The sequence below is a fragment of the Embiotoca jacksoni genome, unplaced genomic scaffold (assembly GCF_022577435.1).
Source record: "Embiotoca jacksoni isolate LCO1_2020_lvr unplaced genomic scaffold, fEmbJac1.0.p SCAF_5, whole genome shotgun sequence".
Classification (NCBI taxonomy): domain Eukaryota; kingdom Metazoa; phylum Chordata; class Actinopteri; family Embiotocidae; genus Embiotoca; species Embiotoca jacksoni.
In genome coordinates this window covers 7,592,852-7,732,406 of record NW_027185403.1, presented here as the reverse complement: position 1 = coordinate 7,732,406, position 139,555 = coordinate 7,592,852, and the positions used below count along the sequence as shown (strand labels likewise).

The window sequence follows — 139,555 nt, the reverse complement described above, 5'->3', positions numbered from 1 at the left end:
TTCCCTGAACCACTCCTCCCACTCTCCCTGCAGCTGAGCTAAACCACACCGCGCCACCACATAGTCCAAACACATTTATCAATAAATTGACATGTCTTATAACTTTAGCCAACAGCATAATTCATATATGTATGCGTTCTGAGTGGACAGAGTGCTGTTTCTGGTATTAAAATACATAAATGAATGACTGAATGAAGAAATTAAAATTTTGAAAAATTTGATCTAGATTATTTTAAAATATGAGAAATGCACCCTCAAAATTATATTTCACATTTGTTTCTGTAAACACATTCTTGGGTTGATTATGCTAGGTCATAATTCTGGCTAATTATAACAATCATATAACGTTATCATTAATTGTTTAATTCTTTTAGGTCACACCATCAAAGCAGACTAATTGCTGGAGGCTGTAGACGTTTGTTTGAAGGCTCCCTTTGTATTTTACATTAATCACACACAGCAGTACCTTCCCACCTGGGAGTTTTTCCAGCATCTTATTAATTATTGATGTACAGGACATTATGTTAAGCTATAACATGTTATTATGTAATGCTTTATCTTAACATCGTTTTAAGGGAATCTCGTTCAATTTGCTGCATTCACTTGAAATCAAGGATGGACTGATAAAAGTCAAAGGTCATATTTATGTTGCTGCATACACCAAGAAACTTCGACCTTTGGCTACCAAAATCGTATCAGCTCATCTTTGAGTCCAGGTAAACATTTGTACCAAATTTGAAGAAATTTCCTCAACGCATTCTTAAGAAATTGAGTTCACAATAATAAATAAATAAATAATAATAAATCATTTAAATAAACCTGAGGTCACAGTAAACCAACAAAAACAGTTCATCCTTGAAGCCAAGTGAATTAGATGAACTTCTCTTGATGTGCTCTTGAGATATGGTGTGTGTACGGGTAATATTTAATAATGTTAATTTCACATGGTTGCGTCAAAGAACAGGGTAAAACCAAGCACTTGGGTCAAACCGATCCATCCCATATTCTGTCCCATCGTTAGCCAGCAGTTTTTTGAGTGTAGCCAACAAGAGCAGAATCCTTTTTCTTTTTTTTTTAGAACAATTACGTTTACTGGTTCTACAAGATCTGTTTGTTTTCACACACAGTCGTACAGAGTGAGGCAGCAGGATTCAGTCTGTCATTCAGTCAGAGCACGATGAGCCTGAACGTCCCAGGAGTGGTGGTAATGGCAGTCTTCTACCTGATGGTGCTGGGCACCGGCATGTGGGCCTCCATGAAGTCCAAACGGATGAAGAGCAGCAGCCAGGTAGACTGGACAGAGGTCACTCTGCTGGGCAACAGAGGCATCAATCTGGCGGTGGGAGTCTTCACTATGACAGGTGAGTGTACAGCCAGACAGACAGATGTGACTATAACTATTGGTGCTTAAGATTGTCAGTATTTTTTTTTTAAATTGTCATTTAAATAAAAGTAGTTTTTCTTCCTTTGAATTGTGAAAAATGTCCATGCCCCTGTATAACAGAATTTCACTAACTACAGCACACATGCAATGTTCAAGATATTAAAAACACTTTGTAACCGTCAGCCATTTTTCTAGTGAGCTATGTGACACAAACATTAGGTTGGAGGATCAATTTTAGGCTTAGAAATAAAATGTAAACACGATTTCCAAAAATATATTGTTGAGCGTAAATGTGCACTCAATCGTTCAATTCAGCTTCTTTTAATGTTTTTAGTTCGGCATCCACCCTTTGTCAACAATCTGTCTGTCTTGAACTGTGGACTTTTGAGAATTTCTCTCCCACACTAACTCCTGTTTTTCTTGTTTTGATGCATGCCTGTGCTGATTGTGAGATTTCGATTAACACAATATGCCCTTGTGTTCTATCGAGACACAAACAATAATCCCTATATAAAAAAAATTAAAAACTCATTTTCAAAAATATCCAGACCCTTTCTTTGTAGAAACCCTTTTCAACCAGACGTGTGATCAGTGGCCTAAATAATGTTGCAGATCTGTTTCACTCTGCTGTGCATGTGTCTGTTTGTGCTGTGCTTTCTGCAGCTACATTTGTTGGAGGGGGCTTCATCGTTGGTCTAACTGAGGCAGTGTACACTCCAACCATGGGACTGACTTGGGCGGTCATGCCGGTAACAGCAGCCCTGTCCTTCATTGTTGGTAAGATAGTTTTCCATAGTAAAAGCATCATATTTAAAGACTACAAGTTCAGAAAGAAAAGGTCTGCAGATATGGATTTAGAAGAGGTGAATGCCAACGTCTGGCAACAGACTGTGGCAGATAAGAAGAAAGTGTGTAAAAAAGAACAGACATTTCTGGTTCTGCTTTATTTTTTTGTTTACCCTGTTTTTAAATGGTCTATTCTGAGTCAGACAATATTCAGGCCTGCATATCATGGTGTTCCCATAAAGGGACTCAAATTTGTCTCCCTTTGTATGATTCAATTATTAAGGTGGACTGTTCTTCGCTAAGACAATGAGAGAAAAAAAATATGTCACAATGATGGACCCGTTCCAGATCAAGTATGGAAAGCTGATAAGTGGAATTCTGTCTGTGGCGCTGCTAATATCTGACATAATTTGGGTGACAGGAACTCTTATCGGTTTAGGTAAGTGACACTCACATGAGTTCAATTCGTCACAAGAGTTTTTTTACAATGACACCACTGTGCTTCCTATAATTATCCAACAAACTTAGCACATCTGTTTTTAATGTTCCAAAATAATTTCGTGTAATTGTTCTTGTGCCCGTATTATTACTGCAAAAATGTCACCTGAAACGCTGACACGTTTCAACACGTTCAACAATGACAGGACAAAAACCTGAACAAAAAGACCCTTCAACCTACAAGTAGTGGCGCCAGCAGCCGTCATCCTGTACTCACTGTGTATGCAACTTTTTTAAATTTAATTTAATTTATTTTTTTAACATCCATTCTTGAAACAAAAATTTTGACGACAGTAGCTCCTGTCTTATTTTTGGGATTCATACATTCACTAACATTATGATGCAGATAGGTTTATTTTAAGTTCATGAGTTTTATGGTGCTGATGTGTCTGTAACTTTTGTTCAAATGAACATGAATCAATCTCTATTTCGCTTAGTAGACATATGTACAGCAGAGTAAAATAATTGTGATTGGCCTTGGTGCATATATATTTCATTGGTTCTCACATTTCCCAGCATCCCTTCTTCCTTCATACCTTTTGACAATAAAACAACCAAATTAAATAGGTGTTTGTGATAGCTATGAATTGGATTTATTTTTAATAAAACATGCAGTTTTGGAACAGTTCAATGAAGACAAATAAAGAACTACATAAAATAGGCTGAGACCCAAAACCTGCTTCATATTATAAATAAGTGCTCTCTGATTTGTTGTGTTCAGCCATTTTACATGTCAGTTTTGCACATTGAAATTCAGTTGTTAATATTAGACAAAAGCAATCGAGTGGCCTTTTTATTTAATCAGACTGAAGTGTGTAGTTGGTAACATCCAACACTGACTGAGTAGATGTTCTCAAATTGAATGAATATGAATCCAGATGTATGTGATGGTGTTACTTTTGTAGGAGCAACAATGAGTGTGACGCTGGATTTGTCCTACACTCTTTGCATTTGGATCTCTGCTGCAGTGGCCATCATATACACACTAATGGGAGGCCTCTACTCTGTAGCCTACACAGACATCATACAGCTAACGCTCATATTCTTCAGTATGGTGAGTTCCTCACTTACACATTATTTTAACAGAACTATAATACTTTTTTTTTTCCTTTTTTTTTTTAAAGCAGTGTTCAAGAAAAAAAAATTCTCATATTATATCCCATGCTCATATATTTCATGAAAACCTCATTATGCCTGTTATCCTGCCAAGTTGTTCAAGTGGGATCAACTGTTCAACCACCTTACTTTATCAGATGAATCAATCTGAATGTTTTAAAGGTCCCATATTGTATAAATTCAGATTTCCATTTTTCTGTTAAAGCCAGTCTAAGTGCTATACAAAACCAGCCCCTTCCCTGCTGAACAATCTCCACAGTGTGGAAGCTTGCACATTATGCTAAATTCCCAGAATTTCTCTACAAAAAACCCACATACTCAAGAGAAGCTGTGCTGAAGGTATTATGGCACAAAGACTTAAACAAAAAATACTTGCTTTATCAACAAAAATAACTACTCATTTAAAAATCAGCAAGGCTCTTAAACCCCTTTTCCTATAATCAAAACAAACCACATGCTGTTTGAATGTAAACGGCATAAAAAATGTAAGTGATTGGTTTTAATGGTAAATATGTTCTTGTCATTAAAATTGGGTATGTTTTAGTTTTATACCAACTTATATGTCACTTCAGGATTGTTTCTTCATAAAGTAAGTGTTGAATTAATATTATTTAAAAAGAATTTAAAGCACTTATTTGAACCGAAAATGTAGCCTATGTATTTCATGCTACAGTCACAGACTGGTGGGTAAAGCTGCGCCACTTTTAAAAAAAGTTTTTGTAACTTTGAACCCATGGTTAAAAAAAAGGTTAGAACTAAAATACTTTTTGTGATGTACAGGATTCTTATCTCATAGGAGATAATTAAATGAGATTCTCTCTTAATAATTAAAACATTTTCCTGACTTGCAATAATTGCCATTTCATACAAACTGCATCGCTATTTTTGAAAAAAGCTGCCGCAAAATCAAGCATTCAAGCAAAAACTCAGCTAAATCCTGACACTCAGTCCACAGAGAATTGCACACATGTAGTCAGCAAACGCATCGTTTGGACTTCTGTAAGTTTTTGATGTCACAAACGCACACTGATGTCACATGCCCACTCTCAGTACAGCCCACTTTCCAAACTTTTATGTGTAAAAAAAAAACGTCAGCAGTCATTCCGTTGCGGAGTTGGCAAGCAACAAGACTGAAGAGAACCTGTGGTTGGCCTGGGCATGCGTCACAGAAAAGAGTCAGCAAATCAGAACAGAGGATCACTCATATCAATTCATAGTTTTCAATCACGACCCTCCAGGTACCCTGGAGGGCAAAACATCATTCTAACATAGCAACTAATACAGGACAATCTGTAGAACTGCAAAGCAGGTCCATACATTTTCCATCTGTTTTAAGCCACGGCTATTTGGACCACCTCTCAGCAGATGAAAAACAAAGATATAGTAACAAACTACAAGTTTTGGCCACCAAAGATCCATACACAGTTCCCGCTGCGGTTCAAGCGCTAAAAACAACAAGTCTCTGCCAGACCTCTACTTTGGCCGTGTTAACGTAAATCTTGTGGAGAATCCCTCTCCTCACACTGCCGCCAGGATGAAAAACTACAATGTAAAAAAAGTACAGTTATTTGTTATTTATTTCGCCTTTAAGACAGACACAAACAGCCTGTTCTTGGTAGAGCTCCAGAGAGAAGCTTAAGAGTGGAGATGAAAAACTGTTTCGGGATGGTCATAACCATAAATCTCCTTTTGCATATCAAAACTAAAACTAAAACATCAGAAAAGTGTAAAATACGGAATCTTTACAATCTTTATGTCAGTGGTTTCTTGTCTGTCCTGCAGTGGATCTGTGTCCCCTTCGTCCTGATGAGCCCCCACTCAGCTGTCATTACCGAGACTGCTTTCAACTTTACCTACCAGGCCCCTTGGATTGGTTCTGTGGATAAAGACAGGGTGTGGAGGTGGATTGATAACTTCTTAATATTGGTAAAGACACATTGCTATTTTCCTAACTAATGGTGGGATAGGCACAGATAGCACAGGTGTAAATATCAAAATTAATGATGCCTGAATTCCATTTAGCTGCTGTTGTACGTAGTGGCTCTCTGTCACACTGTCACAGCTAACTGAGACACTTAAATTAAATAAATTGTTTTGCTTTTAGTTTGGAAGGTGAATATATAGTAAAGGCCAGTAAAGGCAGATTTTGTTAGACGAACAAAGAAGTAGGACTTAAAATCACATTACAATAAACCTTATTTCTTTATTATTTATTGCATAATATTCTATATTGGTCAACAATACTGTGTTGTGTTTTTCTTTTTCAGCTTTATTTAAAATTCCATTGATTAAGTTCACGTAGCCATTAAAAGTGAAGTGAAACAACTGCAAATGGTCATGATGACTCCAATAAATCTAGAAAGCGTGGTTTCATTTTTTGTTTTGTTTAAGAGTCTTGGTAACCTGGGATACCAGGACTTTCACCAGAGGACCCTGTCAGCCTCGTCATCAACTACAGCCAGGATCACCTGCTTCATCGCAGCTCCCCTCATCATAATACTCGCAATCCCGTCTGTGTTGATCGGAGCAGTCGCAGCATCAACAGGTGCAGCAACAGAGGAGAACAGAAGTGTGAATATGTGCTAATTGAATTGAATTGAATTGAATTTTCTGTTTTGTTGTCAGACTGGAACATGACCTTATATGGATCTCCGTCCCCATTCGAGCGTGGAGAGGCCGGTCAGGTTCTGCCGATCGCTCTGCAACACCTCACACCAAGCTACATCTCCATCATTGGAATCGGAGCTGTAGCTGCCGCTGTGATGTCATCAACAGACTCGGCTCTTTTATCCGCATCCTCCATCTTCACAGCCAACATCTATAAGAACATCCTTAGGACTAACGTAAGAAGAGAGCTGATAGGAAGAATAAACTTGTGGTTATTTATTTTTTTCTGTTTCAGACTCCAGATGTTTTTCCTCTTGCAGGCATCAGATAGGGAGCTCCAGTGGGTGATCCGTGTCAGCGTGGTGTTGGTGGGCTTGGCTGGCACATCACTCACCTTCCTGCACAACAGCATCATGCTCTTCTGGATCCTGGGCTCAGACATAACCTACACCGTCATATTCCCTCAGCTTGTTTGCATCCTCTTTTTTAATGTCTCTAATGGCTACGGCTCCATGGTGGGCCTGCTGGTTGGGGTGTTGTTGAGACTGCTGAGCGGTGAGCCATCCATAGAGTTGCCTGTTGTCCTCCAATTCCCAGGTTGTACTCTTGAGGACGGCGTGTATGTCCAGCGCTCTCCAGTGAGGACGATCTGCATGTTATCTACCATCTTTGCCACTTTACTGTTCTCCTACCTAGCTTCACTGCTCTTCAACAAGGGACTGATTCCTGAGAGGTGGGACGTATTCAAAGTGAAAACCCACAAACCATCGCAGACACTAACATTAATGAGCAATGACAGCACCAAAACAGGTGATAAGGAGAAGCCTGAAGTTCATAATGAAACTGAATTAATGTTGACCGTTCCATCAGCTGAGCTGGAAGAGAACTGATTTAATGAGGGATCTATTATACTACGTCTTCATTTTTATAGCAAATACTTAATAAAATTATAATCTGCCAAAAAAAAAAAAAAAAAAAAAAAAAAAAAAAAAAAAAGCTTTAACGGGTTACATTAACAGGTTTAGGGTTTTTTTTTTTTATAAATATTTTTTTAAAGAAAACAAATTTTGTATTAAGAATTAGAATGTGTATAAGGAAAAAAAAAAAAAAAGAGCATTGTGACCTTTACCAATGTTGATAAATAAACATAAATAAAAAAATATTTTGTGTAATATGTACTTGTAATTCCTCAATCGGCCTGGTGGCGGCAGTAGCGCTGCATGCAGTGAAAGTTTTTACCCGTCAGAGGAAAACAAGAAAGCGCCCGCACGGAAGCAAGCAAACATGACTGACAACCGCAAGAAGTAAGCTATCCGTTGATGATCTCTTCACGGTAAGGTGGTGCATGACAAGCTTTCCTCACATTTTAAACACACCGACCTCTAGTACAGCGTGAAGGTTATGAAAGTATGACGGCGAAGTCAGCGTGCTTAACACCTGCTAGCTCGGTTAGCTGGAGCAACAACAAAAAAAACAAAAAAAAAACTTGAACGTTTCAGTAACAGAAGAACCGTTAAAGTCCGTTAACACGTTTGTAGTCGGGACGCTTCAGCTGAGCTTCAAACTCATAAAAAAAAAAAAATACAAAAAATACAATCACAACATCGGTATGTATGTTTTCTCCACGATGTTCTTCTTTTAGCTTTATGGCAGATGGTAACCAGCGTTTCGGTGCTACGCTGGAGTTGTGACCGGGAGTCATCTCTGGTCTTTAACCACGTCAATTAATCATTATTATTAATATTGATCAGCCCGGTTTCCTTCTTTCCTCATCGGTGCTCCTATTAGTAAGTTGCCCTCACTGCGCCCGCTTCTTTTTCCCCATTTAAATAGTGTATCTAAATAATACAATGTCTAGCTCCAAAGGCTGTGTTCTTTGATGATTTATCGTTCACAATAAAATGACATTCAATCCAGCCGTGGGCTCTCAATGCATTAACAATTTGCAGCTGATTCAAGTGCCACTTAAATAAAGGAGGAGAACTGTATTTGTCTGTCTTCGTCCATTCAGACTCTAATGTAGAAACAGTAGTGTCAAATTGTTCTTCTGTTTGCACGAGTAAAGACTTTGAATCAGTCAGTCCAGACATTTATTATTATTATTATTATTATATTCCATTTCTGCCAACAGAGGCCTCTAAATCCTAGACATTGGTCCTTTAGCACCCCAGTTTGTAACTGTTTGTGTTAAAAAAAAACAAAAACAAAAAAAACAATGACTGTAAGTCCACTGTGACAATAGACAAGTTCAGTAATTTACATCTTTTTTTTCTCTCTTAGCTAATTCATATCACTACAGAGATGGAGGCTGCAGGAGCAGACAATAGTCTGCATATACAAGGGGCAGCAGCAGCAGCAGAGCCGAGCCCTCCTCGACGCCAACAGACTCCTACAAAGCCGGTTTGGGCTTCGCTAGAAGAAGCAGCCCAAATGAAAACGGAAGGAAACGCTTTCTACCGGGAGAAGAACATTCGCTCAGCCATCGGACGCTATCACCGCGCTCTGCTGGTCCTCCGAGCCCTCGACTCGGATGTGATGACGTCGTTAAAAGGGTTTGGACCGGAGGCACCGAAGCTCACATCTGAACAGGAGGCTCTACTGAGAAGCACACAAGTGGACTGCTACAACAACCTAGCTGGTACATAATAATTGTCACCATGTAAAGCCAACAACAACAACAACAAATATATATCTATATATATATATATATATACATATATATATATATATGTGTGTGTGTGTGTGTGTGTGTGTGTATATATATATATATATATATATATATATATATATATCCTTTAGCATAATCCTCTAAATGTGAGCATGGCCAACTAATAAATTATGCACATTCAATTCAGTTCATTATGAGGTTTTTTTAGGGAAATAATCATGGGACAGTTGAATATGTATACTATGTATAACATATATATCTATATATGTATATATATATATATATATATATATGTATATATATATATATATATATATATATTCTATATCTCTTTCAGCCTGTTTACTGCAGAAACAGAGTGTTGATTACACTCGTGTGCTGGACTACAGTCTGCGGGTGCTGCAGTGGCGACCCGGCAATGTGAAAGCACTCTACAGGGCAGGAGTAGCCACACTGGAGATCGGAGATGCACAGAGAGCCAAACAGTACCTCACCCAGGCCTGCAGAGAGCAGCCGAATGGTAAGAACAGAGCCAGCACATTACCATCATTCACAGAAGGTTTAGGCGACTGTGGATATAAATACTCATTTATTTATACATTGTTGAGTTTCTCTGTGCAGTCTTACAACTCGTCTGCACCAGACACATCAGCAACTTCAGTTCTCTGTCAGTGTCTACATGGGATACATCTTGGCAGCACTCAAAGCCCAGTACCACTGCAGCGTAGTTGTATGCGTAAATGTGAGGAAAATAGACGTGGGGTGTGAGAATACACTTTGGGTCAGGGCGATGCAGGTTAGGTTATAAATATCTTTTCCAACAGACGTTCAGGAGACGGATTGACAAAAAAGTATATGAAAAGAAACGTCCGGTGTAGAGAGTCATTCATATATTGATAAATTGTTGTAGATGGATGTTTGTATCAAATGACTCCTTGGTCTCCAACAGCTGTTAAACTTATTACAATTCATGTATATCGTAATTATGGTGATTCAGTTTCATATTTGATAACCGCTTAATATAGTAAAGTATCTAAAGCGGACAAAAGAACATTTCCCACCAAGATACTTTTGTATTTGAAATGTAATCCACCGCCCAACAGAGCATGATGTATTCCTCACCTCAAAGCAATAGTTGGACACTTTTGGAAATATGCTTATTGACATTCTTGTCAATAGTGCCAGCTTAGCATAAAGACTAGAAAAGAAGAAACTGTGAGCCTGACTGTCCAAATGTAACCTCTAAAGCTCACTAATTAACATGTTTTATCTCATTACCAATTAAATAAACAACATACAACTTTGGAAATGTCAAAAGGTCTTTCAGATAAAGAATCTGACACTCTGCAGATTCAGAGCAGGCTGCTGATAATGGTAATATTCACCCAAAGACACTTGACTTTGTCACAGATTTACATTAAATTTTCACAGCATAATTTAGCAGATTGTCTTCTAGTCTACTCTACATGTTTGAGCACCTGTGGGTTATAGTACGCCCTCCCAAAAGAAAACCTCTTCGTTTGTCTGTCATAGATGCCAACGTGAAGAAGCACCTGCAGAGGGCTGAGGAGAAACTAAATCGGGAGTTACAAACAGAGAAAGCCATGTATCGAGGCATGTTTTCCTCTGGCCCGAAGGACTGCTCTGGGGGAGGGATTAACCAAACCAACGGAGCTGGTGAGGGAGTTTAGCCTGCCAGCTCAAGCTGCCAAATAAAGCCTCAACTTGAGAGAGACTGTCCAATCTCACGAATGTCCACTCATCTTGAATCGCTAATGGTACCGTCTTCTTTATGTTTTGGAGCACAGGAAAGTACGAGTTGTTCATTATACAGAATACAAGAATGCAATCAGTATGAAACTAAAAATGTCGCTGCTGAAAATAGAAAGACGAGGACAGAAAAGTTAGTTTCCTAGCAACACAGAAACGAGAGAAAGTCCAGTGTTCACAAAAATGCCTCTGAAAGCTAAAGAGACTGTTCATGCACTCCTTCATGATTGCAATTGTCTGGTCTGTGATGTGAATGTTGATTTTTGTGAGTTTTCAAATAAAGTATTTTTAAAATAATAATGCCAATCTCGTGGTCATTTGTTTGTAAAATAAAAAATAAATGTGGTTATTTCCAGCACAGTACAAGTTTAGTTGATAGTATATTTTATTAGTCATAAGCCATTAGAAGCCACAAATTTATCTCAAATAATTCATCAACATTTTAATCATTTCAATATTTATTTTAAAATCCTGAGCAAAATATCAAGTTAAAGAGTATTTGCTTGGTTTTGGTCATTGTCTGGCCAATGTGATTGTACTTCAGAGGCAGTATTGCCCATAATCAAAGAGGAATAGCACATTCTCACAATAGCTATTGATCACTGAACAAGTCACAGAGCAGCATGCAGAATGAGAGTATGCACATACACATTCATACTCATGGTTACAGGAGCATTCGACCATTATGCAATGACGCTACAGCCAACATCGTGGGTTATTATACAATATTATTTTTAAATTGCGCTATTTTCCAGCCATGAAAGGATCCCAGAATAGTGTTCCTGTCGAGGCATCATATCCTTTGAAACAGCATTCATACTATGAAAAACTCCACTCAAACCCATACTAAGGAAGATTTTAAAAGGCTGGTAGTTGTTTGCAGCTCCTAAAACAAACTATTCACCCTGAAATGAACCTTAGTTTCCTTCAATTACATTTCTCTGTGGGCCGTGCTGCATCCTTCAGCACTCCTCCTTGCTACTCTTGGGGTGATCCACAGGTTATAAGACATTGTTTTTTACGCTGCAGAATGTGTTTGTTTGAGAGCAATTTTGTAGTTTGTTGTGAGGTCATAAACATCTTTAAAAATGTACAAAAACATGACTAGAATGAATAAAGAAATTGAGAACAAAATAAAAGCAGGTTTTACAGACTTTATGTGCCTGAGAGGAACTTCCATCATGTTGGTGGTGACTGTGAGGACTGGCCGATATCTTATGGCCAGTACTGTAGAACCAGTGTATCTGTCTGATCAGTCATTAAACTTAGAAAGACTGAAAAAAAAAAAAAAAAATGATGGCACTTCGTTAACATCGGATATAATATTAAGCATCACTGGTGTTTTGACTGCAACACATGGAAAATGCATCTAGTGCGATGTTCATTTATTGTACAAGTGTCACTTCTTCGATGGCTTCCGTTTCAAACTCAGGGACCTCATGGAGCCAAACACTCTCCTCCCCAAATCCCTCAGTGATCTGGAGCGCTGGAGGGGCATCCGTGGAGGAGGGGAAGGAGAAAACGAGGGGGAGGAGAGAGGGGAGAGTGAGTGGCAGCTGCCGTCTAGGCTCTGAGAGCGAGATAGGTTGAAGAGGCTGGCAGTGGAAGACAGCCGTTTGTCCTCCTCCTTCGCTCTTAGCAGTCTTACTCCGTGATCTCTGCTGATCCCCATTCCACCATGCCCCACATCCAAGGATGACACCCAGTGTGCCCGCTTTGTGGGCTCCTCACTGTGGTTCCGAGGTACCAGCAAGCCCTGGGATTCACTCCTGAACAGAGCCCTCCTAGAAAGCCTGAGGCTGGAGCTGCGCCTCTCTCCATCTTCTTTCCCCCTCCTCTTTGAGAAGATGGGGGAGTTATCTACTTTTGGCCTCTTGTCGCCACTGCTGGATGAAGTCTTCACCCTTCGGTGCTCCCTCCTCCAGCTTCCGACACTGTTCCTCCTCCAGCTGTAGCCGTACTCGGCTCTGTCCATTTCTTCCCTTTCGCTTTCAGAGTCTTTGCCCCAGAGTCGTCCCTCAAAGCCCTTCCAGAGCTTGCTGGAGGACTTCCTGGGTGTCTGGGCTGCCGTTCGCATCTTCTCCTCTTCCTCAGCCCAAGCTGAGCTGTAGTCGTCTCTCCTGGCGTAGCTGCTAACGGTGGCTGCCCTGATCAGCTTATGGGAGGCATGCTTCCCTCTGTAGAGCCCATCCCCCTCCGCCCTCTTCATCCTGCTGCTGCCGCCACTTCCTCCCCCACTCTGCCGCAGCGATCCACCTCTATGTTTGATCCCGCCATGCTCCAAAGGAGAAGTCCTGGTACTGGTGCGGGGCAGGGAGCACTGGAAGGGTGCATCCCGTCGGAAAACTGAGAGGGGGGTAGCACCCAGGGGGGAGGGCTGCAGAGGGCGTGGAGGAGAGCGACCCCTAGGGGTAGAGCGGGAGGCAGGGGAGGAGGCGGTGGAGGAGGGAAGGTCAGATGGGGAAGGGATCTGCTGGTAGTGACAGTGTGAGGAGTAATGAGGAGAGGGGAGGTGAATGGACTGGTAAGGATGTATGGGGCTGTTGGAGTGTGAGAGAGGAGGGGTGAGGCTGGACTGAGACTGTGGAGAATGGGTGACACTGAGAGACAGCTGTATTGGTCTCTGTGGATTCAGATCCGTCAGCCTCGTGTAGTCATGTGATGGATCTGTCTGGGCTGTCAGGTAAGTTTTACTGTGACCCCTCACCTCACCTGTCTGGAAGCAGTCAATATCCAGCTCCACACCTTGTTCCATCAGTCCAACCACGACAGCCTTGGATAGGCCAGAGAGGCGGGAGATCTCTCCCACCATGGGGGAGTCTTCACTGAGCTTGGGACTGGAGCTGGACTCTTGGATGAAGCTGCTGCGCTGAGAACCAGGAGCTGATCCAGCATTTGTACCAAACGCTGACTGTCCAGTCTCAGGTGGAGCACCGCTGCTCCAGTCCAATGAGCGACAGAATGACGCCGACCCAAACCCAGAAGTGGTTCCAGACCCGGAAGGGACCTCCAGGGAACTGCGGTGGCTCAGACTGCTCGGGCAAGTTGAAATTCGAGGGCGAGCTCTCATGGCTGGGGTGGGTGTAGCAGAGGACACTGACGAGGCAGAGGCAGTGGACGTTGCAGAGAAGTCACCTCTCAAAGCTCCACAGCTGCCATTTTTAGGATTGTCCCCCAGGCCGCGGCTAGAATTTAAACCGGGAGTCAGGTTCAGGTTCAGGTTGAGATGCAGATTAATGTTCAAGTCCTCTCCTGTTGCTGACGGAAGGTTTCCCAGGTTGATTGAATTCCTGGTGCCTTTTTTGCCAGTGGTGCTGAGGCTGACTCTGGCTGAGTTCCCCAACAATGACTTACAGGGTGTGATGCTTCCACCTGGCAGGGTGGAGGGTGTACTGCGGCCCTCAAAGGCAGACAGGGACTGGGTGGAGCCGTGACTTTTCCCAGGGGTACAAAGGCCTCTATGTGTGACTGGTCCAAGGGTGGCAGCTGCAGGGAGATCAGAGGTTGAGGAGGTTACACGACCGTGGTACTGGCGAGCCAGCCGAGAGATGTACTGCTCCAACTGGGTGAAGGAGGCCTGCGTGGGGGGCTGCTGAGGCTGGAGAGGCAGATCTGCGTTGTTGTTTGACTCTCGTGGTTCATCATTCTGGGGTCCTTCAGGGCTCGCAGAGGCTGATTGCTCCTGATTCTGGGAGGTGAAGAGGGGGCTCTGGAGGGCAACGGCATGCAGTGGGCTTGGATAGGAGTACACCTCTTTGGTCCGACGGGACACCAGGTCCGTGCAGTAGCGGGGATCCAGCTGGGGTTTTGTATGGAGGGTGGAGGTGGAGCCAGAGGAGGAAGAGGAAGAGGAAGAGGAAGCAGGGTCGAGAAGCGGGAGGAGTGAGGAAATCAGGGAGTAACCGAACCCTGAGCAGAGGTCAGATAGAAAGCTCAGACCAGTTGGTTCAAGATTACTTGGCACTGTAAGATAGACAAGATAAGAAGAATTTCAGACAAAACATTTTTTTACTGGAGCCCGAGCAGCGATGGTGCGAAAGCCCTATTGTTATTCAAGCGATTATTATTAATCTCCGTAAACAACAGCATTTTTGGAGGCTTTATCATACTCAAAAACTCATGAAAGTTGGTACACGCTTGACTCCTGGCGAAAAATTTAGTATTTTAGTGGAGTCGCGAGTGGGCGTGGCCAAGTGGCTCGCTAGCGCCCCCTACACAGATGCCCCGGCGGCTACATTTATCGACATGCACGAAATTCGGTGGACATGTGTCACACTTAGATGAACAAAAAAGTTACATTGCACTATTACGTCAACTCAACAGGAACCATTTTGAATTTAGTTGCCATTTTTGCCGATTCACACGTGTTGTACTTTAACAAACTCCTCCTAGGGATTTTGTCGGATCGACTTGAAATTTTGTCAGTGCACTGTTAACATGTTTGGGATTAAAAGTTAGCAAAAGAATTTGTTTTCGTCGATGGGTGTGCCCATGGCGTGGCGGCCATTTTGAGCATCTCGCCATGAAACTACAAATTGCTGTAAATCTTATGTACATGTATGATAATAGTCTGGCCCTGAACACACCTGTATGGTAATATTTGCTTATAGTCATAGCGCCACCTGCTGGCAACAGGAAATGACACTTTTCATACTCTCACATGCTACGTCGAGCTGGTTGATCACATGAACCTAAAGTCGGGTCAGAATAGCCTTAACATGTGGTTGATGATATATTGAGAAGTTAGTTCGACTTCGTCAAAGGACGTCACCAATGGCGATGCGGCAATGTGACGCATACATCCGGGGTGGTGAGACGATACATCTGATATGTGTTTTGCGCGTGGGCGTGGCCAAATGGCTCGATAGGGCCCCCTAAACTGCAGCCCCGGCTCCTAGTTTAACCTACATGTACCAAATTTGTTGGATGTGTATAACACCGAGATGTACAAAAAAATGTCTCTTGGCATCATGACCTCAACTAAACAGGTCACCAGTTTTGGCTTTTCACACGTGGTGTATTTTAACGAACTCCTACAGATTTCATCGGACCAACTTGCAATTTTGTTTCTCTTATCTTAACACCTGAGATGAAAAGTTATCAAAAGATTTTGTTTTCGTCAATTGGTGTGCCCGTGGCGTGGCAGCCATTTTGAGCGTCTTGCCATGAAATTACAAGTGACTGCAACTTTTATGTACATATTCCAATCTTCCTCAAACATTACATCTCTGATAACAGTCCCACCCTGAAGACACCTGTATGGTAATATTCGCTAATAGTCATAGCGCCCCCTGCTGGCAACAAAGAAAAACTCATGAAAGTTGGTACACGCGTCTCTCCTGGCAAACAATTTTATATTTTAGTGGAGTTACAAGTGGGCGTGGCCTAAAGGCTCGCTAGTGCCTCCTAAACAGATGCTCCAGTGGCTACATTTACCTAAATGCACGAAAGTCGGTGGACGTGTATCACACCGAGACATACAAAAAAATTCCAATGCACCATTACGTCAACTCAATAGGAATTCCGCCATTTTGAATTTAGTCGCCATGACAAAGGGGGGAATTGAATCCCTAATCTTCTTGCTGAGAGGCAACAGTGCTAACCACTGCACCAACCACTGCACCACCAATCTTCCCAGGAGATACTATGCAATGTGACAAATTTTTGGCTTACTGCAACCTATAACTACCTTCCACAAATATTCATTCAAATGTGACCAAAATTGCCGCAGACATTCTTTGGATAGTAGATATACATGTTTTCAAAGGGGTCTGCAGTGATATTAAATATGTTCCTGTAATGTTTCAACTTCACTAAAAGTTGAATCATCATCAACAGGCCAAGGTGGAATTTGAACCAACCTTGGTTGAATCTAGAAGTAGAATCTTTTACCTGTTGAGTTAACCAGACTGTCGGTTGAGTCACTGGAAGCTCTGAGTGAACTCCGTGAAACACTTTCTCCGCCACGAGTAGTTCTGAAAATAGTCCAGCGGTCTACGACGCTGCTTCAGAGCTGCAAACGACCTCATGAGGACACTCAAGGTCATCCACACAGTTCACAGAGGGTGAGTCCCTCTAAAGGTAAGCCACACGTTTCATGGAGGGCGAGTCCCTCTAAGGGTAAGCCACATGGTTTCGGGTTTGCCGGTTTCGGGTTTGTGTTGTAAATGCAGTCATACTAATACCAAACCAAAGGTCAATAATACAAAACAAAATAACAACTCAAATACAAGTCAATAACAAAAAATAAAGGGTGTGTCTTCTTGGATTTCTGTCTGAACTACCACAAACTTTATCCCCCCAATCCCATTAATACATTTTAATGCTATGGTATGAATTTTTTTTCATAATTTGGACAACATGTTTTGGAAGTCATGCTATAGTATGACACAGTGGTGCAGTGGTTAGAACAGTTGCCTCACAGTGAGAAGTAACTGGGTTCGATCCCCACTTGAGGCATGCATGTCAGTCATACTCTAAAAAGTGATAAAAAAAAAAATAAAAAGACGTAGCATGTCGTCCAAAAAGTGACCCAAAATAAATTTTTGTATATAGTATAGCTAGGGCGATGCAGTTAAGTTTGATGTTTCTCCGTGACACAGGAAGTTGATGTTTTACGTCAAACGATGCTCCAAACCTTACGCAACTTGTGTCAGGCACCAACTTTCATGAGTTTTTGAAGATGTTAAAGCTGCCAAAAAAAGGCAACTTTTTTTAAAGAAGAATTAGGAACGAGATTGAGAAAATGTTTTAAACTGCAAGCGGTAATATGCGGACCCTCGCGTGGTGCACGTCGGGGAGCCGGCGGCCCTGACCCACTGGATCCCCGACGTGCAGCGTGCGAGGACCATTATATCACTGCTTGCAGTTTTAATTTTGGATTCTAATTCACTAGATATTTGTTTATTTATGTATCCAGACAGAAGACCTTTGCCAAAACAATGCTTTGACCCATCTTCAGTTGACCTTTCTGAACCAAGTGACTGCTGGACATGGATCTCTTGCCTACACCAGCTCACCTGACACTGGTGTCTCTTCTGTTGGTTCAGCATCTTCCTGGCTGCTTTGGAGCTCAGCCTGCTGCAGCTGCACCGCACCTTCTGACCACAGGATGTCAGTGTTGTCCGCAGACACAGGAACCTGCTCCCACGGCTTCAGGGGTCTGGCAGGTGGCACCGGTCCCCCGTGAGCTGCATCACTGGACACTGAGTAGCAAGAGTCTGAGAGAGAGCTCCCGCTCACTGAATAGAAACCTTGACAAAAGAAATTCAGGGCACACATGAGTCGTATAAGCGACAAGACACCAGCAGGTTCTGTCAAATGCTGGCCAGGACATATAGCTACCTTGAGTCCTGACTTCTCTGGTTGTCATGTAATATGCTGTCTGTTAGGTCATCTGTATTATTATTGACTCTGTATATCAGGAAGACACTCACTCCTGAGCATACTCGTATTTTTTGTTTTTACTGATTTCTCTTTTTCTTCTTTCGTGGACTGCTCACAATGGCCTCCGTATTTAAGGTATCTCCAATGTCACTAGTTAAGTTGAATTTAGTTTTAAAAATGATAAAATAGGAGAATACAAATGGATGTCATAAATGCTACTGTCTTGTTATCTGCTCCTGCACATTTCACCTTTAAGTTTTACGCTGCCTTTTCGAAACAGCTCTGTCCTGTTAGTTTAGACGTCTAAATGTGTAGTTTGTAAGGCCAGTAAAAACTAGCTAAACAAATACAAGACATCGCCTACAGAAACTCAAACTTCATTAAAATTCCAGGAGAAAGGCGTCACAGTGCTGTATCACTGCTACATTTTTACAGTTTTCAGAAAAGAAAGTAAATAATAGTTTTAAAAAGTGAGTACATGCCAGAGAAAGAAATGCTTCTCGAGGCACAGGGAGCAGAGGCTGGATAAGAGTTGTACAAGAAAGTCAGAAAAGTTGACAGATGGAGAAAGAATGAGTCAGTGCCAAGTCACATAGAGTGCAAGCAAACACCAGTAAAAAAAAGAGTGCGGTTAATGTTTAATGGGAAATCGCTCAAGGTGAGCTATAGTTGTATTAGAAGGTGACAAACTGTTGGCCATTGCATAGGTCAGTGCTGCTATCACACTAGTCTTTAGTTGTATTTACCTGAACTAGGTCTGGAGTCACTGTCCAGGTGGACCACACCACTGAGGTCCAGGGTTGGGGGAGAGAGAAGGTCAGAGGGGGCGTCCCAGGACAGCGTAGACCAGCGAGAGTTACTCCCCCTGCCAGATGAGAGGTGGGCTGTCCCATCCCCTGAATTACTGCTGCTGTCCTCTGGGCTGGTCTGACAGGGCAGTACCATTGTATCTGAGGGAGAGGGAGCCTGAAAAAAAAGTTATAATACAGAGCTGAGTAAAATTATGAATGCTACTTTAGGAGAGAAATCAAAAATAACACACAGGTTCTTTACATGAGGTTTAAAGTAGAGTGCAATAGAACCAAGACAACATGGAATATTATCAAGTGACTCTGCTGCTAGCAAGAGACTGAGCACCAAAATCTCAGTTTTATCTTCAGTTAGACTGAGACAATTTTGAGAAAGGCAAGTTTCAAAATTGGTCCAACAAGTCATTAAAGAATTACAGAGGAACCAGTCAGGTTTAGAGGTAGGCATAACTATCATCAGCATAGAGGTGATAGGCAATATTGTGAGTTTTAAAGGTAGACCGAAGAGGCAGCATATATAATGAAAACAGAAGTGGACCTAAAATGGACCCTTGAGGTACCCCACAGGTAAAAGGGGCAGACTGAGAGGAGTAGTCACCAATGCTAACTGCAAATGATGTGTCAGTCAGATAGGATTTAAATTAGTTTCAAGCAGTGCCGTAGATGCTGATGTACTGCTTAGAAATATACTTTATCAGGCCTCACACGATGAAAAGGCTTGGAACTACTGGGTCAGTCTTAACATGTTCTTTTTTATTTTATGTATAATTTTTTTAAATGTAAAATCTTAATCTGAAAACAAACAGTAACTACAGCTGTTGGATAACAGTAATGGAGTAAAAACTACAATGTGGAATCCTGTAAAATAGAAGTTAGTAGTATCAAGTGGAAATTTGTACATAAAAGTAGTTGAATAAATGTCCTTATACTTTCCATGAAACTGATGCTTAAAAAATCGCAACTCTTTGACCCTCTGCATGTCTTTGCCAGAGCAGACACAATTAGATCCATGTGAGGAGAAATGTAAAACTGCACATCCATGATATAATTTACCAGGCACACGCTCTGATGATGTCACACCACACTTCCCAGAACAGCCAGGAATGAGGCCCCACACACCCCCACACAACAACAAGAATAACAATCGCCCTGACAACTTAGCAAAGTGCCTCCATTTCCCAGATTAGTGAGTGCTCGGTAGAGTAAACCCCCTCCTCCAATTATCCTCCAAATCCCCAACCCATCCCTCCAGGACAGCAGCCAAGAGCCCCTGCATTAGTCCGATCGAGCCCAGACAACAGAAACACTGTGAGTGGCGCTGATCAATCCTCTTGTTACTGAGGAAACAATACAGGTAGTGACTCACTGCTGGGTGGCAGCAGAGGAGGGGGATTCAGAAGATAATAGGAGAAGACAGATGACGTAACAAAGAGGGCAGAAAGGAAAGGGGGGATGGACTGAGGAGGAAAGACGAAAGGAAGGAAAGAAAAAGTGGGTGAAAGAGTTTTAGACTTTGACCCGTCTTCGGCTTATCTCCTCTCTCTCCCCTCAGCTCTGTGAAATCCCGTCCCCTGCTTATTTTTTCCCCAGTGAGTCTACAGTGAGTCGTGGCTGAGTGGGTGACCAAAACCAGTGAGAGGGACAAAAAAAGAGACAGAAATGAGAGAGTGAGTCACGGAGTGAGTGAGGGCGGTGAGGAGGGGGTGAGCGGTTGCCGGGTGAGAGAGAAGGGCATCTTGAAGGACCCCCACCTCCCCCACACTCCCCTTGACAAATAATCCCCCCCTCCCGCTTCTATAATATCCTTCGAGCCAGCCGCCCCCTACTCACCATAGCTACAGCTGCTCGCTCTCTAACTCTCGCTCGCTTCTCCTCCCACACAAGACCCACAACAGCACAACAGGCGCGGCAAAATATTTAACTCATCCTCAGCCTGAACACACAGTCAAGGGCTTAACACGAGTTTCTAATTCCGTCTACTGAAAGAAGTGAAATAACCCTTTATGAAGTCCCTTGAATGTGTACATATCTGCAAGAATCCACCTCCATATTGTCCCTCAACAGCATAATGCACTGCACATTACAGGATATAATGTTACACAGTGACCAGTGCATGATCAAATCATAGGAGACCGACAGAGCAGGGTGGGGGTCTGTAATATGATAGCCCTTCCTGTGTGGGAGAAGAGCAGCCCCTCTGGAACAACATGAGGAAAATGTATGGGTCGATTGGATAATAATGCTACAGTGGCCGCAGCTGCACACGCAGGACACCTCTCTTGATAGGCACATTATGTCATTGCAGCGGTTGCCATGATGAGGCAGAGTAATTTGGTCAAACAGTGCAGGACAGAGCAAGTGTTTGATGAGAGGTACTTGTTCATTCAAACACGGCGCAGTATTTATCGTTTCATGCATTATTAATCTGCAATTGAAATTTAAAGACAGCCCACGCTGTGTTTCCTCTTCTCTGAGTTAGAGTGATGTGCTCCAGCTTTTCTGCAACATTCTTGTGGATGTTTCACAGCGCACAAAAGTATCAACATTACAGACTTTAGCTGTGAGCTCAGAAAGATCCCGAGGCAAACAGAGAGACAAAAGCTGTCTCACTCCACAAGTTGAGGTAATGGCTCTCCATGTAAGATGATGCTTTCCAGTGCTAAACCTAATTTGATGACAGACTGACTTCAGCATAGCACACACGGCAGTGCTTAGGGCTGCATCTGGCAATTATCTAACTCATTTTCTTAATTAATTGATTAGCTGTTTGGTCTATAAACATCCAAAATCAATGAAATTACATATTTCAGTTTCATGAAGACTAAAGTAATGTCCTCAGGTGCTGTTTTTTGTCCAAAGATATTCAGTTTACTACAGTCTGATATGGGGCTGCAGATAATAATTATTTTCATTAGTGAGTAATTGATCAGCTGCTTAGTCTTTAAAATGTCAGAAAATGATGGAAAATGTCAGTTTCCCAAAGCCCAAAGAGAAGTCTAAAATGTATTGTTTTGTCCCGACAAACAGTCCAGAACAAAAAGATATTCAGTTCATAATCATGGAGAACTAAAGGTACCAGAAAATATTCACATTAATGGAATCAGAGGATTTTATCATATTTTTAATTTAAGAAATTACTAAAAATTATTAATCTATTGCCAAAATAGTTGGAAATCTAGTTTTTGTCTTTTAGGTCATTGATCAATCAACTAATGTTGCAGCTCTAGAGTTAAGACAAGAAAAAGCAGCCGATTTTAACATCTGATAAGCTGAATGCTCGAAAATGTCAGAAAAGATGTTGATAATCAAAATAGCTGCTGGTTAAATTCATGTCAATCGATTAATTTTTGCAGGTCAGTGAATCGAGACAATCTCTGCAACATATTCCCTCCTTCTCCCACTCCTGTCCTGTCCTCTGTGTAGTATCTTCAGCGAAGACACACTGAATTGCAACAGTGAGGATTCCACCAACACCAACCGACATCCAGTTTCCTTCTCGTTTGTACAACATTATGCAGAATATTTAATTTTAAGAAGTTCAGTTAGGATGCAATAAATCAAAGCTCGTTCTATTTCTAAAAACATATTGCATAAAACTGAATTATTTACAATATAAATGCAAATTTAATGTCTTTTCAAGCCTTGCCGCCTTATTTTTGAACAGATGTAATTATTTTGTTCATAAACCTGCGTGCTTCACAGATGCTGAATCAAGTCACGTGATCATTTTAATCTGCATTTTTCCATCACAGATGACATCATACACTCATAATCCTGACCTGCCAGATATGGATTTGCTCAGTGATAACTTCTGTCCTCTCTCTCTGCTAGTAAAGAAAAGGTGAATCACATTTCAAGAGTTTAATTGCAAAATGAAAAAAAAAAAAGAAAAAAAATGTGTTGAAGCAGAGCGCATTGTTATGAGTCACCAAATCCTCAGTTTACAAGATAGTTATATTTATAAAAGCAGACAAATCTGTATTTTTCAAAGCAAATTAAATGAATAATAAATATAATGCTATTGTAAGTGAATCTTTACCTCGATTCTAGTAAATAAAACAGCAGGTTTCCACTTATTTCTCTTGTTCTCTCCACAGCTGCTGCACAGTTGAAACTAGATGAGGTCACTTTTGCAACAACAGGAACAGCAATTTGTTTGCATTGATTTGCAAATGTTGTGTGTTTGTCGGCGAAGGCTGGCAAAGGGCAGCGTGCCAGCGTGCTCTGCTACACCGGCAGCTCCCTTCAGAGGTGAGAATGAGCAATGCTGCTTGGCCTCTCCACAGGATCTCTCAGCACCACAGGGGGAACTACAGAGGAGATGTTGACAGGTGGGCGGTGAGGAAGGCGGCACATCCATGCAGTCTCAGACGGGACTGCAATTTTTGTCCCTGCACTGATAAAAAACGATTCACGACTTCAAGTGTCTCTGCTGCGGCCTATTCAGTGGTATGATTTCATATTATTTTGCCAAATAAACACACCATTCTGCAAAGATGACCTCAGCTGTAGCCTGGTTAAAACAGAACATGTATTAATATGCCGCAGGGTGCTGAGTAATACCACACACTGGTATCAAGAACAAAGTGTAATCACAGTTTGTGCAAAGCATTTTTTGCTTTCTCAGAATAACACTGAAATGTTATCAATGTAGCCAGTTTCATATCCAAAACCGAAAAAAAAAAAAAACAGCAGTGTCACTGTTTTATCAAATCTGGAAATGTTCCACAGATAATCCATGACAAATTGATCTGGAGTGAAACAACATGCAGCAGTGCACTTGAGATCTAAAAGAAAACAAGTCTGCACCACTGCACAGAATCTCTGACGATAGTTTGATCTTCTTGTACAAAATCGCTGCAGGACAGAAGGTCCTTTCATTAAACTAGGCCATCTATGCCATGGAAAGTTGCTGGTTTAAAATTAGTGTCGTATGACCACTGAAAAAGGGGCTGTAGCATTCCCTAGACCTGCAACTCATGATTAGTTTCATTATTGATTAATCTGTTTACCAGAACATGTTTGGCAATCCAGCCTTGAAAACATGACAGAATCCACTTATCAATTGACCCTTTCAGCTCAAAATCCAACCTGACCCCTTCATGTCACAGGTTTGTCAGGTCTGGAAATGATCCAATGACAATCTGCACAAGATTTATTTCATACAAAATTACACAGCACCACACTTGCAATGCAGTGAATCCAAACATAAAAAAAGTCCATTTCAGATTATTTCAGCTTCTTTTTGATGATGTTTTGGTATTTAAAATTCTATTTAACTGCTGAAAAGAGGATAATTAAATATTTCTAAAATTGAAATTAACCATTATTTTCATTATTCATCTATCCAATCTTCAGATTGCTTGTCTTGCCCAACCAACAACCCAAAATGAAATTATATTTAGTTTATTATCACAAAAGACAAACTAAATCAGCAAATCCCCATTAAGAACCTGCAGCTACAGGATATTATTAAAAATACTTGTGTTTCTGTTAATCCTCTAATTGATATTTTTTTTTTTTTAGTTTTCCCTGTTTCTGTTATATTTTGGTATTTTCATGTCAATTCCCATTTCAGATTCAGGCATTTCTAACCTGCTGGGTGCACCCAAATTCACCTTTATCCTCTCATTTTCAGCAGGTGTTTATAACTTCATGAGGTTCAAATTCGGCTCATGTTCTCAAATAATGGACCAGAGCAGCTACATTCTCAGTATTCAGGCCTCAGGATGGGACCAGTTCACACCCTGTCCTCCTTTATTACATGTCAACCCACATTCTCAACACAAAAAGACCTGCGTATCCATTTCTGGGAAACTTTGGGAAATGTGTTGCTTTCTGGATGTGTGTGTGTGTGTGTGTGTGTGTGTGTGTGTGTGTGTGTGTGTGTGTGTGTGTGTGTGTGTGTGTTTGAAGGCAGCCTCAGCTCAAACACCCTCACCCTCTTTGGGTTGGTCCCACAGGATCATTAAGGATTTTCGCAGTAAAAGACCAAAACTTAACTTTTTAGACAGAGTGATGGAGTAAACCTTCATATTGTGATCAGAATAATTTGAAGGCAAACTGTGAGCCACAGTGACCTTTAGAGCCGATGAGCTTACCGGCCGGAGCCAAAAAAAAAAAAAAGGCAGCAGTGCCTGGTTGTGTGTTAATGCCTACACCTGATTTTAGCACCTCTATCCCGACACATCTTCCTGTTTAACCTTGAGGCAGGGCACAGAGCCAGACAGTAGCTGGTCCTGGATCCCTGACCTCAATGACATTTGCTCCATATGACGGCCACACACTGCTGCTGCTGCTCAGACGGTCTCTGGCATCATCTCAATCAATTGGGAATTCAGCCCTCGGCACAGCCATGCGCCGCCAGGCAGCGATAAAATCTGTCTAGTGAGCCGTAGAGGGACGGCTTGTTGGCAGATCACCATCATCCCGCATCCATATTTAATAATCTTGTCATGTAGAGATCCGGGCAACGAGCTGACAGACGCACTAACTGACCTGTTGCCTGCGGGATGTCGCAGAGCCATGCTCGGCATCCGAGGCGGCGCTCTCCGGGGTTCCGCTCCCCTCCTCCGTGGCTTGTGGCTCCACGGCGTTGTCGGCGGCAGACGCTCGGTCCTCCAGAGCGGCGTCCACCATCTCCAAGTGTTTGCACCTGAGCACCTCCAGCTCCAGCACACCGGCCAGCGTCGCTTTGAGGCGCTCTCCGATGCGAACGCGCTCGGTGCCCGACCAAAGCGAGTTCACGCAGCCGCCGCGGCGGGCGGCCATCCTTGTCAGGGTGCCCGGCAGGGGGAACCGCGGCGCACCGCTGACCACCACTCAGATACCGTGCAACGGATGAGAGGAATGAATGGGCTAGGGTCCTGCACCAGGTAGAGCAACACAGGTCCGGAGGAGCGATACAATCATAGCAGTGGCCTGAATGAACGCAACATTAAAGAGAGTGTAATCCTGTCCATCTGTGCCGTGCCGTGCCATGCAGCCCACCGCTTCAGGCAGCCCTGCTGACTGGCACGAGACCAGAATTAATGAATCCAGCGGCAGACTGAGGAAACATCATTCAGCCGCGTCTCATCTTCATCCAGGCTGGATTTCCTGTTGACATTGTCCTTTCTTTCTGTCACTCACGCGTTTGTCGGTCCGGTGAAGCGACCACGGTGCTGGAATCCGTGCGCTGCGTCCCCAATGAGACAATGCAACAGACAGACTGAGGGTGATAGCGTTACATGTGGTAGCGGGCAGCAGAGAGGAGGAGCCACTGCGCCCGAGATGTGCTACGATTGGACGGCCAAGTTTTTCGAATGGACGCGTGACAAATCCCTCGGCTGTCCAACTTCGGTGTGCAGGACACAGCAGGCGACAAAATAAATAATGACTGTCGGTCCCTCACGAGTAACCAAGTAGGCTGTATTTCCTGTGGTACAGTTTTTAGGTAGGCCTGCTTGTGGACTACTTTTGCCTCTGGTCACTGCACCAGGGGAAAATGTATGTGGGCTACTTTCTACTCCAATTTTTATATGGAAACTAAACCAAATTAAAGACCGTGAACGCTGCAAGTGTTTACAGTTCTGCTGTTTGCTTACACCTCCTCACAGGTGTGAAGTAGGTGGAGTTATGATGGGAGTTACAAACTCTGTACACTACAAGAATGAATAGCCGTACACGTGAAAACACTGGGGCCCACAATACCACACTTTGACCGACAGTGACAATATTCCCAATAAACTTTACAACTTTTGTCATGTAAGAAATCGTTTTTCTTCATGATATTTCGACCGAATTCCAATCAGCTGTTACAGTTTCAGAATCTGTCTCACTGGCATGACTTGAAGATGTTATTTAGCGACACAAGCTTTTCCTACTTTGTCAAAGGACTTTTATTTACAGCAAAATACATCATAATTCTTACCAAAATCTTGTAGCTGTGCCTTTTCGGTATCAAAACCCAGCTTTAAACTCTTATCATCTTACTTGAATTTGTGCTCACATGGTGGCTATTCTTACTTTTTTTTTTTTTTAAACAAACAAAAAAATCTAATTACTTCAAGGCAGCAGACACAGTAGACCTGGAGTATAATTTCAGAGCATGAAGTGCTGATTGGTCTCTGAGTAAATAATATGCCCTGTGCAGTTTGCTGTTTGCACTGGAAATAAGGGCAGCTTGGAGGTGACCATGCACAGACACAAGGCAGAGAGGATGCAAAATAGGCTCAACAGAACAGTTGTAAAACCTCTAACAGATGAATCCTGACATCTTTCTGAAATGAAATAATATTCAGATTCTTCTGAAACCAATAGAAGATATTGTTGTTGTTATTAAAGCTGATGGCTTTACCTGCACTTTCTGATATTTTGCTGCATACAAACCTCCTGGCACTTGCATTTGATATTGTCTTTATTTGAGTTTTATCACTTCATGGTGGGGCTGCTGGAAACATCTATATGACTGTGTAAATATGTAAATAATGTGTCTATAAAAGTGCAGAGCATCTTGGTGCCACTTTTAAACCAGCAGAGGGTGATCTTCACCCACATGAGGGCAGCTGGTCTTGATTCCGTTTCCACAGGCTGGTGGCTCACAAACTACAACCTGACTGCAGGACCTCCACCTCTAAGAAACAAAACAGCCTTACCTAACGAGCAGCCAGTTTTTAATGTGGTGTACAAAATATTAGAAACGCATGCTTGTATAACACGAGACAGTTTAACAGCATTCCAAAAAGCCTCCAAAAAGCTAATAAAATCTAACCAACGTTAAAATAGGTTGACAAAAACAGAACATTAGAGCTTTATTATGGAGACACTTACTGCAGGCTGGTTGCATTAAACTGAATTAGTTTTAGCTCGATGTAATTAATAAACTGAAATATACACAGCATGGAAGCATCTTCAGGAAAACAAATGCACCAATGGGGCGATTATGATAGAGATTTTAGTGCTTTCATTCTATGTAGTGTTCAGATACACAGAAAAATGCTCCACATACTGGGCAAAAAATACATTTGAAAAATGTCTCAATCAAAGAGAGCCTGAGCAACAAACAATGTCAGTTCCTCAGGAGCTTCTGATCAAATCACATGGTCTTTATCAGTAGACAGACTTTGCTCGGTTCCCTGGCTTTAAGTTCATAAAAATATAAATCTTGACCATTGACACTTTCCTTAAAAATCTGTTTTTGCTCATGAAGACCATGTGATATTGGACTGCTCCAGAAAAATAGGCCTGAAATGATCTTGTTACTTAGCTGCTTACAAAAAGTCATACTATAGCGTATCGTCTAAAATATGAAAACAGTATGTCGTACAAAATATGAAAAAAAAAGTCATATAATAGCATGTCGTACAGAATATGAAAAAAGTCATTCTATAGTATGTCGTACAGATTTATGAAAAAAAAATCATACGATAGCATGTCATCCAAAATACAAAAAAGTCATACTACATGTCCGAAATATGAAAAAAAAAAGTCATACTATAGTATGTCTATATAATATATAAACCATCGGTACCGGCGATTGTAATGGGGAACGTGAGGTCGTTGGCCAATAAGACTGATGAGCTCAGCGTGCTGGTAAAGACCCAGCGGGAATACCGGAAGTGCAGCATCATGTGTTTCACTAAGACATGGCTGCACTCACATTTCCCAGATCACAGTGCGGCCGTACCCGGCTTCAGGATTGTTTGGGCGGACGGAGATGTTGTGCAGAGCGGCAAGAAGAAAGGTGGAGGGATTGCAATCTATGTGAACAAGAGGTGGTGCAATCCCGACCATGTGTGTGTGAAGGAACGTTTCTGTAGCCCGGACATTGAACTTCTAGCCGTGGGGACGCGCCCGTATTATTTGCCGAGGGAGTTCTCGTCCGCCATTGTTATCGCTGTGTACGTTCCTCCATCAGCTGACGTAGAGGCAGCAGTAGACACCATCCACTCCACTGTGTCCAAACTGCAGGCTGAGCATCCCGGTGCATTTTTGGCAGTTACTGGAGACTTTAACCAGTCTGGATAAAGCACTGCCAACTTTGCATCAGTATGTTAACTGCCCCACCTGGAACAATAAAACTCTGGACTTACTGTATGCTAATGTCATGGATGCAGACAGTGCTACTGCCCCCCCCCCCTTTGCAGGTCTGATCACAACCTGGTCCTGCTGACACCAAAGTATGTTCCTCTGGTGCAGAGGCAGCCTGTGACCACCAGGACTGTGAGGAGGTGGACACAGGAGGCTAAAGACGCCCTGCAGGACTGCTTTGAGTCCATGGTCTGGGATGTGCTGTGTGGACCACATGGGGAGGACATCAACAGCATGATGGACTGTATCACAGAATACATCAAGTTCTGTGAACACACCACCGTACCATCCCGGACTGTACGCTGCTTCCCCAACAACAAGCCGTGGATCGCCGGTGACCTGAAAGTGCTTCTTAATAAGAAGAAAGCAGCCTTCAGGTCTGGGGACAGGGAGGAGCTCAGGAGAGTGCAGCATGACCTGAAGGAGAAGCTCAGGGAGTGCAAGGACTCCTACAGGAGGAAGCTGGAGGCCAAACTCCAGCAGAACAACGTGAGGGAGGTGTGAAGGAGATTACTGGCTTCAAAGGGAGAGACAGACAACCAGGGGGCTCCCTGGAGAGGGCCAATGAGCTAAACTGTTTCTTCAACAGGTTTAGTTCACCGCCCTCATCTGTCTCCTTCACACCTCACACCTCCCAAACACCTCTGCTGCCTTCCCCCCTCCTCCCTCTGTCCCCCCTGGTGAGCTGCATGGACACAGAGCCCTCAACTTCAAAGGGCTCTTCCACCATCGACGCCATGACCCCCCTCCCCCCCTCTCTGTGACGACTGGCCAGGTTAGGAGACAGCTGGAGAGACTCCACCAGCGCAAGGCTGCAGGACCTGACGGCATCGGCCCCGGGGGTCCTGGAGACCTGACGGCATCGGCCCCGGGGCTGATGCCGTCGTGCCTGGTTCCAGTCACCATGAAGACGACTCCATCTGGCCTCAACGACTACCGACCGGTTGCCCTCACATCTCGTGTGATGAAGGTGCTGGAGAGGCTGGTGAAATCTTCTCTGGACCCTCTGCAATTTGCGTACCAGCCTCATGTGGGAGTGGATGATGCCATCATCTACCTGCTGCAACGAGCTCAGTCTCACCTGGACGGAACCGGTGACTCTGTGAGAATCACTTTCTTTGATTTCTCCAGTGCATTTAACACCATCCAACCACTGCTGCTGAGTGAGAAGCTGCGGGTGGTGGGGGTGGACACGTGCACCGTCTCCTGGATCACTGACTACCTGACAGGCAGGCAACAGTTTGTCCGTCTGGGCGGTGTGCTGTCTGATACGGTGGTCAGTGGTACTGGAGCTCCACAGGGAACTGTTCTGTCTCCCTTCCTGTTCACCTTATACACAACTGACTTCCAGTACAACTCAGAGTCCTGCCATCTGCAGAAGTTCTCTGATGACTCTGCAGTGGTTGGGTGTATAAGGGATGGACGGGAGGATGAGTACAGGGCAGTAGTGGAGGACTTTGTGGAGTGGGCTGGTAGAAATCACCTGCTCCTGAACGTGGCCAAGACCAGAGAGATGGTGGTCGACTTCAGGAGGAAGACGACGGCTCCACAACTACTGAGAGTTCTGGGAGAGGAGGTGGACATGGTTGAGGAGTACAAGTACCTGGTGTCTCCATCGACAACAGACTGAATATATATAGATATATACTGTACTGTATATACTGTATATACTGTGCATTTTATATTTTATGTTTAATATTTTTACTGCTATTTTATTGCTTTCTATTATTCTATTATTATCTGTTGCTTCCTGTATGCTGCTGTAGCGAAAAAAATATCCCCTCGGGGATTAATAAAGTAACTACCTAACCTAACCTAACTGGAAGACTGACATCAACGCTGTCTACAAGAAGGGGATGAGTCGACTCTTTTTCTTGAGGAAACAATTAGCAGCATTGGAGCCGGCGACACCAACAGACTTAACAAACTGGTTAAGAAGGCCGGCTCCATCATTGGCTGCAAACTGGACAGCCTGGAAAAGGTGGTTTTAATTTAATTTAATTATTCTATTTTATTTTATTCTATTTTATTGTATATACTGTGCATTTTTATATTTAATATTTTTTACTGTTTTATTGTTTTCCTGTACCTATAATGCTGCTGTAGTGAAAAAATGTTTCCCCTTGTGGGATTAATAAAGTAACTATCTATCTATCTATCTATCTATCTATCTATCTATCTATCTATCTATCTATCTATCTATCTATGTCATCCGAAATATGAAAAAAGTCATACTATAGCATGTCGTCCGAAATATGAAAAAAGTCATACTATAGCATGTCATCCACAATATGAACAAAAAGTCATACTATAAAATATGATGACCATGGCCAGCAGATAGCGAGGACAAAGGTCAGATGTTAACAATTTGATCAAATGTAGAGTCGTCAAGTGTCATGATTTGGTTGCTCTAATTTTTGGCAGCCAGTTTTTAAGTTTTGACAACTTATGTTTGCCTTGTCCGGGGCCTGGAGGCTCCTCTGAGGTTCTTGTTCGTCATGTGTTGTTTATGCTCCTCACGGTGGGCGGCCTTCATTATACTTCTGTCTTCCCTGACAGGAGCCCCGATATGACAAGCAGCTGTGAGAATACTGAGTGAGATAACCAGTACGTGTGAATTTGGTCTGAACCAGTAAAGAGGGCACACACACACACGCACGCACCCCTGCATCCATATGCTGCCCACCACAATGTGGAGTGTGTCTTTGTTTGCAGGTGTCACATTGCGACTCCTCCCGGATCTGCCTCCTATAAAACTCCGGCGGTCACAGCAGCTCAGTGGGGTTTGCTTACTTCCACCCGAGGGGACTTCACCGTCAGCCTGGGCGAGACCGCTGCGCCGTCACCAATCGGCCTCACCACCTCCACCGTCACTGGTCTCTGCAAACCGCCCCGAGCAACAAGCAAACAAACATGGCTCCTTTTGAGAAATCCATGGAGATGATGCCCTTCAAGCAGAGAAAATGCCTCGGTGAGACAATTTTTGTTACTATTACTGCCACTTCTTGTATTAACAAATTGACCTCAGAGTGCATGGATGCTGGTTTTAAAGTGTCAGATGTGAGTAAAACTTTGTGCACCGTTTCTCTTTAGCAACAAGAAAAGATGAAGTGTGCAGTATTCGGTCTAAATTTCCCAACAAGTTACCTGTGAGTTGGTTCAAATTCTGTTATTTTGCAAATACAATGCATTTAATTCCATTTTTTTAATTGTATGTTTTTGAACAACTAGTCGGTCACAGATGTGTTTGTGTGTTCAGGTGATTGTTGAACGTTTCATCCGTGAAAAGACTCTCCCACTGTTGGACAAAACAAAGTTCCTGGTTCCCTTTGAGCTCACCTTGGGTCAATTCCTCTGCCTGCTCAGGTAAATGATCAGATTGCTTCCTCTCATTGCTTCACTTCTCCAACGGAGCTTTTCTCTTCTTCTCACTTTAAACCCTCGTCTCTCTCCACTTTTCTTCCACAAGCTCTCAGATTTGTCATTGTTCTCTCAGCTTCTCCACACCTCTGCCTCCCTCATATTCTCTCCTCCTTTGTCCTACAAATCTGTTTGTTAATGCTGTTTTCCAGCATTAATCCGCCTCTCCAACTGTCTGCAGGAATAAGATCGCTCTGGACTCCACCCAGGCTCTGTTCCTGCTGGTGGCGGAGAAGAGCATGTACTGCATGTCCTCCAGCATGGGGGAGGTTTACTCTCGCTACAGTGATGCTGACGGCTTCCTCTACATCACCTACGCCTCACAGGAAATGTTCGGAGCACCTCGGCCGGCCGCCAGGCCGCTCTGAGACCGATGAAATGAACTGAACCTTGATGGAGACGCCAACCGACCAAAACTGGAGAAAAAGGACAAATCGAGTCAAACAGAGACTGTTTTTTTTTTCCAGCTTTGTAGCCCCAAACTTCATGTCTGCCTACCTCATCAAACCTCTCTGGACTTTTAAACACCCCCCCCCCCTCCCCCACTCCCGCCCCCTTTTTTTTTCTTTCTTTGTGTTGGTTCTTCAGCCAGCCAAAACAAGACAAGAGTGGACAAGGCTCACCCTGATGAAGACTTTGGTTTGGACTCATCGACTGTATGATTGGCTTACATGATAATTTCTTTAATGAGATATGAGAAAGACTCAATGCAGAACCAATCAAGAAGATGCATCCCGATGAGCGTTGTTGTCATCTTTTGTTATTCAGCTGCTCCAAAAACTTTAAGAAAAAATAAAAATGATGATTAAATTACATCATAAATGACACATTTGTCTGTTTTAGATGTGAAAAAAAAAATGCCAATACTTTCTGTCAGTACTTTCAATACCCTTCTGTTACGCTTCAGTTCAAATGAACTTGTTTCCACATTGTTGGGGCAGTACAGTATGAACCTGTCGAGTGGAGCTAACACCACCTTCTCCACCCGACAGAAATGGGGTAAATATCAGAGCTGGTAATCAGCCTCCTTCTTAGCATTTATCTCCCCCTCCTCCTCTCCTTTTTTTTTTTTTAATTGCCTCTTTGTCTTCGTCTTCCCTCGAGAATGTGAAAACTGTCCTGCAGACTCATCATTACGGGAACTGCTGAGGCCCTCCTGGATTTTATGCTGCTCTGATGTGTTGTGTACACCAAAAAAATAAATAATTGTCCTTTTAATTTGTTGACTTTGTGTGATTTTTCTTTTTACATGTTTTCACCACAGACATTCTAAATTGCATGTTACATGCTATTATTTGCTGCTTGTCAAAATTAGCTCCTTCAAAATGTAAAAACTTTCAGATGACTGGAGTATTTTTAGTTAGATCTCCTGATGTTTCTGAGTGAACTCTAAGCAGAACGTTGTCACACAACAGAGCAAATCCCTCATGTTGAGTAAAAATATGAAAAAGAAGCACGATTTTATAATTTATTTCGGGCTCTTTGAGTTGGTTAATGATCTACTGTATTAACCTTGGCTGCAAGTCCTGGATGAGCCGCTCTTGGAATCCAGTAATTCTTCTGCTCTCGTGTGTTTTGTACTCACACATCCAGGTACCTCATTCCTCACCTGCCTCTGAGAAGTAGCACTCCCTCCACATAAGTGTGTTTTATAAGGCCGACCCGGTAAAGTCTCTGCAGGGGTCAATGTGTCAGAGGGCCCGAGGGACTATTTTTTAGATGTGGAAGAGACAAATGTGACGCAACACACCGAGAGGTGAGGTGAAAGCTTCGTGGGGAATACAGATGGAAAAACAAAGAATGAGAAGCAGAAAAACAGGGAAAATCTACTCTCCGTAAACAGCTGAAGAAAAGGAAGGAAGAGGGGAAAAGAAGACGAGGGGAAGATGGTGACGTCCCAACAGAGGAAGACAGGAAAAAGGAAACTATGTAAAGGAGAGATATACAGTGGAGAAGGGCGACAGCTATCTGAACACACAGAGTACAGAAACGTAGAGACACACCGCCTCTCACTTCACACCACTGTGAGCATTCTAGCAGCTTTCTGTCAATCCATTTTCATACCTGAACAGGAGGAACGCCGGAGCTATTGCTGCTGGCTGTAAATTATGTTTGAACCGCAGACGACTCCGAGTTTTCTGAGGGAGGTTAACTTCAGCATTCGGCTGCCTGTACGTCTCATTGCAGGGTTTTGAAGCAGCTTAGCTTTCACAAGATTAATATATCTGAATCAAATTAGCTTTCACAAGATTAAAATAGTTTTTATGAAAAAACTATAAATAAAGCACCATGTGATGCTTATTATCAAAGCATCACAACACTGTAAGTTCATCACTGGATATTAATCATTGTTGCATTTTTAAATTAAACTACTCATGGTCAAATACTGCTGTCAGCACAGACACTAATTACCATCTGCAGATTTCACAAAGTGGGAACAGCGGAAAAGTATCTAAAATGATGGAGAATAAAATGTTTGGAAGCTTTTCTGTCTATTTATTGAATTACGTTTTAAATATAGATCATGAAGTCTAGACTTAACAGTGAATCTCACATTCCCACAAGGCAGAATAGGAATTATGGCAGCACGTCATTAGTTTCCTTTTTTTTTTTAAATTCCTATTTTCTATTTGAGACAGAAAACCTTAGATGACTCAGCTACTTTTAATTGTAATCTTCTTGTACACAGTATGCAAAAGTAATGATGTAACTCTCTGACTCATTCATTTACATACTGTGACAGATACTCTATAAATCATGTCATTTCATCTCAGAAGCCAAGTGAATGTTTGTATTGAAATGTCACATTCCAAAAATGCAACGGTGAAGAGGTCACTGTAGATTTGACCTTTGACCCTTGGCCACCAAGATCTAATAGGTTCCTTTTTGTTTCCACTTGAACATGTTTGCCAAATTTGAAGAAATTCCGCCAAGATATTCCTGAGATAACTTTTTCACGAGAATATGACAGAGGGATGAGATGGATGTGAGGAACACGGTGACCTTTGACCTTTGACAACCGATTTCAAGTGAATGTTTTTAGCAACTTGGAAGAAATTCTCCCAAGGCCTTCCTGTCATTTTGTGTTCACCAGAGTAGGAGGATGTGAGGTCACCGTGGATTTGACCTTTAACCTTTGACTCCCAAAATCTAATCAGCTTGGGACCAAGCGAGCATGATTATGGCAGTTTTGAAAGGGACTTTACACTACAGTAAATCTTACAAGGCAAAACCATGGTTTTTACTGTACATCATTAGTTTCCTATTTGTTAGTCAAGAAAGAAAAAATATATTTAATTTGTAAATTATATAATCTTCTAACACACAGTCTGTCAATGCAACACTGTCACTCTTAATCTACATACTGTGACTGACACTCACCACTGCAGCCTTTTGGCAGCAAGACAAGAAATAGATTTATTTTTCCTTTGCAGTTCTCCCACATATTTCAAATGTTTGCCATTCGTGAGAAGCTTCTGTCAAACATAACATTTCAGAAAGCTCTCATCTTTGATTTTGAAGTGAGTAAATGAAGCAGCCAGCATTTATTGACTAATATTTATTGCTGTTGGATGTTATTGTATCCTTCTAATCATATCTAAGTCTAGTTTTTTTGCAACCTGTATGCCTCTATGTAAGGTAAAGTGAAACTCTTATATAAAAAAATATATTCTGATTTATATAATTTGTGCCAATAAAATTCGTCCAGAAAAAAACCTTAAATACCTAGTTGAAAAATCTTAAAATAAGAAATAAAAAAAGAAAAACATTCTGCATAATGAAGGTCAAACATTAGAGAAGTAACAATAAATACAAGAGTTGAGAAGGAAGGTTACACTGCTGTTTTTATTTGAAGGATCAAAAATGCTGAAAAATGTAGATGAAATGAGGAAAAGAAAAGAGAAAAGCTCAAATGAAATACATAAAAAAAATCCGCAGCTCTTTCTTATCAGTGTACAATGTTCACAGTGAGCAGTCCTTCTCTGCAGTAAAGAACCAACTGATAAGAATTGACCCCGTCACTATAAGTCTGTCCAAAGACAACACTTGTAATAACGTATCAAGACACAAGAGAGCGCCTCTGGACTTGTTTAAATATCAAGTGTATCCGACGCTGGCTGCTGATCTGTTGAGTCAGTGAGCAGAATTTCGATGAGCGTCTGTGCAGGCAGAGTGAGCTGCTGAGACAAGAAATGCATGACCGTGAGTGTGGCATGAAAATGAAACGTAACATTGTGTTTCTAGGAGGGAAACTGGAGCTCTCGGCTGTGATTCAGAGGTCAGAAAAAGTTCCTCGCTGTCAGGTGACGTCTCCAAATTCAAGGCTGATGAGATGTGCCGGGGTGGAAATATGTGAATCTACATGACCAGACGTGAAGTGAAAGGCGAAGCGCGACGTTGTGTCTACTTGGCCTTGCATCTATCATCTGGCTGCTTTTCCCACAGTGGGAAACATCCGATAAATATCAGCTGATCGGGATGATTTACATTTCAGTTTCTTATATCTGCATCCGATTTGAATCATGCAAACTGCCTGCAGATTCAGACCTGCTCAGGCTATGTGACAGCACAGGTTTACAAGGTGAATATAAAGAAGTTAAATATATTCAGATGCTCATGTGAGACGGCTTTTTGTCTGTCCATGATTTGTGGTAACTCTGAGCCTGGCCTGAACTCTTGTAAATTGTCTCCATGTGTCCTCAAAGAGAACGTCATACCACAGTTTTAGATTTGACCTCTAAAATATGCAGCAACTTATTTCATGGGTAAATTCCTTTACAAGTCCTCCCGAGACCACCGGTTCGGCTCTTTCTGGCCGACAGGGGGCAGTAGATCCCACTGATACTATTCAAATGAGAGCAAAGAAAAAGTCTTTGGATGACCTCTGGGTGACCTAGTCCTTCACATGACCCTCAATTACAAATTTTTTACAAATTAAAAGCACAAAACTAAGATTCAGCACATATTTATTTAGCAAAGATTTATTCGACTAAGTTGTCCCCAGTTTTAATTCGTGGCACTTTAAGAAGGCTTTCTCCTGATGTCTGAGAAATCCCCGTCGTGTGTCATAGAAAGATTCAACACAAATCCACATCAGCATTTTGGATGGTACTGTATTCCTTTTTATTTATCTGGCAAAATGATAAAAAGGGAAGCATTAGGAAATAGTCCAAGTTAATAGTCAGGAAATACAAAAATATAGATAAAGCAACAGTTGTTTTGATTCATTTCCTCTTTCTCACTCCAAATGGAAAAAAACTATATTTCTTTGGATCAACATATAATAATAATAATATGGACTGTATATCTATAAGACATCTTTTACACAGGCTGCACAAATCCATGTTCAGCCCCATCATGAAACCTCCAGCTACCCTTCAGTTCATGATCCAATAATGTCCTTTCATCAGTTTGCAAATCAAAGCCCTCTCCCCCCATTTATTTCACATAGATACATAAACAGTATCCCCTAATGTAAGACGGTGATCTGCCTTCCCGCCTTCCCTCCCTCCCTCCCTCCCTCCCTTCCCCCAGAAACCCTCCAGTCTCTCTCTGGTGAAAAAGATCACAGCAATACCACCTCTTGGTGTGTCAGGCAGCCTGGTGACTCGCAGTGTGATGGAAGATGATGCTACTCATGCTTTTGGTTGGACTTTTTGTCTGGCGAGTCCTAAACATGATGCAGAGTGTTGACACTTCTCACTTCCAGGCCACTCCCCCTCCTCTCTGAACGTCTAGGCCTCCAGCGCCGTCCCACGCTTGGAAGGGGGCACTAGATGTTCAGGCAGCATAGGCGGCAGCTCATGACCCTCCAGCTTCACCTTGATCAGGTGGTTGGCCAGGGCGAACTCCTCGTCATCGAGGAGGCCATCTTTATCCACGTCTGCCAGCTTCCAGATCTTTCCCAGGACCGTGTTGGGCAGCTTAGATTTCAGCATCTCCTTCTTGGCTGCAGCGCCGGACACTTTCCCGTTGATTGGAGACAGGGTGTAGAAGATCTCATCGTATGTGGGCTTGTCGCGACCCACCACCCACTCCAGCTCGTCGATACCCTCGCTGGCACCCTCGCCGTAGCCATGGCCGAAGGGACCGGTCATGGTCCCCTCAAAGGCTCCGCCCTTGACGGACTGGCTGGGCATGGAGGCCTCTTCCTGGCGCACCAGGGCCATGAGGCGGGCGATGTCGTTGGCGAGCATGTCCTCCACCGACTCCAGCAGTTTGGGCTTGAGCGCTGCAAACTTGGAGAAGTCCTGGGCATTCAGCAGCTCCTGAAGGGATGGAGGGGGTGAGAGAAAACAGGAATTGGTGATAGAAATAGATCAGTCTTCAATGGCTACCAACGGGAGCAGCATACAAGAAGCAGGATTTCCTGACAAACCAGGAAAAATAAATCTCATCCCCGTCCGGGCCCATCCTGGAAGGCAAGAGCAGGAAAGAAGGGCAAAGATGTGAAGAGTAAAGGAGGGAAGGTTATTCTACTACGAACAGTTAGTTTCCAACACTTTATATAACACACCAAAAATAGAGTTGTTATTTCATCAAATCTGTGACTTTGGACAGTACATCAAAATCTGCCATGAAGGTGGCTACAAGAGTCTCTGGACTTATTGCTTTTTACTCTCACCTGCATCTTGGCGAGGTTGGGGAAGTCTCCGGGGGAGATCTGGTGCTCCTTTTCTATCTTGTGGTAAATCTCTCCCAGGTTGGCTATCAGCTCCTTCTTCTTGGACTCTTTTCCAAACATATTGGGCATCTCCTTTTTCAGAGAGCTGATAATGTAGGCCTGCACCTGGACGCCATAAAACAAACAGGACAGACATTTTCAGAGATTATTGTAGCTCCACGTTGGAGTTACCTGCGGGACCTACGTGTCCTTATAACAGAGGAAAACATGGTAAACTTGGTGAGTATTTTTCAAAAGGCAGCAAATGAGGAGTAAATGCAATTTTAAAAACTAGTTAATGAAATGAAAAAAACACATCAGGCACAAATTATTATTAAAAAGCTCCATTTGCATGTCATAACGTCCCAAGGGGAGTTTTAGTTGGGAAATATTCATATAGACCAAAAGCAGCAATAACAAATAATCCCTCTGCCAGGTTTCACTTTACAAGGTGATTGGTTTTACTATACTTCTGCTTGTGGTTATTTTTTAAACTAAACACCGACAAAGTTGCATAAAAGAGGATTTTTGTTTTTGTTTTGTTTTTGTGCAACCCTCCTCTTGTAAGTGGAGGTTTGGGGGGTAGTGGTGAGCAATGGAAAAATAAAGAGTGAAAATAAAAAAAAAAATGGGGCTTAAAAAATGTGTTTGTTCAGCCACCCTGACAGTCTGTCTCTAAGGTCGTCTACCACTTTGGTCATGATGGAAATATCTGAACCTTTAGATGGGTTTCCATGACGGTTTTTTTTTGTTTTTTTTATAAATATTCATGGTTTCCTGAGGATGAGTCCATTTGTCACCTAAAACCATCATCAGGTCAGAATTGTTCATTTACTGTATTTAACAAAATACTTGCAAAACTAATAATCAAGCAGCAACCCGGTTTCCTATAGCGGAAATCTGACTGCACCACAGGCCTGTCGATCAAACAAACACGCCCCCGAAAACACATCTTTTTGAGGCCTAATTTGTAATTAATGATGGGATTATTTTCAGATGGACCGCCAGAAAACTAATAAGGAGTGACTTCAGCGAGCGACACCAAAATGACTTGTGGAAAAAAAATCATTTGACGCTGTATTTCAAGAGAGAAGTTGAACGGGAGTCTGTGGAGCCAGAGGCTTTTTGGAGTTGACCCCTTAGTGGCACTAAAGGCTATTGCAGTTTTAAGGCACTTCCGCATTGGCCTCATTTTTCAGACCCGGAAGCTTAAACCTTATCATACCTGCAGAAACACATCGGCATTGCTGAATCGGCATGTTAGCACGCCGATTCACGCAGCCCAAAGCACCACCGTGACTCACCGAGCAGCTAGCCTGGGCGCGGCCTCATGAGTAACACTGACCTTGGCGAGGCGGGCTCGTTTGATGAGATCGTTGAGTTTGCGTAGAGCTGCGTTGCGTGGCAACGTCTGGATGTCCAAGAACAGGTCCTGCTCCTCCGCCTCGAACAACTTCCGGTTGTCAGGGACCAGCAGGGGCTGGGCCCAGAACGACCCGATGTACACGCGCACCACCTGGAGCAATGTTTGTACAAAGTTAATCACCATTTCCATCAGGTTATACTTCACCCACATGGGAGGGAAGTCTTTCACAGGTCACATACTCAACCCTGCAGTCTGGCTGTTGTGTAAACAGACACAAAACATGTGTACGCTCAGACAAGACAAATAGGACGTGTTACAATGTTACTACAGGGCTGTAAGGTTGCCAATGGAAAAATTGTAAAACTTTGAAAGGCATCTTCTGTGCTTCATGTCCTTTTCAAAAGGCAGCACAATACAATTCGAAGTTAATGAATAATTATCGACACAATCCAAAGGTTTCTGTTAGATCACTTTATGAATATGGCTCTGGATTAAACATTAACCAACCAGTCAGGGAAAAAGTCATCAGACAAGCTGCGTCACATGATCCCAGGTAGGACGTGGGATTTGAAATAGTTGGTATTGTAACAGTTTTGCTTTCATGACATGATTACAGTACTTTATTTCTTGTGTGTTTTGTTAGAGTAGAGTAACAACCTGCGTACACTATCCTACGTAATCACTCTCGTCTTTGGGAGAAGTCATCTGACCTCCGTCCAGACCTGCCGGAGACTTCCCTTCAAAACATTAAACCGACTGACTGCTCCACGTCTGGTGACTAACAGCTGAACGAGGCAACTTCCTGCAGTCAAGTGTGCGAAATCAACACAAGCTTGAACTTATTTGGACAGACTGCGTTTCAGATCTTCCTCCGGGTCAAGCCGAATATATTTCACTCAGATATTACGCAAAGCAACGTGGAAAAACAAAAGCTTTTCACCTCAGGCGTGTTGATGATTTTTCCCAAAGACCACATCAGCGCTCCGTAGACCCTCATCAGCTGCTGAGTGCTGATCTGGTCCGCCTTGTTCAGCACCACGCGCATTTTGTCCTCGTGGTTCTTGAGAGCGCGGATCACCTCAGAGAACTCGTCAGAGATGTCCAGCTTGTGGGCGTCGAACAGGAGGATGATGCGGTCCACGCGCTCTGCAAACCACTCAAGGACCGCGGCGAAGTCGTATCCTGGAGGGTAGAAACGAGGGTAGAAACGGCCGTTTAAAGATCTTGTAATTACCCCGTAATTGGCTTCATGTTTAGTCCGAATAACGTGAAATCTTGGATGTAATTAGGCTGCAAACAAGGTTAGATATTAGCTCCAAATAGGATGCTGCATTACTCTTACACATTGTGACACCAGCTATTTCAAAGCACCCCTACAAGGAAGAGCTCGTATTGTTCCTTGCTGTTAATAGGTGGAGGTCAATGAACTCCAACTATGATCAAATGAGAATCAACAGTGACACATAAATCCAGGACCTCGGGAGCCTGCTTACATTTTTACTAACTGTGTACTACTATCGTCTCACTCGGTTTAGCATAAAACCTTATATGATACTGTGCTTCCAAATAGTGCAATAAATTAAAAAAACAAAACTGCAGTGGTTAAATATGAGTTTTTACCTGACAAAGAGCTCAAAGGCTCCACTTAAATTATGTGTTTAAGGAGGTTTAATTGTGGGTTCTACGTTCATATTCCAAGTCATGTTGATCCAGTAATGTTTAGATAAGGGCTTTTAAGAGGCAGTGCTTTTCCCCCTGGTGACTGATTAACTGACGATAGTGAGAGAGCAGAGAGAGGTGCGTAAAGGTAAAGACAGTTTCAACCCGAGTCCCTCTGATTTGTCAATCTGCAGCATGTATTAGTCTCAGGAATGAAATGCCCTCCAGCAGGGACGGAGCTCTGCAATGTGCTTTACAAAAACCAAGCTGGCAACGAACAACAACAAAAAAGGAAGCAGGGACGGAAACCCTTGACAGAAGGTGACAAGATAAATATTCGACTTGTGTACAGTTAGTAGTGACGTTAAAAAGTGACAAGCCTAACCGGGAAGTGCGGTAAACACATTTCAACCACTGACTGAGCACAGAAAGTTACTGTACTGTTCACATCCTTTAATTATGTGAGAAATAAGGGACAAACCCAAATTACATCAAACTGGCCTTTTTTTTTTTTCTCCATTTGCCTTGAGGACGCAGGGTGGGAAGGCAGAGTTGTGGTTTTGATTAGTGTCTGTGTGTCATCTGATCAGAAAAGAATGCAGCTGCTCTAGAAGCTCATCTGGGCCGCTGCACAATCAACTACAGATCTGCTGCACATGCATTCCAACATGGCTGGCTTTTGTCTCTGCGCGAAAGCATGTACACAAAAGAGAGACGGGGAGATACAGTCGATACAGAGGACGACACTGTGACTTTGACGGGTGAAGAGGGAGGCCGAGAGAAGTGTAAACAGAGAAAGGGAAAATGATGGGGGCAAGTAAAAGTGAAAGTAAGAGGAAAACCCCGACTGTAATAGGAGATTGACACACGGGATGGAAACATGAAGACACGCTCAGCAAAAAAAAAAATTTTTTTTTTTTTTTAAAGAGTTCATGCCTGTTTGTGCACACGATGTGAAAGCAGCGGGGGAATATTTTAAGTTGAAGATCCCAGCGTGAGTCAGCTGAGGACATTTGTTCATTCTCTCTTCAGTCGGTTTTGAACACGAGTGTCAGGGAATCGGACAGCTGCCGTAGCCCAGACTTACTTATAGCACACAGCATCAACAACTGCTGCCGGTACCGCGTATGGATAGAGCCATGACCTCATGACCGATCTGGACAGGCCTCAAAATCACGTGCTAATCGTAGAGGGAGGGCAGAGAAGGGATTTTCATTTTAATGGCCGGAATAACGGTTGGACATGTTTGGCATCTTGGGAAACGTGTTTATCTGCTTTCTTGCTTTCCAGCTACCTGCATGTCTAAAGTTACTGATGGACATGTCACATCTTGCTTACTTACTTATAACCCATACACAAAAAGTAGGGCTTGTATTCTCAAATAATCATTCAGTCTGGAAAGGTAAGATAAATTAGTGAAAATATGAAGTCACGATACTTTTTTGTCTGATCAACAGATATTCAGTTTTCATCCAGTGAAATGAAAGAAATTCCAAAGAGTCTGAGGCCCTTTTTTTTTTTTTCATCTATTTTTCCATACAGATGTGAGGGTGCTACTGATGTTTGCATCTAATTCTCAGAAAGGAAGCGCATTTCCTAAACACGTTACCACAAGCTCTCAAAGTTTTAACTGAGCTTGTTAGAAATCTTTTTTCTTCCTGGCAAATTTGCTGAATTGCATTAACATGTCAATATTTATTGTCAAATCATCATCAGCGACTGGGAAAGATGTCAGCCGGTTTTGCAAAACCACAGTTGTATTAAAGCTTTCGTCACTTCATGACTGAGGAACAAGCACTGAGCCAAAAATGCTGACCTACTCAAAAAATAATTTCAAAGTGTTATGCAATGAAAAAGCTTTGCATCCATGAATGGACTTCATAATTTCATCGTCTCCGAATGCTTATGTGAACGTCTCTGTGCAGCTCTACAATAAAAAATATAGAAATGTTGGCGGTATCTGAAGTCACAGCTCTTGCTAGCTGATTGGCCCTGAGGGGAAGTCTGAGGTAATACCGCCGCTTCCTGTGGCCTGGAGCAAATCTAATACCTGCCATCACACTGAGCACAGACACACACATGCCCGTCACACTCGAGCTGTACAATCCAATCAGATCTGTTTATATATGACACAGTCCATACAGTACGTCTGTGGAGTAGCGTATCGTATCCATGTTTACACAGAAACAGAGGCGTGCATAACGTGTGCGAGAAAGTGTGGGTGTGCTTAAGAAAGTGTCTTTGAGAGTAAGAATGTCTCAGTATGTATGTATGGAAACAAAACTGTCTGAGCTATGAGGCATCAGATTCGGTCTGCGCCTCCTCTCTGGGGACGGGGTCACCTCAACACCTCAACGTGTCCCGGTCTCTCTAGTCACACACAGACTTCCTTTGGTTCCTTTTAAGATGGCAATAATTTACACGTGTACGTTTACCGCCACTCTCTTCAACTCTTCAACTAATATCTATATTCATTGATTTCCAGAAAACAGAAAAGGGTGGAAGTCCATGGTGTAACCCTGCGTTTGCTCAAAGTGAGCTTGAGACTCCGCACCACCACCACCACCACCATCCCCCACCCCCCACCCCCTGACCCCGTTCAGGATAAAGCGGGTATGGCTGGATAGATAATGATCAGATCACCTGCAGATTTATTTCCTATTTCCTCATATTTTATATTGACTTCCTTATATTTTTCTCTTTTCCTTCCGTGGTAGAGAGAAGGTGGGTGGGTGGGGGTCTTGGGAAACTCTCTGCTATGTTTGCCGTTTTACTCCACTTCCTTTTCCTGGAGTACAAAAAAAAAAAACGCCACTACTTGTACGTGAGCTTCCTCTTAAAACGGGCTGAAAAAGGTTGAAAAAGCAGAAGCTATGTCTTCCGCCTTTGTTCTGTAAGCTCATCAAAAGTGAAAATGTGGCAATTCTGAAATGACCCTGAAGGTCACGTAGATTAAAAATATGCATTTATTTATTTCCCACAGAGCACAGGGAAATGACTCGGATATGCAAATAGAGATAAATAGAGAAGTTAAACAGAATTATATTTATTTTAAATAAATAGTAATTTTATTACGAAGGAAAAAAAAATTTTTTTTGTTTTTAAATAGCACTGTAGGATACGTATAGTATTTTCAGGTGATGTTGCATATTCAACTTTTTTAACATAAACTTAGCAAAGAGCTGACCTGAAAACAGAAAGAAAAAGCTAAGGAAGTAAAAGAGGATAGTGCTGCAGAAAACCGCAGGTACCGAGACAGGAAATGAACTTCAAAGTGTTATATGCCTTCTCCTCGCTACTGTCAAGCTGTGAAGGCCACCATGAGTTTTACATGACCTGCTTTGGTTGGGCTTTGACCTACGGGTGTTTAAAGGAGTTAAATACAGGTTTGACAGCACTGTGAGCACAACTGCTGCAATTGGCTAAGTAAAGCATAGGCCAAAACAAAAATAGCACAGAGAGGATAAGGGAAAGGAAAGCGAGTAAGTAGGTAGTTTAAGGCAAGTTTTCATATCTGAGCGTGTGGTTTCCTTTATTTTGCGTGTGTGCGAGGCTTTCCGATTTATAGTATTTCAGGCTTTTTTGAGCACGGGGTGTTGTATGGTCGGATGTGTAACACCAGCGAAAGAAATGAAAGGAAAAGTGGGTAAAGTGTGTCTGTATGTGTGCGTGAAGCAGACCTCTGCTAATCCTCTGTTTCTCCCCCGACAGGATTCCAGGAGTATCGATGATACTGATGCTCTCCAGGACGGGATTTGGCATCTGGGCACACATGAACCTGCCAAAGAAACACACGGATGAGACACCAGAAGCACAGAGGGGAGAAAAAGAAAGTAAAAGAGAGCTTAACTTCAAAATAGAAAGGGTCGAGAGTAGGAGGCGTAGGGGTGGAAAGGGAGAGAGATGCAGAAAACCAGTCAGGTGAGAGTGTTTATACATAAGCTCGGCATTAAACAGACATTATTCTGAAACATTTCAAGGACAGTCTCCTCGCTCGCAGGCACTAACATTAGTCGAATGGTGTTGCTAGTAGAGACAAACAGCTAAAACACAAAGTAGCAGTCAGCGAAAAAGGAAAAACCGGGGTTCAGAGCACAACTGCAATCCTATTTTCAGACGTCCTCGCTGCTAAAAATGGTTCAAGTTTAATTAATTGATGAAAGTAAGCACATTTGAAAAACTCCTGAAGCTCTCCATTACGTTCTCTGTAGCGGCACCTATGGTGATAAGTGGGAACTGCAGCTGTATTTTCGGACCTCATCCCCCAGAGTCCCAAACAGTGTCACATGTAAAGATCGAGCCTGTTGTGTTCGCTCTGCCGAGCCCGTGTGGCAGAACAACCACTGCTGGGTGATGATAAACGCTTCACTACCTTTGTGCATCTTGCGATTCTGCCTTAATGATTTTTTTTTTTTTTTTTTTTTACAGGTTCAGTTTTTTGCTGTAATTATCAGCTGGAAACTCTGTTCGCGTGAAGGTTGGTTGAACCACTGCGAAGGAACGGACCAATCGGCGACCCGTGGCGGTGGTTACGTGCATTCACTGCATATATAATCATGCAGTGAATGTGGGTCGGGTAACACCAGGCTAACTCCCGACTCCCAGCTTGTTCAGTTTGCAGTTGAGCAGATGAACGTGCTTTCATCAGTGGTCCACGGGCTCCGTCCCCATTGTGCCACCTTATTCGGCCGTGACATAACAGACGTTTATTTAACAGATTAACCGTTTCAACTCCAGTTGTTGATTCTACAACAGTGAAACTACATGATGATACCGTTTGTTTCTCCAAACAGTACGTCAGCCTTGCTTATAGGAGGTCACAACTGAATGTTAGGGAAATACTGGGACAATAGATGATAAGCTATAAATTGTAGGCCCGAGTCCTTCCCATTGCAACATAATTCACCGCACAATGGCCTCCTTTGGGCTGGAACACTGGGGTTTGAACTTTAGAGGAGCGGGTCGCTCTCCCAACAGGAATTGAGCCATGACACATACACAAAAACACAAGACAGTTTTTACACACTATAAAGCGTGAGAGAAGATGACTGGTTTTGCATAAACCCACAGTGTCCCACTCAGGACAAAGAAGGGGATTGTTAAGACACCCCACAGCTCAGACTACTACTTCTCACTCTGCTGCACTTTCAGCAAAACTGAACCTATACTCACAACATGGGCCCAGAGGCACCAGGTCATAAGACCGGGAAAACCATGCTTTTACATTCCTGCTGCAACCGCACTCAGGGTAGAGAGGGAGAGAGAGACACACACACATCTCCAAAGACCAAGTCAAAGAAAAGGTCTTCTTGCATGGAGATCCTATGCCTGGTGTTACATTACAACAATAGTGACTGCTGAAGATAACAAACATGGAGATTTTTCCGTCCCTCTCATAGCTGATGGTGTGTGATATCCAGATGGAATTTGGGCTCAGGATTTCCATTTAACCGTCGAGCTCAACATTTTTCCACACAGAGCTTGTAGGGGGGGGGGGGGGGGGGGGGGGGGGATGGGGATGCTCAGATGAACTCGAGCTGGAATTCTTGGAAACAGAGGACCCACCAGGCGCAGAGGCCCGAGAGCCCAGCTGAGATTCTGTACTGTTTCATTATGTCTCAAGAAAGTGAGACACCGATCCTCTCTCGGCGAGTTTGGCATGAAGGTGGGGGTAATATTCCACGCCAGGCCTCGTCCTGTGATTGGATGTCTGGCTCCAACTCATGACAGAGGGCCTTCCTCTCCTGCCCCACCATTCGACCTACGACCTCCCGTCACATCGTAACTTCAACTTCCCATAGATAAGCGGAAACAGGGCGTCGGTCGCTGACAGTGGAGACGTGACAGAGAGGTTTCAACCGTGTCACTTTTCCATATTTGCTTCCAGTGAAACCTCGACTCGTGTTGGTGAATAAATTGATCTATTCTGTCTGCCCGTGTCTTTGACTATATTTGTTATGTGCTCTGCAAGGCTGTACATTTCTCAGCTCCTATCTCTGCAAAGTGCAGCGTCAGCGTCCTGGAATAACAGGCCTTGAGCAGGACAGGACGGAGTAGGATAGCGTGGGCCGGGGTGGGTCAGTGCGGAACTTATACTTTGCTGACACTGGTTTTACTGACTAATGGTTTACAGAGAGCACAAAAATACACGAAGGCCCTCTGACTGCAGCGGCTTTTAAAATAAAGGGAACAAGAACTAAAAAAAAAAAAAAAAAAAAAAAAAAAAAAAAAAAAAAAAAAAAAAACGCAAGCTCATCTGGGAACATTTGGTATGATAGGAAATTAGAAACCGGAATACTAAAAAATGTAAATAGTAAAAAAAAAAAAAAAAAAAAAAAAAAAAAAAAAAGCCAAAAATGTAAAGATAGTGGATCATACTACTATCCATTACCTTTTGCCAAAACCAAAAGTAAGCTGTGGGTGTGAGGATCACATGACTGATTTCTGTTTACTTTCTTCATAAATAACTGGTTACCCTGAAGTCCCATCTGAGCCTGGTAGTTAAAGGCTAATCTGCAAGCTGAATAACTGTAGTTAAGAGCTATACGGAGGAGCTGCCATCATAGTCTCCTCAAATCCGTCAAGAAACTATCTAACCCTTCATATCTCCTTTCTACTTTTATAACTTAAAACACACTGAACAAAGCCACAGCTCAAAGCCACTCCAAATAGTTGTGAACTCCAGACAGGAAAATGGAAAACTGACCCAGTCTGAGCCAAAAAAAACCCCAGCTCAGATCTAAATGTTTTTCTGGATCTGGTTCTTGAAAGAATGTTTTATCAAATGCAGGCCTGCTCTGTGCAACGTGCCATGTGAGCTCCTCATATCGGTCATGCACCTGCTCTCGTCATACTCGCATATCCTGTTATGCATGATCATTTGAGCTCTAAGCCAATATATGACAACTCAAGCCTGCGTATGCCTCCGAGACAAAATTGCAGACCGAATTCAAAGAGAACCACGAGTCCCAAGACACCACAGGATTGCATCCAGCAATTTGACAAATGATGCTACAGTGGACAATTGCCTTTGTTTATACACAATCTTATCTGGTTTCCCCTAAAGTCGGTAATCAACTCAGAGCAGTGAATTTTGGCCCGTGGAGTCTCATCTTTTAAGAGTGTTATCTCAAAAGCTTCACTTCACTTCTCTGAGCCTGAACGATGTTACTTGGCAGAAGTTTGCACTCATGCACGATAAGGCAAACACTCCACATAATTGAAGGAAGGGATGTCAGGGGATAATGGGAAATAGGTCTAACTGTGGAAGTGTCAACTCGAGTGTTTGTATTACTACGGCGTATGGCCACACAGCCCACCTGATAATCTGAGGCTAATAACAGATTAAGATCACGACGGTCCACTTGTTTGTGCATTAGGCTCGTCCATCTGTTCAGATGGCTATTCCTGTGCAGGGTGACACCATTGCTAGCTACCGGGGGAAATAAGGGACATACCCAGGTCCTCTACAGGAAGTAACATCATCAACAATGTTAGACATCTGATGTCATCACAAGGCCACACACACAGTAAAGAGCATTTCACCAAGCATCGTCACATCGGCTCTGACTCATAGCACCTTGCTCGTGCAGTTTCACCTTGAGCTGGACTCAACGAGCCGCTGGCAGACTTTTCGCTGTCTTTGGCTCTCTCTTTGTTAAGAAGCACATTACTAAACACATTTTTACTCTATTACGTGTTTGTTTTACTTTCACCCCTGCTTTCATTCAGCTGTTTTCTATAAATTTCCACATTTGATTAATTAGCGAAAGCCCCAGCAGGGGGAATGCCTGACTCATCAGACATTTTGCCATGAGGAATTTTTTTTTTCTTCTTCTTTTACATCAGACTCAAACATCAAGATGAATTACAGACACGAGAGTGATTCATAATACTTTAGGAAGAACTTTTCACTTAGGAAGTTTCCTCTTGAATTATCTGGATAAAACTCGAGCGAGCTGCAATGTCTGAACAGCCTCAGTGAAACACCTGCTGACTCAACAGCAACCACCCCCGGTGCCACAAATATGTTACAAGAGGCTAGATACCGAAACCTTTAACCCTGCGTGATAAGATTTCATAAAGCCTACTCAGGTGGTGAATAGCGGGAGTTGGCCCATCGGCTTGCATCAGGGGATACGAAACTTATGGCACCGGCATCTAAGGACAGAACAAAGTCGGCACGTTGCCTAGCAACAGTGCTTACAACTATTTCTCTGTTCACAGGGGGGAGGGGGGGGGGGGGCACACTGTGATGGTGGGACAAAACGGTCCGTCAACTCGGTGACCGTGACTCAAGCCAGGTGCTTTATAGGAAGAAGTGCCTGTAAAAAAAAAAGGGGGGGGGGGGGGCAAGGAAGGCTCTATGTTAACTGTTGGGATGTGGTCCGAGTTGTTTAAAGGGACAAGGTGTGGTAAAGCTCCTCCCTGACCTTTGGATGTTGCTCTCACCAGCTGGATCTGCCACCTGCACTATTGACGCTGAACACCTGCATTCACTCACGATGATGAAAGAGGGAAAACCGTCACACACACACACACATACACACATTTGGCTCTGCTGGAAAGATTGTACAACAGCACGCTGTGAAAATACCTTGGAAAAAGTGTGGCGCATGTGAGGACTTGTATGGAGGGCATTTAAACTCGAGAGTGATGTGATGTTTTAACACACGTCTGTATTTAAAAAAAAAAAAGACAGTTTAAGACAAGCATGGCACTGACAAAGACATGTCCATTTCATTCACAAATTACTGAATGACTCGTAGGGGGGGCTTCAAGCGCTCATATCCTACAAAAGTAAGGTCTGGGAACGTGGCACTGGCTTTTTACCTGTTGAGGAAGGCGTTACCAAAGGCGTTGAGCTTGCGGAAGGGCTTCTTGGGGTCGACGACCAGAGCGTTACCCGGTATCACCCCGTCCTGTTCGCCGTGCATCACCGCGATGAAAGAGTCCGTGGTGGGCTCGGGGCCGATCCGCATGCCGGGGAAATCCTGCTCCATGAGGTGTCGAATGAAAGTGGTCTTGCCGGTGGAGTACTGACCCACCAGGAGGACCATGGGCTTGTTGTCGAAGTCGGCATCTTCGAGAGCCGGGGAGTGGAAGTCGTGGAACCGGTACGTGTCCTCCAGCGGGAACAGCTTGGTCCGGTAGAGCCGCCGCAGCCCCTCCGACACGTTCTGGAACAGCTCGGGGTCCTTCTTCAGGTTCTTTCTGAACATGGTTACGGGTTTCTAATGACCTGGGTGGTGGTGTTGTTGTTTTGTTTTTTTTTCGTGGTGTGGAGTCTCTCACACCGAAGGAGAGAGGAGCTGCCTGCCGGAGTGGAAGCGACGAACTGGGCGAGGTCTCAAGAAGTTGGTGTCCCCACCCTCCTCCTCTTCGCTAGCTGAGCCAGTAGCCACGCACTGCGAATCGGTCATTCAAGAGAGGACTCCCCTTTTCAGCGGACAGTCGGCTCACACGTAAAACAGCCGGCGGCCCTTCTCCACCGTGAACACGGAGCTTTGGGACGGAAATGTGTCGTCTCACGACCGCAACGGGGAAAACCGCCAATACCGCGAAAGCGATTAAGCTACTCGATCGGCAACCGGCTGTCAGTTGGCGAAGCACCAAGGAAGGCTGGTATCCGGATACCGGAAACGCTCCACGTATTCTTTTCACATTAAAAGCCTCAGCGGTGGTAGTCGGTTATGTCTCCTAAAAGTATGTTTAGGCTCTCAACTTTTCATTCCTTTATTCGTGAATATTTTTCATTTATTTACCCACACGGTAAATGTATCTATTGTGTAGCCTATTTTACCTCATCTTTTAACGTTGGAGTTTCTGAGCCTAATTTTGTTGTGGGAATCAACGAAATAATACACGAAATAACTTTTATTATGGTACCATAAATATTTATATATTAGTTTTTAGTCTGAACCCAAACACTCACTTATACATTTTCTATGCTAAAATATATATATATTTTTTTAATGTCAGTAACTTTTATTGAACTGGGTAGAGTTAAGTAGAGTACTTAAATAAGTTTACATTTATTCAAGTGCAATATATTTACATTTATTCAAGAACTCTATTTAACTGCAATTTTAAGGTAGTTGTTCTTTGCTTGAGTATTTCCATTTGATGCTACTTTATTGTTCAACTTCACTACATTTCAGTGGGAAATATTACTTTCTCCTCCACTACATTTATTTGACAGCTTTAGGTAGCCTACTTTTCAGAAAAAAGATTTGACCCAGTAAATTATGTAACAAGCTTTTAAAATACAACTCATTCGTAAATATTAAAGCAGTTTTTTCCAATATTTTTTACTACTGATGTCACAAAAACAGTGTGTAGTCTGGATCACATTTCAGATGTCTTTGAGTTGTTACAGCTCCACCAAATACTGATTTATCCATCAAAAGTTCTCACATAGTTTCATTTCAATAAACTGTTAAGTGATCCAATATCTAATCAAAATGAAAGATTACAGTAAAGGTAAAAAAAAAATCTGAAAACAGATTTGTGGTCAGAACTTGTTTTTTCTTCTTTCCTCTCAGTTATCATCTGACGGCCCCTCTGAGTTACCTGCTGGACCTGCTTATAAAACTGGATATAAAGTTCATACAAGCTCCACCTACAGCAGCTACAACAGTAACATGGTGCTTACACACTGAGGCTTGAGTAGTAATAATCTGATGATGTCATGTTTAATAATATATCAGTCAGAAGGACCAAACCATTACGTTTACTTTCATACTTTATCTACATTTTGCAGGTTATTCTAAATTTTTTAATTATTGTATTGGTACTTTTACTTAAGTAAAGAATCTGAATACTTCCACTGTGAAAGTGTGAAATATAAATGACATCTATCTGTCTTTATACAGCCAACGCACGCTCAAATAAAAGCCTGCACACGCTGATAGGTGCATTCATGCATCAGTAAAATTTCCAAAATGCTACTTTCATTTTCATGGTTTTGCTTTTGCTTTTGCTTTTGCCTTTACTTTTCAAATGATTGCATAAAATTGCAACCAGATCGGGTCAGTGATACCTACATTTCCTTTCAGTTTTGGTTTTACGTTGTACTCTAAGTAGTTACTGTTATGTATTTCTCAAACTGAGTGACATGTAGTTTTTCTCAGTTTTCACTTATGTGCCTCAGAAAGATGTTGTAATGTATTACTTGTGAACCTATGCGAGTGAGGGACCTTCGGGTCTTTGACACACAAAAAAACATCCATTCATGTATTAATGATAGGGAAACTCTTTGTCATTTAGATAAATGAGGTGTCCTACAACTTAATATGTGTTTTATCTGTATAAATATTTTAATATAGAAACACACAGACAGTAAAACTGGATTCATGAATTTGTTTTTATTTTATTGGAAAAAGTAACCGACACAGAAATAAGCATGAGAATGGCCCCGAATGGAAAAACAACAAATAGAAAGTGTTACTGTACACAAGCTACAGAGAGTCCCAGCAGTGTTTCGATGACAAGAAGTGTCCCTCCACGGATAACAGCAGCTCCACTGGAAGCCAGAGTTTTCCCATATGGAGATGCTGTTACAGCTGGTGAGACCCACAGAAACAACACAGCTGGTAGCACCAGGCAAGACCACGAGACTCTCACTGCAGGATTGGTTGTATGGTGTTCTGCTGACATTTATTTTTTGATGAAACAAAATCTAAATGTTCAAGTCTTTTTCCTTGTGTGGTTCTGATCAGCTGACAAAACTTAGGTAGAATTACACATTCTCTTGAACAATCAAATACACATTTCATAATACTACATACCTGAGCACCATGGCACCAGTAGGACAAATGTTTCAGTCATATGAAGTAAGGCTGCCCTCTTTTGGTCAGCTGTTGCTGACTACATGGATTCAAATCAGTTTATTACATCTTTTTTATTTCAGCGCTCATATCAGAAACCACCTAATAAAGGCTCAGTAAAATGTCATACACTATTGTCTCTTAATCTGTGTTTCTACTGCTTCAAAGATAACATTATGACACCAATAAAAATCAGGGTCATTAACTCAATGAACTTTTCCTAGAAGTGAAGAGTGAGTGCCATTGCAGCAAATGAACTGCAGTCTCAAAATTAATCTTTTACTTTTGGGCATTGATATGGCTTTGAACAATAGTGATAAATATATGCAGGCATCATTTCCTTGTGCACACCTCATCTCCTTAGCTTCCCATAATCTCTCTTAGCTTATCCTGACTGAGCTTTGACCCTTAACCCTGTCCCTCTGTAATAAACAGAGCCATAAAGCAATTTAGGAGACCTTCACCCCTATTGTCTCCATCGACTTTGCCCACTTAAATTTTTTTACAAGATAATTCCACCTGGAAGGGTTATTTGTGCCTTCAGAGAATCTGCTTTGTGAATCTCAGCACTGAAATTAGAATGAACGTTTTTGATGAAGACACGTTAAAATGAAGTCGAGGTAGCGAGGCTGATCTGGTCAGTGCTGAGAGAAGAAATCAATACCACACTTTGAATCTTAATCTACAGAAATTGAAAACATGTTTTATGTTTTTTGGGCAGATATCACAGGCATAATAATTTTTGAGTTTTCTCTGAAAACAAAGTTGATTTTAGCCTTATTAACAGCTGCACAAATTAAACACAATCCACCAACAACCTGTTGCAGAATAAAATGACATTTGTTGCCTGGCAACTAATAAGTCCATCAGGAAGCATTTGGATCTTAATTCAGTTTTCATTAATTTTATAAATTTCTTTAAAAGACATTTTGTATCATGATGAAATAGAATTCTTTCTTTGATAACTAATCAGTTCATTCGCCCTATCAAAATACCAAAAGTTAATACTCACCAAGTAAATACTACAAATGTTGCCGGTTTCAGTCAAGGATTCTGGCAATTAAAGTTAGAAAAGGAGAAAACAGACCAAAAAAAGATCAAATGAAAGTGTGAGAAAAAGAAAGCCAAACATATAAAGGAGAAAAACCGTCAGTTATTAAAAGAGGAGAGTCAGAAGTGAACTGACTGAGACGGAGGTCTGGGCTGGAGTGATGGTAGACTCATAAAGCAGGGCTGCTTAAGACTGCGTGGGGGAGCAAAAAAATTAATCATTACACTTACTGTAAATATGTAACAGACCCAACCTGCACATAAAAGTCAGCAAATTGCATTTTGTTTGAACACCCACAGAAACACGAGGGCAGGATAAAATTATACAAGCAGCCAATGAGCGATGTCATCCAGCCTTGAAGCACTTCAAATCTGCCCACTCACACTGAGCCCTCCTCATTCAGGGTGTCAGTTCTTCCTCTGCTCTCACATTTTCTAAAAAACTCCACAGATATATACAGCACGGGCCAAAACTATTTCAAATTAAATGATTAAATAACTAAATTCAGAAAACATGGATTATTTTAAAATGCTACTTCATAGACTATGAATGATCCAAATTTGAAAGCAGTTTTGTTGCATAAATTTACTGTTAGTCCTTATCTGAATATCTCACATCCCAGTCCAGAGGTGATTTTGATTTAACTCCCAATGAAAAATTATATATACATATAAATGCTGACATAATACATTGATAAGTCCAAAAATAGTTATATTTAGATTTAAGTAATGTTTTTGAATTTGTGGAGCAGCTTAACTTTAATATTCTGGGTGCATTTTGTCATTACTTTGTTGTACAATACATGTCGATACAGATGTAGCTTCATATTCAATCATACATTTGCAGGAATGTCTCTATATTGAAGAAGACTGCCTGGATTATATTGTGTCTATCTTACTTGGTAAAACTGTTTATACCATAATTTCCCTCCAAAAACCACTGAAAAAGACCACAGACAGTAATTCCTGCAAATCGTTCGGTCCTTTTAATTTTTCCTTAATTTGTAACTGAGTCGTATCTTTTACCAAAGTTTGATAACAGTAACAATTTAGAAAATCCGTTACCTCCGACGGGGGGTAAATAAATAGCCTAATCTAAATCTTGGTGTGGAAAAAAAAAACTGAAACTGTGTCCCAAACTGACAAATGTTGTAATTTACATAGACTACTTCATCTTTTACATTGTGAGTCACATTTTATAGGCTTAGTTACCCAACAGGTCATAAAGCAACTCGAACTGAATCAAATCTCAACCAGTTACAGTAATAAAATGCTGCTCTCAAATTCTTACATAAATAGTAATAATCAAAGAAACATATTTCAATGAAGGACACGGTTTTACACTTTAGGTGGAATATGTAGATTTATGAACGTGTAGGTGGGGAAGGAAGGAAAGGAAGATTTGCAGCTGTAGTTACTGAGGGGCTTTGATCATTTTAGTGAGTTTTGATGTAGTTCGGCCGTAAAAGAGTTGAAATCGCTATTTTTCCCGCATTGTTCCTTTTTGAGCTCTTTTGGTTCCCGTACTGTTGAAGCGGCGTTGGCTGATGTGTGAGTAGCTAACTAACTAACAGCTATCTTCACGAGGATATTGGCTAATATTACCTTTCGTAAAATATAAAATAGCACCCACGCGTGCCTTTACATGTAACATACGAACAAACCTCAACAACCGAAGTGACGAAGAGCCTATTAGAGATGCTGGTTGTTTTAAATCATGCTAGCCAGCGACGCTTCCCAGCTAGCTTTCGCAAATTTTTTTTTTTTTAACGTTAGCCACATTAATGCTAATTTTCACCTCTCAGCATAACATTAATTTTGATATTAAATAACGAGCGAGCCGTAATAAACAGTTATTTTTGATGAAGCTGCGCGTCAAGGGGAACCGTAATGTTTGTTCACGTGGTGTTATACGATGACTACAATTGGTAATGGAGCTTCTTCAGACGAGACAAGAGCAGAAAGAAACTCGTGATTTAAGTTGGCGAAGTTGAGACAGAAGCGCGCCGGGTCCTTTGTTGTGACCGATCTCCTGTCGGGCAACAAACGGGAGTGTAACAGCGAGTCTGAATGAAAGTTGATTTGTGAACGTTAATGGTGTTGTTTCAGGTCAAAATGGCAGAGCTGACAACACTGGAGAGCCTGCTGGAGATGGGCTTTGACAGAAACAGAGCGTGAGTGACACCAGACCTGAACACCGGTCGTGGTGGATTTTATTTTTTATTTTCTCACTGATTACAAAGGAGGTGAAAGTGAAGCTGATCGTAAACGTAAAGAGCAAACCCGTGTTGTCTCCCGTCTGGTTTTGTCAGAGAGAAGGCGGTGGCCAACACGGGGAACCAGGGGATAGAGCAAGCGATGGACTGGTGAGTGTGACACACAACGTTTTATAATGTGTTTGACTGATGACTGTGGCTGTTAACACTCCCCATGTCTCCCTTGTAAAAACAAAAAAACAAAACAGCCAGTTGCTCCTCATTTACCGCCGTGTTTCCCTCAGGTTAGTGGAGCACGAGAACGACCCAGACATCGACGAGCCCTACGTGCCGCCTGTCGGGATGGTCCTGGGAGGAGAGGCGCAGAGCCAGTCCAGCACAGAACAGCCGACGCTAGCAGACACTGCTGAAGGTCGGGGGCCCTGTTGTGCTTTCTTTTTTCTTTTTGGGGACATCGGAAGGGTTCATGATGGTGTGACACCGCTGTAACAGACAAAGAGGGATGTGCCGCTGGATATTTTGCCAGAAGGCTTATACTGCGAAAGCCCCTCCGCCTTTGACATCTCTGAATGTATTAGGAAATTGGGTAGGGTTGAGTAATCGATTAGATCACCCGACAGAAAATTAGTTGTGAGGATAAGCAATTATATGTAGGTACGCTGTGAAGTGAAATTGCGTTTAATGTGAAAGAGGATCTATCCACTTATTCCATAACATATATTTTGGCTCTGTTAGCAATATATCAACTCTAAACTTCTGGTTAATTCACATTGAATATAATATTCTCTCAGATTATTTCTCAGTTTGTATTTTTGCTTTCTTTTCTCATTGCCGTGAACTCCACCAAAGAGGTTTTGTTTGTTTGCCTGTCAGTGTTTTGCGGTGGAGGTTTACTGTGTGCATGCTGAGGTTTTAAGGTTTGTGGTGTTGGCTGTGGATGTTAGATGAGCATTTTGTGTCCATATGTGACTTTTGCTTTGGTTTGCAGTTGACATTAAGAAATGTCTCCTTTCTATCTGCCTCTTGTTTCTTTTTCCTTTTATTCTTTCTCTCACGTGCATTTGTCTCGTCTTCTGGGACCGCAGGTGGAGATAACGACTACATTGAGACTGAGGATGGTCTAAAGCGGCCAATGACAGAAGAGGAAAAACAGGAGCAGGTCAAAAGGTCAGAGTGCACAAAGTAGCTTTTACTGGTGGTATGGAGTGGCTGTACTGGTCAGGACCTTTCTCTAAAAATCGGTCTGACACAGCCAGCTTATGTCTTGGAGTTCAAATAATGTGTAAATACTCTTTGTCTGGGATGCTGAACAGGCAAAAAGGAAATAAGTTGATGTGTTTTGCAGGCTAGAGGAGCTGATGCGGGTGAAGCAGGAGGAGAGAAGAGAGCGAGAGCGGGCAGAAGAGGTGGAGAGGGAGAAGTATCGGAGGAGGCAGGGCCAAGAGCTGCAGCAGATCCGCCAAAAACTTCAGGATGATGACATGAAAAAACTTGCTGATCAGCGCAGAAAAGAGAAGATGGAGGATAAAATGGCCAGGTATTGTCCTTACGACACACATAAAGTCACATCTTTGCGCCATGAAAAGAAGGCTTGGGTAAAAAATGATTGTCTCTGCTTATCATGAGAGAAGTATCTAAAAATTTCCAAAAATGTTTTCTTGAATCCCCTCTGGGGTGTAATCTGAGGAGGAGGAAACTTTTATTTTTATTTTGTTATTTTATTATTCATTACTCGCTATAAATCGCTGAAAGAAATCGAATTGAAAATGAATCCGAGTTCTGGAACCAAGTTCACAAATCACAGTGGGGCTCGTCAAGTTCAAATTGAGATCCCTGGTTCAATTTTGAAATTAAAGAAGTAGGTTGCAAATTGTGATATTTTTATGCATTGACATCATGGTACATTGTATCTGGGACATTACATCATTGTGCTGGAGTCTGTTACTCTGCAGACACATACTTAGGAACATGACCACTTAAGAATGAGACATAGGAGACGCTTCATACCTACATGTCCTATGGAGTGGGCGATGCAATTAGATCTTTGTGTACCTTGCTGCATCAGTTTGCGTATTAATACAGTATTTTTTTTTTAACCTCATGGTAACATTTATGATGACAGACTACAACTGTTGTTCTTTTGTCATGGGATTAAGAGTCGGACACAAAGCCTCTTCTTATTGTCTCTCATTGTGTTTATTGTGTTTATTCCTATCAGGCAAAGGGTTAAAGACAAGATAGCGCGAGATCGAGAGGAGAGAGCGCAGAAGGTACCTCAGTCAATGGTCAAGTTCAGTTTACCTTTGTCTGCAACCACTTCTGTTGGAACCAGTAACAACTTGGATTATTGTTGCTTTCCTGTTTAGTTTGGAGGCGGCGGACCTCCGAGCACGGCCGCTTCATTCCAGCCTGCCCCGCCCAGTCCGTCATCACCCACCAGTCAGGGCCCTCCACCCACCAAAAAGGAGTATGATGAGTCCAGGATACAGGTGCAGACCTCTGTTATACTTGTTTTACATCTTGTATTCTCTCTCGAACCTGCAAGCAATTAATAAATCTGAGTAGAGCATAATACAGTCTGACAGATGTTTTGGTCTCATCACTGCTTTAGACTTATTTTACTAGATAAGACAAACTGACAATTTGCTCTAAATCACGGCCTGCCGTTTCTCTCCACTTGCTGCTCCCCGACTCCTCACAGGTCCGTCTGCTGGACGGCTCGACCATCACAACAGTCTTCAAGGCCCAGGAGCCGCTGGCGGCAGTGCGCGTCTACGTGCAGGTGAACGGCAACACACCCGAGGGTCAGGACTTCACGCTGCTGTCACCCTACCCCCGTCACGTCTACACTGAACTGGACATGGAGAAGCCCCTCAAAGAGCTGGGTGAGCTGGGAACAGGATTTGGATAGAGAGCACATGCTGCTGTAGAGCTTATAACTGCATTAGGATTCAAAAAGGCCGGGGGCACAAGGGAAAACGCGAGTGTGAGTGCGAGGTGTAAATGCCTTTCAGACAGAATGTGATCTGATTGGTTCGGACACATCTGGTCTGGTAATCACACGACATTATTCAGATACAGATCACATAATAACGCCACAGGATACATCACATAATAATAATAATACAAATTGTAAATGGAGTCAAACTCAGTAAATCACACGCAGACTGTATCTGACCTTTTTCCCCTATCTGTCCTTCCTGTCTCTTTAGGTCTGGTGCCTTCAGCTGTGCTGGTTGTTACCAAAAAGTAAGAACAGGAGGATCTGCTCTGTGAGCCTACCTCACCACTTCCACTACATCAACACCAGAGACACCAGAAACAGAATGATCCACCAACAGAGCTACAATCTAGTATCACTCAGTAAGCCAGGTAACTGAACTAAAGCAGAGGTGTAGCGTGAGGTTTGTGTTCAGACAGTGTGTTAAAGCTCTAAATGAAGATATGAGGATATTGGTTTGGTCCACAGACTAGATGCAGCTTCTTGCTTTCACTGGCTGTAGGGTTGGTGTGTGCAGTGAGCTTGACTTTTACAGATTAAAGTGAAGATAGCTGGCTTCTGACTGATACTGCTTCAATGAGCACCGCTCATGGTATACACAACACATTCAAAAAAATATATATAAATAATACAATTGTTAAGTTTTAACCTGATCCTTGCATAGCAGAGTGCTACACAAGACCGAGGAGTGGTTCTGAAAGGGCCTTCATTTTAATCCCCACAATCTTCCTGATTTTGTGACATTCTACTTTGCCATTTTTTTTTATAAGTTAAAATATATTGACAGTAAATGTCTACATAGTCACCAAAAATCTACTTACAATAAAGATGACTTGGGAAAATTGAGAAGTTGGACTGCATTTTCACTTGTAAAATTCCTTTAAAAAAAAAAAAAAAAAAAAAAGTGGTTAGAATTTCTATTTTAATTATGAACAAATCTCACGAAAAGACCAAAACCAGCTAACGGATAACTATTCCTGCTAATAGGTTTAACTAAAGCTTGGTGTATCTTACTCCTTTAATAGCTTACAACCAGGAACAATTAAAACTGTCGGAGCTGATCCGACATACACACATTGTGCTGCCAGAAATAAATCGGCAGAACAGCAAATCTCGGGCTTAAAAACGAATACTCAGCTCGTACATATTTGTGTCGGTTCATTGGTTTGAGCGCCAGACTGACACGTTGTTGTTTTTGGTCTTTTCATGTGGTCTTTTGTCACGAATAAAATGACAGAATATAAGCAGAGTTCTACTTCAAACTAAGACATTTAATCACAACATAAGAGTTTAAATAACTAAAACAAGTGCACATTTTACAGGGTTGTGATGTTTTTCACAACGGCAGCTCTTTGGCAACCTTGAACCAAATAAACCTTTTCACAGTTCTAGGAGCGGTTGCGTTCGCACTGCAGGAACTGAGAACCTTTGTACTTCAACTGTTCAGGGGGCCTTTTTTTTGTTGTTGTTGTTGGTGCAGTACTTTTCCTGTCTTAAGAGGAACTATAGTGATGTAAGCGTGCTGTGATTGGTTTACCACTTTACCTTGCCGTCAAAAAAAAAAAGAAGCCCTTTCCCACGGGGGGAACTGCGTCATATTGCTCTGTTCAAAGACAAAAGACTCCCCTGACAAAAACAGGTAGTGGCTCGTGTACCGCCGCCTGGATCGGTTAGTTCGTTAGTAGCAGGTAAGACACTGACAACAGATGGTACCCCCAAACAATTACACTTCAAACGCTCCTTTAATCGTTAAATAGAATTGGAACAAAACATGGACAATTGGACCGCTGTTGTTGTATGCTGCGCATTAAAAGACGTTGCCGACGGCCGGCCGATTCACGCCATCTCAGCATTCCCATAAACTGCACGAATGCAAAAAGAAAGAAAGCCCGTGACGACATGTAGTTATCGGTCGTCCTCAGTTGGTACCTTCTCCTTGGGACTGCTTGGTCAGAAAGCACTGTTTGTAATGCTGTTGGCCCTCTGTGGGAACGTCATACCTCATTTGTTCTTTACTGGCTACTTCTCTCATCATCTCATTATCAAGACGGGTCAGACTCACCGGACTGATTTTTTTTAACAGGGGCATCACTAAAGACGGACGTTACGTATTTAACTGAATTTATACCGATTTGCAATTATTCGCATCAAATTGACCTCTCAAATTGATGTTTTCTGGTTAATGTTGAGTATTTTATTAAACCACGTGAAACTGGAATAGGTCAAGGACTAACAAGCACGTATAACACAACACAAAACTGAAGAAACATTGACTTTTTTTACGGTTTGAAAAGCTCGACTGTAAAATGCAAGACGGCTGCTTCAGTTTCACGGTCCCCGGTTTGTGCACGCCGACTCCGTCGCGACCGGGACGCCTGAACAGGAGTCGTCTCCAGTGTGATCAGTAATACCTGAGATTTAAAAGTCAAAACGTATTCAACGAAAATGGTAGATTGATGTATTCAGCCAGCAGGTTTCAGAGGCTGTGGTCTTAACACCAGTGATCTCCTTATCAAACTGAAAGGAGCAACCTCTGCTCATCGCCCTATTACTGAACTTTCTTAAAGTCCTTAGAGGGTGCTGCCAGTCAGGAGCAAAAGTTCATTACGTTTGTGCAAGTAGGGCAAGCACTCCCCAAGTTTTCTTAATGCAGCAGGCTGAGGAAGGCAGACATATCTTAATGTGAAGGAGGAAAGTTCAGAGAGGGTTTAGAGAGTCTCCTTCAGGTTCAGGAAATCTGCTTACTTGCTAACGAGCTCCTGTGTTTTGGTTTTAAGATGTCTGAAGCACAACGGTCAGCATTTTTATGTTGTTAAAAGAAGACTTGCGAGTCGACTGTCGTGCTAACAGCTCTGTAAGACTTCTCTTCAGATCAGCGGTTCATTGAGCTGGTTTAGCTTAGGCTAATTTAGCATCTGCTAATTACCCATTAAGCACAAAGTACAAAGTAGTTGAAGCCGCAAAGAATGTCACTGGTTTTGCAGGTATTTGGTCATAAATCAAAGCCTTGAACAAATTATAATTCTAATCTGATGATGGTGTTCGATTTAAAAAAAAAAAAAAAAAAAAAAAAAAAAAAAAAAACTAAAGCATCACTTCAGTTTTGACAAAAGTCAAGTAACTTCACTCGGTTCTTAGTAATTTAACTTAAAATGCAAAGTTTTCGAAGGGACACGTCTGTACCAAAGCTACCGGCCTGATATTGCAGCCCGGGCCAAAATTTCGGACCGACGAGTGTTTTCCCTGCTTGTGTGTAAAGTGCCGTTTGTATTCATTCAGTCAATTGCACATATGAGCAGGACACATCTTACCCTCGCCAACAGGTCGTGAGCTTTCAGTTTCAAGATGAGCAACCGGACACACGACACAAACACTGCTGTTGCGACACACTATAAAACACCTTTATATACATTAGAAAAAACAACGTTGCCTATTCTGTGGAATGGTACAAAATGTCAATCATACATCACCTGTAAAACTGGATAAACTGGATGACTTTAAAACACGAGCAGAGGGGTCGGCTTGCCAACAAATACAAAAATAGTTCCTGATTAAAATGGGCATCCTTTTCGGCCGCTTTCCACCTGCCCCTCGGAGTCGACACTGAAGTGACACGACATGTTAAATGAGCTCATCTCCCGATCTTCACAAATCCATGACAGTGAAGTGAATCAGAGCAAGGACGGAGGTGAAAGGAGTATGCTGGAATATATGTCCGCAGGTGGACCTGCGGCACCGGGTGGTTCAGTTTATTGTTCAGCTGCTTCAAACTGTGGTGCCACAGTGGCCGCGTCTGTCTAGCTGGGCGGGTAGTAGCCCTGGTTGTAGTTCCAGGCGTTCTGGTAGCCATAGCTGCCGTACTGTGGTTGCTGGAAAATAAACGGGAAATAAGAAACGGACTATTGTCAACTGTACTTGTCCAGACTAACCCCGTACTAAAACAGTCTCGGTAAAGCTGGACCTGCTTCAGCCACTTAATACATTACATTTCATTTAGCTGACGCTTTTATCCAAAGCGACTCCCGACACACCGATGGTACATCATCGGGAGCAATTTAGGGTTCAGTGTCTTGCTCAAGGACGCTTAGGCATGTGGACAGGGGGAGCCGGGGATCGAGCCACCAACCTTCCGATTAGTGTGCGACCCACTCTACCGTCTGATTCACAGCCTCCCTGTATATATATATATATACAGGACAGTTCAGGATGGTAGTTCTACGGATATATGTTCTACGGATTATGGTTTTCCTGCTCCTCATTTACAGATTTGATTTCAACATGCTTGTCCGCGTTCAAATCTGAATCCTACCTGGTACCAGCTGCTGTATCCTCCGTAGCCGACCTGTGCGCTCATGTCGGTGCCCATCATGGGAGGAGGCGGCGTGGTGATGGGGACGTGCGGCATTGTAGGCGGGACTTGTGCAGACACAGCGACAGCACTGCTGTCATCGCTCTTACTCAGCTTCTCCGGATCCTCGTCCCTTAAAAGTCAAATTATTAGAAGTTTTATCTTCGTAAAAAATAAATGCAAATCGTATTTACACGGTGAAAAACATGTTATATGCAGACTTAAATACAGCCCTCAATAAGGTAATAATGTATTGTTAATTTGAAAAAAAAAAAAAGAAAAAAGACTTGATTGGAGGAGTGGATGTGTTTTGAGAGGCAAACTTATTTTACGCTTTTTCCAAAAAAGAAATTTGAAATCAAATCTTCTGCGCCTAACAATTACTCTAAAATAGTACTTAAGTTCAAACACTTTATTATACATTTAACCCATGAAGGGTTTATGAAACAAAAGTCCCATGTTGGAGTTGCACATTTGTCATTTTCAAAAGGATTCTGTGGTCTGAATTCTCAGTTTAAATAAAATTTTAAAAAAAAGTGGAGTAAAACTAATTGTAGGCTGAAAAATGATCCTTTGGACTTGTGGAATGAATTCAGCCAAAACTCATGTCTTAACTGATGTAAAAAAAAAAAAATAAGTGCCAACTGCACTAACCACAGGAGTGTTTCTTTTGAACAGGATCCATTTAAACCAAGGGTGGGCAATTAATTTTCCCAAGGGGCCTCATGAGAAACTGGGACTGTTGTAGAGGGCCGGCCCAATAGGCTGAACTCCATTCTGCTCAATATTAATTTGATCTCTTTATAAAAAGCAGTAAATTGTATGTTTTTTTTATTAGCTGCTACTGGTAGTAGTAGATGTTACAATTAGGCTATTAAAATGTGGTGCAAGCATTTTAAAAACGTCAATATTATATCACTATTCAATCAACATTCACAAAAAAGATTTTGAAAATGAGCATATTTTTGCAGTATTTCAAAGAACAGCTAACTTTATACAAAAATGTAGTAAGTGCTATTGATATTTTGTTTGAAGTGTAATTACCTCATTTGTGTTTTTCAGTTATTTGTTTTTGTTCAGTGAGAGAAGGGTTAGTTATAAGTATAAGAGCAATGACACCTCCAGCCCACAAAGCACACAACCAATGATTTAAGTCTTAAAAAGGGTTTATAATTACTGACTTACTGAATTAAAGACTGGTTTTTACTTTGCCATGTTCCTCAAGGTAAATTACTCACAAGTCTCTGACACAACTTAGTTAACAAGTTAACCTCAGGTAGCAACTTAATGGGGAAGAAACACCCGACGGAGTTGATCCCGGTGAGAACTTCTCCCTCCACAGCTCTGCTGCGGCTCAGCAGGTAAAACTGGAAAAACTGATAAATTCACTCGATGTCTCTTGGGAATCTCAAAATGCCGTACTTTGCTCCAGATCTGCTTCCTGCCCCTGTTTTAGCTGCAGGGTCTCCGGTAGGTGAGTGGTGGTTCAGAGAGGAGGAGGCGTGGCTAAGGGCTCTGCTACGTGCAACCGCCAGGACGTTCAGACCACTAGCTCGGGTGGTGAGACGTTTAGGGAATGTCTGTAAATTAGGCTACTGAACTTTACCTGGATTACACATGCCTGATGTACACTTATTTACGTTTGATTCCTAATTTACCATTGAACTCACGCGGGCCAGTCAGGGACAGCCAAAGGGCCGGATGTGGCCCGCTGGCCATACAATGCCCAGGTCTGATTGAAACCAACAGTGTTGAACCTTTGTCTCCCCCTTCTGTTAAATGAGAGTAATTACAAAAATGTGCTAAGACTGCAAAGGTCATGGTCAGTTTGAATTCATCAGGAATGTCTCACCAGACACCAGATTTTAAAACTCTGCACACTGTGAAATACTGGCAAATTCACCTGGCAGTGAAAAGCTTCGAGTGTTAAACTCGTTTCTCTCGAATGAAACGAACTCTCATATGTGAAAGTCCCACCCTCTAGCTTTAACATTCATTAGTTGTTGTTCCAGTCTCACCCGTTCTCTGCTCCTCTTTTTGTTCCACCGAGCTCCGTCAGCAGCTTCTGGTGCTCCTCATAGACAGACAGGACACTGCAGAGGACACGCACATGATGATGAGTGGTTTGTCAGGCGCCACCGGGGTTCATATGACCCATCCCATTTTAAACGTTTGCCATTCAGAGGACTGATGCCGAACTCTGACCTCTGGATTGAGTTGCTGTAGTCCTCGGCGAACTGTAGGCCTCTCTGAGAGAAGAGGATCTTGGTGTGTGGGGCGAGAGGAGCAGCCAGGGCTCGCGTCACGCACTCCTGCACCGCCTCAGCGGAGGCCCAGGGGTCCCCCGACACCTCCAGCTCCAGCAGGTTCATGTGCAGTTTATCATTATCCTGAGAGAGGACGCAAACAGAGGAGGAGGGTGGAGGCATTTAAAAAAAACAAAAAAAAACGGAGTGTATGCAGCCCATCATATAAACGGCACACGTGATGATGTGGTTCTGGTCAAGAAGTAGAAATCATAATAAAAACATGACGTGGCCTGTCGAACTCGGCCCGTGTTAAAATAATTCATCGTTCAAAAATGTTGAAGGACATTATCTCGGACTCGTACTGTTGAAAGGGTATTTTTAATCTTACGCTCTGATGGTATTATTGGCTGAAATCTCCGAATGCTGATTAATTATTACATTACATTTCATTTAGCTGCCGCTTTTATCCAAAGCGACTTACGACACGCCGATGGTACAACATCGGGAGCAACTTAGGGTTCAGTGTCTTGCTCGAGGACACTTAGGCATGTGGACAGGAGGAGCTGGGGGTCAAACCACCAACCTTCTGATTAGTGACCAACTCTACCGGCTGAGCTACAGCCTTCCCCATTATTACACCATTATCTCACCGGACTAATTTCGAGCGCCTCCTGTAAAACCTGTCGGGCTCTGCTGGGGTTCCTGCCCAGTTTCAGCAGCAGACGAGCCAGCTTGATGGAGTAGAAAGCGTGTAACGTGGGCTTCTCTTTGGATTCAGCCACCGCCTCCCTCAGCAAGGCCTCTGATTGGTCCAGTTGGCCCGCCCGTCTCTCCAGTGCGGCCCTGCGGAGACGGACGATCGCCAAACCTGGCAGTTTTTTCTCCAGGGCCTCCAACACTCGCCGAGCCTCAGTTAAGTCACCTGATGGAGAAGTTGAAGAAGTCATGAACGTAGTGGATGTGGAAACAAGCGTCTGTAACAGTTTCACTTGAGTACTTTTATGGCAAGTTTTGTGATGGTTTTACATTAGACTTCTTTATAATAAGGTATTCCTACGAATTTAAATAAATGGATTAGAAATATTATTTAAAAAAAAAAACACACCTGTCAATACAATGACTTTCAATGCAACATGACAGGCTTCATGGCAGTTATTGCTCCTACTCCTTGTGTGTTTCTGCTCCTGGCCTCTCTGACACTTCGCCGGCTCTTAATTATAAAGGTGTGTTGTGACCTGTGCGTACGAATATCAACTTTTGACCTCTATAGAGTCAAAACCACATAAACATTCACATTTGTTATTGTTAAATTTGACCCACTCTCCCTCTTTTTATGTCACGACCAAGTTGTGTTTATTTTTTAAGTGGATCTGAAACTCTGCAACAAAAATAACACTTAAAGGTATTCTAGTGTGTATATAAAAGTATGTTTTTAATTTAAAAAAAAAAAAAAAAGTAGTTTCTGCTTCATTTTCCTACACATTAATTGACGGGTCGTCAACCTGTGCGCCGCTCTTCAACACCTCAAAGGAAAGTATGAAGGCGTGTTTGTTGTGGTCGTACCGTGCCTCTCCTCAAAGGTGGCCCAATGCATGTGGATGTTGGGTTTGTAAGCCAGGTGGATCTCACAGGCTCTTTTGTAAAGGGCACGGGCCTCGTCCACACTCTGCGACTCCAGGTACTGAATGTACTGAACGACACGCACAGAAGCACACGTTACACCGGGATACATTCGGATATTCATTCAAACTTAAGTGGAAAATATACTTTGTTCTCACCCTCATCCAAAACTCCTCATACAGCGCACAGGCAATGAGGCAGCGCTCGAACAGGATGCGAACCCTGTGGTCGTCCTGGGCGTCCGCAGCATCCTCCGATGCTTCCTGAGGCTGGGCCGTGACCTCCGACCCCTCCGTGACTGCCTGGTTTGGATCTAGTAGGAGACGATGGTGTCAGAACTGTAGATGCTTTCACAAATTCATGAAACCACCAGAGACGGCTCAACACGGGCGACACCTGTTGGCATCTTCAAGGTGTGTGTAGCAGTCACCTTGGGTGGAGCCTTTGGTGGTCAACTGAGAGACCTCCCAGTCCAGGTAAGTGTGCCAGGCCCGGAGCTGGAGGCGGTCAAGCGGCTTGACGTGGAAGTACGGTCGCTTGATCTGCAGCGAGAGAGCAAACATGACTCCAGTGTAACCGGAATTTTAAAGGATATTTATAGAGAAATAGCCAAACGTGAAATGTTTTTCTGTAAAAAAAAAAAATGTAAAAAAAAATTCACAAGAATTAGGATAGTTTATACTTCTTGGAAGCCCCAACATTTAGTTTCAAGTTCATTGAAATTTAGTTTCAAACGAAAAAAAAAATTGAATTTCAAATGATGGGATTCAGAGTTGATCGACTCAAATTCAAACACAAATAATTCAAATTCAGTTTCGAGCCATACATATTTTTCTACGAGTACCAAATCTCGGGTATCATACGTATCAGAAATTTCGAACAATACCAACCCTTGATTCAGAAATTACACATAAAATATATAGAATTACCAAAACGAATAAAAAGACGGTGAGTGAATGAGAAAAAGGAGAAATAATGAACGAGCAGAAACTCACAGCGTCTTCAAAGTGCCATCTCTTACGGACCTCTCCCTCGTTGTCCTGGTACACTTTGTCCCGGAGGACGAACACCTGTTCCCTGACCTTCTGTATCAGTTCCTCCTAAATAAATAAATAATAATAAAAAAAAAAAAAGAATCTTTTTGACCACGTCTTGAATTATATCACACTAGCATCTTATTAGTGAGGCAGGTGGATGTTACTCACTGTGTCGGTGCCCTCCGGTGTGGCGGGCTCTTCCTCCCCCGGTGGCCTCTCCTGCGCCTCCTCCTGGGCCTGTTCGGCCCGCTCCGCCTTCTGGCTCTGACGGCACGACGCCCTCAGCTCCTCGTATTCCTCCGGGGAGAGCACCTCTTTGGGCTCGTGGCTGTTCACATGGTCCTTGAACCTGACGGAGGGCAGGAGAGAGGACCGAGCAAAACGATTAAACTGATTTAATTTTGCGTTTAAAAAAAACCTCCCCAGAAAGCCCCATTGTGTCACTGCAGGGTGAAATACGGAAACACTAGATTACGACATTTATGTTTCCTGATTAAAGGAGAATAACAACTCAAAATATTCTTCAACAAAATTGGAAAATAGCATTTGTCACTCCACAAGTAAACCTGCTACTGACAAAATCACATCTACATCAGTGTGTTTGTCTTCTATAAGTTTACTTTGCTCAGGCCGGGTCTTACTTTTCGTAGTGGGTGTTGTAGAGCTGCGTGGGGACTTTAAGGACTCTGTCCAGGACGGCTGCTGCGCTCTTCATGTTGCCCTGCTCCTTCTCCCACTCCACGTACAGATCCCAGAGACGGTCTGAGTGGAAGTCCAGACCTGCTGCGGCAATCGCATCTTCAAACACGCTGAGGGTTGAGGTCGGAAACCGAATTAAAACATGACAAGACAACTTTCTGTTGTTCTGCACCAAATCTCGTTAGGATTTCTTTACATTAAGAAAGGACCGAACAATAGTGTAAGTGAGATTAACTTTACTGAAAGATAAAGCTGGAATAAAAATTTTCATAAAAAAATAGCATAGTGGTCAGAATTGTAGCTTAACTGGTATCAACTTAAACAAAGTAGTCCTGCTTGAAATAATCTTGATAAAATTTAGAAGGAAATGGGTTAAAAACAACAACAACAACAAAAATCGAGTTGTGTGCGGAGCTAAAGAACTTAATTTACTGCAGAATTTGGTGAACAAAATGCTTTTGCAAAAGAAATGACACATTTCGGATGTACGGGGACTCGACATCTGAGTGAAATCCATTTAAATCTGCTTCATTAAAAAGTAAAGGGAATTCTGTTTAGTCTCAAATGTGTGTTTGTTTACCTGCGAATCCGCCCGGGCGACTCTGGCAGGTTCATGTCCAGTGTTCCCAGCAGCAGATTGATGTAGTGGATCCACAGGTCTACACTCAGAGGGATTGCCTGAAGACCCTGAATACACACCTGACACATCACACCACAACCATGAACGTTATCTAATGAAAACCAGTGAGAAACACTTTTAATACACTCAAGATGGTTCATAATGGCTCGGGGCAGTCAGAACTGTAAACGCTCTCCTGTTGTACCTCCTCTGCTTTGTCATTGTAACCAGCGCGGCGCTCCAGGTCAGCAAATTTCTTCCAGTAGCCGTAGCAGAGCGGATAGCGGGTGAGGAAGGCCTCCAGCGCTCTGCGTGAAGCCGTGATGTGACTCTGAACAGACGACAGATGAAGTCCAAATGTTACGTGAAGCTACAGCAAATGTCCTGATAAACACATTTCGTGGTTTCATAGGGAAACTAAAACTCGGTGTCGCTGAGGCATTCCGTGACGGTTTCCTACATATTTGTTTTTATCCCAACAACACTTGTCCTTCTCCCGTCTCGTCAACGCAAACAGACCCACACCTCTTGCTCGCAGTACTGCAGCAGATCGGTCCAGCTGGTGAAGTCTTGAGGATTGTCGTGCGCGGCTTTCCACAGACGCTCAAAGTCTGGAGGTAGTTCCCCCTCCTCGTCCTCCGCGGTGGGGGGCATGGAGAAGGAGGCGGGGTCGGGGGCCACGGGGGCGTCAGGGACCACAGCCACACCGCCGTTCTCTTCCGACATCTCAACCATCTCAGTCGGAGGCGGTGCGGGAACCTCAGAGGCCTCCATGGCTGAAGAGGAGAAGATCAGTCTCCATTAATTCAACCGAAGGTGTCGTTATTAGCTCCCTTTTAACACTGACGACATTTCTTAAACCTGTGACCTGAAACCGGCATTTGTAATAATGATTATTTATATTATTGAATAATCTGTCTATTATTTAAATTTTTTTTGTTTTTTTTTGTTTAGTTTTTGAATTCCAGAATACAGTTCTTCAGCAGTTGCAAGGAGGCAGTGACGTTTCAATTATCCTAACAAACAAATCACATTTTATTCATGTAATACTGAAGCGAGGGAGAAGAATTATCACATTTGAAAAACTATAAACACGGAGTGTGGCAACTTTTCAGAGTGACGTTAGAGCACCGTTAACTTGTACACTTTTGTTTTTTTTTTTTTTAATGTCGATTCCTTCTCCGCATAATGTCGACCTGAACAAGTCATTGTAGCACTTCTGATCGTGGTTGATTATACAAGCACGGGGTGAAGAAGAAGAACCTCACAGCTGGCCATCTGTAAACACCCGTCATCCAGCAAATTAAAAACATTTCCCAACGCAACACAACTTTTTCCACACAGCCCGCTGTGTCAGCATCTCCGTATTCTTTCGGCAAGCTGAAAGACTTATAACTATTACAGGTCGCCTCGCCTTCGGTCTTCACTGATGATGAAGTGTGGCGACAAAGAAAACACTTTTCTAGGTCTTCTTTTTGTTTGTTTTTGCTCTCTTTTCTTAGTAAATTATAACAATTAGAAGAACTTCAGTGCACTTCTACTGCAGCGCTGGACATGCGGTGGTGGTTTGCTAGGAATGTTCGTGTTTTTTAAGGAGGAGACTTGGAAAACTACGCTGGGTCTTGAAATAGATGTGACCTCATGTCATTCCCAGACTTTCTAGTAGGACGAGGCGACATAGTGATATTTTATCAAATCATGATATGAGACTTGATATCTTCTTAGATTTTGCGTATTGTAATATCGTGATATGACATAATTGCTTCCTTATACTTGTTTTAAAGGTTTAATTACAGTAAAGTGAAATACTTTTCAGAGCTTACCGGACTGCCGGTGTCCGCCTTTACCCACTTAGTGTTTATATTCAATTTACTGATGATTGTTGATCAAAAGTCTCACTATGTGATTAAAGCCTAAAACCTACCATTATACCACCCAGGTGTGAGCAATCACATCTCACCACAAGCTTTGTTTACCAATGTTTGGTGATTATTTTTTTTTTAATTTATTGCGGACAGTGCATTTATAAATAAACATTGTAACGATAATAGTCCAAGATTACATGGAAAAGCATAATTCTTAGTCAAATAATTGCCCACGATGCCCTCCACCGCTACCACTGCAAATAAACTCGAGAATCATGAGGAAAAACCCTGAAATATTTTGAGAAGGCACCGAAAGCCATCCCTAAGATTTCATTGCAATCTCAATATCAAAGTATTTTATCGTGATTTTTTAAAAAAAAATTGGATTTTGTCCTTTAGGTCCAGTTCTACTTTCGTTTTATTCTGCTTCCGGCACAGTGTCGTGGAAATACAACAACAACAACAACTATGCATTTGTCCACACACACGCGCACACACACACGCGCATTATAATACACTTGTAGAAATAAGCAGTGCACTCATTTAAAGAAATCCAAACTCAGTGCGGTGTGACCGACGAACTCAAATGTAAATTTGTGCAGATTGCAGTCAGCAGTCAAACAAGTTACACAGCTGAACGTGATAACAAACGAGTGCCAGCGTGTTGGCGGTTAAACCCATGACTAAAAAACATCCAACAAAACTCAAAAACGAAATCCGCAATACTGAAGTTTTCATTCTTTTTAAAAAAAAAAAAAAAAAAAATAAACCCGACCGCCTCCGCCTGCAGAGGATGCGTTTCATTCATAAAACAGATCACCCGAGTTCAGACACGCTGTCACCGGAACCGCCGGGCTTGTTGCGGACGGCACTCACCTCGTTTCTGGCGAAACGCGAGCTGGCGGCTGTAGAAAGACACTCGGCGGACCGCGGAGCGGCGAGTTAGTGGAGAAGTAAGTCGGCAGGAGACTTTGTTTCACTGTGTGTCCAGTTCAAACCCTGTTAGCTTAGCCTAGCTCGTCATGCTTGCCCTTAAACTGGGTCCGACCGGAGGCTTCGTCGTGAACTCTCGCGGGTGAAACCGAAGCTCGGCAGCGTCTGCAAATTGACGCGCGCGTGCAAATTGTAAACGATTAATGAGCGGGAATCAAACTACCTGAAGACTCCTCGAGCTCCCCGTTGCCGCTCATCTCCTCTTCACAGCCCTCCGCCGCCATGATGGAAAACCTCTCGCTGACGTCATTCAGGCGCGACAAGACAACGAAAATAAATTGACATGACTTCTCCATAAATTACTAAATTATTGAAGTATTTTTTTTTTTTATTTTTTTTTTACCAGACTTTATTCTCAACGTTGATATGTATACTACAGCAACACAAATGTACATTTATTTCGTTAACTTTTGTTATTTTTATAATCTTAAACCAGTCAACCACATCAGAGGGCTATTAAAACAATTTATTGTACAAATAAGGCTTTTCTCCTTATGTAAATGTCGACATGTCGTTTCCTCTTATTCACTTGCTGACGTGCAAAAGAACCAAAAATACCTTTTTTTTAATTTTTTTTTTATTGCTAGAACTAAAAATATCTGGTCACACACAGACAATCAAAAAAAGACTCCTTTGGTCAAAAAAACCAAACAGACTCTGACAAGGCATGAAGTTATTTAACAAAGTTTGTTTTTAGGGGCAAAATGTAGACTGTTGCCCCAACATTTATTCTTTAATCCACTTATCCTTAATGGTTATTATACCAGATCTAGGATTTTTACTAAAACAATGTTTGCATTATGTTCAATAAAAAGTGAAAATAACTATTTTTGGTTCAACTTTCTGAACACAGTCATAAAACATTCAAAATAAAATACCATCTTATGCGTCATCAGATAACAAAGACGTAGTTAAGAACTATCCTGATTCAATGAAAACACATTATCTCTTTCACATTTGGTCAATTTTTATTTTCACTTGGTCTCGTCTTTTAGCGTACATCTGACAACTGAAGCTGAAGCCTGATCCGTCACTTCCATTTCCACCATTCACTAACAAAAAAAAATTTGCAACAACATGTACATTTATGGTCATAAAAACAATCAAGGAAACAAACTCACAGAACGATACCTCTAAAAAAGGTCAAATGAGTCGACTAGACCGGATATGAAACGCACTCCAGAGAATCATTTGAGTCTTTGAGGACTCAGTTTATGGACTGAAGTTTCTATAGATCAGGAGACCACTGAATGGATATTAGCTCGTAAAATACTTCAAGGATTAGAGTCGACCTGTTCATAAAGTTCCAAATGACATGATAGAAAACCTGGACTGTCCCGATAACTAGCAACACATGACTTTCTAAACAACTTCTCATTCTTCAAGTGCATTAAAAAATAATCTAGTAAACAACGTTGGAGAAAATCACTTGATAAAACAAAGAAAACGCGTCAACAGGCTGATCCACATGCCGTCGGTGGTTCAGTCCCTTGAGGTGATTCCCATTGCCAAGTTTGTTCAAAACAACAGCTGAAAATCCCCTCTGCTGTGCAGCAGTTGGACGACCTGATCTCTTCCAATGTGACGCAGTGATTTTGAATGATTTCAGTGCACACAACTTTAGCGCTGAGGAATTCAGTCGAAACAAGAATGAACTCTGCAGGGATTGGTCGGAAAAAAACCAATTTTTTTTTTTGTGGGCTTCAGGAAGATGAAAGTTTGGTGTAGAGTCGAACAGGAGATTGTCGGCTCTCTCTCTCTCGACATGAAATGTGGAAAGATGGCTGACCTCTTCACTAATTTAAGCGCTTGGCTTGAAAGAGGGATGGAATGATTTTTTTTTTTTTTTTAAAAGCATCAAGTCAGAAACAGACGGAGGGGATCGGCAGCAGTTGGAGCATGTGCTTTGAATGTGAACCTTAATTTGAAATGGCAAGCAACCCCCACACGGTGATCTTTCTTAGTGATGGACATTTAAACAAATAAAAATAAAAGGCTTTTTTTCTTAAGCTCAAATATTCATAAGAATGACAAGTTGAACTGCACTGTTGTCTCCTCTGTGAAAACAATGATCTATCTAACAGTAACCCTGAACCCTTTTTGTTAGGTATTACATTGTGACTGAACACAAGAAGGAAATGGCAGAGAAGTTAAGTGGCTCAGGTGGACTAACAGGTTTACATGGCTTTGTGTGTGTGGATGAAAACTGCGTGTAATTAATGTGTTGTATGTCCTTTACTCAACATGATGGCTAGCCTGTTGCCCTGTTTTAATTAGTCTTGGGTTTTAGTGCCTGGTGTCTGCTCCTTCCTCTCTCAATCTCCTCTTGGTCAGGTCAGTTCAGTTATTTTCTCCTCCTCCTCCTCCTCCGTCTCCGTGGTTACTGAAGCATTACGGTCCAGTCTGCCCCTACACTCATGCTGGGCTTGCGGAGCGTCAAAACAGACATGGAGGCGTCAAAATCGAACTCAAGTTGGCTCTCCTGTCCATCTGCAAAAACAAGAAGAGGAGGGGGAAAAAAAGAAAAACATGTTTTCAACTTTGATGACTCACACAGCATAACAGAGTATCTTTTTAAATTAATTAATATTTAGATCCTGGAAATTCGAGAACTGCCTTTTGAATGGCTGTGAGCTTGAAAACAACTTTAGCATGAAGCAGGAAACGCACACATGGAATTAATAAAGTCTGTTAACGTTTTTATTTACACCTGTACTTCACCTGCTATGACAAGTCCAATTGCGTTTTTTTATAAGTTCAAGGGCATCCTTAAAGTTTGTTTTTTTACAAGATAGTCTTGCGCTCTAGGAAGGAGGCAATCCAATCTGTACAAGTGTGAAGTGTGTATGTCTGTCAGCATGCAGGCTATAACTAATGATGATTTCACCTGATTTGAGAGAAATATTAAGCACTCACCAGCAGTCTTCAAGGTCACCTTGCTGGGTTTACTGGCTCCCAGTATGACAACACGTTCAACCCAGGAGCGGGTGGTAAACTGGGCATCGGGAGCGAGGTTACTGTGGACCAGTTAGAGACATGGACGTAATATTTTAATAGGAGGCAAAACAATACATACATTAAAATGTAGCTCCTATAATACAAACCATGAATGTTTTGTGTATTATAATGTTACAATACTGAACTATCGAAAGATCCTTTCACACCTACCTTTTTTTGGTTCTTTAGTGTGCTCAGAAAATTGCAACGCGAGACCAAAACTAACTGGGTCAATGTACCTAATATAGCAAAAACATGCCCCTTGGTCCGGACCTTGTTCTGGACCTTCAGGTGTGTAAAAGCTCTAAGAGTCTATTTGGAGGTGCATTTTTTACACCAGAGAGGCAGATAGCCGAGATGATATTTGTCACTTACACAGAAGAGAGGACGTTGTTGGCGAAGGACAGCCGCCTGTGGAGGAACTCCTTCTTTTCATAGTTGAAGGTGTGACCATCGTCTATGTAGAGCTTTCCCTCTGCAGTTCTCTGTCAGACAAAAAAGTTCAAAACTTCAACAACAATAATCCCACTTAGTGGTCTCCGTGTCAAAATAGCAGTGGATCACGCAGCTGTGTCATGCAGCTGCCGTCAGAGGACAGTTTCCGTTACCTGGGGATTAAGAGCCACATACAGAGTGTAGGGGTCGTTCTCCATGCAGGTGGAGGACCTGCGAACTCGAAGCTTCCTGGGAATGATGGAGCCGCCGCGCTGGAAAACGGGGATCTGACAACGGAAAGCCAAGACTCCACATTAAAAATCAGACAAATGAAGGGAACGAATGTGGAGAGGTTTGAAATTATACATTAAACAGATACAAAGTGATGGGTTGTGAGATAATTCGCAGCGTGTATATTTATAGGACATCCGTTGGGATACATTTGTTTGCGAGTCTTACAGAGCTCATGGTGACAGGGATGTAAAGGTTCTGGGCCCCGTTGTGCTTCTGGAAGGTGTGGACATCAAACCAGACCTGAAAACACACACAGACACACACACACACACACGTTAAAACAAAACCTACTGATAACATTAAAAGATAACCGTTACATGTGTTAAAAGTCTTCTTACCTCGTCTTTCCCGGGCAGGTAGGCGGTGACTCCCCTGGCTCCTTCCTCAGTAACTGGGTGCACGAGCAAATCTCTCCCTGCAGCAGAGTTCAGTATCGTCATTGGGAACTGATGTTTCGCAACATTTCTTCCTTACTGAACAACTGAATTCAAGTTTTAATTCAGGTTTGTTCTCTCGTTACTTTGGCTGATGCCAAACTGAACGCATGACATCATTAATCACAACAGACTGAACAACTGAGCTGCAGACATTTTGCATTTAATTCAGTCAGTAACTTTAACCATTAAGACAATGATTTCGTTTTAAACCTGCATATATACATATTGTTTTGGCCACATGGTGGCAGAAGAAACCCGTTGTGATCAACACTGACACTTCATCACCTTCTAGGTTGATACAGAAAATATATTAACAAGCAGTTGCCGATTTACACATCCACAGTTATGAAGCAACATAGCATTCATCTAAAGTGCGTGTGTGTGTGTGTGTGTGTGTGTGTGTGTGTGTGTGTGTGTGTGTGTGTGTGCGCGCGCGCGTGTCCACCTGTTCTCCAGTTAACTGTTTCTGCCTGTTAATGGCTGTTGTGCAGGAAGTGTACAGTGATGGGGAAGGCAGTAAAGCTTTGGTGTTTTGTGTCTCACCAATCAAGAATTCGTCATCCACAGCAAAAGTAGCCGGATCCTGAGGATACTCCACCCACAGTGGTCTGCAACAGAGATGCACATCTCACAATATTTTCATCTGCCTCAAACCACATCACTGAAGTCTGCAGTGAATTCAAACCAACAACACAATGTGCTTTTGTGCACTAGGATACAATGCACAATAATAATTCTGATTAGGGACAACGTTGATAATTTATTTCCATTTCTCAGGAAAAGTAATACACACCTCTGTCCAGTAGTACAGGGCAGTAATGTCTAATTACATGATATTAGTACGCTGGTATTCTCATTTATGACAGTCACTGATGAGACTGATGATGCCGGTACACGGCATGTGTCATTACTTCTTTTTTTTAAATTTTTTTTATGTATAAATAATAAAATCGAGGAAATGTCTACTTTGAAATTTGAAGTCTACATTTATTCGCTTCCTGCTCCGTCCTCACCTCATGACGGGCTGCCCCGTGCGGTGCGCGTGGTAGAACTGCTGGTACCAGTAGGGCAGGAGCGTGTAGCGCTGGCGCACAGCCTCGCGGATCAGCATAGTGTTTTCCGGGCCGAACAGCCAGGGCTCCCGGCGGGGCGTGTCCAGGTGGGCGTGGGCCCTAAAGAACGGCTGGTAAGCCCCCGTCTGGTACCAACGCACGAGCAGCTCAGAGCTCGGAGACTTGAAGAATCCGCCCACATCAGCTATGAGACAGAAGGGGGGCGGTGAATATTCGTAAAGTCTGGGTTGATCACAGCCTCGGTATGTCGTGAGAGAAATACACAGCCAAAAACATTGAATCTCCTAAAATCGGCTGTTTTTTTATTTGAAGATAATGGCTCAAACTGGAACTTCTGTTTTAAATAAAGACAAATTTGTACTAAATTAAATTTATTCAATGCAAGTAGAAAACACAAAATAGCCAAACTGATCATGAATATGAGCATCCCACTCCACAGACATACAGCCAACATGACGGTTCTGTATAACTGCAGGTAATTACCCAGGGAACATGAGCTCTCACCATGACAACCCCTCATCCCCGTTTCCATGACAACATTACTAAACACTACAGGGAGATGTGAATCCAAGTCAAATTAATTTTAGACTACTGATGCAGGTTTTTTTCCAAACCCAGCTCAGTATCACAGTGCTTCTTTACTGCTGTTACGTGTGGCAGCTGATTTTTACGTTGGACATCAATTCAATATGTTGATGGAGATGCAGGTACTGACAGACTTCTGCATGTTACGCCCCTGAAAACGGGGAGACATAATCATGAGAGTGATGCGGTGACGTCTCCTCAGTGAACGCATTTACTGGAATGAGGAAAACACCGGCAACTCCCCGGGTATGCAGGCGAAGACAAGCAATCGATCTCAGGATAGCTGATCAGGCTATTTAGGAGATTACAGATAATGCAATAGTGAATTAACTTTTGACAAAAATGAATGAAATAAACAATGAATAAATAACAGTTTCTCAGTACTTCAACCTATTTTAGCACACTACGAGTTCTTGCTGTTTTACAGCCTTTTTATAGAGTCTTCGTCAGGACATATGATCTTTTTTAACCATTTTACAGGATTTTAACCATATTTATTAGTATGAATTGACTCTTTTAAAATGATAACGGATCATTATTATTTCCACTTGTCACATGCACACTTCAAATTCTCTGTCCATTTTGCTTTAGAGGCACAGTTGATGCCCATGTAGGGAAGCGACATGTCGGTGCGGTCACAACAAACGGGAGGTACGATGGTCATACTCACCACCACAGAAAGAGATGCCAACCAGACCCAGACTCAGGCACATGGGGATGGATATCTTCAGATGATCCCACTCAGCAGCATTATCTCCGGTCCACACGGCACCTGGAAATACAAAAATGCACTTTAACACTGAAGAGCCTTCACTCCCACACACACTAAAAAAGAAAAAAAGACATCATCAACATAACTTGATACTTTATTATAATGTTATCTATTTCTAATAGTAAGCTTTATTTTAGTATCATCACAGCAATAGGAAATGGTTCAGTTAATGATAATGATAAAGTTTACCCAGATATATCTGCAATGGTTTAACTTAAAATAGGCTGGATCATTATGGACACTCAGCACACACAAATCTAGGATGTGCATCTTTATTGAACACTTCACAATCATATCAAACACTTTCACAACTCAATCTGGGTAAAACTGAAAGTGTAGTTTGGTCAACACCGAATGTAAAGAAAGACAACTGTAAACAACAAAAGCTGTTATTAAATGTGTGATGCCCAGTGTACATGAGCAGAAGATCAGGTAGTCTGGGGAGTTAAGGCAGTAAAGGGCTCACCATATCGCTGTGACCCAGCAAAGAAGGCCCTGGTCAGGACAAATGGTCGCTCAACTCCCCCCGACCGCTGGATCAAACCCTCCGCTGTGGCCATTTGCTGTTGATCACAGAGAGATAAATGATTGGAGGGTAAAACAAGGACGAACATTTTAAAGTCAGTCATAAAGGCACTCTACTCTAGCTCTTTTCAAAAGACATTTTATTGTCATTAAATACTCTAACCATATCAGTGGGATTCATTTAAAACCATAATGTACCAGGCTTTCTTCCTACTTACTGCATTTAGAGTCCAACTCCACCCTACAGCTCCTCATCGGAGTTTCTATTGATCCTTTTATTTTTCTAATACACAGATTTTTGATCATATCTGTGTCATTAGGCCATTTGTGTGGTACCAACATTTCCTACTGTCTCAGACACACATTTAATATCCCATTACAAACCAATTGCTCAGGACCACAGGGATAAAGTTACTGTACATGAGAAGAAGAAAAAAAGACTACACTAAAAACCACAGAGAATCAAACACAGATTGCAAATGATCTCGAACTTAAATATTTATAGGAAAAGTTAAGTTGGTCAAATAGTGTGCACTCACCACATAGAAGCCATACAAGTTGTGAACGTCACGGTGCTCCCAGGCTCCGTGCACTGCATCTTTGTGCATGGTGACCTCGGGCCCATTGAAGACCGACGGCTCATTCATGTCGTTCCATGTGTACAGGTTCTCCATGGAGCCCTGGAGAGCCAACAGACTGGATGTAATTTTGAGACCAAACCGGACATATTACAAAAGATACATTATTTTGAGCCCACAATTAAAAATACTTTCAGATGTCGGTGGGCTGTTTCAGAAATCTGAGGTTGTTGGTGGTTCCCAGGAGAGAAAAAGAGCTTGTGACACTTCTTGGTTAAACAAAAGCTTGATGAAGGATTTGATCCCCGTGAGAGTTTTTGTCCTTTCTTATTCAAATCTGCATGGCTGACTACAGTTGCACATGCAGTTGCAGATGGAGACTCACCTCGTACTGATCGTAGGCGAACATGCTGGCCCACCAGTCCCTCATGTCTGAACGGGTGAAGTCTGGATAACCAGCACTACCTGATGTTCATCATACATCCGGAGGATAAAAGGAATGTGAGGGAAATATTCATTGTCTTTAAAAATATCCAGTTCATAAAGTCCAATTACAAATGTATAAAGTACACATTTTCTGGTGTTGGATGTAGTCTTTCTTACCAGGCCAGCACCAGCCCTCGTAGTCTCCACCATCTTTATTCTTGATGTAGAAACTCCGAGAGCGGATTTCATTATGGATCTTGTAGTTGCTGTCTACTTTGATATGAGGGTCCACAATGGCCACCATCTAGGAAGGAAAACAATTCGAGAAAAGTGAGCATGTGGTGTTGGAGGGTGTAGAAATACACTGTATAAGAAACTACAGCAGGTCATTTTTATTTTACTAAGCTTTCAGGTAATGCGAGATAGAAAGCAGCAGAATAGACACTAGGGAGCTTCTGGCAAGAAAACCAGAGAATACAAACATTGTGTTCAGGTACAGTGACGCTGGATCATGTTTTATCTGTACCTTGCGTTTCTTGTCCATGAGACCCTGCAGCATTTCTTTTGGTGAGGCAAACTTGTGTGGATCCCAGGTGAAGTAGCGCTTTCCATCCGTGTGCTCAATATCAAGCCAGATGAAGTCATAGGGGATGTCGTGTTCATCAAAGCCGGCGTCCACTGACTGCACGTCCTCCTGGTCATTGTAGTTCCAGCGACACTGGTGGTAGCCCAGGGAAGTCAGGGGAGGGAAGGACTGGGTGCCTGACAGACAACACAAGAAGGAGGTCAGATGACAGGGGAGGAGAGAATGAGCCTGAGCAGGTCAGGTAAAAGCTGATGTTTTTTTTGTTTTTGTTTTTATTGGTAGGAGGCAGAAGATCAATATTTAATCTAACATAATAGTTCATGATGGTGGATATCAGGCAAAATGACAGGATGATTTTCCACAAACTTTTAAAAAGCTCTGGGCAAATGCCCTTGTGTTAAATGCTAGAACCACTTTAGATCTTTTTAATTCAATTCAGTTCATAATTATCTATAAACTTAAAGTGAAGTTGTGAAGTGAAGTTCAAATCAAATAATTATTTTCTATTTTCATTAAATGTGCCACAGCTCCTGAATTTGTGAACTAAATATGAACATTTGATTTAACTGACAAAATATCATGTATTTCATTACAGGTGAATATAAGTCGGCAAGGATGTCTTAACGACGAGTGCTTACTTACTTACATTCAGCTATAAGAACAATTAACTCGCAGCTCATTAAAAACCTTTAGTAAAACATATTCCTGGTGATCAGACTTAGTCTGATTTGACTTCACACATCAAATGTAACCTAGTGCAAAGTGAACAAAGTAATTCCCTTTGTAACACTTTTCTTGCAATCCCTGACATCAACCTTTTTTTATTCAAATACATATTAAAATTGAGAAGAGCGGTACTTGCGCATCCATCCTAAAATACAAAAAAAACCCTGACCTAACAAAAAAATAGACCTCAGATAGCGTTATTTTCTGACTCCTGAGGAAACGAGGACAACCAGGCAGAGGGATCCACCTTCCTACCTGTAAGAGAGGCATACTGAGAGAAGACGTCTTTGGCAGTTGGTCCCAACATAATAAAGACATCGATGATGCCGCTCTCAGAGATCCAACGCACGTCTGTCTGTGGAGTCTCACTGGAGCCCTGAACATAATCCAGCATTTTCCCAAACACAGTCTGTTGAGAGGCACAATAAAAAATAAAACAAATTTTGATATTGTGCAGCAGACGGTCACCATGGAACCTTTTAAATAACTATGTGCCTGGAAACCAAAACTAAGAAACTAAATCCTGCAGTCAAAAAACAGGCCAGATTTCTGGTTGTGTACCTTTCCAGCAGTATTGGAGCTTATATCCACCCAGGTTTCTGCAGCATTGAGCCAGAAGATGCCTGTAGTCCGCTGGGCGTTGTGGGCTAACATTACTGGCACAGCCCCATACAAGGCCATCGGGTTATACAGCTCATACTGGAACACATCCAGGTTATAGAGCCGATACGGATCTCCATTGCTGCGACACACAAACACGCACACGCATCACATCTGTGCCTCCGTGTGAATTCATATGTACGTGGTAAACGCAACTTGTGGTCGGCACTCACTCTGTTGTTTTGAGTCGGAGGGTGTCTGCGTGCTCTGGGATACCGTAGACGTGCTCGACGCCCGGCAGTGAAAAGTCTAAGCTAACAGCAGATGGACCTGAGGAGCGAGAACATCCAATTATCAATCAAAGGAGGCACAGTGGCGTTATATAGGAGTGATTTCTTAGTGTCCCTTCACTAACACACCCACATGCAGATATTACAGTGCTGGCTAAAAGGAGCAAAAACTGATGATACAAGCAGGTCTTACCATGAGGTTTGCTATCCGAGTGTGATTTAAACGTTTCTTCCCACATGCCGTCTTCTACTTTCTCTTCCTCTTCTTTTGTTGTCTGGCAGACAAACAGGGACAGTCAGTGTAGAAACAGTGTGTATGAATACAAAGAGGAAGAACAAGAGAAAGCACATTTTAGTGTGCGGTACCTCGGCCGGGTTTGCCGGATCAGCCTCCTCTTTCTTCTCGGAGTCGGGTTCTGCCTGACTGCTCAGTGGCACAAAGAACGGAGGGAGGAGGTGAGGAGAGTATACGGAGGGGGGGAAGAGAAAGATGTGTCACTTTGGCAAAGTCATGCCATCTTTTGATGAGCGACATTAAATGACAGGATAATTATTCTATAATTAAAGGAAAAGGACGTACAAACGGGGAGGTCGGTGATTGCCCCTTGACTCCACACAGACAACTAACCGATACTCTACGAGGTCTTCAATGACGTTAATGACAAAGGGGACTGAGCAACTCCCTGCCCTGTGGCTATTTCAAGCTCGGCATTATGGGATAGGAGCTTCAGAGGCTGCACCCACAAGGCTCCTTACAGAACCAACTTTCACCCAGTGGATCCAACATGTACCAAGGCGTAATCCAGACCATGTTGAAGCGCCACAAAATCATTCACACCAGCCTTGAATTGCAACAGAATTTTGGTAGTCTCACACACACACACACACACACACACACACACAGCTGCGGAGGTGATCTGCAGTGGTGCACATGCAGGAGACAACAGTGACCGAGGTGGCTTGTTTATTGCTCAAATGTAGCAGTGTATTTTATGGGTAAAATGTCCCAAAATCAAGGCAGCTGTAACACGGAGAAAAGCTACAAACTAAAGCATAACCACAAAGAGAGATGTTGCTGTTGGTTTTGGGAGCTGAGCAGCAAAGCCTGAAAACTAAGCTTGCGGGACCACAGACTGTACGCATGTGAAGACAGAAACAGATCACCCGTATCTGCACGCTAAATCAGGGCTAACTCTCCACTGGCATTAGGTTTCAGACTGCTGCAGTTAACGTTCACCCTAAACTAGGCTAACTCTCCTCATTCATCAGAACTGGTCACAAAACCAGAGTCAGTCATGCAGTGTTCGATCAGCTTATGAGACGAGCTGCTAGAGTGACACTATAGGTGCATGATTTAGTTAATCAGACACTGATCTGACAAAACATTGGTGTACAGTGAAAGCATTGCTCGGCCTGCAACAGACCCTGCAGTGTGATCTTCCAGTGTTATCTGATGATTAGGGGGGTACAATAAAATTCAAATCAAGCTATCACTCTTTGAATACTAACAGTCAGGGCAGGAATGACCCTTTAAAACTAGATCGAATCAAAAGACCGTCGTGCACACACTCACCCACAATCTCTCTCTCACAGTCACATCTATTTGAGGGGAAATACAGTACTTGGTGTGATGGGAGGCCCTACTGTTTAATGTCACTATTGGCAGCATTAGCACAAGGAACAGAATACACACTGACAAATCTTAAGGGTCTTTACCTAGAGAATACCCTCTTGATATTATCCCACACGCTAGCCACTGTGCTAGTTACTTTATAGGAGAAACTAGGATGATAGGGAGAAGAGGACAGAACAACGAGTCAGAGACAATACTCAAAAAACAAACCATATCATGGGAAAAAAAAAAAACAGAAATCATCCACTGCGTAAGGACGTGGATTGAAAAAGAGGGCTTGTATTTGGAAATGTGTGTGCATGCGTGGTTTCTCACGTGTCCTTGCGCATCCTCAGGTGCTCGAATGCCAGCAGGCCACGAGAGTTCAGTGACATCAGCACTTCGCGTCCCTCCATGATGTCCAGTCGGAAGGGCCGGGCGCTGAGGATGACCCTCTGAGACTCCGCCCCCAAAGACAGCACCACCCCATTTTCATCCTGAGACAAGAGGGACAGGCTGAGAGGCAGAGAGAGGATGGCGAGAGGGAGAGAGAGAGAGAGAGAGGTAAAGATAGGATTGAACTTATACGTCGGTGGAACCTGTGGATGTTCTTCTTCAATATTAATAGCAAAATAAAGATCTTTGAGGTCTTTTTTTTTTTTTCCTTTGTTAAGTATTCCGTACTTACGTTTCACAGACATTTTGACTGGCCGCAGTAACCAAGTGTAACTTGTAACATTAATCAAGCCATCGTTAACTTCATTATTTACACCTTTGATTTTTCAAATGTCGTGTGAAAAATATCTTGATATTTGTTGCCTATGAAAAGAGGGAACATACCCCTCTTGTGGTATTCACAACAAAATACTTTTCTGAAAGCCCTGGGTTCACGACGTGTGAGCTGAGGTTTTCAAAACTTTAGGTTTTTCTTTGTAATTAAATAATATATTAAAAAAAAAATATTGATATTCAAAAGCCTCTTTGTCCCTCTGTCATTATGCCTTTGCATTTTCTGCATTGTGTTACCCACCTGCTAGCTTGCTAAATTGTAAGGCTCTGTGGTTTCTTGATGTTCATGTTGCTTAGCAGCAGTGTTCTCATGACCTAAACATTTGAATCCCACGTGTAACATGCACATGACTTCCCATGTCACAAGCTCAGGCTCACGAGTTCCATTTGAAAGCAGCAATAATCTGAAGTCTTTTGTGTTACTCTGATTATTTAAAGCTCTATTAAAAGAGGTGTCCCTCCACAGGCTCTCCTTATGACGTTCCTCCCGGGTTTTCCCCTCTGTGCCTTTTCAGTTTGCCTCTGTAGTATCAACACTACCGCCCAACCACCCGCAGAGTCAAGAACTCTCACGAGACACTCACGGCTCAGTCGGAGGCTCCCTGACCAGCACGTCTGGGACCTCATAGCGAGGTTTCAGCGGCTTCAGCTCATTAATCTTCACCCTGGTTATGTTTCCCTGGAGACGGTAGAGCTCGAGCAGCAGACGCACCTGAGAGCCAAACATAGAGGGAGAGGGGAGGATTACAAGAGGAGGGTACATTAGTTTCTCATCAACACGACGGACTCAGTAAATGGGTTCAGCCAAGGTCCGGATTCTTAAGGGCTTTTGGTTTGACACCATGAGGCGGATAGAACTTGCGCTCTGATTATAGTGCGTCAAATTTTTGTAAGCATGGAAGTCACTTCGGGTAATGGGCTTATTAATCTTCTCAGTGGATGGAGCTGACTGTTCAAAAATACACAATTAAAGCAGAGATGATTTACGAGAGTACACCAAGTATATTGTGGGAGCTTTGTCGGATTAAAATGTGTCTCATCTCATCTCCTCCTCCTGTGTAAACTGCTTCTTTACGTGACCTACCTTGTTGTTGTCATTGATGAGCTGCAGGGTGAGCCTGGTGTTGGTCAGTTCCATGGTCTCCAGCAGGGCTCGATAAGGAGAGTCACCGGGCTTCAATGCTCGCTGACGCCTGTTTAAAAATCGAGTACCAGAGTGCGGACACCGGTTACGAATCTGTAACGCAGTGCTTTTTTTTGGTGCTTTTTTTCTTTTGACAACACTGACTTTTAAGGAAGCGGGTGAATTATTTTTGCTGCACTCACTTGCAGAAGGCACTCTGGTCACAGGTCTTGAAGTTACCCTTGTCCACGGCCCACGTCCCACTGAGGCCCACAGCCAGCCAGAGCACCAAGACGGGTGCCATCCTACAGAGAAAAATCAACGAGACAACCTAAAGTTAAAAGAGCAGTCACATTTGGTTGAACAATTACAAAAAGGAGGACGCCAACCGAGCCAAAGTACAGGAGCTAAACCTACACACAACACAAACAGACACACCCGGACTTTGCTCTCTCTCTGTGGTAGTAAAAAAAAACAAGTGTCCTCAAAGTAGAGGCCAGACAATGTCACAGGCTGTTGAGCCATTTCCCGTTTCTCCATCCTGCTGCAGCTGCACACTGAAAATGATCTACATTTAACAAGACTACCCAGAAGCCCCACTTTTTTTTTTTTCTTTCCCCCACGTTGGACCGTGATCAAGCACGTAAACACCCCCTTTCAAGCACTCGTGCTGCTGTCAGATCCGGAGGGTGATTGATGTGTTTGGACTGATGCCAACAGACTGTATTAGCCAACTAATCAGCTAACGTGGGCTAGCTGTGGTGCACTCGGCATGATGGAAAAATACAACAGGAAATAACACGCGCGTCATCAGTTTGACAACAATAATAAATTAAAAAAAAAAGAGTCCGTCTTTAAAACTAATCCCCGATTGTCTGACGTGAATCTTATTGCTAAATTACCTCTTTGCATCCAAGATCCGGTGCTAACGCTGCTAACAGCGGTGAAGGCAGCCGTTAATTCAATCGAGGGGATCTCGACCGATTTCTCCACTTCCGGGGCCGATAAACCCCGAAACCGCGGACTTGCTTTTACGTTGCAGCTCAACACGGTAATAATCTCCGCCCCGCCGCGCACTAATAACGTCAAGTCGATGGTTAAATCCACGATGAAACAGCGGAACCGCTTTGTCTTACCTTTTAGTGAAGGTGGCCATCTTGATTATGCTCGCGCTTGACTCCGCCCCTTTCAAAGATCGTTGAAAAGGAAGATTCTCAACAACGAACCCCAAAAAAATCACGCTTATTTCTTTAAACTGATCAATATATATATATATATAGTGAATTAAATCACCCATATTTTTTTACATCTTTCATTCATTTGTTTACTTAATCGTGGCGTTAGCTTATTACCTGATCGATGAGAAGAAGGAGGACGTGGGTGAACTTCACGTGGATATTTATCCGCTCAGGCGCGGACACGTCATCGGTAAAGCTCCGGTCCGTGAGGTGCACACATTTGTCCCAGATTTGTCCAACAGTGGATTCATGCAATGAACAAACGCGAGTCCGCGAGTGGTCTGTGAAATCCTACAGTTCTGCAATTCACCAAAACTACCAACATTCCCATTTTACCTCTCAAACCTCAAGGATCAGTGTTCAGAATAAGTTTGCACCGATTATATTCTTCTACATTTATTTAGTCTCGGCAGCTTATGAGAAATGTCCTGTTTTGCATTATTTAAATATCACTCTTGCTGTGATGGGCTCACAATAAAGTTACCTTGAGTCCTGATCGTGTTTAGGTTTTGATTACTGAAAGCAGGGGTCCCCAGCTTGAGTTAAACTTCACCAAGGGGTCCCCAGATGATCGATTTGTGTAACAAAATGATTATTAATTATTCTAATTTAAACCCTTTTTGGCTCTTCAGGCCTCCAAGTCCTTCAGTCTGAGAAGAAAAGCTTCCCTTTTTCAGTTGACGTGCCACACTTAAAACTGTAACCTGTCAAATAGAGTTAGAAGGTAACATCTATCATATTATTTTAATTGGCTGCAAATGAAAACTAACTTTATTTTTCTTTGTCTGCTATTTTCTATTTGTGTTGTCCTGTTTGGAACGAGTAATGCTGCCGCCCTGACTACATCTCCCCTGAAACAGAGGTTGCTAACCTCAGTGGGACTTATCTGGTAATGGAGAGGTTAATTAAAAATTTAAAAAAATACAAACTCCCCTGCAAGTTGGTACTTTGCATGAAGGAGGGACAAAGAAAAAAAAAACACATTGTAATGATAATTTTTGATCTTTACTTTTTAAGCGTCAACAAGGATGCTGCATTCAAGGAGCTTTCTAGGACCAAATGAGTATTTATTTTGTTAAGTGGTTGAAATGACAGGTTGTGGGATGTAAGGCATTTTTGTAGCAACAATTTTCAGAACATGAACAATCTGGAAAAGATGCATAACAATCTACAAATGATTCAGCAGAATTTGGTTGTATTTTCCAACCAAAATAACACATTAAGGCTCCATTGTGTGTAGAGCAGATTCTGTATTAACAAAATATACACGTGCCATAAATTTATTTCTCACAGTAACTAGTTAAAAATGTATCAAGTCTAAAAATAAGGTACAAAAGGTACACACATACACATACACATAGCTCTACTTGTATGAAACTGAACTACAGTGACAGCAACTTTGCAGTCCACTCTTAGAGCAATGTAACGCAGTATTTCCTCTAATTTAGTCTTTTTTTTAATTCCACCTGCTCATCACAGTTTTTTTCTCACTACCTTTCAGAGCTGGAAGCGCCAGCAGAGGTGTCCCAGTCTGTCAATGTTTTTATGGAGGACGCTGTGAATTGGTGCCACGTATCTCGCCACATCACCGTCCCGTGAGAAATCTCTGCAGAACAAGCCCTTCTCTGAGCTGAAGACAAACTTCTGGGGCATGGGCCCGTTGCCCCTCACGTACTCCCACACAGCCAGGAGTAGCAGCCGTACCTCGAAGGGAGTTAGGTGGGGGAAAGCTTCGTGGACGTTGGCCAGCACAGGAGGCAGCAGTTGGCCCTCTCCCATGCAGGACACCAGAATGCAGGAGGCCTGGAGGTGCCACGAGGAGTCTGTGGATGACACTTCGCGGGATGCCTCCCAGTGGGCTAGCAGAGTGGCCAGCAGGCCTCTGAGGACAGCTGAGCAGTAGCAGAGAGCCGGGCGTCCTGCCGCCACCACCTGCAGCAGAGAGAAGAGCACCGGATGGGCCTCGAAGCAACGTCGAATGTGGATGTCTCGCTCCACCGTGGTGCGGGCGTGCTCCTCTGGGGGCCACGACAGCTCTCCGTTGGCCACATCCGGACAGACGTTTTCCACCAGTGTGACTGCGACAACCTTAGCAGCTTCTGCATTGATGGGTGGCGGTTCGTCAGGGTCGGACGGTGAGCGTGATCCGTTGACAGAGCCGCTGAGACCGGAGGAGCTGCAACACTGGACGACAACAGCCAGCAGAGTCTGGACGTTCTACAGAGAGAAGAAAGGAAAATTCTGTGTTTTCTGCTGCTTGATGACTACACTTTTTAAACAATTTCTTCTATCTTTGATCATTTTTAGGTGTAGTTGCAGGTATCAATAACAAGCACAAACAATTATATGCATTTCTGTGTATTTGCAATATCCATAATTTACTTGAGCCACCCACTAATATTTTTGTATTTTTTTTTTTTTTTTCCCATCAAATGTTTTCTGGAGTTTCAAGTTCAAACTGACTGAAAAGACTACTGAAATTATATATTCATGACCTACTGTTCATAGAAAATCACTTCCCTAATTGGTTTATGCTGTAGCTTTGATTGCACTGCTGTAATATGTAAACTGTGCTCAGTTCTCATGACTCACCTGGATGACGCCTGATGGGTCAGGCACCTGTGTGGCTGTGCGAACCTTCAGTCCCTTGCCAATCACCCCTGCGTGAAACACAGACCACACGCTCCCAGAAAAATTAACAGTGGTACCAAACCGACAGTTGGTATCGAGCAAAAAGCCTCCCAGGTCAGGGGACACAGACAGGGAAGCCACGGGGGCCCCAGACATGTCTGCGATCTGCCCTCCAAACAGGTCGGCGTTGCCTTTATGTAGCGCTCCCTCAACCAGCTGCTGGAGTACTGCCTTGAGAGTGAGAGGAGAGTACGCTGCAAACCGGGACAGGAGCATAACTGAGCAGTTCACAGCCTCTGCTGCCTGCCCTCCATCTCTACCCACCTTCCCTGCTTCTCCTCTCCGCCGCAGTGCCAGAAAGAAATGAGTCACGGCGGCACGGGAAAGCAAGAGCAAGTGTGCTGGGGAAGAGGTGCGAGGGAGTGGGCTACAAGAAAGGAGCCGCACTGCAGCATGAGATACAGCTGGGTCACCGTGGAGGAGGAGCGGGCTGAAATCATGAAGGTGTCCTGAGACCGCTGAGCCCAACTGGACAGCCATGGAAGACTGAGCACTTGCTGCCCCTCTTCTCTCCTCGTCCTGACTCTGGATGGCTGCAGCCAGGTTTAGCAGCAGCTGCCTGAGCTGCCGCGGCCCCAGGGTGTGCGTATGGATCTGGGCCACACAGCGGGCTACAGCGGCAGGAATGAGTCCTGCCATGCAGGAGGAGAGCGTGGTGTGGAGTTGCCAGGCCAGAGCCAGCTCCTCTGGGTTGCGGGCTTGGGTGAGCAGCTGGCAGAGAGCTTCGGTGGCTACGCTGGGACCCCCGTACACTGAAAGCAGACACAGCAGCTGGTGCAGCCAGAGATGACGCTTCCTCTCCAGTCGCAGTGTCTCAGCACACAGCTGACCTACATGAGACTGCAGCTCCTCCAAGAAGGGGATGACCCTCTGAGGCTGAGAGAACGCTGAGTGATGAGGGTTGCCTTCAGCGCCATCAGAGCGGTTGAAAACTAGTTTGTGGAGATGCAGGAGCAGCATCTGAAGGAGGCGGTCGCAACCTTCTCGGACTCCCTCATGAGGTGAGGGTGTTGGGCCAGAGATGATGACAGATGCTGGGGTCGCTGTGTCTGCTAGGAATCTAAGGACCCGGGCCCCTCCTGATGGGCTCTGGCTGATGAGGTGCACAGCCAGCCCCAGCATGTTGTCGAGCTCTTCTCTGGGGAAGCCCTGCAGCAGAGCCTGCAGCTGGAGCAGGACAGGTGGCCGTAAAAGCTCTACCAACTCTGCAGACACGGCACCAAAGAGGTTTGGGGACATTGCAGCCAGCTGCAGCAGAAATGGTACAGCAGCACGACGAAGTTGAGGAGAATTTTCCCAAGCGGTTGAGGAGGACGTGGGAGACAGAGGGCTTGACGGACTCAGACTCTCCTGAAACATCCTGAGCAATTCCTTCCGGATGCTGTCAGAGTGGTGTACTGCAAGGTGTCCGAGGATTCCCACCACTGAGCCAATTTTGGGCACTCTGCTGCCTTTCTCCGGTCCCATGACGAGTGGCCCTTGGTCCTTGGCGCCATGAGAGCAGAAGTCCTTCAGTCCACATGCCAGCACTCGGCTGATGATAGTACCCGGGAAGGCAGACCCAATGTGAGCCACCACCCAGTCAAAATGCGGGGAGTGTTGCACCGAGGTGTCCAACAGCGCATCCACACAGGCATCAGGGCACCAGGCCAGCATCGCGGCCAAACACTGGGAGTAGGCCTCCATGAGGGACCGGGTGGCAGCACAAGACATCCAGAGCTGCAGCAGCTCATTGAGGCTGGAGGAGTGGGGGGCCACCCTGCGTCCGGCGTGCTTGCTGCTCAGTTGGCCGAGTAAGTCCACAGCCCAGGTGGACACAAGAGGGGCCCAGGCTCGAGGGTTGAGACGGATGAACTCCGACAGCACGCCATGAACCTCCTACAGACAACCAAAATAATGAAATCAATTTTCCAAGAAATGAATTGACTCCACAATATAATAATCCACAAAGACTTGATCTGTAATGTTCTTTATTAACCTTTCAATGTACTCATCACGTTAGGCTTTTCAAAACACTGTCCTACCTGTATGATGTCCTCCAGGTTGGAGCTCACCCCAGAGCTGGCATTACCCTCCGTCTCCAGGTTGTGCAGAAAGGCGGACACGTGCTCATCGTACACGCCCCTCAGGTGCTCCAGCACGGCCCCTCGACAGGCCGGGACCGAGCGCAGAAGCCGCACAGCGCAGCGGGCGTGTTCCCGGACACTGAGCTTCCGTCCCTGAACGCTGTCAACGCCACTGATAAAGGACTTGATCTCCTGGGAGAGCTCCTGGGTGCTAGAGGAGGAAGAGGTGGAGGAGGAAGAGGATGTTGGACAGGATAAAGTTTAGCTTCCATAAGCTAGAACTGTTGAGGAAGAGGAATAAAAAAAAAAGAGCTATGTGCCTGTATGAGTGTGAAAAGAGACTGAAAAGACTTTCAGACTATCCATAGAGATTGATTTATACTAGTAGTAACATTAAAGAGGAAAAATATGTCAGGGCTACAACTAATGATCATTTACATTATCAATAAATCTGCATATTATTTTCTTGATTATTCACTTTGTCTATGATGTGAAAAAAAGTAGTGAATAATCCCCATTACAGCTTCACGGTGTCCAAACTCACATCCTTAAATTGTTTTGTTCATTTGAGGAAATATCTCACTTACTAATAGTATAATAAATACAGGTAACAACAACAACAACAACAACAAAAAACAAGCAGCTCATGTTCAGAAATGATTAACTGACATCAAAATATTTATCCATTAATATTCTTTTGATCCCCTTAAAAAACAGTCAGTTGGGATCAAATATATCAGAAAATGAATTCTCAACAATCAGGTGACTGATTAACCGTTTAAATGATTTATCAAGCAAAAATGACCAAATCTATCCTGTTTCCAGTTTGACAAATATCAGAACTTGCTGCTTCCCTAAGTTTCATACCTTCATAAACTCAATGTGTTTTAGTTTTTTGCTTTAAGTCAGACAAAGAATTCAGAACTATGAATTCATCTGCAATTTTTTTTAATTGATTAATCATTTAGTGTATTACTTAAAAAATATTCTAGATACCAAAGTGAGAGCTAGCAGACCAAAGCCCATACCATGTCATAAAACAGCAAATAATCAAACCTGAGAAACTCAACTATGTATAACTTATAATTTGAGATCAAAAATACTGCAGAATAACTTCAATCAAATAATCAATTAATAATTTCGGTTCAACTTGGAAATTATTCAGAATGAAAATAAGTCTAAATTGTGTGTAAAGTAAAAAAATAAAACATTTGCTGGACAGTACTTTGTAAATATTTGATTCCCTCCATCTGATATCATTTAAAATAATTTTTTTGAAATTATTCGGGACAAATAACCTGTTAAAAAAAAAAATCAAGTTTTACAGTGTAACCCTGAAGTCTGTCAACTTGAGGTGCTTGTACAGAACAGCATAATAATATACAAACTTCTGAGCCGCTCTTCTTTGTACAGTTAACTTTAACATGCAATAAAAACACGTAATAAGAGACTTTTCAGTGTGAATGTTTAAATCGGCTCAGCCGCCTCCCCACTCACCTCAGGGCATTTTGCGGTGTGACAGTGTGCGAGCTCTGCATCGCTTTCAGCGGACTCCCGTCAAAAACCACAGACATCGCTCGGTCGTTTAGCATTAAAGCGTCACATCAAATCCACCTCTCGACTTTGGAGATTCAACAAGAGCGATTGTGGAAGCTTTTTCTTATGTTCGCTTTACAATCTCAGGACAAAATACAACGGCCGTGCGCTGCAAAGCCGGAAGTTTAGACTTCTTCGCCGTTTTAAAAAGGAAACCCGACGCCGACTGATGACCTCACTGGCGACACCTAGCGGTTCCGGCTGTATCTATTCTTTATTTCGCATTGTTCTCCTTAGTACTGATTTTTTTTTTACATTGTTTGAGTACAATCAAGTAATAAATTAGGATAAAAAAAAAAAATAAAAAAAAAAAGGTGAAATTAATTAACTTTAAAAGTTGAATGTATAAAAATGACCATTACTAGATAAATATTGATGTAAAACAAACTAAATTGACAAAAAAAAGACATGACAATAATAAATAAATTAATAAAGGTTTTCAATTTTACCCTCTTTTATTCCATATAGCCTATTATGATACCGTCTTCTATTTCACAATTCAGGTGTTTTACAGAACAGAAAAGAAACAAACATATGATGATCTTTTGGAATATGATGCATTAAACTAAGCAGCAGTAAAGAATCAATGGTCAACTCAGTTACAAATCAGCTGTCTAGTCGAATCAAACAGTCCAGCACTACTTCTTAGTGAAACTGAAAATATTTTGTAGGGTGTTGTCGCAATTAAGAGTCCAGCAATACGTTTCATTGTAAGAGATATTGTTGTAGACAGGTTCACTTTAGGGAGTGTTTTGGAATGCTTTTATTGTGAAAGTCACGGGGCTCCCCAGCTGATCGCATCTAAAACAGCTGATCCTTCACTGGTAAGCTTTGGTGGCGTCTGTCAAATTAAAACGACGTAATCGTTAAAAGGTAAGAAGTAAATCCATTAAACCAACTACGTAAACTGAGCTGTAATGTTTCAGTGATGCCCCGGAGTGTCAGAGCTGATGTAATTTGGATGATGTAAACGCATCATCCAACATCCAATTGTTAATAACAACTAGCCTACGCGAGCTACTTTCAGCTATCATCGCTTCTTGCGGCTTATTTTGTTTGATAAAATCTTTTAAAATTGAATTAAAACCACTGAACCGAGTGAACAGTAGACACCAACTTGGTATTCATCGATCAGTTTTCCATTTTATTTATGTTTATTTTTGAACAACAACAGTCCAGCCTTCAGGAATCTTCAGAGTTTATTCAACTTAATCGGTGGATATGTAACCCAGTTACTGCTGAATTTCCAGGCGTTTCTATTATATTGTCCACTCCGTTTATATCAATCCTATAAGCACATATGAGGACAATATGCCCGACTCACATTACAAGGACTTGTCACACTTTTGTGGTGGCACAAAATTATAAATAAAGCAGTGCTACAGAAAGTGAAACCTGTTTACCAGAATAACTTGTATACAAGTTAGTAGAAATGGAAACTAAACCAGGGCCTTGGGAACATTAGTTTGTACACATTAAGGTGACAATGTATAGCTTGCAAGCTACAATTACCTATTCACCAGACCTGTACAGGCAAGAAAAATCTAAATATATTCTTAAAATTGATTCATATGATTTGAAGTGAAAAAAATATTATTTCTATTTATTATGTTGTGTTTACAGACCAAACAGACGCTGACATGGCCCCGACACTGGTGAGGAAATTATCACTAAATAATGCCTTTTTTTTCTGTTTCTATGATCTATTGTAGCAATTTTGTGTAATTATGCACTGAACAACATTTGTAGCCCGGGTATTATTTAATTTGCTTTGATTAAATCTGAGTCTTTGTTTAAAAAAAAAAAAAGATTACATCAGAGAGTGCAGTCATGTCCAATGTGCTGCAGTTGATGCCAAACACACCTTTTTTTTTTCTGTCTTCTGATCCAAGTATGATGAGAAGCCAGAGCCTGGTGACTTGATTGAGATCTTCCGGGGCACTTATCAGCACTGGGCTTTGTACATTGGCGATGGCTTCGTAGTTCACTTGGCACCACCCTGTGAGTCCACACACACACACACACACACTGACACACTGTCTAGACAGTTGCTCCCGAACCTTAACCCGTGGAACAGAAAGCAGCTTATTTTACAGCCAACACCCTCTGTGGCATGTTGTTTTTCAGACCAGAATATGAGATGAGGTGAACTGTTTGGTTAAACTGATGAACACAGAACATTTAATTTACAAACTCTTTAAAAGTGACCCCATTTTTCTCTGTTTTGCCCTCAGCTGAGGTCCCGGGTGCAGGCACCAGCAGTGTGATGTCTGTCCTGACCGAAAAGGCCATTGTTAAGAAAGAGGAGCTGTGGGACGTGGTGGGACCCAACGAGTGGAAAATCAACAACAGCCTGGACAACAAGTACAAACCTCGCCCGGTTAATGTCATTGTGAGGGAGGCCTGCGAGCTGGTGGGCAATGAGCTGCCGTACTGCATCATCAGGGGGAACTGTGAGCACTTTGCCAACGAGCTGCGCTACGGCAAGGCCGAGTCCCGTCAGGTATGTGGACGCACGCTCATCCTTTACATGCAAACACGCAGAAACAGTGGATCTCCACGGGGATTTAGAGCAGAGGCGCTAACATGAAGAAAAAAAAATGGATCGGGTCTCTATAATAGAGGAATACTGCAAAAGAGGATAAGCAGCAACAAATATCACAATGTCATCACACTGCTATAGTAAATTAAAGACGGAACAGTGGGGAAACTTTAGAGTACTACTAAAGTAGGGAGAGAAAGTTTAAAGGGGCACCAGGTAAAGTAAGGGATGATTATAGGTGGAGCCAAACTGTACACTGCTGCACTCACACGTTAAGAGTTACTCCACTCAAAATATTTTGAGGAAGCCTCTCTAAAAAGTTTTGTCCTTGTGCAGCACAGTGGCAGTGGTCACTTGTTTTGATTGAATGTTTTGCTGTGTAACATGTTTTTATTTTAAAACTTGGTTCACTGATAACAAGGTAATATATTCATGAATTAGCCTGGAACGACCAAGTTCTGGATGCATTTCAATCCTTTTCATTAGTGTTTTCACAATCAGGCAAATATTTAACAAGATGGAGACACACTCTGCATTTGTCTTAAGAAATGTTATAACATTGAATAATATGAACAAGCTATTGATATTCTTTTTTTGGAAATAGACATGGTGATCATGATAGCTACAATCACTTCAATAGCTGTTGTCGGTGAGGGGGAAAAATGATAATGTATTCATGTAAACTTTTTAAATCTCTGAGTACATAAGCTACATATCCGATACCCATTATGTTTGAATAAAAAAAATGAGAATATTAGTGGTACACAATCGTAAGCTACAAATGTTCTAATGTATGAGTGATGTATTTACCAGAGCTGTAGATCATTTGAATGAAGTTTTAAATGGACATCATGCTCACCATCTAAAAGATGTCCATTTCCTTCCTGCAGGTGCGTAAGGCCGGAGAAGTCGCCCTGGCGGCGGGCATGGCGGCAGTTCTGGGTTTGGGTTTCGTGGCTCTAGCAGGAGCTCTGTTTGGAGGCAGCAAAAAAGAAAACAAGAACACAGAGTGATTGAAGTCCGTGGTCGCCTGTTCAAGAGATTAATTAACAGATCACCAGCAAAGCCTAACCTGCACCTCTCTTGATCAGTCACAGATAATACTGCCTAATTTACACGCAGATATGTGTGATTTAGCAGGAAATCAATTTAATATCTACTTTGAAAACTCAACTTCACCTCTGTCTGTCCTTCAAGCTTTTCTTTTGGCTCGAAAAACAATGACGAGCTGGTTGGTTTGGGATCGAGGCCCTGGATTTTCTAGACTTTAAAAAATTCTACTGACAGCTCATCTTTTAAATGGTTTCCTCAAATTACCATGCCAAAATGAACTGTTTAAATGTTTTCATATGAAGTTAAGAAGATGACTGTTGACCTATTTTAGAGTGTGAAAGAGACGGGGCGTTTTCTATTTTTAAAACCTTTACCAAATTACAAAATTATTATAAAAATCATTCTGCCTATGAAGAAATATATAAATCAAATATGAATGGGTTTGAAGTCAAAATGGGAATAAACTAACACATAGATAGTACATATCCATTTATTTATATTCTAAATAATTTAGTTGCATTGCATGTGCTCTCTAAATAAGCTAATAGGATGGAAACATTTCTCTCAGAAATGTCATGGTACACCATTTTGTCTTCCTCATATGTTTAATTGTTTGTTAATATTTGTAATAAATAATAATTTGTGTGAATCCTGATGATAGTCCGCATTTGAAGAAGTAAGTCTCAGTAACAGTGCAAATGAAAGATAATAATACTCCACTACAAGCATGCAAATGTTTGTTTTTCAAAGTACAAGTGATATCAACAAAATATAGTTAAGTATACAATATATAAATATACATTACTTAAAAAATTGTTTTAGTTAAAATTGCTGCATGGCTAGCTGCTCAATATAATTTGCCCCACAGTAATAAATTACAATATGATCATTTAGAATTAATAAATCAAGCAATACTCTTAGGGGAAACGTAAGATCTGAAAACCCTGAGAGCATTGTGGTGTAGGGAGGTCATGAGTCTGTTTATGTGCTCATCAATCAGCTGGGATGTACAGTATCCTGCTGCTACATGTGACAGTCACATGATGGCAGCACTGACATCAGTTTGCCTTTGATCTACACAGTCCAATCGAATGCTCAGTTTTGACTTCAGTAAATCTTCAGTAAGGAATCTCTTTAGTATCTTCACAGAAGGGACATTCTTTATTGACTTAATTTGTACTAGTGTTAACTACATTAGTTATAGCCAAGTGTACATTATTATTATTATTACATAACTGTGTTAGAGAAGCACTGAATCTCCTTTTCTTTAAATGTTTGCTTTGTTTCCCCAAAACCAAATTAATAGTTCTACAAAGACTTTGACTAATATTGGACTTTTCGTTAGATCTAAGCCACTGACGGAAGTATAGAGGTCAGCACATGTCTGTCTTTAGTAAGAATAATTCACTACAAATTGTGGATCATTTAAAAAACTTTTTCAAGACTTTACAAAAGTTGGTCCAGTTACAAGGATATTTTACAGGGAAAATTCAACAGAGCAAAATACGAATAAGAACAAAGCACACATTTGTAAAACAACGACGTCAATAACCAGCAGGTCACTGTGGTTAGCAGAGCGTTACCATGGAAATGAGGGGGTGTTCAAAGCAAGCCACGGTGTTGGACCATCGACTGTATATAAAATTGGCTGGATGGCTAACCACTCTAAAAATAAATTTCAAGCTTATTATTTTCGTGAAACTGTCTATCTTGTATTAGACTAACATGGGAGGTAATTTGAGACATGTTTAACACAATAGAGCAGTCGAAATGTCTCTGTGAAACCGGCCGCACTTGTGAATCACTTTCTGTTGCAGAGCAACGCAAATGGCAGACATCATGGAGGCCCAGAAACTGCCACGTATTTTTAAAAGTGAAAAAGTAAAATCAAAATGAGTTATGCGAATAACTTAATGACCGATTTAAAAACTTTGATTGAATGAAAAAAGTAGATTCAAGAAGCTCCAAGTCTGATTGCCGGGTAAGCGTTCACCCAGTAAATTGATTATTACCTCTGATTTTAAGACGCTGTTATTCAAAAGTAAGAAAACGGCCCAAATCATAGACAGTCAAATATAAAAGAAGAAACAGGCATTTATTTTTGTTTTTTATTATCTCAGAATAGCTCACATGCTACATGATTTGGATTCTCTGTGAAACAATGCATCCAGCCTTCGACGCAGCATAGTTCCTCACATGACCAGACCAGACCCAACCACCCAAAACCAGACATTTGCTCCAGTAGCGATGGCTGTTGATTGTGTGTACTGCCTCCTCTGTAAAGCATTTCTTACTGCTAGTAACACCAAACCAGAGCAATGCCATATCCAACACCGACAGGCGATACAGGGTCACACTGAAGGGTTTGATCTACACACAGTCTGATGCTTTTGAGACATTTCAGGTCCACTTTTGAAATTTTCTCTTTAAATTTTGGAGTTCTTTGATGTGATCCTACAGGGCAGATCTGCAGTTAAATAAAGGCACAAATAAACGATTAAAAGAAGCTTTTCCTTTACTCATACCACACCCAATATTAAATAAAATTACTGAAGGGTACATCTTTACGTTCTCACATTATCCCAAAGAGGTTTAGTAAACTGTGCAGGATCATACAGATAAAAATAAGTGTCAAGACCTTCTAAACAACATAAACCTTGTTCGATTGCATACACCTTCCACAAGAGCAATGCACCTCACAGGAGACAGAAACTAGATTCCTCGTCTTTCCACAGCCCGGCTGCTCCATTATGTGTCCGAGGTGCACGTTCTTCACTTCCAGATCTGAAACCAGTCAAATGTGTCACCCGTCAGGCTGCTTCAGTAAAATACAGTGTTGTATGTGCAAAGTAAAGTCAACACATTTGTAATTTTTTTGCCATGAGGCCTTTTGGTAGGCCACACAAATACACAAGAGCATGCATGGACTGATTTTAAAATCTGTTGAGTGACAGCTGAACTAAAACATTCATACCTGCTGTGTGTGTGTGTGTGTGTGTGTGTGTGTGTGTGTGTGTGTGTGTAGGGGGAGGGGGGGTGTTTGTGTGTGTATATGTGCATGTGTACTGAAAACCATTCAGTATAATAATACATGTTTGATTCTGAAATTCTATTATATATATTTCTTTTTTAAAAAAAAAGTGTCATTTCTTTTTAAGACAAGATGCACCAGTTATATACATTTAATTTACAACAGCAACTTTATGAGATATGAATAGAAAAAAAATAAAAGGATCAACTCAGGCCTCTGCTGCAGGAAATGCTGCTCTGTGGTGCTTCATGTTTTTGGATTTTCTTTCTATTTTCTGTCTTTACCTTTATCTCCCATCTGTCAGTCCTTTGATGAAGAAAGACAGAAAATCCAAAACCCAAGAGTCATTAACTGATCAACTGTAACATTTTCCTCTTCCCAGCCTCCTCCATTACAGTGACCGTTCACAGTTTTCTTCACTGCCAACACCTCTTTTCTGGTCCTTTACTTGTGGAATGTCGAACCTCCTTTCACTACTGCAGTCATTGTTCCACCCTCATCAGTCCAGCTTGCGTGCGCCCAGTTTGAGAGGTCCTTTGGCAGCTTTACGTTCAGCTCGTTTTGCTTCCAGCTCTTTCCTCCTCTCCTCACGTTTCTTTTTGGACAGCTCTGCTTTGCTGAGACCTGGGAGACAACAAACAGGTGGTTTAAAGATTTAGTAGTTGCACTTCAAACCATTTAGGGGCTTCACAAGAGACATACATATTAAAAAAAAAAAAAAAAAAAAAAAAAAAAAAAAGAATAGTTAAATTCAAATCAATTCAAATTCAAAGGAAGCCTGAAGGAGATCATGATTCAATTTGTGTCCATTTAAAATCACATAAGTGTGGACACAGGAGAAGTCCAAAGTAAAGATTCTGGTGCAGAGCACTTTGCTTGCTGAACAAATAGTGTCTAGTTTCTGAGGGACTTACTCTGGCTTTCATCTACCGACTCCCAACTCTCCTCAGCTCCCCAGTCTCCTGTTGCCTCTGCACCCCAGCCATCTCCATGACCAGTCTGTCGAGGAGAAAATGCAACACAGACATCACTGAACAGGCCCCAGCTCCTCAATATATACAAAAAAATGTCATGCTGACGTATTGTTAAAATAATCTTATTTATCAATACTCAGCTAATTTGGCACTTTAAAAGCAGTTTGAAGATTGATTCTACTATTCATGCCGAGAGCTGATCAGAATCCTTCCAGCATGCTCGCAAAGAGATTGCAGTATTTTGACCTCATTCAAACAAAGATTTGTTTTTCCATCATTGAACTTGGATCATTATCTTCAGCACCAACTGCTCTAAAAAGAAAATTCAGTAAATCTTTGTAAATCTGATGGTATTCAAATGTTTAATCTATATAAATAATTCATAAGAATGCAAATTATATTTCCATATTATTAAATTTTTATTGTTTTTTTTCTGGGATGCGTTTCATCACTTTTAGGATTCACAATTCTGCGACATTCTGTTTATATCAGATTTCATCAGCACCAACTGAATCTATCCCTTTTCTGTACATTTGCCTGCCTGTGCTCTCACCGTGGTGGCAGCAGTGTTTCTCTGGGACACGCTGGCAAACAGATCGTTCGGATTGGTCCCCTTCGCTGCGGCGCTGCTGTCCCAGTTGTACTCGCTGGCTAACCGTACCCCTTCGGGCAGGGGGAGCGTCTTATTGGCCAAGGTTGTGTCCGTCTCCTCCTCCCCCCAGTCGTTGCCCCAACCTTCCTCGCCCGCAGAGCTCTGTCCCTGGCCTTCCTTCTCGTTGGACCAGCTGTCATCAGCGTCCCAGCCTGAACTGCTCCAGTCAGCGCTCTGCTTTTTCACCGCCATGGAGGTGGATGTCCGACTCACCTACATATTAGAGGGAAAATTCAAATTAAGACCAACGGCAATTGGGTAAAAGTTCAATTTAAATTTGTATCCACATAGAGGACACTAACTACACTGTTAATAAAGTGACCAACATTGTGTGGGATTTTTGTTGTGGTTATTTCATATCCATGTAAAAAAAAAAGTGAGCCCCTATTTTCAATTCCTTTTGTTCTCATTTGTAAATGTAGGAGTAGTGCTAGGAGTTTCACCATTACTACTCACAGTAATATCAGTAGTGTTAGTAGCATTAGCATAAAGGTAGTAAAAAGGCAATTAAAGTCTCATACTCCTCTGTCACTGGCCTTCTTTTTGGATGATGCTATTCCAGACCAGTCGGTGCTCCAGTCTTCCTGCTCGGTGTGAGCTTTCACTGGCTCCTTTGAGGCAAATAGTCGACAATTTATCAGACCTGTTACAATTATTTAAGATTATGTGACATATAATGTATATATACAAATAATAATCCCACCTCCAAATTTCCCCAGTCCTCTTCTTCATCCCAGCGGTCTCCTATTGGCTCCTCATCATTTTCTGTGACTTCAGAAGTCGGCGATTGGTTTGCGCGATTAGAGGCAGTATGGCGAGTCAGAGAGACTTGTGGAGTTTTATCTTCAGAACCTGCAAATGAAAGAAAAACAAGCGATAAGATTCCAGATGACATATGTGGGACTTTATCAGGACCTGGTTTATTGAAACATGAATTTGAGACCAAAATAAAGACACAATGAGTGAAAAAACAAAACATTTAGTCTATTTCTTCTGCTGAATGAAATATGATAAGCCTACCTGGGGAAGGTGCTTCATCAGTGGCACTAGCGGGGCTGGTAGTGTTGTCAGGCTCGCTGCCCTCAGCTGCTGCGCCCCCCTCTGTCCCCGGAGCGTTGCGGATCAGCTTCGACGTTAGCGAGGACATGCCGGTCACGGCCCAGCCGGCCCAAGTAGAGGAGGCACCCGCAGGCTGAGCACACGACGCCACATCCTTTTCTGCAGGGCAGACAGGAGAGTGGTTTTAGTTTTAGGATCTTGGAAAAATAACTACGAGACATGTGTCGAATCATTACGATACAAATATTTGAGTCAGAGAATGGAAACAAACATGTAACATGTAATGACAAGTTTGTCACTAAATGAGTGCAGTTTGCTCCGTACCTATCTCAGCCAGTTTGGTTGGGTCTTCTGACACAGTCTCCAGCTTGGAAAGGAAACTTTTGATGGCTTTGAATGCCTAACAGAGAGAAAAAGACAAGAAGGCTCATTATGGGTAGAAATTTGTATCATCAGAGTCTGAAAAATGTATATTTAAATGGCTCTGATTAAATAATTCCATTTCAAAAATGTTTTGAATCATATGAATTGAATTTGTATTATTTAACTTGAATAATTGCTTTGAGAAACTGAATCTGAAGAACATAATAATAAATCTAAATCATTAGATTGAAACTCAATTTCAATAAACTTGAAACTAATGTATGATGAACTTGAATTAGAATCCATTTACTCTTAAACGAAAAGGAGTTCTGTCTGAATCTGTACTCGACTGCTTTTACTGTACTTTCCGGACTATAAGCCGCTACTTTTTTCCCACGCTTTGAACCTCGCGGCTTAAACAATGATGCGGCTAATTTATGGATTCAACGGGTTTCGAAAGGCTGGACTGCTGCGTGTTGAAGAGGGCAGCATGAGTTCAGCGGGGAATTTGCCTCCGGATGAAAGTAACGAGAGCGACAATGAAAACGATCCAACATCGGATGAAGCAATTCTGAGGCTATTCAACTCCGACACCGAAGAAGATGACTTCAGTGGTTTCAGTGCACAGGAGGAGGAAGATAGTGACCAATGACTTTCTTGGTAGGCTACTGTTTACCACTAATTTTGTATTTTTGTTACAAGCTGTGTTTCGTTAAAGCCTGTGTAAAGTTCATTTGTTTCAATGTACCGGTAGGCACCTGCGGCTTATAGACATGTGCGGCTTATTTATGTTCAAAATAATTGTTTTTTAAAAATTCAGTGGGTGCGGCTTATATTCAGGTGCGCTCAATAGTCCGGAAAGTACGGTACTCAAAAACCTGGATGTGAGAGACAAGCTGAAATTGAACGTCGAGAACTGAATTCGAGTTATGAAAATTGAAAGTGGAAGTAAATAGAGAGGTTTCAAACCGTTTCAGAGCAAATTAATTCAATTCTATAATATTACATTCAGTTTAATAAAGTAATTAATTCAGCGTATGTTCTTTAGATTCAGTTTCCAGTGATAAATCTTTCTTTCCGTAACACGTCCTAATCAGAGATCGAACAGCAACTTCCAGTGACCACAAAATATGCTGAAAGCTGACAGCATCCCAACTCAATGTTGACCCATTTACTGTTCTTAGATCAGTTCACATGCTTACAGATTCTCATTAACTGCTTTGGTTGAGAAATTTCATGAAGGATTAAAGATTCCTTGTCTGTCGGTCAGAAATAACGCTTTCCTTCTGACCTGTCTTGTAGTCTAATTCTAAACAGACAGGGCAGTGGATGCGTCTCTTATAGTGTTAACATCTCATGTTACTCTAAGTGAAGCACTCAGACTACAATACTAGATGACTACTACCTTGCTGAATGTTTTTCAGCACTTGCAATTGACTCAGAGCTCTTTGTCTTCACTTTATCCTTTATCAAGTTTGCTATTTGGTAACAGTCACAGCTACTGAAAAAAATGTGTTTTCCAGCTGATAAATAAGAATCTTAAATACACTTGATATAGTTACATTTAATAATGAATTAGATAAGGCAGAGGAAATCTGTTCTTTTATAGCTGCAGCAGTGATTTAGCAGATAAAGAGCAAAGGCCTAAAAAAAAAATACCCTGCAGTCACGTACCTGATCCCTGACGCTCTTGTCAGGGTCAACAGTAATGGCACAGAGGGTGGGCAGGATCCGGGCAGCGATCTCCGTTATGCTGTAGAAGTTATGTGTAGCTGCAAATCCCAGCACGCCAGCAGAGCGCGAAGCGGGGAAGGGGTCTTTCGTGGCTCGTGAGAAGGCAGATATCAGAACACGCTGTCGAGTCTGTGAAGAAACGGACGATTGTGATCTGTGATTTCAGTGTTGTTGTTTTTTTTTAATGAAATGTTTAAGTGTGGCACAGTGACAGAGGTGGGCTTTACCCCAGCGTTGAGGTAGGAGGCAATCTTTCCCAGACAGACAGTGGTGTTGCACCGGATTGGCCCTTGTTCGTCTCTGGCCTGCAGCCGGGCGAAGTGACGCATCAGATCCTGGTTCAGGTTGGTCTCATTCAACTTGGGAGCCAAAAGCAACATTGACTGAAGGGGGGGAGGGAGAGACAGATAAGAGTTATGTCTACAGCAAGCTGACAACACAGTACTCAAGTAATATTGTAATAACACCTTCTGTTTTGTGGTTGAAATCAAGTGTCCAAACTACCTTAACAGTCTGTTCTCTGATGGCAGGGTTGGTGTCTGTGAAGCCGTGAACAACGTGAGGGAAAATCTGGGAATTGACTGCTGCCTCGTTCAGATACTGAATGAACTGCTCCATCTGAGAAAGAGAAACATGGAAAAAGAAGAGAAAACGTCAAAGTGAATACATGTTTTCATCCTTTAGCACAGACTTAAACACAGTTGTTTATTTCACCCTAATTTCAATTGAAGTTTCTCTGTTTTTTTGTAAAAAATAATGGGGAAATAAAAATCGAAAAACACAAATTTCTCGTAAAACATTTACCTCGGTCAAAGCAAAATCTCTAGGACAGGCTAAAACAAGACAATATTTAAAACGATCAGAAACACACATTACACATTCAGACACACGTCAGCTTATCTCCAAATTAATGTACTTGCTGGTGTTCTGGAGTCTAATTCAAGTCCTGAATTTGTAGTAAATTGGACACATCCCAATGAAACAGGCCTGGAAAAACACAGACCTGCTGCAGAAGTCGTATCCTCATAGCTCGGTCTGTGGAGGAAAACATCTTCACAATGACGGGGATGATCTTCTGTTGGTATTCTTCTGCAGACAGGAACTTCCCCACCTGGCACACAGAGATGAGATCAGAGAGATTAAGGTGTGACTTCCAAAATTAGATGTAATATGTTTCACTTTTTTTTTATCCGACTGGCCTGTTGATTTTCTGGAACACTGTCTGATAGTTAAAAAGGTGTGATAGTTGCCTGTAAAGGGGAGGGTTTACCTTGAACAGCGGCGTGAGTACGACAGCACCCGCGTTGCCAAACTCAAAGGCGGTGAGCAGTTGAGGCAGGACCTTGTGTTTACAGAAGTCTTCAGGGAAGGAGTCCAGATTGTCACTGAGATCCTGGAAGAACTGCTGCTTCTCAGCTTGCTCCTTCATCTAGAGAGTGTGGAGAGGCGCTTTGACTTCTACTGTTATTGGAATCTATTGTATACAATAATCATTTCTTTTGCTGGAACATTAAGACTTGATTTTCAGAAACATATGACATGAATAACTGCTAGGGTTGAAGTATGGCATAGTTCCCATTGCTGAGACAGCACAGGTTGCCTCTTGCTCAGCCAGCCATGTACGCTCAAGACCGCTGCACAACATCTTAAAACATTTTGCCTTGGTGCCAAGTACTTTTGCCTGTGACTTCACTGATAGGGGTTTCACTATAAGTTTAATAATGTACAAACAACACTCTTTATGCGAGTCTGCAGACCTGGATCTCTTCCAGGAAAAGGTTGCTCTCCACAAAGGTGTTACTGAGGAATCCCGCCGGGGCCTTACAGTTCTGGAGGAAGCGGGCCGGGTTTGGACGAGCCCGGGGGTTGGCCCCAACCAGCTCACAGTAATGTGGCACCAGGGCCTTGGGGATCTGTGGGCACAGAAAGAGAGAGAACACAATTCTGAGCAACAATTCTCCGTATCACAGAGAAAGATTCATTTACACATTAAGTAGACATACCTTTCCCAGTGAACGGAGGGAGGAGGTACGAGGAAGTGGCCCGTTAAACACCTCCCAAATCAGGCAACCTAGTCTCCACACCTCCCCCGCCCTACAACAAAGATACATACAGCTCAAGGCAAATGTTTCCACAGAAAACTGGGCAGTTTTGTTTAAAAAAAAACCCTCTCTCACCATTTCTCTCCACTGCTATTGGACATTTCTGGCGGGTCATATTTCTCCATTTCCGGATAAACAGCCTTTGGGGTGGGGAGCGGGACCCCGCTCGGGTCACCCTGCTCGGGGGCCACATGGTCGAGGGCCCCTAGCTTCCACTCTCCGGCTCGATCCACAAAAACTGCCCACATGCCCAAGTTGTTATGAAGCAGGTGGCAGTCGTTGACCAGAAAACTCAAAGCTTTCTGTAGGAGGCGGCAAGCGGCAGAAATAAAGACAGTGAGACGGTGTTTATAAAGGAGAGCTGACAGAAACCGCTCAAGTAAAGCTGCCCTGAAAGTATCAGATGGTGCATTGTGCTGTCCTCACCACTATCTGGTGCAGTCCCCAGGAAACCTCCAGTTCCCCACCACTCCGCTTCTCTGCCTGGGCCTTCAGGTGGACTGCCAGCGGTGTCACCTGCTCAGTAACCAGGTACAGGCTCTTGTCTGTCTGTAACAACAGCAAGCAAGATTATGTAACCATATAAACTATAATCACAATTCTAATAAAAAAAATTACACTTCTTCATATTTTACAACAGGATTCATGGTAAACAGTAAAACAATCTTTTAATTATTATTTTGGGGATTAATTTCCCATTTAAAAAAAATATACAAACATTTATACTACATAACAGTATTTTATCACCACCAGAGATTTCTATTAAAATAAAGTAAAAGTTGAGACAGAATTAGACCTCCTAACTATAGCAAAGGAAACACAACACATGCCTGTATATACAGTGACATTTTAAAGGACTTTATGATAAGTATCATTTTTAATTTAAGAAGCTAAACAAATTCATAGTTCTGTCTGGTTTCGGGCGTTCAGCAGTAGGCAGCTTTAGAATTATGACTAATTCTAATCTAATCATTCTAATGATGACTAGTTATGACTTATTGTAAGTCACTTTGGATAAAAGCGTCAGCTAAATGTAATGTAACTAAACAACCAATAAATACGGACAAGGTGAAAGAAAAGTTATTGTACTTGGTTTTGCTGGTTATACAGTCATATTTCTCTTCACAGGGTTCATTTCAAACTAGGGATGCACGATAGTTTTGCAGATGACCAATATTTTCCAACTCTTTTGGCTGACTGCCGATATTGATATATGCCCATATTTTTCTTCCACCTACTTGCAGAGACCAATAAGTCTCCTGTAATTTAATTAGCATGCCAGCTCTGCCTGCAGCCTACTGGCAAAGACAGATATAGAATACAATGGATTTCCAAAATGTGCACATTCACATGGCAAAAAAAGAAAACATCAACTTAGGTTGTGGAAAACAAGCCATTTTTTTTTTTTATGGAACATTTACAACAAGACTGTAAAATGATCCAACCTTTAGAAGCTTGCATGATCCTGTCAACCACTGCAAATAACAACTTCGCTATCTGTTTCAGACACTTACAAAAAAACCTCCACACTGCAGGCACAGCTTTGTACCCTCTTTCATGTTGGACGCAAGAGAGGTGATGATGTCGCATTGCACACGCCCTCATCCCGGGGACACGGTGGCAAGCACTTAGTCAGGCATCGAGGATTTAGGCACAATTAAAGGGTCATTTTAATCGATAGAAATATTCATTTTGGGACGATGAAGATATTCTGTTTTAAAACCCTTCTTGGCGTGTCGATGTGAATCCCTATACTAAACTCTTTCTTTTGACACCCGATGTTACACATGCTGCAATTACAAGGGTGAAAGAGTACAGATATAGTGCAGTATAGTTGGACTAATAGTTGAGCTATTATAAAATATATTCTAATATAATCTACAATCTAATTATACTCTTAGTGAGCACAAAAACACGAGAACTCTTAAGAATTTGCTACTGCTACACTAGTCACTGTGACTCCTGTACAAATAAACAGCCTACAGCAGCCAATTCACACTCACCTCCATCTGAACAGAAACATGCAGAGAGAAGCAGATGATGGCGATGAGACACAGCTCATTACATTTTGTACCATCTCACTAATAAAGTTCAATAACACACCTCTCGGGGAATGACGGTGTATGTGGAGCAAAACATGATTAATTGCAATTCCCGCTAATAAAAACACATACTTCCAGTCCGTCGACATAGGCCAGGATGTTGGGGTGACGCAGGGTCTTCATACGCTTGAAGGCGGCCTTGGCTAGCTGAGTCTGCTGCTCCGTTCCTTGGGCCACCTCGTACACAAACACAGACACCGGCTCTCCGCTGGTCTGTGGAGACAGGTTGAGGAGGAAATTAATCACTTGCATAACTGATAAATTACCCGTATCAAACATTTACCTGCAGTTAAAAAAAAAAATAATCAAAGACCTATCGACATTACGGGAACCAGAGCCCAACAAACCAATGACACAATGTTGAGAGGTTGTGTCATATTTTGACACGTCTGGTCAATGTAGAAAACAAACACGCGTGATAGAATAAGGAGATTACCGGTTAGGTAGTTTAGTATGTGAAGGGCGGAACAGATAAAGTTAATTGAATGCCACTTTCCGAACTCCCACGCCAAGTAAATACGGTCAGCAAACACGGAAGCTATGGTTTCCCAGTAAATGGTCTTCTGCAGTGTTAGCTTCCTGCCTCGTCTGCTGACTTGTTTGTTTGGGCATCCTGCGGTTTGGTAAACACGACTTATTTGAACTGCCGTTTCCTTTTTTTTTTTTTGTCTGCCAATCATCTTTGGGTTTCAGAGGGAATGATACGAAGATAAGCACATCTATTTTTGATCCAAATGCACTACGTCGCTTCGGGACATGTTTTTCCTTTTGTGAATTTGAGACATTAAAACAAAATCACCTTCCACAGGCTTCAACCAGTTATAAGTAGTTTCCAGTTTTTTTTGATGTATCTGTACTTCCTTTTCTTTGTGGCAGTTTCCATCATATTCTTCTGAAAGCTGCATAGCTTGTGACTTTGTGGTGACTTGCAAATTTTCCCCCATTCCGCCTGTCGTGTTGGCAGCAAAAGATGGTGACAGGCTAACCTGCACTTGACCCACGTATGTATGGTCAAACACAGCCTCATCAGAACAGCCCAGCCTGCTTTCTTCACAGCCTTTTGGAAAACGCCAATTTTAGAAAAAGGTCCTGCAGTGTTTACTTTTCAAAACTAAAGTCAATCGGAAGCGTGGGGTGTCATCTCAGCATGCGGGATGGTGCGGGACAACAGAAAATGTCCCACGTAAAGTGGGACACGTGGTCATCCTACAGGTCAAGCTGACGAGAGAACGAAGGTGGATCTCGGCTGTCACGTGATCGCGCGGTGACGAGGACGACACGCAGCACAGCTTCGGCTCGTCAGTCAATAACCGAGACAGTGGGTTGTGTTTGGTGCCGTCAGGCAACGAGGAGTGAAACCGTTATTAATGTGATGGAGGAAAAAAAAACAACAAAAAAAACACAGATTCAAAACGATCCCCAAAAAAGCGTCGTTAAGTCGGCTGTAACGAGGTGACGTGGCGAGAAATACGTGTCTGTGTCCGGGAGTAAACGCGAAGCCAACCTAACGACAACAACAACAACAACACAAGACAAACCACAAACATTTAACTCGCTCCGACACCGAATTAGCGGAAAAGACCACTAAAACGCTCAAATATCTGACGCGTGACCTAAATGCTGAACCAAAGCAGCGCGCAAAACTCGTCGGCTACGTGACGGGCCTCCGTAACCAAAACGAGCTACCGCTAACCGTTAGCCGAGGATCGGCAGCGGTCTGCCGCGTTTACCTTTCGCTTCCCCCGATGCAGAGTCCATATTCCAGACTTTTCCTGGCTGTCTGGGAGAATTTCATAGGCAAAGTCTTTGACAGGATCCCTGGCGAAAAAGGACCACATCTCCCCTTACCTCCACACCTCATCAAACACACGCACTCACAGCCTCAGGAGAACCAAACAGACTGATGTCAGAGGCTAAGCTACTTAGCAAAGGGGGGGGGGGGACGGATGCGAAATGGCTCCGTGGGAAATTTGATTCTCCACATTGGTTCCCAGATAGGTTGTGACTCAGTCGTTGCATAGAAAAGAAGAATCAGATTTAATCAAGATAAAAAAAAAAATATCCTGTTTTTTGTTTATGGTAATTTAATTATATCAGCATTTGTTGTGTGCAGTGTTTTGCCCAAATGCCCTTCACGTCCAGTAGTGCTGGACTGATGACAAACAACCTACTTCTGTCCCCAGGATCAAGAGTCTTCAAACGTGGTCTTCAAAGTTAAGATGTTTTATTGGTGAGACATTTTCACATCATATTGACATAACATTCAATTTGACCAAAAGTCAGAATGTTGTTAACCCTCGTTATCTAGAACACAAACGTTTATGTTTATCTTATAATCCTAAAAAGTCCCAATATCCAGTCCAGGGGACTTTACCTGATTTACACCCTCTGCCCCCCCCCCCACCATGTACCTATTTGTAAAGATGATTTTTGTGGCATTTTTTTTCCTTTTAGCGGATTGTGCAGTGGAGATGGAGAGGAAATATTGGGAATAGAGCAGTGAAATGACACGCAGCAAAGGTCGAACCTGCAACCGGTCAGATTTGCGAGTGCGACTACAAAACCTTCATTTCGCTGCATGTCCTTCCCACATTTCCTGTCTCTCCCTCTCTCATTGTCCCTTTCAAATAAAGACAAAAAAAAAAAGCCAACAGAAGACATCTTAAGTGAGTGATAGAAGATAAAAAGGTAACAGGACCTTACATACAGGAGAAATTGTTGGGTGAGAGGGGGGTTGGGTTTCTGCTCCTCCTGCTTCATGTAATAGATTTACCAGGTACACAGGATGGGTCCTCTCTGGTTCTGTTCTCCGTAGCAGGCAGCAAATCACAACTTTTTTTTAATATTAACCAACACTGACCGTGTTGGATTAAAATGGCTGCTGCAATATAGGATTATAAACACAAGTAATGCATTTAGACAGCCTTCTAGTTTATTTGTTTAGTGTTATTTTCTGTGTTTAGATGTATTCCCCCTCCACACACACACACACGTCAAATATACTGTATGTGATACTGTCATGACATTTTATCTTTATTCACAAATTAAAACTTTACCAATGGAAAATCTGAATTAACAGAATGAATGAGACAACGTGTAGATGTTTTATGGAAACATGGAAGCCGTTCTGACTCAACTTTATTTTGCATTTTATTGAACACTTTGATTTTGCCATTATAATATGGATACAGTTTTGTGACAAACAAATCACACCACCGTGCTGGAGAAATTATTGGCTGCTGAGGGATGTTTTTAGTCGACGTTTACAGTGTTGTCACTTCAAATAGACTCAGGATTTGTCCAACATGTTTAAAAACATCAACTTTTCTTTAGACTGCAAAGTTGACTCAATTTACTGAGATTTCTAAATAACCGCTTTCACTTTATAAATACTTTTCTACATTATGCATTTACAATTGTGCTCTTTTAGCCCTTACATAGCAAACCTTTTCCTGAGTAACTTCACATTAACTACAAAACGAGCAGCAACTACAAAAGTAAACCAGTGCAACACAAAAAACATGCTTACTGTAATTAACAATTTCCTTACAAATTATTATTATTATTTTTAAACATTACTTTATCCTGCAGCAACAAGGTTTTTTGACCGAGATTATTCTTTGTAATTACAAAACCCATATTTAACTGGTCACACCCACACAGCAAACTCAAAAAGCAGACACCGCAGGGACTCGAACCCTGTCCTCATGGAGTGCCACCACCGGAGTCTTTTGCTTTTTTGTTGTTGCTATAAAAGGGCGAAAGCAAAACCTGAAGGAACAAGGATTTTGTTCCCCCAGGAAAAGAAAACCCCTCAACACCTGGTCGCTACATTATCCTGTCACCACATGGGGATTTCGCTCGGTCACGAGGCTGAAACTAGAAAGAAAGAGACAACTGGTTTCCCCAATCCCCGGCATTCCCCACAACGACACGGCATTGGTGTACGATTGTTTTCAAATTGACGAAACCACGGTACCAGCGTCCCTGGCGGTACTCAAAGCGCCTTTCCCCCCTTTGCAATTCGGCGGGACCCACGGTACATGACCAGTGAAGGCTTTCCTGCCAAGTTTACGGCTGTAATGGAAAGAAGACAAACAATTTAAGCCCCACCCCCCCTCCCACAGAAACCCCCACACTTGCACTAATACTCAATTGTGACACATTATGCCAAGATGGTCATTGTTTACCGCGACAGATGTAGCAGCATTTACCACAGCTATTCTTCCTCAGTGATGCTCAATTCCGCAACGGCTAAAAGACTGAACCCTAGAGGCTGGTTGTACCAAGTCATCCCAGATGTTAAAGTTGCCTGGCTCAGTAGAAAGTTAAGCTGAATGAGAAATCTGAAAAGGGAGAGAGAAGAGTGTTGCCCCCCCCAAAATACCCCTGACCATATACGACTGCAATGTTTGACAACGACTTCATGAACATGTTGTGTTTTACGAATAAAATGTTATGCAGAGCTGATGTGCATGCAACATACTGAGTTACACATTAAAGCCATGGTATGTTAAAAGAAAAATCAAGGGAACCGAAATTACTTAACTTAGCACCCACGAGACTGAAGTGATGCAGTATTAGCGAAACAAGCTTGCAGCTCTTGATCTTAATGTGACTGGATTCTCAAGAGTTTCATCACAGGTTAGGCCATCCCAGATGACAAATAAAAGACAATTTTAGGGTAATTTCACCTGAGAAACCAAAGGGAAAAGAAAAAAAAGGCAAACACACAAACACACAGAGCGGGGCTTCTGCGAAGGACGTCAGGGGTTCAGATTTAAGCTCAAGTGCACAGGGGGTTGGTACTTCATTCAGGGGCCACACTCATATTCGCGGACAGCTTCCACAGATGGCTTTGCATTCAGAGGCAGGCGAGATCGGAGTGGACAGACGAGAAATGATCTGAAACAAAGAGTGATCTACACAACACACCCACCACACAATACTCAAAGATTCGAGTTCTACTCATCTTATGGTCTTAAGATGCAAAGCAACAGGGCCCAGAGGCCAAAGAGGAATATGCTAGTAAAGCATTGTTACTGATGATTTGAGGTTAACATAAAGCCAGTTCCAAGATGTCACTTTGTCAACTACAACATTGCAGAAAGTAAGCCATCGTCTTACTACATGCTCCGGGTTAGAGGACTTGACTCGTGCTTGATTGAACCAGTCTTGCCCTGTGATGTCTGTGAAGAGAAGTGTAGGGATACGCCCAACCAAAAACCAATGCACAATATAAACTATAGCAACACATTTGCGCTGCATTTCAGGCCAAATTAAAGCTGCACCATGCACAGCTTTCCTCAGCCACCTCAATTTTGAAACGTCGCACAGTTGTGCGGTTCGGAGTTACTGAATGTGACCAACCTGCCACTTGCACAGTTGCACGAGGGCAAGCAGCTGAGGACTAATTGTTCCAATCTTTTCAAAACACATCAAAAAGAACAACCTGACTCCTTTTGTTCAAACTGCATGTTGGTTGAGTTCAAAGGTTGATTCAGGTGATTCCTGTGTTGTCCTAGGTAGACTGCATTCTTCCTTTGGGCTGTTCTGTAAGATCAAAGAGGCAGAAAAGAAACACCCCTATGCCCCTCCCCACAGTATCGTAGAACTGACTATTGTTATCCTTACCCAAATGCTTTACTACAGATAACGTCAGAATCAATGAAGGTGCATCAAATCTTCCCGTTATCACAAGACACTCTTGTTAAGAAAGCACAACAGTGCTATTTCTACAGTCAAGTATAGCAAGTTGCTTTCATTTCAAGAATAATCAGGACTGCCAAGTCCATTCAAGATAAGTGACCCATATAGGGCTGAGAATTTTCTGCTTTCCAACATCAATATTTGATGGATTCAACTTATCTGCCTCCAATTTCCACTTTGATAAGGATGTCATTCGAGCCCAGGTCACATCCGTGCTCTACAAAGCTCCAAGCTTTAGTCATACCTGAAAAAGCACAAGAAAAGCTCCCCCACACAAGCCCCCAAAAAAGAACAAATGCATACCAAAACTGTATTCAATCACAACAAGCTATGCATTTATTATGCAATAAGAAAATCCTTTACAGATAGTTCACTCATTGTATTGTCAATACAAGGCACAGTAACTAATTGCAAAGGAATTGCAATGGAGGCATCTAGCCAAACAATAAATGTTAAGGTAAATGTGAACACATTTAGTGACCTTACGTGATGCTCGATGCGCAAGGAAAGTTGTACATACAATGAGTTAGGGAGAGTTCCTGATGGTCTCGGGTATTGGAAAGCGCACAGGACACAGCACACTGAAAAATGCAAAGGAAAAAGCCTCTCTCCCCACAATACCCCTCCCCTAATACAATGATGCAGAACAGAACTACAAGACAATTACTGGCATTACAGTAATTAGGAGCATAACTGCCTTAGCAAGAACAACTGTAGGACTATGAACACATTTCGTAAGATTGAAACGATTTTCCAGAAGAAGCATTTAAATACCGCAGGCCTGAGCGGAGGGATTCCTTCCTGAACTGTAGGCGTGGACTTGGAAGAAGAATTTTGAAGGGCGGGCCATGTAACTTAATCTGCAAAAGTCAAAAATACACAGCCCCCTCCCAAACCCACAAAGCAACTTGAAGCCTGTACAGAATTACAATGACTTCTAGTAAAGAGACTTGTTACCACACTCCCTGGGGAAAAGGAGCTTCTCGCTACATCGGGAGACTAGTTTTGAGGTTGCTATCCTGCGTGGCAAAGTGTCCCACTTGAAGCTTGTTGGGTGCGCCTGGATGTTTCCTATTCAAGCCATTTGCATTGGGCAATGTGGAGCTGTGAAGTCTAGGAAGAGACTGATTAACGCCCCACAACCCACCCTCCAATCAGCCCAGGAATATTCATGAAAACCCGTTTACAACAAGTTTCAAAAGTGAATGAATAATGCAACTAAAGGATTTAGTGAGCAATACCAAATACCTTCCTACAGCTTGTTAAACCACAGTAGAAGCACATGATCCCGATCCATAGCACTAAAGTAAATGAGATGAGCTCGACTTGAGCGGCTAGCACAGGGGGGGATTCTTTCGATGATCAGCTTTAGGGGGCCAGGCCTGTGAAAAGAAAAACTCCAAACACGTTTTAAATACCCACCCCACCCCAACCCAAAAATATTTACCAGCTGGGATCAACTACTATTTCAATACAAAGTACTGTATACTTTACAGCAAAGGTAATGAGAAGTTAATGTACAGGATAGTTACACCCACGTGTACATTTCATGCATGAACTCACTGCTTGGATTAAGAGGTAGATGTAGGTGATCTGTACCAATGAGGCGCAGCTGGAGTACTGAAGGGTTGCAGCATACGCATCAATTGGCCGCACAGGAGACCATCCACTTTCACACGCCAAATGGAGAACGCTTCTCTGGGGAAGACCTATCGCACAACAAAGGACTGCCTCGCCCGCCGGTGCAGAGGGGTACTACTTCTGATCGCAGGGGGTAGAGCAGTCCAATAAGAGGTTCCTCTCGTCAGCACACTACCAAGGCATTCATCACAGCAGACACCACCACACTCATGTCAGCGCACAACAGGAGGGGCGACCACGGTACAAAACGGTTTACACGGCTTGCCTGAAAAGAGGAAAAAGAGATCTGTGCGAGTAATTGTGTTCTCCAACAGTTGTTTCTAGAAAAGCTAAATGCTTGAGAATTTTACAGAGATACCTTAACCCAATATACAAACCAACACCCTGGTTTAAACTTGTGAAGCTAGAAGACTGTGCGCCCTGTCCCACCCTCTGCGCGCTCGCTGGCTGGCTGGCTGGCTGGCTCTGGAACTGCATCAGCTGGCACTCTGTGGCTCTACACTGCCCTGTGCCTCTGGCTCCCTCTGGTGAACACTGGCCGTCAGCTCCCGATTCTGCTTCCTGCTCTCTTGGGCCCCCTCTGCTCTTTCCTCCATGCCCTCTGGTCCTGTCCTGCCTGGCTCCACACTGGTCCTGTCCTGCCTGGCTCCTCTCTGGTCCTCCCCGTGTCCCACGGCCTGGCTCCACGCTGGTCCTGCGATCTTCATCTAATAACTAAGTCCATTTTTCCTCACAATAACTAAGTCCATTCCGCCCCGACAACATTGTCCATTTTCCCGGAAAAAAAAAAAAAAAAAAAAAATCTTCTGTCTTCTCTAAGCAAATAATAAAGAAAACAACAAATTCTTAAAACAAAAAGTCCATGTAGGATCATCTAAGCCTGTGATTTCTTTTGGTAATACAAGCTTTGATCGGATAATAATAAAAAAAAAAAAAATAACAATTGAAAGTAACTCGGGCATAAAAAAAAAAGTTCAACTGCATTGCAAGATGGCTGCCAAAATAATAAGTAGCCTAAAACACTGAGGATAGGACCTCATCCACCATAAACTTCTATAAAAGAAAAAAAACAACCTCAAACTCGTCTTACTTTTTCAAATTACCTATTTAATTTTCGAACTGCTTTTAGGTTCTAGTTCTTCTACTGCAATGCCATAGTTTCATACTAGCATATGCTTAGTCATTTATCGTTTCGATTTTAAATTGAATAACTCGCACGTTTCGACTAACGTGTTTCAGCTCTGTCCTTAATTGATTGGAGACGCATCCGAGACCTTCTATTCTTACGATCGTTTTATGACCAAGTCAGCTGACTAAACGGTCTCGCTTTTCCGCCCTGTTAAGGAAATCAGGACGGGGCTACTTTGCAATGAAACGCCCGTTTTTTTTAAACCGTCAGTTGAGAAAAGGTTAAAAATATTTTCGGTGCAGTTTTGCAGCCATTGTACGACTGGTAAAACCCTGCCCACAACCTTTACGCCCGTCTCGTTACGTCATGGCGTTTTTCGAATCAACCAATAGCAAACAGTTATAAGCACTACGTCACGGCTCCCATATCAAGCCAACTGCCGTTACAGACCTCGAAAGTACCAATTTTGAAGCTGTTCTTTAAAAAAAACATCGCGTTAACCGGTGATGTCATTAATGACACGTATTAGAGCTCAATATGAAGGCTAACAAAAAAAAAAAAAAAAAAAGACTTAAAGAACAACGTTTACACAACGCGGACACAAACGGTCTATATATGGCTCGCGTGGCCTGGTGCCGTTAGATCAAGAACTGCCAACAAAAAAAGAAAAAAAAAAAAAGATCCAGCTTTGGTTTTGGATCAAAGACTACTTTCATTGGTATCTGTCATCTTAAACGTAGTAGTTAAAAAGCTGGATGACAAAAAAAATATCGTAGAAAAAGACCGTAAAAAGTACACTGCGTATTTTCATAGGGTAGCCTTCGAGATAGGGCCCAGCGTTCACTAAGGAAAAACAAAACACCCTAAATTGAAACTCTTCACAAATATCAAACTAGACAGAGCAAAACCAAATGCTACCATTCTTAATGATCGAAAGTTTAAGTATTAAAAGGAAGAAAAACAAAACCGGTTTAACCTGCGACGCCCAAACGCAAGCCGAATTCGTGTCGATGCAGTGTGGATAGAAATGGCGTCACTGGCAGTATTTATACAGTGTGGGTGATTCAGCTACGGCAACGTTGATGTTCATCCGACAAGAAAGTAGTCCCTCATTTACACGAAAGTAAAGCTTCGAATATTAATTGCTGCATAAATTGAGTCGAATTTTAAAAAAGAACTTTATAAATGAATTAATGTGTGACAATAAACAAGGCACTATTGAACACAGGACAAAGCCGCAAAGGTATACTGCATTCTTCCTCCTTTTCAAGACAAGTGAGTGAGAAACGAGTCATTTTATGGATATTTTCCGTTAATTTCACTATCTGCTGGCAAAAGAAACTCAAAACAGTGAAGTAAGCCACAATAAAAGACACATTTTCCGATCTTATAACCATAGTCAGTCAAAAACCGCTGACGTCACTGGAACGGCTACGCGGGCTAATCTTTGCTTGTGTGTAACACGGTCCTCCAAACCGGATCAAACTAGAATATAGTGGAGTGACTTGTCGGATCTACTTCCCCTTCACTGCAATGAGATACTTTTTGTGATTGAAGAACAATAGAAAACAGCTAACTCATCTCATTTTATTTGAATGCGTTTTTCATTTTTGGTTGTTTCTTTAAAAGTTCCCGTAAAACCTAAGGGCGCTTTTTGTCTTTGCTTTCTCAAAAACATCAAATAGTAAAGTGTAGTCATGGTTACAAGCCTGTATTCTAGGATTTAATATCGTATCAAAGTTAAATTCAAATGATACGTTAAAACGGTGTGAGTGCTGACCAAAGATTGTACGTTATAAAACTGGAAATATCCAGAAATGTCCATTGCCAGAAAGTGTGTTGCTGTGACAGGGTGGAAAATTACCAGGCCAAGCGGGAGTTACTTCTGCTCACCAACAGGGGGTGCAGTGTGCTCCCTTTCCCTCCTTTGTCTTTTCATCTGCAGATCTGGTTTGGAGTATTGATTGCAGTAACATGGACAAGTCTAGGCAACCTCCCTTATGCAACTATGTATATTATGGTAGCTCACTATTGATCAGCAACACTCGGGTGTGGTGGGTGAGTTGTCCCCTCGTTGAGTTTCACCTCCTCCCAACCCCCATGAATTGATTACTCATAGATGCTCAACAGGATGTAATCAGTGCCATGCAGATTTTCTTCTTTCATGTGATAACCAAACCCAACAAGATCGATTCATTACATAGGCTGATTAAGACCTTGTTGTGATTTACTCGCAGGTAAAGACATCAGGGAGTGATTACTCAATGCAAATTGTGTAAGACTTCTTCAGCAATGAAGAATAATCCATTGTTTAGGACATTTGTGGAAATAGGGAGGACAGTTGTATCAGAAGAGGAATGGTGACTAATTGTAATAGTACATTTTGAGAGAAATCAAGCTTTTAATTAAAAAATAACCAGAGAAAGTGGCTGATTTCCAACAGGATAACTGTCACAGTAAAAATGGTATGATATCATTTCTGATGGCAGACAAATTCATATTATCCCACGACCAATGTCATCATTTCACCCTCCCCTTGTGAATGTGATTATGTAGGCCTCAGCTGAAACAGGAAACCTCTAAAAATCAATGGGGCAACAGTGGGTTGTTCAATACCTTTGATTAGTCCGTATACATTCCTTTTTTTTATGAATTTATAACAATAATGGTGAAAACAAAAAGTGTCACACAAGATTATAGAGTTTTGAAATTGAAAAACAGGGCAGCACAAAAATTTGGGCAAACTCCGTTCTGCAGTGTCGGCCTCTATCAGTGGGGTAGATGAGCCCTGATATAGATCCTGTTCCGCAGGGCTTTGTTCAATTGTCTCCTGTATGAGGACAAAGGTCTCGCTCTTTCAGCTGGTTCAATGAGCACTGAGCTGTTACATCAGATGTGATGCAAAATCAAGCCACCATCCAGGAATTCATACATTCCTGCTCACGAGTTGCAGTTCCATTAATCTGCAGCCAGATGCGGAGGGAGACAAACTTATTCCTATATAGATACACAAACAATACAACAGCAGGATACTTTGCTAAAACACTTGCAGATGTGTTTTCTGCAGCAACTACTGCAAGCAAATATTTTGAGGACTGAACTCTTTATTAGCTCAATTGGAATTTCATCTTTTTTTTTTTTTTTTTTTTTACAAACCCTCACCTCATCCTGTGACTATTTTTGTCCTCAACATGGCTGTCAACAGCAATTTGATGGTCTTTGAAATTGACTTCGACAGGCACGTTGTAGCTTTATAGAAAAAAAGATTGTCAGAACAAAAATAGAACAGAGAAAAGAGCAGAGTACCAACACAGATCTCCATCAGTACCCCTTGTTTAGTCAACCCAAACAGGACAGCATCGACAGCCTACCACCAGGGAAGAGACAGGTAATGGAGAAATTTTTTAAGCCAGTTCACGGCCCTTCTTCACCGGATGAGATCAAGCCACGAAAGATGCACCACCACCATCATCACCAGGACACTCAATCACACAGGTAAGACGTTTTATTCTAATCTACAAGATGTATTGTTAGCAAAAAGATCGCCATTGTGGTGCAGAGATTGAAAAATTAAGGCATCTGCAGCTTCGGATTTAAACATACACCTGATTGTAAATTAAGTTAATGTGCACAATCCCTATTTCGTACAGTAGAGTTAAGTAGGTGCACATTTACATACATTTGCTGTCTTGTAGGTACACAAAGTTGGATGACACTGACAGAAATACAGATGAAAGCCGAGGGCACCATAATCACCATCAACACGGTCACTATGTCCATGACAGCCCTTACCACGATGCCCACTATTCTCATCAGTTTCACCACAGTGAAGATGATGACATGCTTTATGACCACCACACTAGGGCCTCTTCCTCTTCCATCTCTTCCTGCAACTCTTCCTCCTCTTCATCCCCCTGGCACACAGAGGCAAGCGCAAATGATCCCTTCTCTGTTCGGCATGCTGAGCGCCCACAGCATTCCCTGTCCTGCTCCAATATTCCAGATGTGCGCATAGGTTTCCGGGAAGACAACAGCAGCGAGCCCATTGTCTTTGCTACCGTCAAACATGGCATAAAAGGAAGTAATTGTAGCGAGTCGCATGAAAGCTCACCCCGGAGGGGGAAGCATAGTTTTTCTTCTCTTAACCGAGCTCACAGTCGCAGTGATGAAGCCTTCCTGCAGTGTAATGACAGTGACGTTGGAGGAGAATCCAGGGAATCGAACATAAACTATGGGCCTTTGTATAAGACGACTAGTTTGACCCGCAGCCTGGCTTTCAGTGAGGAAGACATTATTTCAGGGGTATCCAAGGGCCCCAAGAGGGCAGTGTCTTCTATCCAGCTACCCAGTAAAGGGATCCTCAAGAAGAAGGAGCATCATACTGACATTCGCAAGGTAAGGTCGATGGAGGTGTTGTCAGTTTCCAAGGGACAAAGTCAGAGTGAGCAGAAGGGCAAAGGGATCCCCAAGGCTGGGATAGTGCAAGCCAGGGCAAATTTTGTTCAGGGAAAAATACAATTCTCAGCCTTTCTAGATGAGATTACAAAACAGGTTATAAGTCCATCGGATCTCACCATTTTGGGTGTGAACAATAATAAAACTACCGGGAAGACATCTTCCCCAGTCCCAACATCTGGCCCAGTCAAGCCTCAGCTCCCACCAAAGAAGCTCCGAGAGGGCAAAGGGGATAAGACGGAGCAACGTTCGAAACAGCCCTGCAGACAGGAGAAAGCTCACAGCAGCTCTCGAAAACACTCAGACTGCGCCAATCCTGACAAACTGATCTCATATGCAGTTAGGAACCACCACGGCAGCCCCGTGCCTTGTCACTACAGCCACCATGGCAGCAGTCGTAAGGACAGGAGGCCCTCGCCCACTGGAGGCTCCGTATCAGGAGACAGATATAGCAGAAGTGGTTCTCACCTCACGGACGGAGCCAGCACTAGCCCTGAACCCAGTCAGCCCAAGCAACGCCACCACCGCAAACAGCAGCCCAGCTCCTCCCACGGTCAACATCCACATACCCAGAACTTCAATCAGCAAGGGCACCCAGTCTCTGGGCACCGAGGGTCAAGCTACTCCCCTCCATCCTCAGCTCAGGGCCCAGGACCAGGTCTTGGATCTGAGTCCTCATCCATAAAATCTGACTCATCCAGGGCCAGAGACACAGTCTCCACAGCTACCAGTTACAGCTCAGAGAGTGGTCGACACCAGTCACAGCATGGGGGGAACCCTAAACAGCACAGGGTGAGTTCACTTTAATGGTACTTTTGCTCCTCTTAACAGGATACAATAATGCGGCGGGACAAACAGGGGATTTCAAGTCTCAGATCACGAAAATAAAATGTCAGAATACAACATATACCTTAATTTTGCATAGCAAAGTCGAGAACAATTTATAAAAATCTGTTTTGGTTGTAAGATAATAATCCTAGTGTTATACAGTCAACTGTAAATAACTAAAGGCTCCAGAGAAATAAGTCATAGTAAGTCACAAATAAGTTATGATGTGATATATTTCGGCCAGCTACTATAATTTAAGTAAGTAAAGCCACGGAGAAACACAAATGGTCCCCCAAAGGGGCCATTTATGAATCAAATTGTAAGAAATTTAAACTACAAAACAACCAAAACCGAGAATAAACTGAATTTAACTGCAACATTACCTCTCTGCTACATTTTATAGCACAAATAATACCGTCTAGATAATCATATGAATTATATCTTATCATGACGCAGCACTCAAAAAGAAGTCCTCTGATCTATAGATGAAACGTGATAATGATTGAAACGTAAAAGTAAAAGGATTCAGTGATTAAGATCCTGAAGGCAAAGCAGTGAAGTGAAAAGATGATATCTCTGAATAGAAAGTAGAGAATGAGCACGACGTTGCTCCTCTCTTGCAGAGGCGGTGTAGCTGAGTCATAGGTTTGTGTGGGAGTTGTCAAACACTACGCATTGTGAGCTGAGTCATTCTTCAGCAATGCAGCAGATGATCGTCCAGTACTTTTAAAGGAAACTTTTTGATATTTGTGGTGCATTCTTTGCTTTCGAGACTTTGCCCTGTATGTTCTATGAACTGAATGTGTAGGAGGATAAAACACACATCCACTGAGACAAACCTGTACAGCTCACAACCAGCACTACACACAATGTTTGCTGCTTGTGATAAGAGCTCATGTCACTCTTATGTGAGAATCCGCTCAGGCTCTTATGTACGCATAAACACACAACATTACATAACATTGCATTTTTCCTGCATAGTGTTTGATGTCACTTGGTCTGATTGATTTTGTGAATTCACACACACACACACACACACACACACACACACACACACACACACACACACACACACACACACACACACACACACACACACACACACATATGCACATACACTAACATATGCACATACACTAACATATATGCATCCACGCATGTACATGTGGACATAGGGGAAAATCCTGGCTCCGGATTTAACTTCACAGAACTGATCGATTCTGGTAGACCCTGTTTCCAGTCGCATCATAACTCAATAGTTTATTCAATCTGTCATGCCCTCAGTAATGGAGTGGGGACCCATCCTGGGTGGGAGTGAGGACATTGTTAACACAATGCCTGCTGGGCCCGGCTCCAGTGCCTATAACACTGAACAGTTATTAAGTGATAGATAGAGAAATGAATGGATCATTATTTTTCTTCATATTTTTCTTAGTTTGTCTTAACATCAATCTCTGAATCAGTCCGAACAGCTAATTTCCTGTGGATTTTGGGACTCCATTCAGCAACCATGTAGGTTATTTTGTTTTTGCCAGGTATTTAAAACGGCTCCAGTTCACATAGTCACATATCTGCAGTGCTTGTTGAACTTGAACAGTGATGTGTTTTTCATTGTTTTGTACTTTACCTGACCTAATAGCCTTCAAAAGAAACAGTGACTGGAAGGTCTGGACTCTCAATGAAGGGTGTTTATGGGAGTGTTCACATTCATAGAGGATTAGTAATGTACCTGCAAATCAAAGCTGAATGTTATTGCACACAGTCATCGTTTCATTTTAAATTCAATGTGCATACAAAACATGACTGTACACATAGTTATGAATTCCACAGCCTGTTTGCACAGTATGATAATTCAATTACAACTACACTATATCCCAAATTATCTTATATTTCTTGTTTGAGCTTGTCCACCTTCTTTTTATACTTGTCCTGTTCTTATTTTAGGACATGCTGTGTGATGTCGACCATCTTCAGTAAGTGTCTGTTGTACTCTCTGTCTGCCCACTTCAGATTTTCATACATTTCTCTCTTTCTCACTCTGTCTATCTCAAGTGGTTGTTGATTAAACTAATGAGCCTCCTCTCCAGTTTAAACAGGAAGAAGTGTTGTTATGGAACTCATTTACATAACTGTCTCTATGTTGTCAGTAATACGCATATGTGACAGGGAAACTGAAGTGAGGATGACAAAATAACTTTTAGAATAACTTTGATAAAACCTCTTCATATCTACACATTTACACACCATAGTCTTCATAGCTACACTAGTATTTGCCACCTTTATATGTAATACAGAATTCACATGTCTAATTTTGTAGTTTTTTTTTAGTTGATGCAACCGTACAGTGAGCAAATTTGAGTCTGTCATTTGTTAAAAAAAAGAAGCTTATAAACTGATATACCAGAACTATATTTGTAATTAAAATAGTGCAAACTGCCATACAACTTTGACTCATTACTGCTAAATGACCTTAATTTCTGACCTCCTGTATGTCCAAGTAACATATTAAAACAGTAAATGTTTGGATGATATTGGTCTGAATCCAAAAGAAACAGTTAAAAATAATGTCTAGTAACCATACATGCAGTGACTCCATCTCCCATCATGCCTCTGTGTTCAGGGCACTGCAGGAGGAGAATGCAGATCTTCACCAGAACTTGCTGCAGACGGTGGTTTGCATCGAGAGCCTGGAGGCAGAGCTGCAGAGGACCAGGGACGAGCTCAGTCATGTCAAAGAGAAATATAAAAGGTTTAGCATCTTTCCCAGAACAAAACTCAACATGCACGCTGGATTATTGCTTAAATCTTTGACTGGTGTTGGCAAGTAAGAACTAAAGATTCCACTGGGACAGCATCATTCCACAGTATAGAATGATAAAACAATACATAATGGGAAGTATGCCTCTGTAGGGGAGGGCATTGCTGTAATGTGGTAATCAATGAAATTCTAAAGCAGTTTTTATAGATTAATTGATCTATGGAATGTACTGGATGAACATCATAGGACACATATTTCCCCTCCTGTCCATTTCTGAGGGTGTTTTGGTCCTGCAGTGACTCACTTTCCTGAGTTAACAGAGCACAGGGAGGACTAAAGGCATCTGTCCTGTCTTTTCACACTGTCAGGTCTGTGTTTGTTACCAAACAACTGTTGCTGCCCACCAGGCACATACCAGACATTCTGCAACAGACTGGAGCAACTGGAGTGAATGGTTACCTCACAGTGGGCTCCAGTTGGGTGTCAGTTGTTGCATATTCATTGGGACAGTTTGTGGGTGCCACTTGCTCTAACAGTTGCAATCACGCCTCCTAAAAGATAACATCATAGTAAAGAGTGCTAGGTTTAGGAAGGAGTTTTAAATGGGTCTCATTGCACAGAATTTAAAAGCTTTTGAATCACTCTTCTTTGTTTTTGTGATGTAGCCTGCTGCAGACACACAGTGGAACCAAGCACGCCAATAATCTGCTGGGGGAGCATCTGCACATAGCGGTGAGAAAATTGGAGCTTAAAATGTGCAAATCATGGGAAGATGAATAAAAGAAGGAACTCATCTTGTACCTCACTCATTGCATTCACAACCCATATGCTACTTTCGCATTTTATCTTATGTTCTTATTTGTGTGCGTGTGTAGTCAGAGAGCCTGACCAGTGAAAGGAAGTACCTGCTAAATCGTGTGTCCCAGCTGGGCTCAGAGCTGGATGACGCCCACAGCACCATTGCAGCCTTGGAGAATATCAATGTGAGCACACACCGCCATCTACTGGACATGAAGAGATACTTCCACACACATTAGATGTCAACAGAAAGAAAACATTTTACTTATTCCTTGGTCCGGCAGGTCAGTTCAAGATTTGACATGCAGCATCATGAAACCACATCTTTCTATCTTCACAAAACTTCAAGCCTTTTGTTGAAAATATCTAATTTGAGCCTCATCACACAATGACTGATGACATTTCTAACTGGATTATTTTTTATATCTGGTTATGTATCGGATATTAAAATTAATCCAGTGAGAAATGTAAACATCAGTCATTTTAAACAGTCTCAGTGTGTTCCTGCAGCTCATTCTCAGTAGGTTTAGAGAATGTTGTACGTTCACATTTGAAAAAGTGACAAAATAAAGTATACTAAAATCAGACAGCAAGCATTCTATATATTATAGATTTTTCTTCCATGATGCAATGCAGAAAATATAAGTAAGGGGAAATAAATTACATGAATAATGGATGATGGTGAAACAGCCTTGGATAGGAATTAAATCCTCAGAAAAATTTTATGATGATTAGTATAAAATGGTAAAGTAAGTTTATAACTTTGTCTACTTACAGCTAAACAATACTATGAAAATCTGTCTGCACTTCGGGGCCCTCTGTCCACTTCAATTGGCCCATTCAATAATTACGGTTTGATGAGGCTCAAATTAGACATATATAACAAAATGCTTAAAGTGTTTTTTTTTTTTTTTTTTTAGAGCAGTTATTTAAACAAAACATCACTTTTCATACAGCCGATCTGCTAAATCTTGCATTAAACATTCGTGACGATGTGTGCAAGAAAAAAATGTCCATTCATGCGAAGTGACATTAATTGAGAGTTAATGTTTGTGTTTGGTGTCTGTACCTCAGGTACCGTGCTTGATAAAGGACCTTTTGGAGAGGCACTTTGACTCAGCTGAGGCCACACAGAAGTTTCTCACAAGCTCTGCTCCCATCAGCCATTCTGCCACCTCACCACAAACAGATGGCCAATCCCACCCTCCTAAAGTGGAAGGAGATGCACTCGATTGGTTGACAAAATCAGAGGCAGGTCCACAGAGGATCACAGCCTTCATGCCATTCAAACAGGGTGTACCAACAACAGTAAATGAAAGCAGTCTCCCAGGTCAGCATGAGTCGTGCCACAGTCCACCTTTCTCTGTGACTGACATCAGCACTGCTATCTATAAGAAAATGGCTGCCAGTTACGCTGCCAGGCCACAACCTCTCTACCCCCAAAGCCAGCAGCAGCCTTCCCCAAGTACCAACCACTCTGACACCCCTCCAGACCCCTGGCAGGTCCATGTGGGTGGTGACAGCTGGGGTGGGAAGGGAGGGTTAAAGGTAAATATTTTGGAGCAGGAAGTTAAGGAAGTGAACTCCACGTCAGCCCAGCAGATCCTGGATGATTTCTTGCAGCAGCTGCAGGCCCACAAGGAGGTTGGAGGAGGGAGGGATCAGCAAAGTGGGCAGGAGTGGGCGAGTGGAGTGGAACAAACAGGCAAAGTAGCTGACTGAAAAACATGGCAAGGTGGATGTATATTCTCGTCTTATTGCATTGAAATATGTTTTTATTCATGTGTCTCATGAATATCTGTCAGATGCAAACACTGTGTCCAAGATACTGTGACTGAGAAAATTAGTGTGTCCTTTTTGCTTGTAGATATGTACTTTTAGGTTGCACATGCAGGAGAATGGAGTGCTTTGCATCATGTTAAAAGATGAAATTGTCTAAATTAGATGCGCAGAACAATATTTTCACACACAACACTGACAACAACAACAAATAAGACCAATAAAAGAAACCAAATTTTCCACTGAGGGGAAAAACTTGCAGCAGCTGTGTCAGTAAAATGAGAAACTGAGAAAATAAATGACAAAATATTCAAAAATGTATTATTTCATAATAGTAGGATTTCAAAGTAATGTCATAAATGCATTTAAATGTTTTTTTTTTTTTTTTTTTTTTTAATAATATGTACATGACTGTTTATTCTCTGTTACCTTGTAATTTACTCCCAAAATAACATAGAGCCTGCTGATCATATAAAATGGTATCTGTGATACAGAGTACAGTTGTCACTCCTGACAATGGTGGGACGGCTTCTGTGTTTAAGAGCTCCCATTGTAGACAAATGAAATGAAAAGCACATCCAGCTGTATCTATGATGATGGATATTACTGACACTAATGTGATAAACGTGAAAAAGTTACTTTTTAGAGAAACAGTTTTACATTTCAACAGTAAGTTCGACAACAACGGTTGGCCTTTAAGACTCATCAGTATAATGAAAGACAAGGTTTTAAAAAAATGTAGTTGATATTAAGTACTTCTTCTAATTTTTTTTATCAAGGATGAAAAAATTAAACTGAATTCAATACATGACTTTTGAGTGACAAAGGCTGATACAGCTACCAGAGGAGTGAAGCGAACAATCTTTTTAAATCCTCTTTCCTCTTCAAACAAAACATCTCTTTCAGCCATCTTTCAACAGCAGCCTGATGCACCATTAGTGTCATGATCTCTGACAACAGTTTGGCTTTTACTTTTGTCAATAATTAATTCTGCCAGGCACAATTACCTCCTGATCCTTTATGTAGAAATAACCATTTGTGTTCATATTTGTACTGTATTTTTGTGCAGAATAAACAGAGTGATAAGTGATACTCAAAACAGACCAAAGGAAACAGTACTTAAACTAATATATTTAAAAAATATTTACTATATTATTTGATATAAAATTTAGATTTTACTTGGAGAGGTTTGAGTAAATATTTAGTGATGTCGTGTGTTTGTATGTTAGAAAATGTGCTGGCTCTTCCTTTCTCAAATAATATGATGTCGGGGGTAGATGTGTAAGAACATGTAGTCAACAAAAATGTATAGTTAAGCTAAAAAGTTGTAATTATGTGCAGTTATTGTGACAGTGTCGATTAGTTAATGTGCGGTATCAACATAATATTATTCTAATCTTTATCATCCCAATCTCTCTATGAGTTTTGCCATCATAAATACTTCTACTCTGTGTCATTAAGGATGTTTTCCCAATAAAGATAATCATGTTAACTTGACTACAGATATCTGTTCATTGTTTATGGTCAGAAGAAAGGGAGCAGTCCTGTCTTCTGTCAACATCAAACATTACAAAAAACAACATAAAGACAGTGTTGCCATTCTTAAAGGCTGGCAGGTAATTGATGACAAAAATGATCAACATCTCTGTCACTTCAGGGCTGAACAGGTTTGTTTAGTAAAGGTTCAGTGTGTATGATTTAGGGGGATCTATTGGCAGAGATGGAATACGAGGGTGGATCAAAACTGCTCCTGTTGCACGCTAACTGCATAGCACCACAATATGCACAGAGCACAAAAAAGCTCTGATCTTCATGAGTAAATACTCCAAGTTTAGTCACTTGATCAAAATCAGCACCTGAGTTACACTTGGTTTTGATGGCAGTGGACCGGATGCGTCTGCAATTTCTCCATGGACATGACCAGAAGGGCATGCATAAAATTTTGTGTCAAACTCTGGAAATCGTCAATGGAGAACCTTAATATTCTTAATAAAGCCCATGACAATTAAGCAATAAGCTTGGAGAGATGTTTTGAGTGGCATTTTGTTTCAAGAGGGGCAAAACGTCACTGTCAAAGATTGAATTTTCTTTGATAATACCAAGATTGTGCACCGTGAATTCATCTCAGGGTCAGACTGTCAATTTCGAGTTCTTCTGTGACGTTCTGAGATGTCTGAGGGAAAATATTCAGTGATCCTACACTGCTCCTTCAGGCCAATATGAGCAAATCTCTAAGTCAGTGTCACTGTTAACTGTTAAAAAAAACAACCCATAGGGAGTGTAATTAGTGGTACTGTGGTAGAACATTTATGAAAATATTTTTAGACATGTAGTGAGAATGTATCTTTGTTATCTCTGTTGTAAGAGCTGGTAACGCAAGACTGGCTTCAACCTAACTATAGCTCTGATTCAAGCTGTCATAAATACTTATGATAACAGTTTAATCCTGCCCCACCAACCCCCCTCTCTCTTGCACTGTATTCATAATCCCCTACAAGCATAGCACTTGTCTTACTTTCACTTTGCATGAACGAGCCTCTGCCTACCCACCCTCAGTAAAGTCTTTGAGATCATTCTGGGAAAAATATCCAATTTATTTTCAGTCAAAGAATTGACCGTAGATATGTGGCCTACTTCAGATCTAATCATCAGTTTTGGTTTAGACAGATTTATGACCTTTTATGAACTCTCCAAACTAATTTGGGCTTTTGGGTCATTTCAATGACACATTATACATGACGGCAGGTTTCCTTTTTTTCAGACTCAATTCAAAATATTTCTAATTGAGTTAGGTTGAGGGAGGGGATTTAACCTGTTAGTTGGGTTTGTTCAAAATTAATTACAGAAAGAGTGGGTTTTGTGCATTTAATGTCAAGGAAAGTTTAAAAAGTTCAACTATGGCATATGCTAGTGTTTGAAGTATGACAGACGTGTGTGGATCTGTTTCAGATGGCGTAGATGTTTATTCTCTAATGACATACTATATATTTTGGACATTTTTAATATGAAAACAGTGAGTATGTAAACTAAATTTAGGTCCACACTCTCCAATCTCATGATGTTCCTACTACTTTTTAAACAGTGAGAATGTATTTCCTCTGTTTCTGAGACATCCATCGTGCCGGGCCTATGTGGATGGGTTTCAGGTAAGTCCACCTGTCATAACAATTCAATAGGCCCTCCCATACTCTGTGTCTATCAGAACAAGTTTGCTGATCAGACACTGGCCTGCTTTCTCATTGGCCCCTGGACTTTAATAGGATCCCAGGGACTCTGAGGGGGGGATTACGGTTCCAAACTCTCGACTTTGGTCATTCTCTGTGTCCTCCAACCATGGGTACAGCGGTTTAGGGGGGCGCCGCACATGCACAGACCCAGAGGGGCACAGTCAAAAGACCACATCAGACCAAGAAGAAGAAATCATTGGTTTTCACTTGAAGGGGGGTGGCCACGGCGGTGTGACCAACTGCTTGGGCGGCGAAACCAGTCATCTTTGGGAAAGGATTATCTTTTCCATATTTCATCATCATTTTTCTCATATTTTCCCACAGTGTTGCTGCACTGATTTGGATTATAAAGAATCTTTTTGGGACAAATTTCAGCAACCAAGTGAAAGTGTTTGGATTATCCTCTGAGGTCGACGCTGTCCTTTACCATCTCAGGGATCTACCTTCTTATCCCCTCCACCTGGAACAACTTAGATGACCTCAACCTGCTAATAACTCACCAAAGAACTAGCGGAAGGCCTGCATTTACCCCTCACCATTCCAGCTGCACAATCCATGCGATATTGAAAAACACCTTCTTGTGAGCTCTGTCATATATATATGGATATACTAAATTTTTGACCAGATTTGACTCCTTACTGTTCTGACCAGCTTCCTCTTTCTTACTTTTTTCTCTTGTCTTTGTGCTGATCGGTGCATGGTAGTGAGCCATGGTGCTGTTGAAGATGATGTTCACCCAGCAGAGGCGGGTGCGTCTGGCCCAGGGCCTCTGGTTGCTGTCCTGGCTGGCGGTGATGTGCGGGGCCTTCATCTTTTGTCTTGGGGTTTACCTTAAAACAGAGCTCCTTCGTAGGGCCGAGGTAGGGAGACCGAAATACTGCATGCTCACATGGAAGCAAACACATTAATGCAATGTCAAACAGGAGGCCAAGTGGAGCTGAAGTCTGAAAGCACTGCATGAATTTTTCAAAGTTGAACAAATATGGGATTATAAACTCAGACTTTTGCCTTTGCCTGGTTGTTTACTGAGTCTGCTGTGCCGTCTCTTATCTGCCACTTTCATTTAAACGTAGCCCTACAGTTTAATCCACAAATGCAAATACACAGCACGCAAAATACAAGTGTAAGCATACACATTTGTGCATGTTAAATTACATTAGTGCAGTATGCTAAACAGCTCTATAAAAAACATCAGGAAAATGTTTTCCCAAAAATCATCAGAGTGTGTTGAAAGTGGCTAATCTGACCAGCATGTGAAGGTCATGACCTCTTCAGGAATGGTGCACAGAAAAGTTGGAAGAATTGATATTCAGTTGGCCACACAGGAAAGCTGCAGGCCATGAACGCATGCCTTCAGATATTTATTGATCTACAGCGAGAGAATCAGATTTTTTTTTAAAATCTTTTAGCTGTGTGACAACTCATGTTGCTGAGGTGGTGTAGAGATCACTATAATGAGTGAAATGTAAAAAAAAAAAAAGTGCTGTGTGACCAATAAAATGGTGTCAGGAAGCTCAAAGATCTTGAAGAGCTAAATCCTCCTCAATACCTAATCGACAAATACAACCCTATGCAGTTTATTTTACAATTTATGGAACTTTATCATCAACAACACTGATTATTTCACATGAAGTAGAAATCAGTTCTCCTCAATAGTACCCTGAGGCTGAGATTATTTGTCATAAACCACAGTTGGCTGGACAGACATTACATGATGATGTTAGGAGGTGGAAGTACTGGGCGTTAATTGTAAGTCTTAAATGGTAATTTTAAAACAACAATGAGGCAAAGGTGCTTTGTGGCTGGCAAGCTTTTGAAAACTCAGCCCATAATAAACTCAGTCCATAATTGACTTTTGCTGTAACAGGGGCAATTCATAAAATGTATCATCATATTGCCATATAGCGGTGGATTCCAGCATATCAGCAGCTAATTGAATCTCTTGGCTGCCAAGGTCATTTTTAGAACAGATAAGGCTAATAGAATGCAGGATTATTACCTGCTGAAGTGGGGAGAGGAAATGACAAACTGACCTGCAGTTGGCTGGTGCTTTTGTGGCAATTATTATCTTTGACTGTGCTCTTCTCTTGAGGTGATGGACAACACAGAGATCCATGTGGTGCCCAACATCCTGATGATAGTGGGCCTGGCCTCCATCGGCACCAACTGGGTTGCCAGTCGAGTGTGTCAGGACTCCCTGGACGCAAGCCGCTTCCCCCGTTGGAAGGTCCTGTTGCTGGGCTGGTTTGCTACAGCCGCATTGCTCTGTTATATGCTCATCGCCGTGGTGGTGCTCAGCTACGCCCTGCAGGGACACCTGGAAGAGTCCCTGAAGGTGGGGTCACGAGGCTGGGTGATGATTTCATAGATGAGAGGTCAGCGGGTAAAGTCAGTAAGGCCTGAAAGGAGGACACAATTGTTAAAGAGACCTGCCCTGAGCACAACATACCCTTAAGTTTCTGAAGGAGTCAGCCAGCTGTCTAAAATGTAAGAGGTAAATAGAGACTGTCAGGGGGTTTGTACTAGAAAAAAAGCTGTTCCATGGTGCAGACAGGACAAAACTATGTGTGCATCTCTCAGGATGTAAGAAAACATTCTGCTGCTTTGAAACAACTAGTTGATTTGATTTATTTCTAATATATTTGGGGATTAGAGCTTACCTCCTTCCTTTCACTCACCTCTCTCTGCACTGTCAGGTGGGCCTGAGGAATGGTATCCGGTTCTACAAGGATACAGATGTGCCCGGCCGCTGCTTCCAGAAAGAGACCATTGATCGTCTGCAGATGGAGTTTCGCTGCTGTGGAAACAACAACTTCAAGGACTGGTTTGAGGTTCAGTGGGTCAGCAACAGATACCTGGACTACACTTCCAAGGACGTCAAGGAGTGAGTGAATGACAATTATGGATCAGCAAGTTATAGGACGTAGGGAGGTGAGAGAGAGAGAAGAAACTGGACTGATGAGGGGTATACAGGAAGGAGAAGAAAGGGAAATATGAGTGACAGATAAGTAGTCTTCACATCCAAAAAGGTCAAACAATATGCTGTGGAGAAAGGAAGGAGACAGAGAGGGAGAAGAAATGATGAGAATAGTAGAGGAAGAGTGTATTAAAAATAGATCTGGCCTTTACTTTTGAAGAGAATGACAGATATGGATGGAAAGGTTAGTCTTGAAGCGAGCACAGAAGGTTGGTCAAAGACAAAATAAGTGAAAATGAAAGCTCAAACAGGAAGGTTGTGACATGATGGACATATAAAGGGGCACTGTTCAATTCTCCTCAAGTGTGCATTGAGATGATAGTCAGGCCTTTAACTGCTTTTAACATTTTCTCTGCTTTACCTTCCATGGGATGAATTTGCTTCCTAACTTCCTTCAATTCTCCCCTTGTGTCCTTTTAACTCTTCACCCATTTCTGTCTCTTTTTAATCTGTTTCTACGACCGGTTTTCATAATGTCCCTCCCCTCTCTATCTCCAGTCGTATCAGGAGTAATGTGGACAGCCGTTACTTGTTGGATGGCGTTCCTTTCAGCTGCTGTAACCCGTCCTCCCCTCGCCCCTGCATGCAGTACCACCTGATAGATAACAATGCCCACTTCAACTACGAATACCAGACAGAGGAGCTCAACCTGTACAGCCGTGGATGTAGGCAGGCCCTGACCGACTACTACATGGAGTTGATGAATTCAACTGGTCCTGGTGTGCTGTCAGTCATCTTGATACAGGTGGGTTAACTAAAACAACACTCCAGGTACTTTGTGATTGTCCTCAAACAGAAGAAAATATGGTCAACGTTTAAAAGTGTCCTTCTCCAAGTATCTGTCAGTGTGGGAGGAAGTTTTTCACACCTGTCCCAAAATTACCTCGACACACAAGCAAAAAAAAAATATAATTTTAATCATGATGGTTGTCTACTGATGTACAGACTGCCATGACAACAGACAGACAGAAAACCTCACTGGCAAACATTGATTCCTGCCTTTTAATCAAACATGCACTTTCACTCCTTTGCAAAATAACAGTATTGACGGCCCATTCTATTCAAATAACAAACATTGCCACGGGCTGGAACATGATGTTCATACACGTTTAACAAAGCATCACTTCACACACTGCCCACAGCTAAACAGACAATCTATATTTTGAAATGCAGCAGATCACTGTTGAGGTTTCTCTGCTCCCCTTTAACAGGGACAGATCGCTGCCGTGTTACCAAGGCATCAAGCCCAGCTGAATAATGTCTGTTTCTCAACTAAAAGTCTGCGCAATCATTTTGTCCCACATCAGACAAAGATAAAAAAAAAAATTGTATAGCACTGTCTGCAATAAAACTAAGACGACAGCAATATTTAGTTTCAGAGTTTTGGGAAATTCCTATTTCGTGTAAGTGACTTGGACCTTATGTTTTACTTTACAAAACATTAAAACCTCCACAGTATCATTAGTATTTTGGTGAGAGTATCCCCTCAGCTTGACTGAGGGGAAACTGCAGAGTTTAAGTTGAGGTACCCAAATCTTAACCTTAATAATTAGAATCTGAAATGGGAAAACATTAAAAGATTATCCTTAAAAAAAAAAAAAAAGAAAATAGAAACAATTCCCTACTTTACATTTTTTCTACACTCACAAGTGGGAGTATTTTAAAAGGACACTCAAACTGACCCTAGGTTTCATCTTCATGCTCAAAATGTATATATTTCCTAAAGAGCTCATTGATTCTTCCATCATCAGAGTAAATATGCCTCTCTACTATACCAGAAAAGCTTTACTGTTCATTACAAATCAATGAACGTGAGTCTTTGATCTGGCTCACACAGGGTATGGAGACCATAAACGTAGCATTAAAAAACATAAATACACTCAGCTAAGAAGGGTGAAACTGTACAGGAAATGCCAATGTTAAAATCTGCAGGTGTCAGAGTGCTAAGTCCTTCATAGTGTGTTTAACAGTACCTTTAATCAATCTACATATCTATGATTTAACAAAGTTGATGCTCCTCTTGAGGAATCAGCTTTTATGAGTATCTGAAGCCATTTGATCATGAAATTTGTAGATAAACACTTTCTGCTAACAGATTTCACACCCCGTTTTCACAGTATCTTTAATTCTTCTTTCTGTGCAGATGTCCGTGCTGCTGAGCCTGCGGTTCCTGCAGACGGCCGTGGAAGGAGCCATGGCTCTGGAGGACCCAGAGGGTGACAGTGAGGGTTATCTCCTCGAGAAGGGTCTGAAGGAAACTTTTGAGGAGGCCAAAGCCAAGGTCCTCAACATCCTAAAGTTTATGCAGACTGACCCCAACGCTGCTGAAGAAGACCCTGGAGCTTCAGATGAAAAGACTCCTGCCAGCTAGAGGGAAAAATGATCCAAATACAAACGAAGGAGGAAGGGATGCAGGGGGGATGTGTCTGAGGTTTTCTGGTTGCGTGAGCTGGGTGGTGGCAGGTAGGACACCTGTTGGGTTTTGACACATTAGGCTTGATTTATGCTCCATCAATGCAACAGCCGCAGCTCCCTCGCATATGGCCAAAACCAGAGCAACACATAGGGAATCTTATCAGGCCCTGCACAGGCACCCAAACCAACATCTCCTCATGAATGTGTGACCCTCAAAGAATCTGTTCAGGAGATGTGTAGTACATTTTGTTGTATCTAGAGGAGAGTAGATTCAGTTTAAACAGGTGTATCTTAAATGTACAGAAACATATTTAACTTGTTTTGACATTTTTTGACTCAAATTTGAGAAGGTCACAATGACATGATACTAAAGTTCATTCCATGTGCAATGTATTAGTCATCTCACAGCTGTAGAGTTTGTACTAAACTGCAATGAAATGCATAGGAACCTGTTAAACTGGCATCGCACGTGAATTAAAGGTAGAAGTTTTTAACTGCTTTGTATTGTCGGCTTCCTTTTGTACATGTCAAATAATAGAGGTGTATTTAAACGGACAATGGGTTATCTGAGTTCAACAAGGAGCGTTGGATTAACTGCGTGTCTTTCTGTGTATATGTGCTTGTGTGTGTGTGGTGCCCTATATGAAGCTGTCATCGTGTCTATTCTAGCAGCTCTGAAACAATCTGATAATCCTGGTGTAGTTAATCCCAGAACTGCTGCACAAGCAGTATCAGCACATAGGAACGCACTCTGTCATACAGCCACAGAAACAACACACTCATACAACATGTTGGATGTTGCTTTGCCAGGTAGAACAGTTTTTAAAATGTGTTTTATCTGCCAAGAATATCTCATGGTGATCTGTCCTATTACTGCAGGTATATCCAATGTGTGCTCCTTCTTCTTAAATAAAACTCTATCACAGAATAAATTCAATGAATGTCTTATTTGATTCTTAAGAAACAGATGAACGGACTCTCAGTGTTTGCAGAAAGATATGATCTTTAAAACATAACCAGGTAGCTGAGGTTGACATAGACTCAATGTCAATTTTTAAC

The 139,555-nt window shown here is 42.2% G+C and overlaps 13 protein-coding genes across 19 annotated transcripts in view; 7 read left to right on the top strand and 6 right to left on the bottom strand.

Annotated features, from left to right (window-relative positions):
* Window positions 1–7,509, top strand: part of LOC138211252 (high-affinity choline transporter 1-like) — an 8,956-nt gene extending 1,447 nt beyond the window's left edge. For both annotated transcript variants that reach the window (XM_069171004.1, XM_069171005.1), the window contains 8 exons: window positions 1,128–1,361; window positions 2,048–2,161; window positions 2,454–2,609; window positions 3,574–3,722; window positions 5,567–5,710; window positions 6,176–6,329; window positions 6,410–6,627; window positions 6,712–7,509. In XM_069171004.1, the coding sequence (XP_069027105.1) occupies window positions 1,178–1,361; window positions 2,048–2,161; window positions 2,454–2,609; window positions 3,574–3,722; window positions 5,567–5,710; window positions 6,176–6,329; window positions 6,410–6,627; window positions 6,712–7,281 (1,689 nt within the window). In that variant the 5' untranslated portion in view covers window positions 1,128–1,177 and the 3' untranslated portion in view covers window positions 7,282–7,509. The remainder of the gene's footprint in view (window positions 1–1,127; window positions 1,362–2,047; window positions 2,162–2,453; window positions 2,610–3,573; window positions 3,723–5,566; window positions 5,711–6,175; window positions 6,330–6,409; window positions 6,628–6,711) is intronic.
* A 109-nt stretch (window positions 7,510–7,618) lies between these two features.
* Window positions 7,619–11,129, top strand: ttc9c (tetratricopeptide repeat domain 9C). The gene is made up of 4 exons (XM_069170858.1): window positions 7,619–7,724; window positions 8,672–9,029; window positions 9,397–9,579; window positions 10,593–11,129. The coding sequence occupies exons 2-4, from the start codon at window positions 8,693–8,695 to the stop codon at window positions 10,748–10,750; spliced, it is 678 nt and encodes a 225-aa protein (XP_069026959.1). The 5' UTR covers window positions 7,619–7,724; window positions 8,672–8,692; the 3' UTR covers window positions 10,751–11,129.
* LOC138211166 (nuclear pore complex protein DDB_G0274915) lies at window positions 9,630–26,247 on the bottom strand. Its single transcript, XM_069170857.1, has 4 exons — window positions 25,523–26,247; window positions 18,962–19,181; window positions 17,849–18,082; window positions 9,630–14,792 (listed from the first exon to the last, which is right to left on the bottom strand). Exons 1-4 carry the CDS (start codon window positions 25,793–25,795, stop codon window positions 12,229–12,231), a joined length of 3,291 nt encoding a protein of 1,096 aa, XP_069026958.1. The 5' UTR covers window positions 25,796–26,247; the 3' UTR covers window positions 9,630–12,228.
* A 5,645-nt stretch (window positions 26,248–31,892) lies between these two features.
* map1lc3cl (microtubule-associated protein 1 light chain 3 gamma, like) lies at window positions 31,893–33,020 on the top strand. Its single transcript, XM_069171118.1, has 4 exons — window positions 31,893–32,066; window positions 32,189–32,244; window positions 32,355–32,461; window positions 32,697–33,020. The coding sequence occupies exons 1-4, from the start codon at window positions 32,009–32,011 to the stop codon at window positions 32,881–32,883; spliced, it is 408 nt and encodes a 135-aa protein (XP_069027219.1). The 5' UTR covers window positions 31,893–32,008; the 3' UTR covers window positions 32,884–33,020.
* A 4,595-nt stretch (window positions 33,021–37,615) lies between these two features.
* Window positions 37,616–51,822, bottom strand: ehd1a (EH-domain containing 1a). The gene is made up of 6 exons (XM_069171197.1): window positions 51,037–51,822; window positions 45,885–45,982; window positions 41,486–41,727; window positions 40,525–40,695; window positions 39,141–39,305; window positions 37,616–38,784 (listed from the first exon to the last, which is right to left on the bottom strand). The coding sequence occupies exons 1-6, from the start codon at window positions 51,423–51,425 to the stop codon at window positions 38,251–38,253; spliced, it is 1,599 nt and encodes a 532-aa protein (XP_069027298.1). The 5' UTR covers window positions 51,426–51,822; the 3' UTR covers window positions 37,616–38,250.
* Window positions 51,823–56,569: 4,747 nt separating this feature from the next.
* ubxn1 (UBX domain protein 1) lies at window positions 56,570–60,861 on the top strand. The gene is made up of 10 exons (XM_069171778.1): window positions 56,570–56,633; window positions 57,192–57,256; window positions 57,395–57,448; window positions 57,583–57,710; window positions 58,384–58,465; window positions 58,644–58,835; window positions 59,517–59,568; window positions 59,665–59,787; window positions 60,000–60,183; window positions 60,511–60,861. The coding sequence occupies exons 2-10, from the start codon at window positions 57,198–57,200 to the stop codon at window positions 60,549–60,551; spliced, it is 915 nt and encodes a 304-aa protein (XP_069027879.1). The 5' UTR covers window positions 56,570–56,633; window positions 57,192–57,197; the 3' UTR covers window positions 60,552–60,861.
* Window positions 60,862–63,678: 2,817 nt separating this feature from the next.
* Window positions 63,679–73,983, bottom strand: LOC138211703 (pre-mRNA-processing factor 39). Of its 3 annotated transcripts, none has more exons than XM_069171777.1 (15): window positions 73,893–73,983; window positions 71,397–71,647; window positions 71,077–71,202; window positions 70,833–70,951; window positions 70,195–70,362; window positions 69,722–69,902; window positions 69,512–69,616; window positions 68,947–69,058; window positions 68,675–68,829; window positions 68,460–68,586; window positions 67,547–67,818; window positions 66,853–67,037; window positions 66,666–66,740; window positions 64,609–64,780; window positions 63,679–64,168 (listed from the first exon to the last, which is right to left on the bottom strand). In XM_069171777.1, the coding sequence occupies exons 1-15, from the start codon at window positions 73,951–73,953 to the stop codon at window positions 64,097–64,099; spliced, it is 2,181 nt and encodes a 726-aa protein (XP_069027878.1). In that variant the 5' UTR covers window positions 73,954–73,983; the 3' UTR covers window positions 63,679–64,096. The 3 variants fall into 3 exon arrangements, with proteins under 3 accessions (XP_069027878.1, XP_069027875.1, XP_069027876.1); XM_069171774.1 differs by having other exon boundaries at window positions 70,833–70,939; window positions 73,893–73,960; XM_069171775.1 differs by lacking the exon at window positions 73,893–73,983 and adding an exon at window positions 73,613–73,883.
* A 688-nt stretch (window positions 73,984–74,671) lies between these two features.
* Window positions 74,672–88,762, bottom strand: ganabb (glucosidase II alpha subunit b). Of its 3 annotated transcripts, none has more exons than XM_069171771.1 (25): window positions 88,714–88,762; window positions 87,781–87,882; window positions 87,539–87,647; window positions 87,039–87,166; window positions 86,002–86,181; window positions 85,770–85,835; window positions 84,420–84,477; window positions 84,247–84,328; window positions 83,997–84,093; window positions 83,725–83,905; window positions 83,419–83,572; window positions 82,378–82,613; window positions 82,029–82,155; window positions 81,811–81,890; window positions 81,387–81,527; window positions 80,789–80,885; window positions 80,221–80,322; window positions 78,906–79,149; window positions 78,436–78,500; window positions 77,794–77,870; window positions 77,621–77,695; window positions 77,335–77,448; window positions 77,102–77,211; window positions 76,646–76,746; window positions 74,672–76,219 (listed from the first exon to the last, which is right to left on the bottom strand). In XM_069171771.1, the coding sequence occupies exons 1-25, from the start codon at window positions 88,731–88,733 to the stop codon at window positions 76,110–76,112; spliced, it is 2,856 nt and encodes a 951-aa protein (XP_069027872.1). In that variant the 5' UTR covers window positions 88,734–88,762; the 3' UTR covers window positions 74,672–76,109. The 3 variants fall into 3 exon arrangements, with proteins under 3 accessions (XP_069027872.1, XP_069027873.1, XP_069027874.1); XM_069171772.1 differs by lacking the exon at window positions 88,714–88,762 and adding an exon at window positions 88,480–88,652; XM_069171773.1 differs by lacking the exon at window positions 85,770–85,835.
* A 1,070-nt stretch (window positions 88,763–89,832) lies between these two features.
* ints5 (integrator complex subunit 5) lies at window positions 89,833–95,271 on the bottom strand. Its single transcript, XM_069171641.1, has 4 exons — window positions 95,070–95,271; window positions 93,531–93,783; window positions 91,408–93,384; window positions 89,833–91,032 (listed from the first exon to the last, which is right to left on the bottom strand). The coding sequence occupies exons 1-4, from the start codon at window positions 95,162–95,164 to the stop codon at window positions 90,313–90,315; spliced, it is 3,045 nt and encodes a 1,014-aa protein (XP_069027742.1). The 5' UTR covers window positions 95,165–95,271; the 3' UTR covers window positions 89,833–90,312.
* A 680-nt stretch (window positions 95,272–95,951) lies between these two features.
* Window positions 95,952–99,418, top strand: LOC138211005 (phospholipase A and acyltransferase 3-like). The gene is made up of 5 exons (XM_069170487.1): window positions 95,952–96,041; window positions 96,792–96,823; window positions 97,061–97,169; window positions 97,403–97,671; window positions 98,601–99,418. Exons 2-5 carry the CDS (start codon window positions 96,809–96,811, stop codon window positions 98,721–98,723), a joined length of 516 nt encoding a protein of 171 aa, XP_069026588.1. The 5' UTR covers window positions 95,952–96,041; window positions 96,792–96,808; the 3' UTR covers window positions 98,724–99,418.
* Window positions 99,419–100,839: 1,421 nt separating this feature from the next.
* On the bottom strand, window positions 100,840–112,697 carry scyl1 (SCY1-like, kinase-like 1). 2 transcript variants are annotated; one of them, XR_011179305.1, is made up of 19 exons: window positions 112,511–112,697; window positions 110,853–110,993; window positions 109,105–109,227; window positions 108,754–108,980; window positions 108,580–108,670; window positions 108,334–108,489; window positions 107,847–108,005; window positions 107,580–107,687; window positions 107,081–107,194; window positions 106,804–106,959; window positions 106,517–106,705; window positions 104,804–104,879; window positions 104,441–104,638; window positions 104,124–104,272; window positions 103,942–104,031; window positions 103,322–103,633; window positions 102,709–102,793; window positions 102,079–102,418; window positions 100,840–101,547 (listed from the first exon to the last, which is right to left on the bottom strand). XR_011179305.1 is itself a non-coding variant. In XM_069170486.1 (18 exons), the coding sequence occupies exons 1-18, from the start codon at window positions 112,616–112,618 to the stop codon at window positions 102,294–102,296; spliced, it is 2,607 nt and encodes an 868-aa protein (XP_069026587.1). In that variant the 5' UTR covers window positions 112,619–112,697; the 3' UTR covers window positions 100,840–102,293. The 2 variants fall into 2 exon arrangements, 1 of the variants encoding a protein (XP_069026587.1); XM_069170486.1 differs by having other exon boundaries at window positions 100,840–102,418.
* A 9,828-nt stretch (window positions 112,698–122,525) lies between these two features.
* On the top strand, window positions 122,526–131,364 carry LOC138211748 (uncharacterized). Its single transcript, XM_069171857.1, has 7 exons — window positions 122,526–122,754; window positions 122,955–124,506; window positions 126,487–126,515; window positions 127,163–127,291; window positions 127,966–128,032; window positions 128,176–128,283; window positions 129,173–131,364. The coding sequence occupies exons 1-7, from the start codon at window positions 122,651–122,653 to the stop codon at window positions 129,818–129,820; spliced, it is 2,637 nt and encodes an 878-aa protein (XP_069027958.1). The 5' UTR covers window positions 122,526–122,650; the 3' UTR covers window positions 129,821–131,364.
* Window positions 131,365–133,814: 2,450 nt separating this feature from the next.
* On the top strand, window positions 133,815–138,452 carry rom1b (retinal outer segment membrane protein 1b). The gene is made up of 5 exons (XM_069171316.1): window positions 133,815–133,964; window positions 135,197–135,439; window positions 135,801–135,988; window positions 136,580–136,826; window positions 138,225–138,452. The coding sequence occupies exons 1-5, from the start codon at window positions 133,815–133,817 to the stop codon at window positions 138,450–138,452; spliced, it is 1,056 nt and encodes a 351-aa protein (XP_069027417.1).
* The last annotated feature ends 1,103 nt before the right edge of the window (window positions 138,453–139,555 follow it).

Bases quoted from the DNA above. Each gene is read 5' to 3' on its own strand.
- LOC138211703 (XM_069171777.1), bottom strand. From the start codon at position 73,953: ATGGCGGCGGAGGGCTGTGAAGAGGAGATGAGCGGCAACGGGGAGCTC. The intron at 69,617-69,721 runs GTGAGTAACATC...TTATTTATTTAG, and splicing joins CACCGGAGGGCACCGACACA to GAGGAACTGATACAGAAGGT. The intron at 66,741-66,852 runs GTCAGAGTTCGG...TGTCCTCTGCAG, and splicing joins TACAGCAACTCAATCCAGAG to TGTCCTGTCTGTCTATGAGG.
- LOC138211166 (XM_069170857.1), bottom strand. From the start codon at position 25,795: ATGGCCGCCCGCCGCGGCGGCTGCGTGAACTCGCTTTGGTCGGGCACC. The intron at 19,182-25,522 runs GTCAGTTAGTGC...CTTTTTTTTCAG, and splicing joins CGACATCCCGCAGGCAACAG to GCTCCCTCTCCCTCAGATAC. The intron at 18,083-18,961 runs GTAAATACAACT...TCTTTTGTCAAG, and splicing joins TGACTCCAGACCTAGTTCAG to GTTTCTATTCAGTGAGCGGG.
- ganabb (XM_069171771.1), bottom strand. From the start codon at position 88,733: ATGGCCACCTTCACTAAAAG. The intron at 77,696-77,793 runs GTAAGAAGACTT...GTGTGTTTTCAG, and splicing joins ACCTGCCCGGGAAAGACGAG to GTCTGGTTTGATGTCCACAC. The intron at 76,747-77,101 runs GTAAGTGACAAA...ACTGGTCCACAG, and splicing joins AACAACGTCCTCTCTTCTGT to TAACCTCGCTCCCGATGCCC.
- LOC138211005 (XM_069170487.1), top strand. The intron at 97,170-97,402 runs GTGAGTCCACAC...TTTTGCCCTCAG, and splicing joins AGTTCACTTGGCACCACCCT to CTGAGGTCCCGGGTGCAGGC. The intron at 97,672-98,600 runs GTATGTGGACGC...TCCTTCCTGCAG, and splicing joins GCAAGGCCGAGTCCCGTCAG to GTGCGTAAGGCCGGAGAAGT.
- ubxn1 (XM_069171778.1), top strand. From the start codon at position 57,198: ATGGCAGAGCTGACAACACTGGAGAGCCTGCTGGAGATGGGCTTTGAC. The intron at 59,569-59,664 runs GTACCTCAGTCA...TTTCCTGTTTAG, and splicing joins GAGAGGAGAGAGCGCAGAAG to TTTGGAGGCGGCGGACCTCC. The intron at 59,788-59,999 runs GTGCAGACCTCT...GACTCCTCACAG, and splicing joins ATGATGAGTCCAGGATACAG to GTCCGTCTGCTGGACGGCTC.
- rom1b (XM_069171316.1), top strand. From the start codon at position 133,815: ATGGTGCTGTTGAAGATGATGTTCACCCAGCAGAGGCGGGTGCGTCTG. The intron at 133,965-135,196 runs GTAGGGAGACCG...TCTTCTCTTGAG, and splicing joins AGCTCCTTCGTAGGGCCGAG to GTGATGGACAACACAGAGAT. The intron at 135,440-135,800 runs GTGGGGTCACGA...CTGCACTGTCAG, and splicing joins ACCTGGAAGAGTCCCTGAAG to GTGGGCCTGAGGAATGGTAT.
- ints5 (XM_069171641.1), bottom strand. From the start codon at position 95,164: ATGCTAAACGACCGAGCGATGTCTGTGGTTTTTGACGGGAGTCCGCTG. The intron at 93,784-95,069 runs GTGAGTGGGGAG...TTCCTCCTCTAG, and splicing joins ACACCGCAAAATGCCCTGAG to CACCCAGGAGCTCTCCCAGG. The intron at 91,033-91,407 runs GTGAGTCATGAG...TTCTCTCTGTAG, and splicing joins ACCCATCAGGCGTCATCCAG to AACGTCCAGACTCTGCTGGC.
- map1lc3cl (XM_069171118.1), top strand. From the start codon at position 32,009: ATGGCTCCTTTTGAGAAATCCATGGAGATGATGCCCTTCAAGCAGAGA. The intron at 32,245-32,354 runs GTGAGTTGGTTC...TTGTGTGTTCAG, and splicing joins AATTTCCCAACAAGTTACCT to GTGATTGTTGAACGTTTCAT. The intron at 32,462-32,696 runs GTAAATGATCAG...AACTGTCTGCAG, and splicing joins CAATTCCTCTGCCTGCTCAG to GAATAAGATCGCTCTGGACT.
- ehd1a (XM_069171197.1), bottom strand. From the start codon at position 51,425: ATGTTCAGAAAGAACCTGAAGAAGGACCCCGAGCTGTTCCAGAACGTG. The intron at 45,983-51,036 runs GTAAAAAGCCAG...TTTCTTTGGCAG, and splicing joins GGTAACGCCTTCCTCAACAG to GTTCATGTGTGCCCAGATGC. The intron at 41,728-45,884 runs GTCTGCTTCACG...TCTACCCTCCAG, and splicing joins GAAACAGAGGATTAGCAGAG to GATACGACTTCGCCGCGGTC.
- scyl1 (XM_069170486.1), bottom strand. From the start codon at position 112,618: ATGTGGTCCTTTTTCGCCAGGGATCCTGTCAAAGACTTTGCCTATGAA. The intron at 106,960-107,080 runs GTAGTTTGGACA...CCCCCCCTTCAG, and splicing joins TCAGAGAACAGACTGTTAAG to TCAATGTTGCTTTTGGCTCC. The intron at 104,032-104,123 runs GTGGGATTATTA...TTTGCCTCAAAG, and splicing joins AGGACTGGGGAAATTTGGAG to GAGCCAGTGAAAGCTCACAC.
- ttc9c (XM_069170858.1), top strand. From the start codon at position 8,693: ATGGAGGCTGCAGGAGCAGACAATAGTCTGCATATACAAGGGGCAGCA. The intron at 9,030-9,396 runs GTACATAATAAT...TATCTCTTTCAG, and splicing joins CTGCTACAACAACCTAGCTG to CCTGTTTACTGCAGAAACAG. The intron at 9,580-10,592 runs GTAAGAACAGAG...TGTCTGTCATAG, and splicing joins CTGCAGAGAGCAGCCGAATG to ATGCCAACGTGAAGAAGCAC.
- LOC138211748 (XM_069171857.1), top strand. From the start codon at position 122,651: ATGGAGAAATTTTTTAAGCCAGTTCACGGCCCTTCTTCACCGGATGAG. The intron at 127,292-127,965 runs GTTTAGCATCTT...TTTGTGATGTAG, and splicing joins GTCAAAGAGAAATATAAAAG to CCTGCTGCAGACACACAGTG. The intron at 128,033-128,175 runs GTGAGAAAATTG...GTGCGTGTGTAG, and splicing joins GGGAGCATCTGCACATAGCG to TCAGAGAGCCTGACCAGTGA.